The sequence below is a fragment of the Lissotriton vulgaris genome, chromosome 8 (assembly GCF_964263255.1).
Source record: "Lissotriton vulgaris chromosome 8, aLisVul1.2, whole genome shotgun sequence".
Lineage (NCBI taxonomy): Eukaryota > Metazoa > Chordata > Amphibia > Caudata > Salamandridae > Lissotriton > Lissotriton vulgaris.
In genome coordinates, this window is record NC_141696.1 from 854,442,992 (window position 1) to 854,587,170 (window position 144,179).

The 144,179-nt window shown below is 45.4% G+C and overlaps 2 non-coding genes across 2 annotated transcripts; both read right to left on the minus strand.

The window, feature by feature from the left end:
• Nucleotides 1–124,153: 124,153 nt before the first annotated feature.
• Nucleotides 124,154–124,260, minus strand: LOC147698105 (U6 spliceosomal RNA). The gene has a single exon (XR_015299488.1). It is a non-coding gene; the product is annotated as a U6 spliceosomal RNA (small nuclear RNA).
• A 508-nt stretch (nt 124,261–124,768) lies between these two features.
• LOC147698106 (U6 spliceosomal RNA) lies at nt 124,769–124,875 on the minus strand. The gene has a single exon (XR_015299492.1). It is a non-coding gene; the product is annotated as a U6 spliceosomal RNA (small nuclear RNA).
• Nucleotides 124,876–144,179: the final 19,304 nt, after the last annotated feature.

The following is a 144,179-nucleotide window of genomic DNA, read 5'->3' on the forward strand; positions in this document are numbered from 1 at the left end:
GAGCCAAGAGGACAAGGACCAGAGCAAGGAGGATTACAACAATTATCACCAAGAAGAAAAAGAAAAGTCCCAAGAGTGCTAGGTGGACCGTGACCATACTACCAGGGCCCAAAGTACCAAGTGAAGCAGAAGACCAGGATGTGGAGGTAGCAGAACCATGGTGAAGAAGATCAGGAGAACCAGAATAGCCAGAACCAGGAAGGTTAGGGGAACTGGCCCTGGATGTCCAGGAGGACAAGGATAGAAATAACAAAGTTCAGAAAGACCGAAACAAAGAGTACCAGAAGCAACAGGGCCCGAGAACCAGGGTTACCAAGCCTGGAAGACTAAAAACACCAGCCTTAGGAGAACCTGGACAACAGGGCTTGGTGGATAAGTACTTAGCTGAACAGCAGGATCAGGGTGTGGAGCAGTAGCACCAAGATCAAGAGGCCCAGGAAGCCAGGAGCAGAGCCAGGAAGACCAGTATTAGAATTGGAACATGTCACTGCCATATTACTCATATTATACTCAGTACAATAGTAGCATTTATGTAGCTATTTCATAATGGTTCTTGTTGTATGTGTACACAATTGATAAGTAAAGACGTTATGTATGTTGTTGCGTGTTTATCTAGGTTCCTGATCGATACTGTGACCTTATGCCCCTATTCGGCTATAAATCCATTTATTCCCTATATTGGCATAACCGTTCAAGTGCGATATTCAGAAAGTCATCTCTGACCTCACACGAACAGAGCCACGTTCAAGGATATCTCTCTCTGCCACTTCCTTTGCAACCAATGAGTGCAATGACAGAGCAGAAGTCACTATCTGATATTCCTAGATTAACACTCCGAGTTCTTCAACAAGATAAAAACTCAGCAAACTGGGAAATCCCCCTTGCTTTGTTTTGATTAGTAATAGAACTCTAATGAGCAACTGATAGCTATCACTTCCTAGTGACATCTTTAATTGATGTCTTATGTCCAGCAAACTTGCGTCAAACCCGGCACCTGTCAGGTATAAATACTACCAACGTTGCCTTAAGCAATTGCTGTCGTGCACCCTGTTGTGCATCCCGTTGCTGTTGCTGAGCACTGTAGCACTCTGTCGCTGCAGCCTGCTGTCCCTGTGGTGGTGAAGCTACTGATACCATTATCGCTGCTAAAGCGCGAACGATGGTGTGGTATGCTTAGGAGCTGAAACAGCCGTCCCTCTCCGAAGAGCCCAGCAGATTCCAGCTGCCCGCGGACGCTGTCCCCCGCCTCCTCCTCTCGACGCGCTGAAGAAGAGCCGCTGCCTTTCTCGTGCAGAGAAATCCAGCTCCGGCATTTCCGGTCTACCCTTGCGGGTGACAGGGATATCGAGCTTCCCCTGAAGGAGATACCAAACCTCCATCATTCTATTCAGAGGTAAGGTGTTGACTAAACCCTTAGATGAGAATTCTTGAAGCAAACCTTGGCAAAACCAACTTAACTTAAAGCTACTTACTTACTCCCCTTCCACGTGTTAGGCTTAGGTCAGGCACACTGGGGTAGGCTTAGTTAGAAGCACCAGTTGAGTATGTTAGCCTAATATATATATGACTGTATATATGTTTTATTACTTTTAAACCATTGTATGGCTAAGAAACCATATCAATGCTTTTACAGTTCTATTTCGCAATACTTATCTTACTGTACGTACTTTTTATCATAACAAGTCTTGCAATTGTGGCAATACATTTCTCTTGTACGAGAAGAAAGACTGTTCAATAAATGTTAACCCTTTATTGACAAACGCCCGTCTCTCTATTCTCTACATCTTGTGAAATTAAACTGCACTAAACTGACTGAGTGAAATACCTGTCTATTGTTTCACACGACCCTAGAGATTGACTCTTGATCTGAGGAGCAAAGTTGTCATGTTGCACAGTTGTTGGAAAACTGAATCCCTTCTTGTCTGTGCCAGGGAAGCTGATCACTTCCCATGCAGAGAAGAAAGTTTCCAGTGACCTCTGAGCTAGTTGGTAACACACCCAATTAAGTTTAGCATAGTCAGTGGAGGCCTGGAATATCCGCAGTTTCACGTCGATACTACTGTTTATGTATTCCAATGCGCAGGGCCTAGTGGGAAACTAGGAACTACACTACAATGTTAGGTTGTCATCTGTGCCACCATTTTACCATTAGTAGAGACCATCTTGAATTATAATTGAAACTGCTACTTAATCATTTGCGAGAAATGGCCCTTGGTAAGTTTCATTTCTCAAATTCTGAATCTTGGCTCCTTTCATTTGCAAGTGTTCTCATTAACGCATGCCTTTCCCGTTAGACAGTGGCTTCCTCCCACCTGTCTGGTGGGGAGGATAAGCCAGATTACTTTGGGCAGTAGATAGCTGGTGCCAGGCTGTGGAATCAAAATTTGTATTCTGTACCCCCTTTGTATTTCGACACCTACCAGTGCTTTTCCATAGTAGGTGGGTCTTAGTGGGCTTCGCAACATACATAATGTAACTTTATGCTTATTAGAGTCAGTCACTCGACAGCGATACAATAGGGCTGGTCAAACTGGACACTGTTGCAGTGTACTTTGTGAATGAACCAGCTTGATTGCATTCTCTACTGCGTCATTGACTCTTCATTTCTTGGTAGGCAAGAGGAGGTAGAGAGTTACCTGGGTGGCCATAGTTGGGCCACTTCCTTCAGTTGGTGCCTGAACATGGACTCCACCAGGTGACCCATCCCGCTTGTATTCATGTTGAGGAGGCCTGTCTGATCAAGCGGCTCCTCGTCTAGTGGTCATTTAAGCTGGGGTCCTGAAAAGGCAAAATCCTTGGGTCTGACAGTTTGGCCCGAAGAGTCGGCAGTGGAGAATACTCTTGTTTGACCTGTATGCACCAGGTGAGTCTGTCTGGATATTTTTGGGGAAAAACAAATGGTGCCATCTTGGTTAACTTGGTGGGTCTGCGGGCCCTGGCGATCGGAGCGTTTTGAACGTTTCTGCCAGGCCACTTGTTGATTTGGATTATTTTGAAAAGGACTGGGGCTGACGCCTATCTTGTCTTGGTACAGTCAGTAGACTGCTTTTGAAAGTTATTTGTCTGTGTGTGTTTTGTTGCGTGTGTGTGTGTGTCGATTGTGTAAATTGTGAATGTGTCTGATGCAAAGATGCCTTGTTGGAGTAAAGTGTGGTGTTTGGGGTGCCGCTGTTGTTCCGTTGAACATCGGCTGGAGGAGAAGCAGCCCACGCCTCCAGAAGGCACTCCAAATTTTGACATGTATGTTAAGCACAGTATTGCCCATATTATGTTTTGTACATTATGGCACAATTATACGAGGGACAATACTAAGCTTCAGTGGCCACTGGATGGTACCTTTGATGAACAAAAGTTGAATTATTTGCAGGACTAATTGTTTGCTAGAAAGAGTAGGCAGTCGATGTTCGACATTTTACAGGTATGGAAGAAGGAAGCTAAGCGGAGATGTTTAAGGGCCGAGAAGTAGTCTAGGAAAAAGGGAATGTAGACAGTGCTTCAGAAAGCTATAGCTTATGATAGAGAGCAAACAGAAAAGGGTATTGATTGTGCTGATAGGAAATTTCGATTACAATGTAATAAGATCTATATTGTTCGAGAGGGTGATGATCCCTTTGTGGAGGATCTATTGGAAATTCGCCCCCACCTCCCTATTCCCCGCAGAGAATATATCCTGTTGTTCTGTCATCTCAGTCCCCTGCTGCTCTTTCGCCTCCCTTTGGACTTTCCTTGGACTTGACGGCTTCAGCTCCAGCCTGCTTGTATCCCCTTCACAAGCTGCGAGTGTGGTGACTGTAGGCACCCCCTCAGTGTCTGTTGTTTCTGCTCCTGTTTCTTCTTCTTCTCTTACATCTACTACCCAGTCGATGCTAATTTCGTCACCTGCGTCTTCATCTCTTGTGTCTTCTCCAGCCATTTCATCTGCAGTGTCACATAGTGTTGGGACACCGGTGCTCAGGTCGGATGAGGGGAATTGGGTGGCAGCACGGGAGCGAATGGCACAAATATTGTTTTGATCAGATGTGGGTGATGAGGAGAAGTGGTTGGTAGCAAATCAGGCAGCACAATGAGCTCGAAGTACGATTTATAGTGTGGAGGATGTATAGAGTGTGATGAAAGATTTTGAGCCATCATGCAGCATCACACTCTTCAGCATATGTCAGCTACACTGATTAGTTTGTGGGAACAGTGTTTTGGTGGTACAGCCCCCCAAATAACGTATAACATTCGAGACCATGTATATTCTGCCGATATAGCCCCTAGGGATGTTTCAGTAATGTTGGGACACTTATTGGTTATCAAGATAGATTGCATCATCAAACTCCGTCCCAATTCCCTAAGAGGGAGGTGCATCCTTTTTCCAGCCCGAGATCTCAGAGCAGCGTAATCAGTTGGGAGATGTTATTCAACCGTGGGTAGAGGCTCACTTTCAGGAAGAGAAGTGAGGTGCTAGCTCTTAAAAGTCAGCTACTGGATACTAGGAAGTATTCTAGGGCATATTATAAAGAATTAACAGAGACCGCCTCCTCGTCAGTTATGACGTTAGCAGATATTGAGATGTTTTTCGGGTTGTTGGTGCCAATGGATATATGGAGGCAAGTGCATCTGCAGGATCACAGGGTGGCATTGGGTGGCACTTTGCATGCGATTAAGGCATGAGATAAGGAGCGAAACCCAGTGAGAAACTGAGGACTGAGCTTTTCACCTTGCCAAGTTGCATCATCACTTATATGCATTCTCTTATACCACCCAGACGAGTAAATTTGGATATGCTGACGGCATTTCGTCAAAAGAAAGAGGAGGGGTTGTCTGATTTTTTTACTCGGTTTGAAGAGGTGTTTCTGGATTTTAGTGGGTAAAATTTGTCAGTAGAAGGTGGTGTTTGTTTTTCTGTTAACAGGTTTGTTACAAATTTGCTTTCGTAGATTGTGGTTCAGTTGCAGGCTTCTGAGAGCACTTGGACTACCTCCTCCCCTCAGTGATATTGAGTATGGCTCAGTACTATGAGCATAGGGAGATTGAGGAGAAGGAGAGAGTGGAGAAGAAGAATAAGGAGTTGAAGACTAAGGTACTAATGCAACAGGCAGCAAAGGGGTCCGGAAGGGGACGAGGCACTGGTCCGACTCAGAGGGAGCCGGTAGAAGCAGCACACCTTTGGGGCCGAATCAGTGTGCGTACTGTAAAAAGGAGGAACATTGGCGGAGTGAGTATCCAGAGTTGTTGCAGAAAGTTGTGGTACCTAGAGATCGGGGTTCAAGTGGACGGGGCCCTGGTGAGGTCGGTCGGGATTGAGTTCAGACTGGAACCGTTCTGAATAGAACTATTTTGATGACCCCTGGGGAGGCAGTAGTATCATGATGATTATTTATTTTTGGGGATTCTGTTTGAACATTTGTTAAGAAGGTGTCTGATTGGGTCACTGCTACTATTCTATCAACTGGTGGGAATTTTTGAGTCAATAGGTTCTGATCCTTTTTTTTTATTTAATCGGGATAAGGTGTCTGATAATACTTGTTTATGTAAATAAACAGTTAGAATCCACTCCTTGAGATTAAGGGTGGCTCCTCCACAGTGGGGAACACCTTTATGTTTTTAGGTCCCCTCACACACCAACAGGCCCCTTGGTGTCATGCTTCATCATCGGGGTCATCGTACCCCTCTACGGGGTACGGCATGCTGCGACCTACGGAGACATGGGAGCACTTGTTAGACTATGTGTGGTGTTGGTGAAGGTGTATTTTGAATAAATGTGAGTGTATTGTGGGGTTTGGGAAATAGTGATAGTTAAAAAGAACCTGGCTCGTGGGGTGACTAAGAATTATTTAATAAGCCCCCGGGCTGGTGCTGTTAAAAATGAGGGTGGGAGGTCACTACGCTGACAATGTGCGTTACCTCCTTTTTGTGTGCATCGCCATGTTTCGGTGCCAGAAGCACCTTCTTCAGGACGGGGTGCACAAATCCCCACCTTACTCACTTTTCTCTAACTAATACCAGAATTTTCTAATAAAAGTGAGGAAAAATTACAGTGGAGGTAAAAGTAATGTACCTAGCAAAAAAAGATGTTGTCTATTGATCAACCTGTAAAGGAAAGAAGACAAAAAAATTTTTTCTGGTGGTCTTTCTCCATATCCATAGGTAAAATGTCCAGTGGTTACCGGTGACATACTATAGCTGTATTCCAGTGCTTATAGTGGGATAAAAATATTTTACAAAAAACACACTAGACTCACTGACACACAACATAGAGCACACACACTTAATGAGGAAATTTTTGATCAGATGTTTTCAAATCATTCCTGGTCATAACACTATTGTTGGTAAAGAGGGAAAGGACAAAGTTTGTGTTATATCCCTGTAAAGTGAGGAGGAAAAATGCCAATTTCATGCCATTACATATTTACAACATACTGTTTTGGAGTTGTAGATAAACCTCATGAGCCAAAACGTCAGGATCTGGTGTGCTAACTAGCACCTGTTTGAGAAAGAAAGGCATATTCAGGCTGTGGTAATCCAGACAACAACAGCCTACAGAAAGGAATGCCTTAGGCTACTGTCGGATCAACGGAATTATACCATCCTAAACGAAGACCCGACAGAATCCATTAGAATTACCATTGGAGCCATGGTGGAGGAAGCCCTGGCTCATAATTGGTTGTCAAAGAAAGAAGCTGAATTTCTAGCCCAGAAGACACCAAAAACACCGTATTTCTACTGCATCCCGAAAATTCACAAGAGACTGGAAAATCCACCAGGCAGACCCATCGGGATAGGCTTCATCCTTGAGCCCCTGTCAAAATTTTCTGATGCCTTCTTGTGCCTTCTTGCGCCCCTTAGTCCAGGGGACGAACACATACCTTAAGGACACAAAAGCAGTCCTCCAGCTTTTACAAGAACTGACTTTTGATCCAGAAAATCAACTACTTCTTAGCCTGGAGAGAGACCACCAGAAAAAAATGTTTTGTCTTCTTTCCTTTCCAGGTTGATCAATAATAATTTTTAGTCACCCCACGAGCCAGGTTCTTTTTAACTATCACTATTTCCCAAACCCCACAATACACTCACATTTATTCAAAATACCCCCTCACCAACACCACACATAGTCTAACAAGTGCTCCCACGTCTCCGTAGGTCGCAGCACGCCGTGTTTGGCGAAGGATGCAACACTTCTGCGGTCCTCGTTGTGGGCAACAGGGTATATGGATATAGAGTTGTTGCAGATACTACCAGTCTCTATTAAAGTTAAGGATAATGCTGTGTTCCCTCGTTTTCCCCAGTATAAAATATCACAGACTGGGGAAGGGACTTTGATACAGATTATACAGGACCTGATCAAGTCGAAAGTGGTTGAGGAGACAGTAGCGAATGTATTCAATAGCCCTATTCTCCCTATTCTTAAGAAGGCACCTTTGGACTCCCCTGATGCACATCCTGATGTTTATTGCTTTGTGATTGATTTACTGGAGGCCAAAAAGATAGTGGTCCCTCAGTTTCTGGTGGTTCTTTACATTAATATACTGAGAGTACTAGTATCTATAGTCAGTCCCTGAAAGGTCAGTTGGATTCCCTCTCTCTTCCCACAGGTAATGTATTATTGCAATATGTGGACTACTTCTGATAGCCTCCGATAGTGAAGAGGGTTGTAGGGAGACCACGGGCAAACTATTACTGCATTTGGCACATCATGGACATACAGTGTCCCTTTCCAAGTATCAAAATTATCGACAGAAGGTCACCTACTGTCAAAGGAAGAAAGGAGGATAACACCTGAATGAGTCGATGCTATTGATATGATGCCTGTCCCTGTGACTCAGAGGGATGTGTGTGCTTTCATAGGCATCACCGTGTTTTTATAGTCACTGAATACCTGGCTACTCTTTCTTAACAAAACTTCTGCTTTGTTTAATAACTAAAGATGTGCATGAACCCTTGCCCTGGAGGCATGAATGTCAGCATGCTTTTGAACAATTAAAAGTTGTGCTTTGCTCTGCACCTGTGCTTGGTACGCCTGATTATCAGAAGCCTTTCGTTTTGTATGTACACGAAACGGCTGGGTGTGCACTTTCTGTGTTAACCCCTATGAGGTTGTCTTTGGCCGTCCTGCAAATGTGTGGGGCATCCCTAGGCCCAAGAGATTCTCTGAAGTTGATTACACTCTGCTTATAGATTATTTGTATGAATTGACTAAACGTTTGTGTCCTATCCACCAACAGATACATGAAGCTTTGCCTCCGGCGCCTGAGGGGCCCGGGCACACTACACAGCCTTGAGATTTTGTGTTGATAAAGAGCTACCAGAGACAAGAGTGTTTGGAGCTGACCTGGAAAGGACCCCTGCCAGCCCTCCTTGCAACGAGGACCACCGTGACGGTAGATGGCCAGAAGAATTGTTTACATTCATCATATTGTCTGTGAGTCCCACTACCTCTTCCCTATGATAAATTGGTGCTCGAAGGAATAGGGGACCACGAGACGGGGAAGGTTCCACATTTTGTCCCTTTTTCTGACTCCCAGCTGACTTGGTCACAGATGGAGGAGGAGAATGATGCTGCTCTGAATGCAGCAGCCCCCCCAGAAATAAGGGCTGCCTAGGCCTCCTCTACATGTGGTACACAGGAGCTCGAGTCTCCGTCCCGACCCCTCCTAAATTTCAGATTCTTGTTTGTGATGAGACAGTGCCTGGAGTATCAAGGTACAATTTGTGCCCCCAACGGGAGGACAGAGCACCAAAAGAAAAGTGAGCGTAGTAGGGATGGACTTCATGGATAAGATTTGTGAAAATGCACCCTGTTCATGTTTTTCATATTAGAATAGGGACTAGAAGATTAGTGTACTGCCCATGAGACAGGACAGGATCAGTTGAGGGTGTCTTCCAAAGGAGGGAGAGTGCCTTATCCTGAGAACAGTGAATGTTTGAAGATGGGCTGCAACAGTGTAGCTCCACCGTGTAGTGCTCAATAGCACCACCGAGGAATGGAGAATAGAAGCCTGTCAGGGAGGCTTGTGATGGACCCTGTTTTTTTTTTAAGTTTTCTTTTTTCTTCTTTTTTTTCTTGTTTCCATAGTTGGCTCCATTACATGATCTCTCTCTCTCTGGTGAGTCTATTCGTAATTTGATAGTGAATATGTATCTGTTTGGTCGTCCCATTGCAGAAGACTAGCTGTTTTTTGCTGCCCTGCAACCAGGGCAGATAGGTTTTGGTTCATTGCTCAGAAAGAAGATGTTCTATGTTGTTTTTATATTGTTATTTATATTGGTGGGGGGGGGGGGTGTTTTGGGTATTGGAGTGTTATGATAATAACTCATTGTGTGTCCTTTATCGGATTGTCCCTTCAGATCGTGACAAGAAGGCAATGCAAAGTAATGTCTTTTTAGACACGCACAGGACATATTTCGGAGACAGCACAGCTTGTTATCCACTGATTCTGTTACAAGCTTATGGACTGCTTATCCATTGTCATTAATGAATTATATATGTGTTCGTCCACCCCATCTTGTAGAAGTAAGAGGCAAATTTGGTATGGGATATCCTGGCCCCTGCTTATAGTATAGAAAACTGAGAGCGACAGGGTACCCAGGTTGTACCTCTAATATGTATTGTGACAATTTGTATATGGAAAGGCAAAATACCACTCTAACAGGTTGGCACTATCAAGTTTTTGACAGTTAATCGAGAGGCAGGATATTATCCTGCTTGCTGCCCAATAAGTAATAGTACTGACACTTACTTGTATATAAACTGTTCTAGACTAATATTGTTCAAAAATACAATGTCATTAGTAAGGAAAGATGATCCAAGCACACAGGGTGTAGTGTAGTTCCTATATTCCCAATAGGCTCTGCGCATTGGATTAATATATCCTATAGATTTGACGTAGGACTTAGGTCGACTGGGTCTCTATTGAATATATCAGACTTAATTGTGAGTGCCAGCTAGCTCAGAGCTCACTAGAAACTTTCTTGAATAAACAAGAAGGGATTCGTTTCTGACAACCGCATAAACATGACAACTTTGTTTCCCCAAGAATAAAACTGATCTTCAGAGCCGTGGAAACAAAGATAGATAATTTACTCAGTCATTCGTGCATGCTTCGTTTCATCAGAGGTGCCGAGACATAGAGCGACTGGCGTTTTCAATAATAGTGTTTATTGAACAGTCTTCTTTCTCATGCAAAAGAAATGAACTGCTACAATCGTAATACTGGTTGCAAAGTATAATGCAAACAGTAAGAAGAGTATTATAAAATAATACTGTAAAAGCATTGTATGGTTTCTAAGCCATAGATAAATACATCCATAAATAACAAAGGCTGAAAAGTACTCAACTTGTGCTTCTAAAATACGCCTACCCTGATGTACCTAACCTAAGTCTAGTGCGAGGGAAGAAGTAAGTGAGGTGTAACACAAGTTTAGTTTGTCTTTGCCAAGAATCTAACCAAGATTTCTCTTAGGGTCTAAGCAGCTCCGTACCCTGGTTTTAGAATGAAGGAGGTCTGGCATCTCTTTCTCTGACTCGATTTCCCAACACCCAGCGAGGGGAGCTTGGAAACACTGGAGCTGGATTCTTAGCGAGAGAAAGGATAGCTTCTTTGTCAATGCGTCAGCTGGAGGGTTGGCTTCCTTCGACACTTGCTGTAGCGAGCTGCGTCGGGTAAGTAGATAGTCGAGCTGCTCCGAATCACTATGTGTTTGCTAGGGCAAGTGTAGGCATATTTATACCTTGAAGGTGCCTGGTTTGACGTAAAGGTCAGACATAATAACTTTACCAAAGAACCCCAAGGGAATGGTAGTTCTTTATTTATTTATTTATTTATTTATGCGACTTTTAAAGCGTGCAACTACCCGTGGGTGTCTCGGCGCTATAGATCAAAAGTAGTCAGACAGAAAGTGGTTGAACAGAAAGGGCAGTTTACTGAGTGAAAAGCCACGTTTTCTTTGAAAATGCCATCATTTCTAGGACAAATCAATATTCAAGTAAGGGGATGTCCCTGACTGCTGAAGCCGAGTTTTCCCAGAAATCGTTGTGGCTTTTTGGAACTAGTGGAAGAAGCCATGCCTGTATTTGGACTGAATGGGTTATGTCTAAATATGGGTATGATTTCTATGCCTATATAAGGGCAATGTGAATTATACCTATATAAGGGCATGAATCGGTAAATTACGCTTGATTCTAAAATGCTTCACAACAAGGGAATGAACACCAGATATGCCCGGTAGATTATCAATGGCCATTATATGCACACCCAGGTTTATATTTTTTATCTAATGGTACATAGTCCAATACATACAATGGCACTGATGATGTGTCTTTGGGAATGGTGTTACCTCTTGGGGTACCTTGAAAGTGCAGTAAAGCAAATATGAGATGGGTCAAAAGAACATTGACAAAATAATTTTGTGAGGATGTTACAGTTTTGGAGGTCCATAATTACAGTAATGGAATCACTTTTGGAAATAGACTTTCCTCCTTTATTATATTTGGTAATACTGCCATGTCCAGATATGAACGAGCTAGAGAGTACTTAGGGTGTAAATTGCAAATCCTGTCTAACTCTACAGTGGCAGCTTTACGTGACATCACCACACAGTTAGAAAGTATGCACATATACTCTGAGCAAACGAGATATGCGGTAGAATTTATTTTAGCCAGTAAAGGTGGTGGATGTGCAATAGTAGGAGAGCTGTGTGTAGTTGGTATCACCAATTTGGAAAGAAATATCAACCAACATATTTTAGACATCCTGGAAAATGTTCGAGGTATGAAAAGTGGTAACTTGAGCTGGTCTTTATTTGGTGGGTAGGGCTGGATTCTAGAAAAGGTGATATATTTCATGATTATACTTTGATTTGTTGCTGTGTTCTGATTCAGTGCCTTCCTTTATGTTGCTCGTACTGTGCTACTTACCTCTCTCCTAAAAGGATCTCAGTTCATCACACTGATGCGACAATAATGCTTCAAAAAGAGCTCAATGCCATTCTGCAGATTGATGAGGGATGATGAGGGATGAGGGATGAGGGTGTTTTTGATTTGACTGCTTCTTTTGCAAGTTCCGTTCCTGAAATTACGTGTACTGATGATGTTTAGTGCTATTTCGGCTATGCTTTCTGCTGAATGTTATTCCAAATGATACTTTGGTTATCAATGATCTAATACTCGTTATACTTTCTTATGCTATATATATTAAAGCTCCAAAGTCCCACAGACGAGGATGCACGCAGGCTTCAGCAAGATGTCCAAGCGCCACACTCAAGCCGGGATGTAGCCTGACGCGTTTCGGATGAAACTCCTTCTTCATAGGCCGGTTCCCAAAGAGTACACAGCGTCTTAAACCACACCTTTATTTAAATAGTGAGCTGCCTTGTGATAGGCCAGCTCAGCTCGAATGAACAGTCCCCAAGGTGTTCTGGGATATGTAGTGTGGTTGATTCTGCCTGGATAGGTGCTGCGATCTCAGGGTCCCCAATCATAGCCCTCTGATGGGCCCCGAATGGTGCGTGGTTCCTGGTGCTGTAGCCCCGTGAAGCGAGCCTGACAAGATTTCAAGCTCCACAGCCCGCTCGTTACTGCGATGGTGCATCCTCCACGGCCGGGCAGCCGTGAACAATTAAAGCTCCAAAGTCCCACAGACGAGGATGCACGCAGGCTTCAGCAAGATGTCCAAGCGCCACACTCAAGCCGGGATGTAGCCTGACGCGTTTCGGATGAAACTCCTTCTTCATAGGCCGGTTCCCACAGATAACACAGCGTCTTAAACCACACCTTTATTTAAATAGTGAGCTGCCTTGTGATAGGCCAGCTCAGCTCGAATGAACAGTCCCCAAGGTGTTCTGGGATATGTAGTGTGGTTGATTCTGCCTGGATAGGTGCTGCGATCTCAGGGTCCCCAATCATAGCCCTCTGATGGGCCCCGAATGGTGCGTGGTTCCTGGTGCTGTAGCCCCGTGAAGCGAGCCTGACAAGATTTCAAGCTCCACAGCCCGCTCGTTACTGCGATGGTGCATCCTCCACGGCCGGGCAGCCGTGAACAATTAAAGCTCCAAAGTCCCACAGACGAGGATGCACGCAGGCTTCAGCAAGATATCCAAGCGCCACACTCAAGCCGGGATGTAGCCTGACGCGTTTCGGATGAAACTCCTTCTTCATAGGCCGGTTCCCAAAGAGTACACAGCGTCTTAAACCACACCTTTATTTAAATAGTGAGCTGCCTTGTGATAGGCCAGCTCAGCTCGAATGAACAGTCCCCAAGGTGTTCTGGGATATGTAGTGTGGTTGATTCTGCCTGGATATGTGCTGCGATCTCAGGGTCCCCAATCATAGCCCTCTGATGGGCCCCGAATGGTGCGTGGTTCCTGGTGCTGTAGCCTCGTGAAGCGAGCCTGACAAGATTTCAAGCTCCACAGCCCGCTCGTTACTGCGATGGTGCATCCTCCACGGCCGGGCAGCCGTGAACAATGAAAGCTCCAAAGTCCCACAGACGAGGATGCACGAAGGCTTCAGCAAGATGTCCAAGCGCCACACTCAAGCCGGGATGTAGCCTGACGCGTTTCGGATGAAACTCCTTCTTCATAGGCCGGTTCCCAAAGAGTACACAGCGTCTTAAACCACACCTTCATTTAAATAGTGAGCTGCCTTGTGATAGGCCAGCTCAGCTCGAATGAACAGTCCCCAAGGTGTTCTGGGATATGTAGTGTGGTTGATTCTGCCTGGATAGGTGCTGCGATCTCAGGGTCCCCAATCATAGCCCTCTGATGGGCCCCGAATGGTGCGTGGTTCCTGGTGCTGTAGCCCCGTGAAGCGAGCCTGACAAGATTTCAAGCTCCACAGCCCGCTCGTTACTGCGATGGTGCATCCTCCACGGCCGGGCAGCCGTGAACAATTAAAGCTCCAAAGTCCCACAGACGAGGATGCACGCAGGCTTCAGCAAGATGTCCAAGTGCCACACTCAAGCCGGGATGTAGCCTGACGCGTTTCGGATGAAACTCCTTCTTCATAGGCCGGTTCCCAAAGAGTACACAGCGTCTTAAACCACACCTTTATTTAAATAGTGAGCTGCCTTGTGATAGGCCAGCTCAGCTCGAATGAATAGTCCCCAAGGTGTTCTGGGATATGTAGTGTGGTTGATTCTGCCTTGATAGGTGCTGCGATCTCAGGGTCCCCAATCATAGCCCTCTGATGGGCCCCGAATGGTGCGCAGTTCCTGGTGCTGTAGCCCCGTGAAGCGAGCCTGACAAGATTTCAAGCTCCACAGCCCGCTCGTTACTGCGATGGTGCATCCTCCACGGCCGGGCAGCCGTGAACAATTAAAGCTCCAAAGTCCCACAGACGAGGATGCACGCAGGCTTCAGCAAGATGTCCAAGCGCCACACTCAAGCCGGGATGTAGCCTGACGCGTTTCGGATAAAACTCCTTCTTCATAGGCCGGTTCCCAAAGAGTACACAGCGTCTTAAACCACAACTTTATTTAAATAGTGAGCTGCCTTGTGATAGGCCAGCTCAGCTCGAATGAACAGTCCCCAAGGTGTTCTGGGATATGTAGTGTGGTTGATTCTGCCTGGATAGGTGCTGCGATCTCAGGGTCCCCAATCATAGCCCTCTGATGGGCCCCGAATGGTGCGTGGTTCCTGGTGCTGTAGCCCCGTGAAGCGAGCCGGACAAGATTTCAAGCTCCACAGCCCGCTCGTTACTGCGATGGTGCATCCTCCACGGCCGGGCAGCCGTGAACAATTAAAGCTCCAAAGTCCCACAGACGAGGATGCACGCAGGCTTCAGCAAGATGTCCAAGCGCCACACTCAAGCCGGGATGTAGCCTGACGCGTTTCGGATGAAACTCCTTCTTCATAGGCCGGTTCCCAAAGAGTACACAGCGTCTTAAACCACACCTTTATTTAAATAGTGAGCTGCCTTGTGATTGGCCAGCTCAGCTCGAATGAACAGTCCCCAAGGTGTTCTGGGATATGTAGTGTGGTTGATTCTGCCTGGATAGGTGCTGCGATCTCAGGGTCCCACATCATAGCCCTCTGATGGGCCCCGAATGGTGCGTGGTTCCTGGTGCTGTAGCCCCGTGAAGCGAGCCTGACAAGAATTCAAGCTCCACAGCCCGCTCGTTACTGCGATGGTGCATCCTCCACGGCCGGGCAGCCGTGAACAATTAAAGCTCCAAAGTCCCACAGACGAGGATGCACGCAGGCTTCAGCTAGATGTCCAAGCGCCACACTCAAGCCGGGATGTAGCCTGACGCGTTTCGGATGAAACTCCTTCTTCATAGGCCGGTTCCCAAAGAGTACACAGCGTCTTAAACCACACCTTTATTTAAATAGTGAGCTGCCTTGTGATTAATCACGGGTCACTCATGAGCGGGTGCTTCAGACGCGATGGTACACGCGTTTAAAATTTTTGGCTCATACTCCATTTCTCTCACTGTGAAACAAAGCTCAGCACTCCCGGGGTACAGGCAAGTATTTCTTTATTTCGCCATTAGCCGTAGACAGACGTGTTTCGGACGTGAGTCCTTCATCAGTGTTTACTCCGAACGCCGTCATGCGGCTACTTAAATACATCATTGCGACACGCCTCTCAGCATTACCAAGCCGGTATCGAAATCGCATGTGCGCCTATGCGAATGTGGCGGCCATCTTAGAAAGCATGAAATCATGCAATTCCACTGCAGTATATTACTGCTGTAACCACTCTTGCCGTGTATCGGCATGGAAGCCGCTTAGGCTGGTGTAATCTCACTATAAAGCCGTGGATCGCATATGACCAGCTCCATTCACTTGCGCCTTGCGATTTCGGCCCGAAATTTCAATTACCATATTATATCTTTTTCTTAGGCATATCCAAATAACATCAACAATATCCATAATCTTGCTTTGGCAACATCAATTCTACCAGAGTACAGAGGCCTCTGTCTCCATTAAATATCTCCTGACATTAAACAACGTGGCATACAGAAGAGAATCCAAAGTGTGAATAAGAAAGCAAAAAACAGTAAAAAACAGTTGGAAATGATAAGAATTTTGAGTAATCATGATTCATTCATTTTCCTAAATGTACCATTAATTCTTCTCCGCTATTCATCCCATATGGCTGTTTAGTTTGCAGATCGATAATATAGCGAGATTCCAGTCTACGTAGCCTCAAAAGTCTGTCCCCTCCCCTAGGGTTGATCGGAACATGATCTATGCCAAAATATTGTAATAGATCCCTATTACTCTGATGTTCCTTGGCAAGTGCCGTGCCACCGGATAACTCACGCCCTTATTACTGATGGCACGCTGGTGTTCCAGAATTCGCATCTTGACATTATTGATAGTGCTGCCAATGTATTTAAGTCCGCAGCTTTCTGCTGAGTGTTATTCCAAATGATACTTTGGTTATCAATGATCTAATACTCGTTATTCTTTCCTATGCTTGCTATGTATCCAAGGAGTGCAACAGGCAGGTGCGAGTGGAGCTTCAATTTTAAATCCAGTTGCACTGTAATACCGACTACATTGGATATATGAACGGAACCCCTAACGGTGACGGACGCCGTATCCGGAAGGAATGATAGAGCGTGGCGATCCTTGGCAACACCGGGTAAGGGATTTTCCGTTACTTACCGATCTATGAGAAGTTGGATATTTGCTGGCGTCAGAGGTTCACATATCGTGGTCACGGCTGTAACCACGAACAGTAATTATGTTTTGTGAGATGGAGCGGCGCAAAGCCGAGCAAGGCATGTTCAAAAATAAAAACAAGACTGCTGGGACACAGGGTGATGTACCAGAATCTACTGATAAAAATGCAACGGACTTGAACGCTAAGTTAACTGCATTGGAACGCCTATATGAAAGAGAATGTAGAAAATGGTGGGAGGCGACTTCTCTCCAAAATTATATAGACGTTGATCGTGTGCCAAGAGGGCTCAGGATTTACACGATCCCGGCATACGAAAATCCGGTCCCCCTGTTACTTGATGCATGGGCTGAACACACTGCCCAATCCTGCAAGGGAAGCCTAATAATATTAGTGCGCTTTGCCTGGAGCGATAGGGATAAAGCCCTGGCACAAATCAAAGATATTGAGCATGACCTTGCTAAAGAACAAGACCAACCCAAATTGGAGGAAAAACGTGAAGCAATGAAAAAACGATTGAAAAAATATGAAGAAAAATTAAATTAAGGAAGGAAGAGAAATTTGAAAGAGACGAGAAAGACTATAGTATGGGAAGAGTTCTTACCTTCTCGAAAAAATATGACAAACCCAGAAAGGAATTGAAAATGAAAAAGAAGCATACAGCAGCAAATATCACAGTCCCTGAAACCTCAGAATCTTCAGTGACAGGGGACGAAGTGTCGAGCGAGGATGGTCAGGATGATGCACCTGAATCTTCGGGTTTTCACCAGGAGTATCAAGTGATGCGCACAAAACAATTTCAGGGGGGAAGGGGCAAACCCCCGGAAAAAAGAGCACCAAGAGGAAGACGAGGAGGGGGGGCTGGAGCCGGAAACACCGTAGGCTCGCCTCCCTTAACCAGGAGCATGAAGAATGTCTACAAGAAGAAAACATAGAAAATGTAGACAACTTAACTATTGTCAATCTGACACCTAAGACTTTGACTACTGAAGAACAAAACATCCTTAAACTTGGACTCACGTTCTGCCCACAAAAAAACTTTGAGTTCACGCAGACACGTATTGATTTGTTTAAGTTCACCCGGAAACTGAAACTGTACAAATATTTTAAATTGAAACCTCCTTTGTCAAAACCAACGTCTGTTGGCAACACTGAAGACGATACATTGTTATGCAGAAATCTGGCTGGCATTAGATCTCTAGAAGAATTAAGGAGGGAGGTGGAGGAGGACGAAGTTTCCAACTTGAGGAACGCACAATTGGTGACATACATGGAAGTACAGCAGAAAGGGGGAGCTACGAACTTTAAACCTACTTCTACTTTCATGCCTATAATGGGGACGGATGCTATAGACACTTTCTCAGAAGCTGTGATTCAGGATTTGAGAAATCTTAGAAGTACCAAAAAATTCAACAATGACAAGCTAAACTTTACAAATAAACAACAATTGGCATTGAAAAAGTTATGTGAGGATTCGTCCTTGGTATGCAAACCCTCAGATAAGGGGGGTAATATCGTGTTGATGACCAAGATACAATATGAACAAGAAGCGCTACGACAGCTCAATGATCCCAAAGCACATACATGAGGGTCAACGAATCTGTGTACAACACTAGCATTAAGGATTATCATGAAATGATCCTGAAGTGGTACAACAACAACATGCTGAGCTGTGATGAACATTTATTTCTAAGATGTTTGAATCCCGTAACTCCTACCTTTTACTATCTACCTAAGATACACAAAGACTCTTTGAATCCCCCTGGGAGGCCCATTGTAGCTTCCCAAGGCAGCTTAACAGAACATCTGTCAATATATATTGACTCTTTTCTATCTCCGCATGTGGTTAATCTAAAATCATACTTGAAGGACACTAAACACTTTTTGAATTGCATTGAGAAAATAAACTGGATTGAGGGGTATACTATGTTGGTTATTGATATCGCCAGTTTGTATACATGCATTCAGCACGACGAAGGACTATCAGCTATTTCCTGGCTTCTGGAGAGTAGACCAGTGAAATACTTTGAGCACAACAAAATGTTGATTGAATTTTTAAGATTCTGCCTTAACAACAACATCTTTCTCTTTGGCAAGAACCTCTTCAGACAGCTAACAGGAGTAGCGATGGGCACTTGTTCTGCCCCAAGCTTCGCGAATTTATTCGTGGGGTATTGGGAGGAGCGGGTGGCCTGGTCTCCTGTCAACCAGAAATGGAACGATCTTGTTAAATGTTGGTACCGGTATATCGACGACCTTTTTATTATCATAGAAGGGTCAGTCGAATTGTCTGAGGAATATATAGAGGTACTCAACAATAACAACAATAATTTGAGGTTCTCAGGAGAAATCAGTCAAAAGGAAGTGAATTATCTTGATCTAACTGTTTTTGTTGAAGATGGCAGTCTCCATACTAAGCTCTTTCGGAAGGTTACCGCTGGGAATTCCACCTTATTTGCTACCAGTGGACATCCAAAGAGCTTAGTTAATAGTATACCTTATGGGGAACTATTAAGGATAAAGAGAAATAATACTAAAGATCAGGAGTTCCGGAAAGCGGCTAGCAATAGCATACAGAGATTCAAAGCTAGGGGGTACAAAGAAGGGGTACTCAGGCAAGCCTTAAGCAAAGTTGAGAATCTGGATAGGAAAAAACTGCTAGAAGACAAAACACAGAATAAGAAAACTGATGATGGGTTGTTTCGTCTTATAACTACCTATTCAAGAAATGCCTCAGATATAAAACGCATTATGCGCAAGCACTGGAACATCCTGATGACAGATAATGTCATCAAACAGGACTTACCCTCTTATCCTTTGGTGACTTTCAGGAAAGCGAGAGCACTGAGAGACTATTTAGTCCACAGTCACCACGAAGAACTAAAACCCAAACCCAAGTCAGAACCCATGAAAGGCTTTTTTCCTTGTGGACGCTGCAAGGCGTGTAAAGGGAGCAAACGCACCACACAATACAGCATACCAGGAGTGAAAGAGCCTAAGAGAATACAAACAAAAATTTCTCACATGCACCACGCCTTACGTTGTGTATTGTCTGACATGTCCTTGTGGCAGAAGGTATGTTGGAAGCACGACAAATCCGGTGAAACTAAGAATTTTAGAACACCAGAGAGCTATTCAGAATGCAAATGTGAGCTACCCTGTGGCTAGACGTTTTGACAAAGAGCATGCACGCAACAGGGATCTGTTAGCCTATTTCTGTTTAGATTCTGTCCCTGTCAATGTAAGAGGTGGGGATAGACTACAAAAGCTCAGGCGACTGGAATCGCGTTACATTATAGACCTACAAAGTAAAATGCCTATGGGATTTAACATGCATGAGGACTTAGCTGTCCATCTAATATGAATGATGACTGATATGTACTGACATTTATTGATTAACTATGTCATTGCTTCTGTTTCCTTCTATTTTGAACTTCATGTTACATTTGAGTATAATGTGTTTATATATTTGATATCATTGGGTGTTGTATATACCTTCACGACAGCTACACTGAAAGGATTAATGCCCATTCAGGGCAGGATAGAGTAACGGTGTGCCTGGGTCTGATATTGGCATTATGTGATGATATGGCCCATACAGGGCTTTATAGAATACAAATCAATCGAATGATTATTTATAATTTCTGATTGTGGCTATTACATGAATTGTGCAATATAGATAAATTGCGTTTCTACACATCTTGCCATATCTAATAAGATATAGACCCGTTCCAAGATGGCGGACATTGATTTACTTTGTGTCCTACCACTATGTTTAGCACTTATGAAACGCGAAGGTTTAAATGGATGGTGTTTGTTGTGGCTCTCCGTCTCATTACTGAGGAAGGCCGAGTGCCGAAAGCGCGTTCTTTTTGAGAATTAAATACATTTGTGAACCCACCTTGGAGTGCTGCTTCCTGTTTTCCCGTGTGACTGCGGGGAGGGATTATTGAGCAGATATATATATATATATATATATATATATATATATATATATATATATATATATATATATATATATATATATATATATATATCGCTTGTTGTTTATATTACCATATTGTCTCCTCTTGTAGAACTGTAAAGACCCTAACCTGATAGCACAAATAAATTAGCTTATAAATGTTAGAATCAAAACGTGTCACTGCCATATTACTCATATTATACTCGGTATTATGTTAGCATTTATGTAGCTATTTCATAATAGTTCTTGTTGTATGTGTACGCAATCAATAAGTATAGACATTATGTATGTTAGGTGACATCTGTGTCACCATTTTACTGTTAGTAGATGCCATCTTGAATTATAATCGAAACTGCTACTTAATCATTTATGAGAAATGGCCCTTGGTAAGTTTTGTTTCTCAAATGCTGAATCTTGGCTTCTTTCACCTGTGAGTGTTCTCATTATCGTATGACTTTCCCATTTGACAAAGGCTTCCTCCCACCTGTCTGGTGGGGAGGATAAGCCAGACGACCTTGGGAAGTAGATAGCAGGTGCCAGGCTTTGGAATAGAAATGTATGTTCTGTACCCCCATTGTATTTCAACACCTACCAGTGCTTTTCCATAGTAGACGGGTCTTAGTGGGTTTGCAACATACATAATGTAACTTTATGCTTGTTAGTCCCTCGACAACAATCCAATAGGGCTGGTCAGACTAGACAGTGCTGCAGTGTACTTTGTGAATAAACCAGCTTGATTGCATTCTATACTGCGTCATCAACTCTTCATTTCTTGGAAGGCAAGATGAGGTCAAGAGTGACCGGGTTGACCCTAGTTGGACAACTTCCTTCACCAGGGCCAGGGAATATCAGATTCAGGAAACAAGCACTAGGGTGACAGAACTCGTTAGACAAGGACCAGGATGAGGATTAGGAAGACCAAAACAGTACAAAAAAGGAGCACTTGGAACAGGAATAGGAGAAGGACCAATGCCTAAAGGCACAGAAGGACATGGAAGAGCTAGAAGAAGACTGGGGGCCCGATTCACAGAATGAACTTAAGACTCAATCCTAAACTTACTACTATTTTGGTATTCACAGAATGAACTTACTACTTTTGGTATTCACAGAAGTTAGGATTTTGTCTTAAGTTTGTCTGAAGACAAACTTAAGACAGACTTAATACAGACTTAAGACAGACTTAAGACAGACTTAAGACAGACTTAAGACAAACATAAGACAAACTTAAGACAGACTTAAGACAGACTTAAGACAAAATCCTAACTTAAGTCTGCCTTAAGTTTGTCTAAAGACAAACTTAAGACAAAATCCTAACTTCTGTGAATACCAAAAGTAGTAAGTTCATTCTGTGAATGCCAAAAGTAGTAAGTGCATTCTGTGAATGCCAAAATAGTAGTAAATTTAGGATTGAGTCTTAAGTTAATTATGTGAATCGGGCCCTGGGAGCAGGAGGATACTTATGTGAGTGTAGGCCACATGTATTAGGATCTCCCACTTGGAAATAATTCTTAATTATTGTTCTTATTTTGCCAACCGTGAAAGAAAACCACCTCTTCAGCCCACTCTAGAACTTGTAAGTATTTGTTGAAGAATCAGAGAATGCAAAGTGAATACGCTGTGACTGTTACACACTGACCTCTAAGACACTGTCTAATGCTGGTACACTACTCTGAGGTCAGAGTTGAGGGCAGAGGGACTGAAACTTGACAGAAGAGGTTAAAGGTGGATGGGCAAATATGAGTGTGGCTTGTGAAGGATGGCTGAAAGAGTTTGAGAAACACAGATGGCTTAAGTCAGGAAAAATGATTAATGGCTAACAAAGGAGTCGAAGGCCTAAGTCAATCAGCATAAGGTATCATAAGAAGGCTCTGATGAGGGGAAGAGGGTGTAATTGAGGTTCCAAATGGATCATCTCATATAGCACTAATAGGTTATTCTTTGTAACCCCCCAGATCTTTGCCCTGACATTCTATGTGCATGTATGTGCAGTGGGTACACGCACCTAGTAGTAGTAAGTAATAACTTTATTTCGATACAGTACGTATCATAAAAGCAGTACAACATCAAATAAAAACAATACAGAATATACAGTATAATGCTTTAAGATTCAAGGGATAAAAGCGTTAAAAACAAGTGTGCAGATAATAATAACCTTTTCCATATATACACCAGCATGAAATTTAGTTTTATCAAGGGACACTTACTGGAGCAGCAACAACCTTGAAGTTCTTAAGCGCCAAGCCCAACCTAAGAATTTCGCCATGCAACATGCAAAAAACGGGCGTGCATCTGAGCGCAATATGCGTAGGGCTTCAACATGTGACCTTGTTCCCAAAGTCTTACACAGGGGCTTCAGCCATTTCGATCTTGGCGCTGCATAAATTCCACAGTCAAACAAAAAATGGGCGACAGATTCGACCTTTGTATCACAAAACGGGCAATAAGGGAGCGTTTGATGCGGAGGGTTCCAAGAGGAAGTGAATAGTCCTAAAGGGAGCACACCCACCCTAAACTTAAAATACAGCGATCTGTCTCCAGAGTTATGAATTTGGTCCAGATAGGGTTCCCTATAAGGTAACTCCTTAACTAGCAAGAACTGGACGACAGATTTACAATGGTTGGGGTTAGTCATTCGCTTATTATCTACCCAGAGCCAATACACCTTCTTAAGTAACTGTTTGGGGGGTGCGGTTCTGTTGACCCAGGCATCTCCCAAACCCAGCTCGTAGAGCAGAAGTTTGACTTCCCTCAACCAGGGTACATTATTACAGCCTGGGAGCGACAAAAGATCTCTTAGGGCATCCGCATAGCTACAGAGTTCAGGGACATTCCATATCCGAGACCAGAGTAGCAAGGGACGCAATTTTGCTTGCTCACAAATTGGGCGTGTGCCTGTATCTAACAAGAGAGGGATTGTGGGGGTACTGTGAGGTAGCCTCATCAGATCTTTATGAAAGTTGTTTTCGAGATGGGCCAGGGTATCAACTCTCTGTAAACCCCACAGTTCAGCCCCATACAGGGCTGCGCTCACAACCCTTGCTCTATAGATATCAATCAGTGCCCCTATTGGTTTTAAAGATGAGGCTCGCTGCTCTTTAAGCAAGGCTCCAGTAGCCCTTTTGTGAGTCAGAAATACCTTCTGGTGGTGAGCTTTCCAGGTCATGGTATCGCTGAGGCGTATTCCTAAATAATCGAATTCTTTGACTCTTTCCAGAGGGATAGAGTCTAAGACAGGAGGAATAACGGATTTCTTGGGGGGGTTGAGGACAAGGAATTTTGTCTTACCTATGTTTATTGCAAGTCCCTTGGAGTCGCAGAAGGATTTGAAGGAAGTGAGCAATTTCTGGATGCCCGCTGGAGATTTAGATATCAGAAGGGTGTCGTCCGCAAACAGGAGCGTGGGCACTTTTATGCCCGCCAGGGTAGGTGCATCTGCAGGATGTTGTAGCAGGTGCTCCACCACTCCATTGACATAAAGAGAGAACAGAGTGGGGGCGAGCACACATCCCTGGCGGACGCCCCTGTCTACTGGGATTCGAGATGTTTTTTCTCCCTGGACACCCCATCTGATCTGGGCGAAATTGTCCTCATGGAATTTCCTGAGCAGGGACAGCAAGTAGGGGGGTAGGCCTAGACCATCGAGGACGTTCCAAAGTAGTGCCCGTGGGACCAGGTCGAAGGCAGTACGCAAGTCAATGAAGACTAAATACAAACTGCCCCCTCCCAGCACCACTACTTTCCAGTAAAGCATTAGGAGACGGAATGTCTGCTCGATGGTGCCTGTCCCTGATCTGAATCCTGCCTGAAAGTCAGACAGGATCTTTTCCTCGTCGATCCACTGCAAAATCCTGCCCAGTACCACTTTTCCTGCCACCTTTTGGGTTGAATCCAGCAAACTGATGGGACGATAGTTGGCTGGATCATCCCTGCTGCCTTTCTTAAAGATTGGCACCACTTCAGCGCCTTTCCAAGAGACCGGAAAGGAGCCTCCCAGTAGAACCTCATTTAAGAGTGTGGCAATTAATCTACCCCATACTGCTGGGTGGGACTTCAGCAGATCACCAGGAATCCCGTCCGGGCCTGGAGCCTTGTTAGAAACAATACCACTAATTGTCCTTTCGACCTCCTGGGTAGTGAAGGGGTCGACGATGACAAGAGGAATAGTTGTTGGGCAGATCGTGGAGTCTTGAGGGGGAGTTTCCCCCGGTGTAGCAGAGTATAATTTGGAAAAATGGGCAAACCATACATCGCCGGGAATGTTGCAGGTTAACTGCTGATCAATGGGCTTGTTTCTTGCTCTCAAGAGATCCCAGAACCCCTTAGAGTCCTTCCTATTGCTTGCCTCAGTTAACTCCCGCCAAAAGTGATTTTCATGAATCTCCTTCGCCTCAGCCACCGCTTTTTTGTAAGATTTCCTTGCGGAACTGATGGTCACTGGGTCCCTATTTTTTACTGCATAGATAAGGTCCTTCTTTGCAGCTCTACATTTGGCAGAGTACCATTTATCTTCAGCCTTAGGGACACTATTAGCAGCAGACCTGACCTTAGGTTGAGGGATAACAAACAGATCACTCAGCACTTCTATGGTCTCTATAAATAAGGGTAACACATTTAGGCTAGATGAGCATAAAACATCGAGCTGAGACTCCACCCCAGACAAAATGGCCCCAGCTTGCAACAGTCTGCCCTCGTCTGCTTTGACTTTAGCCCACTTCAAGCGCCTGCTGCAGTTTGTCGGAGCAACATTATGAGATGATTTCCAGATATGGGGGGCTTATCCTGCTTCTTTGTCTGCCACGGGGAAATAAGAGTTAAAGAGAGGGGGTTATGGTCGCTGTCGGTAGAAACAATAACCTCCATGTCATTATGGAGAGGCCAAAGATTGTAGTTCAACATGATAAAATCAATTCTGGAGGTGTGGCCAGTCCTGTTGTAAGTATGGGCGCCTTCAGGATCCGAATTGGAACGACCATTCGTCGAACGCAAATTGTGCTCCATGCAAAGTGCATTTATGTCTATCGCACTTTGCGTCCATTTTGGAATTGGATCAAGAGTCAATATCGGAATTCCTCTTTTTGTGTCCTCGTCGAAGGATTCCAAAATGTCCTCCTTTGCCAATGGCTCGAAACAGCAGTTGAAATCGCCTGCAAGGAGAACATAGGAGTCAATTTTGCAAGCAGCCAGGTCATTACTTAGGCCTGTCGATGGTAGGTTTGATGACCCATTCCTAGCGCCTCTCAGGTAGAGGTTAAAAACCTCTAAAATCCTCCCACCTTCGCAGTGGATTGAAATTCTCTGTAGGTCAGGAGATTTAGTGGGCCTAGAACTTACTTTCAGGCCCAAAGCAATGCTGACCCATATTAAAAGGCCTCCCGATGGTCGGCCCTTAGATCCACTTTGCTGAAGAGCTGGAACAAAGTAGGTTGCGAAGCCTACCCTATGTTTTGGTTCCTGTGACCATGTTTCTTGCAGGATACAGATGTTGTAAGGCTCAAGAAACGCATTCCATTCTGGGTTATCGAGGTTGCGGACAAGCCCTGCCACATTCCAGCTTAAAATCTTTAGCACTGGCACCTCTATAGAAGAATAAACAGCGGAGTGGGCAGGTTCGAATGTGGAGACCACAGCCTCTGCAGGAAAACTATCTAAGGGCTCGTTTTGAAGGATGTTAGAGGTCGTAGTATCCTCCAACGCATGGTTTGGCGCTAGCATGGCTTGTGTAGGAGGCAGAGGAGAAGTATGAAGGGGAACCAACTGGACCTTCCTACTACCTGGGCAAGAATCACCTGGGGTCAGATCGACTGGAACGACCTTGCTCATAGTCCTCGGTCCACCCTCCCGAGATGGGCTGCTTGATGTTCTAGCCAGGTCAGGAGGGAGGTCGATGACTAGGGCATCCCTACCACCACAAGGAGAAACGGGGGGGCCTTCAGCTTCCAGGTCCCTGGGGAGTCAATCTACTTCCTCCAGGCCTCCAAATCTATTTGAAGTGGGGAACCCGTTCCAGTTTGGGTAGGGATCCACACGATTGTTAGGGCGGCTTCTCCTAGCTTGGTGGTTAACAAGTGACCAGTTGTTTAATTGGTTATATGTAGGGCGTGGAGGATAGAAAAAGGACAATGGCCTGGGGATGACAGATGATCCTTCACTACAGGGCCACGAGCATATATGCTGTGCTGCGTGAGGGTCGTCAAATGTTACAACTATACAATCCCCAGGGTTGCTCTTTCTCGTTTGACCTACCCATGGGGTTCTACGTACCATCAAGACTCTACTTCTATGGCCATTGGGAATTGGTCTATTGACATTAAGCCAATGCATTATTTTATTTTTCAAGGACCAATGATTCTCATATTGGTCGTTACCAATCTGAGGAACACCCGTTAGGACAACCACAAAGTCATTGGCCTCAGGTGGGAGGTCAATGTAGCCCCCTCTAAAGTTGCTCTTGACTGGGGGATCCTGAGTAGGCTGGTAGCCCTTGTCGCCAGAATGATTTTTGGGGATGGCTCCAGGTTTGGGATTTGCAGGGTGGTGTGAAGGGGCGCGTTTAGAGGCCTTGGGGTTTGTACCAGTTAAAATTTGATCCACAGGCACTGTCCTTGGTTTGGGGACCGGGCGAGTGGTAGGGATTATAGGGAGAGGTTGAGGGGCTTGTGGTATTGAAACTAGAGGTGATATAATAGTGTCTGGATCAACCTTATTCTCAAGACTTCTCAGGCCGAGAGTGGCAAGAGCAATAATACTCTTTTCCATTTCAAGTAAATTATTTTCGATCCTTGAGAGTCTGAGGTCTAGAGGGGAGAGGAGTTTTTTTAGAGTTTCCCACACTAGATCAATGAATTCTCTATCGTTGTTGGCCAAACCATCTACCCGCGGGCCCTCATCTTCAGAAATCAAGGTGACCTGCTCAGGGGCTGACTTGGTGGTTAACCCCCCCTCCCCCTCCATTACGGGCTGTACCACAGGAACCTGTACACCCTGAGTGGTGCTGACTACGCCATCTATTCCTGCTAAATCATGAGACACCGCAATCTTTGCCTTCTTCCGCGAATAAGCGGAGCGAGAACGGTGTTTCCGTTTAGGTAGGATTGCGCCAGGGGCATTAAATGTCATCGGAGATGGAAATTTAGCGCTTGCATTCTGGGTGCAAGAAGTGGCGGGTACACCCACTTCGATTAGTTTAGGTAGTTGGGCGGGAGGTGGAATAAGAGTCAGAGGGGGCGGGGTCGGATGGACCTCAACCTGTGTGACAACACACCTGGGAATGGTAGTTCGCTCTGGGGTGATAGCTGCAGCTATGGGGCCTAGGGAAGATTTTTTGGAAGTGGCAATAATTTCCGACAGCCTTCTAGCGGCACCCAGCTCTAGGGATACCCTGGCTTGGAGTTTCGATATTTCCTGATCTATAGCGATGTTAGTGCGGGTAATGAAGTCGTCCATAGGGCCACTAATCGGGTGGCCACTTTTGGAGGCTTTGCTCCTAGTCATCCTAGAGCTCATGCCTTAAGGAAATGGAGAAAAGTAGTAACACTGGGAGAGGGAGGGAGAAGGGGTCGCAGTAGTTTGTAGTCCTGGATTGGGGTTGGAGATGGTATGCGGGGCGAAAGAGGAGTTGCCAGTCCAGTCCGCTCAGTCCTCGAACGGCCCGCTCTTTGCCCGGTCTTCGCCCGCTTCTTCGTCCGCGCGCGTCCCGCGTTCGCGTTCTGGGCGGAGCTGAAATAGCGGAGGAGAGGAGGGGGCGGGAAGAGGAACCAGGTGCGCGCGGTGGACGGCGCAAGCACTTCTGGTCCTCGCAGTCCCGCTCCCTGTGCTGGTGGCCTTTGTCTCTCTCCCTCGGGGTTGGTAACCGAGCCGATTGCTCCCAGGTCACAGTGAAGGGTTACTGGAGGGCTCCGTGAATGTAGAAGTCCCAGGTATGGCCGCAGGCAAAGTCCGCAGTCTCACTCCTTACACGAGCGGCAGCTTTCAAAGCTTTCCCCAAGCAGCCGAGCATCCGAGTTCACCGCTGCACCGAAATTCAGCGTGTGGTTTTCAAAGCTTTCAAAACTTTCCCCAAGCAGCCAAGCATCCGAGTTCACCGCTGCACCGAAATTCAGCGTGTGATTTTCAAAGCTTTCAAAGCTTTCAAAGCTTTCCCCAAGCAGCCGAGCATCCGAGTTCACCGCTGCACCGAAATTCAGCGTGTGGTTTTTCAAATCTTTCGTCAAGTGCCAATAATAGAGACATGATACATGTAACTTTGAAGATGCAAAACACCCAGGCGCTACTCGTAGTAAGACTTCTTGTGTGATGAAAGTTTAAATGCATGGACCAATGGGATGCATTTGACATGACATGACGGTGAGTAGATGCAGCTTCCCTACACATTGAGAGTGTATTTACTGCATCCCTTTGGATGGAGGGTGGAGACTCAGAACTCAAATGAGGAAGAATGGAGAAAAGGATGCCAAAATAAATTCTGTAAGGTTGTTATCAAATGGTTTGTGAATAGTTCTTTCTGAATGATGACAGAATAGATGGTAGGAGTAAGGGGTTGGGTCATATGTTTCTCTGGTTAAAGATGCCAAAGTTTCCATGAAGCAGTACTGCCCTTGTGTCTGTGACTGACGACTGCTCAGGAAGGCTGATGACAATCAGGTGCTGAAATATCCTGCTTCATTATGTCCTTGGTATTGATGTTTCTACTTGGAGCCAGCACTATTGCTATTGCTGTGAGAGCCATCACCTGGTACAAAGGCTATCTCTAAACTACAGCCACAAAATTATATCAAAGAGAATCACCCCAAATCAGTAATAAAACCTAAATAGGGGATCAACATTTCCTGCCTGGAAAATAAGCGTAAAGGTGAATCTGTGAAAGGAATGATTCATAGGTCACAAGGATGGAGGTAGCAAAATGTGTGTTTATTCAGTGTTCTATTTCATGCAACATTAGTAATAACGTCAATGAATAAAAAATCTCTGTGAGTTTCTTTTCATCTGTATCTTTGATGCCTGTAGGTCTCTCTCTTATTTAATGGAAACATTCATTCACATTCCAATGATATCCAGTTCAATTAATTATAGTCCCATTCCTTTGCTTGTAGCTCATCAAAAGAATACTTCCTCTGATGGCTCCACAGTAGGGGCCTTAGATGGAAGGACATCTTTATACAGCCTACCATATTTAAAATATAACCTGGCTGTACGGGACAGAAAAAAAGAATGACCCGGCTCTCTGGGGGAAAATTACAGGCACCTTTAGCTGTTTTGTCTTTGAAAAGCAAGCTAACGCTTTGGGGGTTTGCTCTTGAAAAACAAAGTTATTTTGAAAAGTTTGCTGGCCAGCCATCATGGCTGATGGGACTGTCCTTCAAATATTTCATGCATAAACAGGAACCGCCATGAGATTTCCTGATAATATAGAGAGTGGTACACTCAGGGCCAGTGGACACCTTTAACTTTTGCAGGCGGAGGTTCATGAGGATGGCAGAAGCATTGTCCTCTGCCATCCTGAAAGAGTTAACTTCATCCTTGAAACCCTAATCAAGCCCATAGTTTTTCTTACTCCCAACATGAGATTGAAATGAAACCTCTCAAAAATATAGTGTGATAGCCACTTCAAAAGGTGCCCTATGGAATCTTTTCTATTTTGATAAAATCACACTAAATATTAGATGGCTTTATGTCACTGGGATATAGCATTTATAGTTCAGATTTTTGCAAATCATTGTTTCAGGTGTTATAGTCTGATTTGTTTCTTTGATATGATCTTGAATTAATAATTCTTGAATGCATTAATTCTTTGCAGAAGAAGAGGTGTTCTGATCCATTTGGCAATCTTATATTTGGCCCTGGTACATTTTCATGGCTTTGTGAGTAAGAGCGAGTGCAAGACCTCAGAAGAGTAAATCGTATTAACCAATTTTGAAAAGGGTCTAATTATCATTAGCATTAGTCAACTCTGCAGGTAAACACAAAGAAGTAGGAGCCTCTGTGGAGCATGAGACAGCTCCATAAAGGGCCTCCTAAGTTGCTATGTCTTGACTCATGGTGTAATTAAGTGGCTTTACGTGCCATGCCTGTCAAAATAACTTGAAAACATTCAAACATTTGGGACGTTTAAGCCTACATGTTGGTACCTGCATCTAATTCCAGCTAAAAAAGAAAGAAACGGGAGATGCTTCTGATAAAATAGGAAAATAAAGAAGTCACTCAAAGCATATGAAAGGATCTTTTTTGATGAGTTGTTGCTGTAACTTACAAGGTCAGTCCTACACTACACTTCCAATGCATCTTTTCACGGTGGGATGTAGGCTTAGTTAGACTAAGTATTAGTCCAACTTTTTTTTCAGAAATTTGCACGTATCGTATTTAATAGTGAAGGTTGCCAGCCCACCACAACTCCCACATAACGGAAAAATAATCAATGGATGATGAGTTATTTTGGTAAGGTGATATAAAATATATAGGAGTTTAATTCTAGTACATTTCCATAGGCTTTAAGAAAAGATACAACATATCTATTTTGTATAAATTTCTGTAGGAATGTTGCCCCACATATAAGCTGATACATGCTGATACCAGCTGACTAAACGTAGTCAGTATCGAAGTCACGACCTGCTCTAATATTGGCTACCAGGGTAAGAACATATAGCACCGCGCATTAAGATTAAGTTAATGTCGGACCACCTATCATAGGAACAAGGGTAATAAAAACTGTTCTCTGTTTCCTCTACTTATACTACTGAATGACATGTCAGACCTAATTACTTTTTGAAATCTTTTTCTCTTTACATCTCCCTTTGGAACTTAGTTTTTTCTACACTACATCTGCAACTTTACTAGAAAATCCCAAACAATATTCAACAGCTAAACTTAGAAACTAGTGCTGTTTTGCTTTTTGGATTGAGCATTGACAAAAGATATAAAGTAATTACAAGATGAAATGAATCCGTTCTTTGTGTTCTCTTCACTAGGTGACTGATAATTATAAAAAATTGTAATAACTGTGGATTACATGACAGGATATGATAAGATATGAGCTTCAGACATTGTCACAGATACATGATTTGGTATTTATTATTACAGATATCCATACAGAGTTAATTTTCTTGGGAGAGATCGTCTGTTCTGCAAAAGGTCCTGAGGAAGGTGGTCTCATCCATCCGAAACGCGTCGACCTTGCGTAGTAGATCACATAACAATTTGTGACCCCTCAGACACAGAATAAAGAATGTATGTAGTATGTATGAGAGAGTATGCATGAGATAATGGCGAGAGTGCATTAGGTTTTTGTTCTCTGTATGGTATTTGTATTTTTATTGTTTATATGATGAATTATATGTCTTTTTTGTAAAGTGATCATTATGAACTTAAAGAAAATTTGCAAAAAAATGAGAATTTAAAAAAAAAAGAAAAATCATAAATGTGAAAAAGTACATGTTGTCACCTTGTTTAGCAGGCTTTTGTTGAAAGTATATAGTCTGTAAATTGTGGAATTAATTAGGTCATGAGGGAATATCTTTCTGGTAGGTACCTGCATCTAAGCCAGTTTTAGCACTAAGGGTCTCATGTTGCAGAATCACAAACTTTGTGACTAAAAAAGTTGCGATCAGTATGTACAAAACATTTTTATGAGTTTCAAAATTCATTTGACTATAAAAGGACTTTTGCGATTGTTTCTAATTTGCACATGGGAGTGTTCATGAAAGGGGTTTCCTCCCTCCCTTTTCCCTTTTCCAGTTCTTAAAGGACTTTTGTTGGTATTGGGAATTCCACTACATGGCTGCATGCAATGACATAGCCCTGTTTCATTGATTGCTGTCTTGTTAGACCAGGATGGACACTCAAAATACTACCCTCATAGTGGTATAAGGCTACTGCCTTCACCAGGCGTTGAGCAGCATGAGTGTTGTGGTGGCAGCACACCATGTAGTGATCAGTAGTCGTAAACAGAACCTTTTTACCCTGTGTCACTGGAGTGAGACCTACAGACTGACTCAGCTTTTATAAGTTCCTCTGATATGTTCTTAACGGTATACACCTGTTACAACGCATTTGTTACAACGCAATACTGTTACAACGCGACTTTTACAACGCATACCATTACAACGCATTGCGCTGGGGGGCGCTCTAGGATAGGGAATAAGTATAATTTACTATCCAACACCTTCCCTAGGGTCCACGGGGACTGGAGTTAGAATAGTAAATTATACTTACCACTATCCAGCACCTCAAAGCGCTATGCGTTGTAATGGTATGCGTTGTAATGGTCGCGTTGTAACAGTAGGTAGTTGTAATGGTATGCGTTGTAACATGGTACATCCGTTCTTAACTTACCACTGGCCTACATCAGGTAGATGTAGAGTGCTGCGCAGGAGCAGTGACTCTACGCTGGTTGCATGTGTGCCCGAGAAGGGTATCGTTCAGGGATACAGCAGTTCTGTGCAGTATGTGTGTATGATCAGTGCATATACTTGGTGTATGTATGCATGTAAGGAACACATAACACAAGAGATATAGTGATGTACAGTGCTTGCACTAAGAGATCAAGTACTGGATGTATGTGTGATTGTGTGAAGTACAATACATGAAGGATGAAGTGTTGTGTAGGGTGCACATGGCAAGTGTGTTTGCTGGCATTGTGTGTGTTTGTAAATAGCAATATAGAAATCTTCAGTGCTGAACAGTGTGAGCAGACAGAGTTTGTGTGCTGAATGTGTGAGTACATGTAAGGTTACAATGCATGGATGTACTAATGCTGAACAGTAAGTGTCCTGTGAATGTAAACTAAGGAAGTGTGCCTGCAATGGTACATTACATGGAGGACCCTGGGTGGCATTCTGGGAATTCCAGACCTGTCTGGTTAAGACATGAGGAGAAGAGAAATCCCCTGAGATACATTTGTGTGTTGCTGAATTCCTGTGAGCTTGGTGGGATACACATTGGAAGGAAAAAGGAAGGGGCCTCGACACATCTCAGGAAGAGAGCTAAGGCTGATGAGGGAATCATAAAGAGTTGGGTTTGGGGCTGGGATTAACCTTTTACTGCACATCACTTTGGCTGACATCCAGGTGCAAACTCTGGTGACTCCTATGCATTGTGGTGTGGGACAATCAGTTTCAGAGCCTTGCCTACTGTGACAGACAGTCATTTATGAGAAAAACAAAGACGAAGAATCCACTTCAAAAGAAGAATAAACCTTCAAAAATTCAAAGACTCAGACCCTAAATTATATTTTATTTTGGTATCTTGAAATGAGGCTATAGGAAGGGGAGGATGATACCGCAAATGTTGTCATCTGCCCAGCAGCCCGATAGGCTATGTGAGAAGGGAAGCTATGCAAGACTTCTGCCTGTGCCCAGGGCTGGGGGCCAATGTCGGCTACTCTCCTCCCTGCTCATTGAGGGGTCATCACCCAGGATACTTACATCACCTGCCCTGGAGCCAGAAGCACCTTTTTCTGCTTGCTTGCCAAGACCAGTGTGCCCTGTGAAGAGGCGAAGAGCTTTAGAGGGAGTGAGGTCCACAGAGGAGCCCTTTAGGAGGAGTTTATGAATGACGCGGGAGACTGTGCACAAATCAGGTAATTGACTGCGTGTTGTGCCGACTCTGTGGCCCCTGTATGCCAGGAAAGGGCCACAGGAGACTGAGTTGAGAATGTAGCACCGTTGGACCTGGGCAAACCCATACTGCCCCGCTGGGGTGACCGCATACCATAGAGGGCCATTGATAAAGTTGCCACCACTAACTGGCTGGGCCCCATGTCTGTACAGCGTGGGTGTTTGCACCAAGACAGTTGGCCCGTGTTCGACCAGTACCTCAGTAACTCTGTTTGCCAGGAGGAGCTGCCAGTACTAATGTGCCAACTGATTTGGGCCATAACCAGAAGGAGAGACTGAGGCTAGGTTCCGCAGATTGGACCCACATTGTGAGGGAACTACACCTGACTGTCCTGAGTACTGCCGAAGATGCCATGGATGACATTGATCACTCACGCGACTCTAGTCTGGAGCAAATAAAGGATTCCTCAGTCAACTTACCACGTCTTCGCAATTGGCCGGTGCTCTAATAACTAAGGACGCCAGCAGCGCCACACAGGTGAGAGACCCTGAGACTCCAGGTGTGGCCTCATGGGCCGCGTGTAGTCTGACTTCTAGAAACTGAGCAGGACTCACCGGTGCCCCTCCAAGGGCACCGGGTGCTCCGCTGAACTCCTCTGTACTGCGAGAGAAGGTAAGACATTAACTTGTCCAGTTGGTTCCCAGGGGCTCTCTGGTAATGGTGCTACAGCATCATAGACACTTTTGACTGAGATCCTGAAGAATCAAAGAGGAACTGTTAAGTACAGCGTCATAGTGTGCATTTCCTGGATGCACCCACTATTGAATGGATAATAACCCTCAATATGTAACACGAGGGAAGGTGGGACAGGGATTTGCCTCACAACTATTAGATCTTCGACCTCAAGGGAGACTGTGTGGTTGCTTCTGAATATCGTATAAATTTGTATGTGTAGATCTAGAAATGAAATACTTATTTTGGTTATATAAAGCAAGTATTTGACTGAATATTGATTTATTGCTCATACTGTGTGATTTTTGAGTTATGATTTGTGCTCACTGACCTGTATCTACACTCTTGCTGATTAAGCCCTGATTGCTAGCCTCCGACACCAATGAGAGTCCAGTGCAGAAGGGGTACTTGGTCCTGTTGCTCAGGATCCATAGTAAGTTGGGCCCCCGGTACATGAGGAGAAAAACCCACCCATAGAGTGCTGAAACTCTAATATTTAGTCAGTGGCCAGATAGATGGTGAAGTTTCTCTGCTATTTTCAAGGGCGCCTACTGAACAGTGCAGGATCTCTACTTTTTCGAAAGCGGCTGGATACATTTGGACAGTTTTCTGCTAATTGCATGGCCACTAGCCAAACAGTGCAGAATCTCTACATTTTAGCCAGCGGCTGAGTAAACAGTGAAGTTTGTCTGCTATTTCCAAGCCAGCAGGACATGTAGTAAAAGAATTCCTACCATTTTGTCAGTGGTCTGGTAAATAGCGAGAGAATTCACTTTTTGCCCGGCAGATGGATTAATAGCTGCTACCTTTTAAAAAAGTCCCCACTGAAAAATGTACTTCATGTAAAACAGCAATTTAAAATGTCTCAACACAGTTCTGTATGAATTAGAACCTACACTAACATCACATATATTAAAAAGAATATGAGTTATGGAACCATACTCAAGATTTTGAGGAAGAGCCCAGCGCAAAAAATACCCCAGTTTCAGACATTTGAAAGTGTGTCAACGCAGGTCTACATATGAAAAAAATACATTTGAGAGAAGAAATTAGACCAAAAGAATTAACAGAAAAAGATAAAGGGGCCGATCATGATCCTGTTAGGAAACTGTCCTGAATGAATCTGTCAGAACTCCTTTCCAATCGGACTCGCATTGACTTCAATGGGAGCCTGTCTTCCGAATGCAAACACAGGCTCCCAATGAAAAATGGGGTGGTTGGGGAAAACCATGCACCCTGTGGCGGGCACCCATGGTGCCTGTCATCTTCTGCATGGTTGAGAAGCGGGCCCCTTGGGTACCCCCACAGGCTTCATTTGTACACCTCCGGGTGAAGGGGGCCCACAACAGGCCCCCCAAAGACCGATTCTAACAGCTGTTTCATCACGGGCAAGCTGAATTGGAATGGCTGTCCGAATCGGTCATCGTATTCGCTCGTCCGGAAACCATGTTCATTGAGCTGTACTATTTGGCTCTGAAAGACTTGGACTGTCCCAATGCCTTTCAGAACCTTTTCAGACTACCTGTACTTTTTTCAGGCATTGTAATCAGTTGTTGGGAAATCTGTACGATTCGGTCGGAAACAAGGGTTCTGAATCGGATTCTGTAGTACCAAATCTCATTCAGAACCTTTCCTAACGACATCGTAATCGAGCCCCAAAGTGTATTAGACTCTAGAGGGGCAGGGATTCATCACACAGGCGCCAGCAAACCAAATCAGAACTAAACGGTCCCCATGGAAATTTGAGGTAACTACAATTGTAGCACCGAAGAACACAGTTGTAGATTGACCTTCACAGCTTTATTGTCTGGAGTACAGTGTAATAGACAAGACAGTCATAGACATCCACTCAGCTTCTACACCAAAAGCTTTCTTCCAATAAAATGCCCATGAGGTCACAAGACCTAGAACACTGATGGGCATATGTACAATGGGATTGAGCACTTTGGCTTAACGACACTTTGTAAATATGGTACCCTTTCACACAGGTAACTGTGTGAAAGGAGCATGCAATGGGTGTTGCTGTGGGCATTCCACCGCAACACCCATTGTGTTTTGATGCTTCCCCAGATTTACAAAGATGTGTAAATCTGAGGCAGCGCCAAAAGTAACGTTGTGCAAAAGTAGGCATTAGATTGGGGCAACGAGGAGGAATACTTTTATTTCTCCTCGTTTTTGCTTTTTCTATGTTTGCTTCATTCAGAGCAACATGACATTAATGAATGTTTTTGAGCAGGAAGGTGTCCCTTCCTGAACAAAAACTTTCATTAACAAATGGTGATTTGCTACTTCTATGTGTGCTGCAGAATGTAGCAAATCGCTATTATTGATTGTTTACCTTCCTGCACATAAACGATCATGCCTGCAATGTCGACATCCTTGCACAATGGCGCAAGAGTGTCTGTGTTGGCACTAGGCAGCTATTTAATCACCAGCACAAGGGACAACACAGGGGTGTGCCATGTTCTTGTGCATCCCTGTCTTTTTAAAATGGTGCAGCATTGCTAAATTTACCTTATCGCCATGCTGTGCCATTTCCTTGTGCATATGCCCATAAGTACCATCATAGCAACAAGCCCACAACACACCCCCTTCTTTAATACAACAAAGAACAAAGTTAACTTAATGATGCAGAGCATACCTCTCAAGGCACTAAACAAAACAACACATAAGCATAAAGAAATTTTAACTTTACCAGCCAGAGTGTAGTCTCCAACCCCTTAAGCGGCTTCCTCTTTCTTTTACCACTGATCACCTCCTCATTATCATGCCCCATCCCATCATTAACAAGACTACTATCAAGTGTTTCTTCTTCACCAAACCATTCACCAAATTCATGTACTGTCTCCTGAGTACCATGTGATTCCACACTTCTTTTTTTTGTATTTGTGTTTTATAGAGCATGAAGTTGACCCGTTAGGGTATCAGAGGACTTTACAGGAATAACAGGTTGAAAACAAGAGACTTAGAAGGGGGGTGGAAAATATATGGGACACAAACATGTAAATACATTTTACGAGAAAATCGAGGTCCCAGATCCTTGGGAGGGATTTCCGGAGATGCCGGTCGTTAGCATCCAGATAGTCCAAGGTGTGGCAGTAAACGGAAGAAGATGAACACTGAGGTGATTAGGGGAGGAATTTGCCCATTAGGAAGGTTTTGGCCTTCTTTTTAAAGCATGCCAGAGATGGAATTCTTTCAATGGTGGGCGTGAGTGAGTTTCATATTCTTGGTGGAGCCCCAGAGAAGGCCCGGTTTTCTGGTTGGAGCAAGGGGTCTCTGGCGGACCAGGAGCTTCTGGTTCCTCCCGATACAATGAGTTTCTGGGTAAGAAATGCAGGGGATTTTGAGTATAGCGCCTTGTGAGTGATACAGGAAATTTTAAGTTGGATTCTGGCCTCAAAAGGAAGCTAGTTCAAAGCTTTCAGGTGTGGTGAGATGTGGTCGAATTTCCTTGAACCTGTTAGTAGTCTGGCGACCGTGTTGAGGCAGGCTTTTAATGGGACCAGGGAAATCTTGGGTAAACCCGAGAGGGTAGAAATTACCAAGTAGGTAAAGAATGAATGTATTGCACAGTGTTTACATATTAATTCAGAATGCCTAATAGGCTGAAAGGCACTAGGCTACAGTCAGAGTGGTAATAGGAATCACCATAATAGATACTGGAGAGAAGCTTATGGGTAGGCTTTGAAACATGTCGACCAACGAGGGAACTGCTCATTAAAGCACTTTTCCTCCTTACTCAACATTTTTTTTTAATACCAGCTAGAGGGAGAATTAAAGTTTAGTTTCTCCACATATCCAGGAATTTTTAAATTAACTCACTTCTGACTCTTCCATTCTTGCACCAAACACATAACGTCACTTCACTTGAAAGTGCTCACAAGTACCTGTCGTTTTTAGCACGCCCCGCCCCGCAGCAGGGCAGGAAGAACCCGATGATGAAGCATGCCACCAAGGGACCTTTTGGTGGGTGAGGGTTATTTTAGAAAACGTATTGTTTCTCCCATGCTAGAAACCTAATGGTTTGTTTGGGTTGAGTCACTTTTGGAAGGTTAGCACTACATTTTGTAACTTAGAGTTGACTCTTTCTGTTTTTTCATTTATAATCATAAACAGTATGCCCTCTGAAAGAAAACCATGATCTAGAAAAATAAAACAGCATTAGTGTTGGCTTTTTCCACAACTTTCACCATTGGCCATCTAGAAAACAGGTCAATAGGAACAATAACATATCGCAGTGGTATACCAATTGGCCCCATCTTATCAACAACTACTGTTTCCCAAGGATTATTGGGGCTATGCTTCACCTCCATAGTTGGTCTCAGTGTCTTGAGATTTTAATCTGCTCTGACACTAATTACACATCCTAAAACTTGTTGTTCTACCTGTCCTCCAAAACAATTTCTTGACTGCAGATTTCGTCCTAACAATGCTAAAATGGCTTTCATGACATAACTGAATTATTGCACCTCGTAGAGTGCAAGGTGGAATTATTCTGTCACCCTCGGAAGATCACACCATGTCCTAATGAATGTTTTGATCTCAACCCCAGAACAGTCTCACATTTTGAACCAACATTTCTTTTTCCCTTATAAACTCGCACACACTTTGCAAAATTCCATCATTACAATGCTCTAATTCCCATGCTTCTTTTATCATAGCCAGTACACCATGATCATGTACCAAAGCTACATGATATTCATTCCACGTTTCATACTCACATTCTTCCAGTTGTGAAAGCATATAGGGCAAATATCTGCTATCAAATTGTCTTTACCAGGTACATACGCATCCCTTTACAAATAGTTTAGCAATCCTTACCAAAGCATTAATAGTGCCCTCACTAGTCAACAGTCTCACCAGTGGTTTATGGTCACAAAGAATGGTGACATTCTTCGCCCATACAAGTGCTCTAAAGTGAATAAGCACCCATGCTAGAAAAACCTGCTTCTATTGCTCTTAGAGCAGGGGGTCAGGGTTGATAGGCACATAAATACATTGTTGGGTCCTTATTTTACTTTATTTCACATTTTAATTTTAATTTAGTTGCACACATCTTTTCACAAATTGTTTATGGTGTGGAGGCTGCCAATGATGATAAGCGGAGCACACTGATAAGAACCTATCAGCAGCTCCCTGGATGGTTGAGGTGCCTCCAGACCTTTCACATATTTTCTGTTGTTGGATGTGGGAAATTGTGGGGAGTGATAAACACTCACAATTTAATTCCTGGGGAAGATAGACATGTGTAAAACATTTTAAACAGGGATAGGGGCACCCAGTGTGTACAGCATTTTTGAGCTAGTATCTAAGTAGTATAACCATGAACAGGTTTGGGGAATGCTCATGATGTTTATCCCAAGACATAAGCAGGTTATTTTGATGAAAGAGTTGTGAATGGAGGGCAACCTGCATTATTTCCCTCTGTAGCTCCTTTTGTGAAGGTCATTAAATGAGGTGCCAAGGAAATCTGATGATAAGCAGATGACAAGTCGATGGTTTAAAACCACTTGGCAGCTGTCAAACATGCAACCATTTCATTGCTTTCATTGCTTTTCGGAAATGGTAACGTCAACAATGATGCTATTATTTAAATGGCAGAGATCAACACATAGGGCCTGATTTCAATGTCGGGTGGAAATCCTTCTGCCTCACACCGACTCGGACCGGCGCGGTTGGGACCGCCGACTGGGTGTCGGTCAGTCCCAACCACATCATTAGGATGCAACCGAACACTGTTCGCTCACATTCTTTACTTTCACCATGGGAGCATGCATTATGGCCATAATGCATGCTCCCATAGTGAAATAGGAGGTGCAGTTCATCCCTGCACCCCATGCCTGCCACAATGTGCAGGGATCAACAGGTGGCACCAAAGATGCCCCTTCAGCCTCCAACCGGAAGCCCTGCGCCAAAGGGAATTGCTAAGGGCCACCAAACAAGTTTTCGGACATGTGTTCCATATCAGACAGGCCGGCATGGAAACCATGTCCGGAACCCTGCATCGTAATCTCAGTGGCGGAAAGATTACTGGCCAGGGTCCGACTCGCCGACGGGGTCTCCGAGCACTTCGGAAGCCAGCTGGAATGAGACTGATGGAAAGGAAACCACATGGCCCATTACGATGCAGCCCTCTGAGCCTTTATTTATTTATTTATTATTGACATTTGTTGAGCGCACGGCTACCCCATACGGGGGGGTCCCGGCGCGAAGGATTGCAAGTGAACAGGAGGAGGAGTTAGCAACCAGAGAATAAAAAGGTTTTTAGTTTGCCCCTGAATTGAGATTCAGTGTTAGCGAAACGGAGACTGATCGGTAGGGCGTTCCATATTTTTGATACAACTACTGCAAATGCTCTGCCACCCTTCCTTACAAGGCGGAATCTGGGGGGGAGTAGGAGCCGGAGATTGTTCGATCTGAGGTTGAGGGACGAATGGACCAGTTTCGGTCGCTGTCTCAGATATAGGGGGCCTTTGCCATTCAGTGCTCTAAAGACTAATGTGAGGGCCTTGAATCTAACGCGAGCAGAGATTGGGAGCCAATGCAACTTCCTAAGGTGAGGTGAAATGGAATGGTGGTAGGGGACTCTACAGATCAACCTGGCTGCAGCGTTCTGCACTATCTGCAGTCTGTGTAGTAGGTAGGCAGGGAGTCCTAGATAAAGACTGTTCGCGTAGTCCAGGTGTGAAGTGATCAAGGCGTGGGTCACTGTCTTCATAGCCTCAGCAGAGAGAAAGGGGGAGATCTTTTTTAGCATGTGTCATTTACCAAAGCAGGAAGAGGTGACTTTCTGGATTTGAGTTTTGAAGGATAGTTCATTGTCGAATTGAACTCCAAGGTTGCTAGCTGTCTTTACCGGGGAGGGAGGTGGATTAAGTTCTGCTGGCCACCAGGTGGTGGGTAGCAAGGGGTTTGCTTGATTGAAAAACAGTACCTATGTTTCATCCGTGTTAAGTTTTAGAGTGTTCAAAGTCATCCACGCTACAATGTTCGAGAGACAGGTTTTAAGATTTATAAAACCAAGGGGTGAGTGATCTCTGATGGAAAAGATGAGCTGAGTATCATCAGCATAGGAGATCACTCTAACCCCAGTTGTCTCAATCACCTTTGCTAGGGGTGCGATATACACGTTAAAAAAGAGGGGACTGAGAGCATAACCTTGTGGCACCCCGCAGCCTAGTAGTTTTTTGTCTTTGGACCAGAAAGGCCGACACCATACTTGTTGTGTACGGCCCGATAAAAAGGACGTGATCCAGGCTAGAGGGGTGTCACAAATCCCCAGCTCGCAGAGTCTATTTAGAAGGATGGCATGGGAGACCGTGTCGAAAGCTGCGGACAGGTCGAGGAGCACCAACATGGCTACCTCGCCCCTGTCCACACTCTCCCGCACGGTTTCTGAGACCTCTAAAAGTGCTGCCTCTGTACTATACCCTTTCCAGAATCCGGATTGTGAATCATGGAGGAGATCATTGCTTTCTAGATAGTCAGAAAGTTGCTCTTGGACCATTTTTTCTAAGATTTTTGTTGGTTTAGGAAGCAATGAAATCGGGCGGTAGTTACCGAGTACTGTGGGGTCCGCTTCTGGTTTTTTCAAGAGGGGAATAAGAACGGCCTGTTTCCAAGTCTCCGGGAACTGACCAGATAGCAGAGAGGAGTTCCATATTGTTGCAAGGGGTTGTACCACCGCCGGGGCCACTGCAGAAAAGACTTGGGCTGGCATAGAGTCTAAAGGTGAACCCGATTTGTAAAGCTGAAGTTTCTTCAGTGCTGCATCTAAGGTGATAGTTTTAAATGCACTTAACCTTTGTTGGAGGTATGGCCAGGTGTGACCTCCATGTTAAGTCTTTCAGCTGCATTAAATGATTAAATTTCTCATGGAAAAAGTCTGACAGTCCGTCGCAGAGCTCTTGACAGGCCTCCGTCTTGTGGGAGAGGGCCGCAGGTTTAGTAAAATCTTTCACAATTTGAAAGAGCACCCTAGCTGAATTGTCTGCTAATTTGATTTTACTAGCAAAATATTCTTTCATGACATTTTGTTTGATTCTATTGAATTTTTTTAGCGCCATTCTGTAATTTGTTTTGGCCGCTAAATCGTAGGTGCGGCGCCACAGGCGTTCTAGCCTTTTACATTTGTTTTTTTCTTCCCTTAGCAGTTGAGAGAACCAAGGTGCAGAAGGTTTGGTTCTGGCTGAGGAAAGAACAGTGAGGGGAGCAATACTGTCAATAGCCGTGGTAAAGCAGTGATCCATGTTTACTACATCCTCAATGGGCTACATCTTAATCGGTCCCTTTGTTATGAATCGCAGTGTACCCCAATAAAGGCCTGGGTAGTCACCTAACATTTACCTTACCATTGTACTAAATAATGGTTTTGGTGTTGACCTTTTACCTAGTTAGGTGTTGCATAAATATTGTGTGGTTTTCTCCAAAAAACTAGCCTCATTAATTATGCATGACGATTCTCAGAATTACAGCAGGATTTCCATCTTCTGCGTAATAACTGTGTTTAAGGTTCCTCACTATCGTCATCCTCGGCCGACATGATATAGCAAGGTAGAACCCCTGAGTGTACATTTTGGGTATATAAACACCATATCTTTGCTGTGCAGGCAGAGGAGAAAGACGTCCATGCTGACACGCTAATACGGGACGCTGACACTCCAGCACACAGTGGTCTGACATCCCCCGCGGGGTGTCCATCTGAAGACCAAGATAGGGTTCTTCGTTTTCTCACATTAGTTAATGGGGTTGGCTGTATCCTAGGGGGATTCTTAGATATGCACCTACATACATTCTAGTTAGGGTTAGCATCGTAGGAGTACACATTATTACTGTCAAGTATTCATATGCCAGTATATATCCATTGTTTTAGCACTATGGTAGAATTCTACAATCTTTTTACACTGTTGGTGCTTATAACCGTATACATCTGTTTCTGTATTATGGTTGTTGCAGCACATGCTTTTTACACTAGAGTGACCCTGGTTCAATAAAGGCTTATTGAAAACGTCCCCATCGTTTATTCTGTATATCTCTCTGCAACAAAGTGAGCATGATTGACTGAGTGGAAAGTACTGTACTGTTTCCATGACCCGTGAGGGGGCAGGGTTGTCATGTTCGATAGTTGCCAGAAACTATTCACTCCTTGGTAAGAAAGGGCATATAGTGGCACTGTGATCCAGCTGGTCTACAGGCATGCATATCCTGAGGTGGTGTATGGAATCAGTCTGGACACCAAATCTACAGTTTATGTTGTATAAATGCAGAGAACCTATATAGATTTATAGGAACTACACAATACCTTAGTCTCAATTTACCATTGCTTCATTGTGCTACATCTAATGGAGAAATCCATTCAGATGTGTTATGTTGCAAAACCTAGGCCTAAGTAGCAAAGTGACCTTGTATCCACATTTGCCCTACCTTGCTCTGCATAACAGTTCTTGCAATTAACTTTTACCCAGTTATGTGCTGAATACATGTTGATTGGTTTCTTTGAAACTAGCCTAATTTGTTATCTATGAGGATTCTTAGCATCATATGTTAATCCCCTGAACATGAAGTACATAACAGGATTAACATACTCTGTACAAAACTCATTGCTATAGTCATCCACGGGTGACAGGGCTACTTTGCATGATTACAATTATTGATTTAGGCTTGTCTACATAATCGTCCTCACAACATATCGGTTGTGGTATGTGAGAAGCTGGCCTGGTATATGATGTACATTTATGTAAGTGGACACCCTGTTCTAGTCCAGACAACACTTATAGTGATTTAGGAGGTCTTAGACAACCTTAGAAAGCCCTCTAAGTGGTAGCTGTGGAGAGCAGCCTCCAGGCTTACTTCAGAAGTAGTGTAAAGCAGCTTGTTTTACCAGAATGCAATCTTATAGTATAGATTAATTGTATAATATTCTCTAACACATAGATCAATGTCTTACATTCACCCCAGTACAAGGATCTGGGCCTAAATCCATAATTTTTTGCACTCCACACCACCCTGGGTCAGATAATGGCTTTATGCAAATCAGCTCTGACCCTGTGCCCCATGGGAACAGTCCAGTCCGAACTACAACAGCCATATCTTTCCCAGACCGGAATCAAGCATCCGAGGACCGGACCGGTTTCGAGGTAACACCTCTCATCAGCCCGGCTAGCTTGACTCCAGTGGTGTGGAGGCTCTGGGACCCACGTCTGAGCTACCCCAGTACACTCAGGGAGAAAATTACAAAAAACTATTTGATGGACAGAATGCAGATCAATGTCTTACATTCACCCCAGTACAAAGATCTGGGCCTAAATCCATCGTTTTCTGCACTCCACACCACCCTGGGTCAGATAATGGCTTTATGCAAATCAGCTCTGACCCTGTGCCCCATGGGAACAGTCCAGTCCGAACTACAACAGCCATATCTTTCCCAGACCGGAATCAAGCATCCGAGGACCTTTGGACTGGGGTGAATGTGTGACATTGATCCACATTCGGTCCATCACCTGTTTTGTTTGCAAATTCCGCCATAAGTGCGCTGGGGATGCCCTGACGTGGGTCCCAGGCACTCCACACCACTGGAGTCAAGCTAGCCGGGCTGATGAGAGGTGTTACCTCGAAACCGGTCCGGTCCTCGGATGCTTGATTCTGTTCTGGGAAGGACATGGCTTTTGTAGTTTGGACTGGACTGTTCCCATGGGGCACAGGGTCAGAGCTGATTTGCATATTGCCATTGTCTAACCCAGGGTGGTGTGGAGTGCAAAAAAACGATGGATTTAGGCCCAGATCTTTGGACTGGGGTGAATGTGTGACATTGATCCACATTCGGTCCATCACCTGTTTTGTTTGCAAATTCCGCCATAAGTGCGCTGGGGATGCCCAGACGTGGGTCCCAGGCACTCCACACCACTGGGGTCAAGCTAGCCGGGCTGATGAGAGGTGTTACCTCGAAACCGGTCCGGTCCTCGGATGCTTGATTCCGTTCTGGGAAGGACATGGCTTTTGTAGTTCGGACTGGACTGTTCCCATGGGGCACAGGGTCAGAGCTGATTTGCATATTGCCATTGTCTAACCCAGGGTGGTGTGGAGTGCAAAAAAATGTTGAATTTAGGCCCAGATCTTTGGACTGGGGTGAATGTGTGACATTGATCCACATTCGGTCCATCACCTGTTTTGTGTGCTATTTTCAAAGCAGCAGCTCTTCTTACAGGAATCTTGAAAGAAACTTCACGAAGACTGGATAATCACGGGAGGCACCAAGTATTGATAAGCCCCCCTCCCGATCCGATGTCCTTTGCAAACAGCATCTGCACCAGACTTTGAATCATTTCAGAAAGATCCCAACCTTCTGGGTGTGCTCCTTTTTTCAGTGCGGGCATGTTTGGGTCTTGCATCCCCGTGCCCCTGACCAATTTATCTTGCCACTAGAGGCATCCCCCCAAGTATCATTTAAAGGTTGGCTGACCTTTACTGTTTCCTTGTCCTGAAGAAGACCCACCATGAGTCTTTCCTAAAGACGCACAAGTCAGGGTCGAAAGTTGACGTCTTTACTGGTCCAAGTCCATTAGGTCTTCTGGTCTGAATATTAATAAAAGCATCCTGCTTGTACCAGAGATACTAGATTGAAAACGCAATTGGTCGGACCCCATTAGTACTATATGTATATCTGTTTGTATTGTCGTCTCACCAATATGTAAATAACAGGGATTCACATATGTCACTTGGTCACTTTATTCCATTTATTACATGTCACTTTTGTCTTTCAATCTTTGACAGCCATATTTGAACATATGATCTGTAGAGAAAAAGTAAAACTTAACTTTTCTGCATAAATCGTTTGTCACGTGTGGTCCGTTTTAATTTGTAAAGAAAGTGATTGCACGTATGTAAATGGCTTCCTCATGACTATGGGGCATATTACCAAGTAATAGCGATTGGTTAGAGACAAAAATTTACCGCTGAGCTGCGGCGATTTTTATCGCAGATAAACCTTGGTATTACCAAGGTTTATCGCAAATGCGATAAAAATCGGCCGCAATGCATGAATATCGCTGAAAAGTCAGCGATATTCATGCATAACCGAGCTAATGCTCTTAGCCATGTTTTCCACCTCCCATTGGATAACATGGCTAAGAACTGCTCAGGGCAGGTGTTCTCTTTTGGAGATATTCGCGCTTAGCAGTACGTATGGTAAATGTGTGTTATCTGTATAGCAGGAGATGGGAGATGTTTCTTAATGGCCAGAGCTACTGACTTTAGAACTGGTAAACTAGGTATGAGTCCAGGCATCGGCTCAACATCCTGTGATTCTGGACAAATCAATTAATATCCTCAGGGCCCAGAAAATATAAATCTGACCTTGTGTAATGTAATCTGGTGCTCATGTAAAAGTGCTCTAATGCCCTTGGGCCAAGTTCACACTGTATAAAAGTGCATACAATATACCAGAAACTTAGTTGAAAGGCAGTGGAGCACTGTAAAGGGTCAAAGGCAAAGATACAACCAGAGAGTGATTGTAGACAGAGTGTGCTGGGTTCTAGGAGGAATGTAGGGACTAGTTACTTCATCATGATGTGAGTAGCCCATCTGAGTGATATAAATCAGCTACAGATAAACTGAACCTGGCACTAGTGGCTGCAAAGAAGTGCTGGTGATGTTCCATTTCACAATAAAAATGTGAGGGCCCTGCGGAAAGGCGCTAGTACTGTCCCATTAAAAGTACAGGAGTTGTGCTGGCAAGTGACAGTGATATCCACTACTAGTATAACAGTATTGCTGAGAAGTACCAGAGCAGGTTGCTGCTGTTACTGTCCAATTGTGAGCCCACTGGCACTTCTGAAAATATAAACCAGATCTGGGGACTCAGAAGACTAACACATCCTCTACAAAAATCTGTTTGACCCTCATGAATATAGTTTTGAATCCCAGGAAACCTCTCAGCCTTTCGTGCTACCGAAGTGAATAACATAAATACTGGTGAATCTGGCAAAGTGAGAAAACCGACCACTTCATGCTGAACATCAAACTGCAATACACTCTCCAACTCTGGAAGCAACGGAGGCTGCAGCTTGCTGGTCGAGGTCAGATGCTGTGGATGAGCACTGGAGATTGCACTTCCAACTTAGTGCTGGGATTGTGCCTGCAGATATTGCATTGGCTACTGGAAGCGTAATGGTCTGGTTGATACCTCATTAGAAAATTGGAATGTTCAGCACTCCATTGAAAACAATGGCATGCTCAAAGCTTCTAATGGCAGGTAGAAGCCTGGAGCATCAACATTCCGATGTTTAACACAGGCCTCAGAGAGCCCCAGTGGGATTGTATCCCCCTCGGGCTGAATGAGGCCTTTGTTTTACAAATTAGAACATTCTACCCTCTAGGGGTGGAATATTGTAATAACCTTAGAGAGCTCCATAACGGGATCTACTGGCCATTAAAGGCCGGCTCCCTTGTTAAAGGCCCTCAACGAATGCTGGAGCAGGACTTTAATACCCAATAGAGCCCACTAGGGTGAGCTCTGAGGCTATATTAGCTTTCATCATTCCATCAGAAAAATAAGCTCTGTGCTTTCTCTGGCACTGCATAAGATCCAAAAAACATAAAATGTGCATTGTTTATTAAATTACACATTATTAAAAGAAATGGGTTTATATGTTTTAATATCACATTCAGATTAGAACATGGATTGAAATATTCATATGATAAATGTGTTCCGAAATCACTGATTCACTTTAAAATTGTAGCAGTTGAGCAGTGTTGCTGGATGCATAGGTATTCACTGGTTGATCTCATGTATTTAGGTTGCGACTGCATATAACTGTTTTTCACATTTAATGGTTGCGCATGGATATGTGTTGGGTATCCCTCAATGCTAGAATACAAGACTCACTAGTTAAAATAGTCAGCCATGTATCTGCTTTAATTACCTTCCAAAATAAAAGGGCAGGAATGTGCCATATCTACAAGATATAGATCATTACTGTTCTTCTCTCCTGCATCGGCGCAAAAACAGCAGTCATGAGCCAGCGCAGACACCCTTGCGTCATTTTGCAAGGGTGTCTGCGCTGAGGGGATGATCATTTTTGTTCAGGAAGGGACACCTTACTGCACAAAAACAATCATGAAGGCATTTTCCTCTTTCTATGCATGCTGCAGAATGCAGCACACAGAGAAAGAGGGAAAAACGAGGACAAATAAAAGTATTTCTCCTCATTGCGCCTCCCTACGGATGTCGTAATTTGACGATGGCCGGGTTAGCGCTTAGCTTTGCTACACGTTATTTCCCTTAACTTGGCCATATTTGAAAACGCCATTTTGTATGTTACGGCGGCCATTTTAGAGAATGAGCGGCCTCGTGGTCAGCACGCCCTGTTAGTCCTTTGTCCGTGCTGCTGACCACTCGAGTTTGCCCAACAACAGGCTATTTTTAGTAACGGTCAAGCCTGTACATGCGCAGTCCCAACTGACCAGTCACCCCTCAGGAATGTTCCGCCAAACTGACCAGTGGAGTTGTAACCCCTCCCATGAGTTGGCTGTGCTCCAAAAATGACCATATATGACATAAAGCTCTGTAACCTTGTACCGCCTATCTTTTATTACCTGTAAAAATGTATAAAAGAAGGATGCGCACCAACGTTCGGTGTAATACTTCTTGCATTACCGAAGGGTGCTGTAGGAGTGTACCACCACCCCATGGGGTCTTAATAAACTTGTCTTTTGTACTTTTCAGTTTCCGTGCCAACAGTTCTTTGGTGTAAGTGGGTATTTCTGTGGAGCATGTAGGCCTTGGGAACCCAATACCACAAATTGGCGACCACGAAGGGACTCATCTGTGACTCGGATGCCCGAAGGAGAGGTCGTGACGAAGGATTGGAAACTCACCATGGACGCGTACGCTGCCACCGTGTGACCCGAGTCTTGGCACCCAAGGTGTTTTCTTCCTTTCCTTCTGATCTGACCTTCCAGGTGGCGCCGGACCCCGACTGAGATCTTGATCGTCTGCGTTGCTGGATAGTGCCGTTTGGCTGATTCGATTAAAGACCTTGGCAGTTGGAATCTGGACTTTTGAGATTTGGGTAAGATTTGTGATCGGTAAGGTAGTCTACGGACGCTTACTGAAGTTCTATGACTGTGACTTTGATTTGAGTTAGCTAACATTTTGACTTTGTGAACTTTGAACCTATATGTGTAGTGCACTTCACATAGGCAGGCATGTAGAGATGTTTCTCTAATTTTGTTTGTATTCTGAGCGGCACATTTGTGTGAAGTACTGTAAGTGCCATTTTTATGGTATCACGCTTTCGTGGTACTTTTTGAAACATGCCTGTTTTAAGCACGCTCCGAGGGATGTGCTGTTTTAGAAATGGTACCATGATTAGGTTAGCGGAATCACAGCCGGCTCCCCCAGAAGGAACTCCAAACCGTGAGATGTATGTCAAATTCGGCCTACCCCCTATACTGTACAGTAAATTATGGCATAAATACACTAGAACTGATCCCGAGTTGCAATGGCCACTACATGGGTCGTTTGATTTACGAAAGGTTCAGTTTGTGGAGCAATGTTTGTTTCAGCGTAGGTCTAGACAGAATATGTTTGACTGTGTGCGAATGTGGGAGAAAGCGGTGCGTGAACGTATGAAGCGTGAAGTTGCCTTGGCGGACAAAGAACAGCGCAAGGCTGCTCGAGATAAAGCTTTACAGCTTGAGGAAAAGGAGGCACAGGAAAAGAAAGAGAGGGAGGAACGGGAACATAATTTGCAAATGACCGGTCAATTTCCTATTCGACGACTACTTTATCCTGTCCTTAATAATGAAATTGATGATTTTTCGTTATTAGATCGATCGCCGCCTCCGTACGTTCCTCCTACGGCTCCGACTGAAGATTCTGGCGATGAAGACCAAGATAAAACGGATAAGTCGAGTGTTAGGCTATCTGCTCAGAGAGGAGCGGAGTTGCGTAGTTTTGCTAGGAAGTTAAATTTGAATCAAGTAACTGTGGCAGAAGTTGTAACTGAAAGGGGTAAATGGACAGACCGAGAATTGCTGTGTTTTTTGAATACTCTTGCAACTGAAGTTGTTACTTGATTTCGTAAATATTCAGATACCTTAGAGCCTAAAGCTGTGTCGGTCTATTGTGAGAATTTGGATAAAGGTTTATTTGTCCTTTCAGATGTTGATGATCTTTTCAAACAACTGCTCCAATTACGGGATGAGGCGTCCAGATTGCGGGAAGAAGGGAAAAAGGCTACGCAGTCCGTGCCGGAGTCGACGGAGCAGTCCAAACAGTGCTCTATCCTGGGTTGAGATAAGAATTCTAAAATGCATGTTATGCCTATGCGTGAAGCTGCACCTTTGTATGTTCCCCCTAAGGGAGAAGGTACAGACGAAGATAAAACATCGAAGGATGCTAAAGAGTACTTTATATATAATTGGGTGTATATGCCCTGGAATAGGGCAGATGTTATGGCGTTAAAGAATTCTTTACCCGATCTTCGTAAAAATCCAGCCGCATTCTATGAAGGGGTGGAGGGGGCCATTTCCTCCTGTGTTATGACTCTTGTTGATATAGATCTCTTTTTCGGGTTAATTCTTCCGCCTGATATGTGGAGGTCGATTCGTAAAACTAATGATGAAACAATGCTTGGGGGAACTTGGAAAGAAATAAACAAGGCTGACTTAGACAGGGAACCTGCATGTAAACCATGTGATTTGATTTTAGACCTCCCAGCGGCTATTTTAACTAAACTAAAAACGCTTGTTCCTTCCAAAAAGATCGATTGGACTATGCTAGCTTCGTGCAAACAAAAGTTAGATGAATCGGTATCAGATTTCTTTACACGTTTCGAAGAGGCGTTTCACGATTACAGTGGTCAATCGTTAACAGATGATACGGGTAGGCATCTGTTTGTAGATAAGTATGTGGCTAATCTCCTACCGGAGATTGCAAAACGATTAAAGACGAGTGAAAGTTCCTGGGCCACGGCGACCTCTGCGTCTTTGTTAACTATGGCTCAGTATTATGAGCGGCAGGAATTAGAGGCTAAAGAAAGTGTTGATAAGAAAGCGAAGGAATTGAAAACGAAGGTGATGTTGGCACAGGTTCGTGGAACGCAATCTAGAGGGAATGATAGAGGTAGGCGAGGAGGGAGTAATGCGTCGTATGGTCGTACGGATATAGCGGAGGACCAATGTGCATATTGTAAGGAGTTTGGGCATTGGGCTGAAGATTGTCCGGTACTTCGTGAGCAACGTAGTCAGCGCGGTCAAGGAGGTGGAAGGTCGAGGAATAGTTATGCGGGGGAGAGAGGTGGCGGAAGTGATCGTGGGAGGTTTGAAGAGAGGGGCCGTGGCCAGGATGAACGTAATACCTTTGATAAACAAAATCAATATCAGATATCGGAGAGTGAGAATGTGGAGTATCAGGATTAAGTGCATGCATAGGACTGCGTAGGATGGGGTACGGAATCAGTTGAAGTGCCAGTAGATCAAAGAGGTCCATATGTATCAGCGGGCATTTTGGGTTCTACTGATCAGTTTTTAGTCGACACAGTAGCTACTCGTAGCGCTTTGTCCAAAAACTTGGTTCCAAGGGCTCCCCTGTCTGGCGAAACGATAACATGTATAGGGTTTGATGGCACACCCTCTCCTAGCCCATTATCACAACCTCTTGCACTTTGTATTGACACATTTTTCAGTTTTGGTCCATTTTTGTTGTCACCTCACACCCCAGATAACATTCTGGGCATTGATTTGCTCAAATACTTTCGAGCAACGATACGCTGCGCTCCCGAGGGAGTGAGGGTCATTTTGAGAGACAACTACCCGGATTCAGACAGATTTTGTACTATACAGGAAATTGAAGCACTAGCCTCTCTCCCGCACACGTTATGGGCGACCTCGGACACGGATGTGGGACAGATGCTTATTCCACCTATTCGAATTACTGTAAAGGAGGGAGTACTTTTGCCACGTGTACCACAGTATAAGATTTCCAGGGAAGGTGAAATTGCCCTGACGCACATTGTTCAGGATTTGATCATTGCAGGAGTAGTGGAGGAGGTTCCTTACAATGTTTGTAACAGCCCTATTCTTCCGATTCTTAAGAAAGACACTGACGACAAGGTCTATCGATTTATTATTGATTTGAGAGAAATTAACAAAATTGTCATTCCCCAATACCCGGTGGTGTCTGGCATCACGACATTGCTTACATTGGTCCCCCCAACAGCGACGACCTTCACTGTAATTGATTTAAAAAATGCATTCTTTTCCATCCCCATCCACCCCGATAGTAGATATTTATTTGGCTTTACGTTAAATAATAAATCGTATAGATTTTGTCGTGTTCCTCAAGGTTACACTGAGAGTCCTAGCATCTACAGCCAGGCTTTAAAAAGACAGCTTGATTCTTTTGAATTACAATCTGGAGTAGCCCTTATACAGTATGTTGACGACTTCCTGTTGGCTGCAGACACTTATACACAATGTGAGGAGAGTACGTTTGCCTTGCTTTCCTTTTTGGCTCAGAACAATCATAAAGTTTCTAAGAAAAAGCTTCAATACTGTAGACCCAATGTGACCTACCTTGGTCATCTTTTGTCTAAGGAGGGGCGTGCATTAACATCAGATCGAATTCAGGCGATTTTAGACACACCCGTCCCCCGCACTCAGAGAGATGTACGCGCCTTCATAGGACTAACGTCCTTTTGTAGACAGTGGATAATGGGGTTTTCGCACATTATAAAACCTTTGTTAGCGTTACTGTCCAAAACTACACCAATGCCCCTTGAATGGACAGATGAATGTCAGAATGCTTTAGAACAATTGAGACAGGCCCTTTGTTCTGCTCCCGTGTTAGGTACACCAGATTACACGAAGATTTTCACATTGTACGTACACGAGAAAGATGGGTGCGCGTTATCAGTGTTAGTGCAAGCACACGGGGACAAACAGAGGCCATGCGCGTTTTTCTCAGCCATCCTTGATCCTGTAGCACGAGGGTTACCTGGGTGTTTTCGAGCAGTTGCAGCGACAGCAGTAGCTATACGGCAGAGTGAGGGAATAGTATTATCGCACAAATTGTTGGTGTTAGTCCCCCATGCAGTAGATGCCTTGTTAAATCAAACAAAGACCCAATATCTCACGAGTGCACGGTTAACAGGATATGAGCTTACGCTTTTGGCGCCACATATCACACTGAAAAGATGCGCTACCCTGAACCCTGCCACTTTATTGCCTTATCCGGTTGAGGAAGGTCAGGAAGAAAAACACCATGATTGCGTTTTCCTGACCGAGGAAGAAACAAAGGGTCGTGTCGACTTACAGGATATGCCACTTCCAGATGGGGACGGGGAACTGTGGGTTGATGGATCGTGTTTGAGGCTGCCAGATGGCACGACTTCTGCAGCATATGCGATCACGACACTTAAGACAGTGGTAGAAACAGTACGAATACCACAGAAATCGGCTCAAGCAGCAGAGCTGATAGCCTTAACAAGAGCCTGCGAGTTGAGTGCTGGCCTATGTGTGAACTTCTACACAGACAGCCGGTACGCTTTCGGAGTAGCGCATGACTTTGGCTTACTCTGGAAAGAGCGTGGGTTTTTGACCTCTCATGGAGTACACATTATGCACGGAGAACTAGTGCGTGATCTCCTAAACGCGTTGCTTTGTCCAAAGAAAGTAGCGATAATTAAATGCAGTGCACATAAAAAGATCACTGATAAAGTGGGACAAGGCAATGCCTTTGCAGATAGCATAGCAAGACAAACAGCTATGTCTCGAAATGACTCCCCCATGTATGTAGCAAAGTCACAGGCCGAGCAATGGCATGATGCTAGAGCTGAGATACTAGACATCCAAAAATCAGCGACTGAAGCAGAACTTGCAGCATGGGCAGCAGAAGGGGTACTGGATGACGAGGGTTGTTGGAGGAGCAAGGACATGGAGAGATGGAAATTGCCTGCAGCTTACTTGCAGGCGATGGTCCAGATGACACACGGATTAGCGCATGTGGGAGCTCTTGCAATCACTCGATTGTTAATGCGAGTTTGGGAGCATCCCGAGATTGCCAATACTGCTAAGAGAGTAGTGCAAACCTGCTTGATATGTTTACAGCACAATCCTGCAAAAGGGACTCATACTCCGAAAGGAGGGTTCGTTCCACCCTCTGCACCATTCGAGGTACTTCAAATGGATTACATCCAGCTTGAGCGCTGCAATAACCTTAAGTATATCTTAGTGGTGGTGGTGTGCGCTTTTAGCAAATGGGTTGAGGCCTTCCCCACGAAAGATAATACAGCTTTGACAACAGCTAAGGTTTTGCTCAAGGAGTACTTCCCTCGATTTGGAGTTTGCAAATTTTTGTGGAGCGATAATGGTCCTCATTTTGTTGGGAAAATTGTGGAATATGTGCTAAAGGGATTGGGGATCCAGCAGAAGTTCCATGCTGTGTTCCACCCTCAGTCAGCAGGTCTTGTCGAGCGGTACAATGCCACGTTGAAATTAAAACTGGCTAAGATTGTAGCGTCCACGTCATTGAAGTGGCCGGATGCTTTACCGCTAGCATTGCTCTCTCTTAGATCAGTGCCCCACTCTCGAACTGGCCTCACACCGTATGAAGTGGTGATTGGAAGGCCTATGAATATATGGGGAGTTCCTAAGCCGCGATTGTTACATGATGTGCCTTGTATAATAATGAACGATTATTTGGCACGATTAACAAATGATTTGCTTTCTATTCATCAACAGGTTCGAGAAGCGCTCCCTGATAACTCCATTGGAGAGGCCCATAGTCTCCGTCCTGGAGACTACGTGATGGTGAAGTCGTTCGAGAGGGCGAATAGCTTGGAACCGAGGTGGCGTGGCCCCGAGCAAGTCCTCCTGGCAACTCGAACGGCTATACGAGTGACCAACAGAAAGCGGTGGGTGCATTCAACTCACTGCCGCCGCGTCTCTCCGGACCTGGTAAATCCTACTGTGCTGTCCGACTACAAAGAGATCTTGGATAACGAAAAGAGCCCAGCTGTGACGTCGGCCGAATCTGAGGGAGCCTTCCCGGACCACACTGTTTCTGGACGACAGCGCTTCGATTTGCGGCCAAGATAGGAAGAAGATTTTCTTTTTGTGCGAGACTGGTTGATTACCACTCTGGGGTTTGTGAAACGGAAGCCGGGAATCTCAAGGGGGGGGGATCAGTTCTGCCAAGAGTAGCGACACCCGTCTTGACCCCGGAGAAGAAAACAACGGCTACCTCGGAGCTCAGCACCATTGTTTTTAAAAAAAATTTTTTGTAGTTGTACATTTGAGACATTGCGGACTTTTGAACTATGGCATCTTCAGCATCACGAGTTAAGAGAATACTTGGTGCCATTTTGTTTGTGTTGACAATTGTGGTGATAGCAGTAATAGCCTGGGTAGTAGAACTTGTAGTGCCTGTACGAGAACATTTGCTACCGACTACCCCGGCTCCATCTGAACATTTTCACTTCACCTTACCTTACCATGAAGAACGGCACCGACAAACTTACTTGAACAATAGCTTCATTCAGATCCTGCATCATACTCATAATATGACGAACACTTCCAATTGCTGGGTGTGTGGGATGTTGCCGGGGCATCAGAAGAAAGGGGGCACCCCGCTCATCCCACTCCCGTTTTCCCATAATGGATCCTGTAACGCCTGGTATACTCTCCTATTCACCTTGCGATGGCCAACAAAAGGGGGGGTGCTTTTCCGTTTGAATAAAATATGTTACCATGACCGGGATGGTTATCCGCGAGCTGAGGGTACTCGATTTGAATGGGAAGAATACCGGCCCGACAATATGTCTGCACCCCGAATTTACAGCAATCAAAGGAACATTAATATGTCTAGTTCACATGTTATAAATGTTATAAATACCAAGGCTGATCGCTGCATACGTAATAAAAGTACAATCCCGGTTGGAAAAAGTGAATGTAACACCACACTTACATTTGACAGTCCGAATGGCATATCATTTGTGGCGTCCCGAAATACATACTTTATTTGCGGTACTAAAGGTTATCATCAGCTTCCTTTAGGATGGTTAGGCACATGTTATGTATCGTTTGTATTGCCCCCTGTATTCATTGCCCCACCAATGTATCATAATGACTACGTGCTTTATCACGATTTTGTGCTAAATAGAGTTAAACGAACTGTGGTCTTGGATGACATTGACCAGACCGATACTGCTTTACAGCAATATGTAGACTTTAATTTGGGATTGTTTTCCTTTGTGGGGGCTTCCTTGAACAGTCGGAAAATACGACGACTGACTCGTGTTGTCGAGGCCGTAGCCAATGACACTGCTTTTGCATTGGGGAACATACCGGAAGAACTCCAAATTTCTAGAATTGTTAAGCTCCAGAATCGCATGGTTCTAGATGTGGTTCTAGCTGACCGAGGGGCTGCGTGTAGGTGCCAGATAATTCACCATCTGTTTATGATGCGATTTCTAAGCTGCACAAAATCGCTGCTGAGATACACCCGGACAATGGCACGTGGACTCTTTCAGGGTGGTTCTGGTCAATGCTTAGTACTTGGGGCTGGAAACTATTGACGATTTTATGTATCATGGTTGGGATACTATTCTTTGTATGTTTATGTATACAATGTGGCCCTACCTTATGTTCTATGTGTTTTTCAGCTTGTATTCCATCCAGACGAGCTCTTGCCCAAAATGAAATGATGCTTCATAAGGAAGTTGCACAAATAATGTTAATTGATATCGAAGATGAGTATCCTGACTATGTCCACTATGAGGTAGCTTCAGCTAAACGCTAAAAGGGTCGTCTGTCGTAATTTGACGATGTCCGGGTTAGCGCTTAGCTTTGCTACACGTTATTTCCCTTAACTTGGCCATATTTGAAAACGCCATTTTGTATGTTACGGCGGCCATTTTAGAGAATGAGCGGCCTCGTGGTCAGCACGCCCTGTTAGTCCTTTGTCCGTGCTGCTGACCACTCGAGTTTGCCCAGCAACAGGCTATTTTTAGTAACGGTCAAGCCTGTACATGCGCAGTCCCAACTGACCATTCACCCCTCAGGAATGTTCCGCCAAACTGACCAGTGGAGTTGTAACCCCTTCCATGAGTTGGCTGTGCTCCAAAAATGACCATATATGTACGTAAAGCTCTGTAACCTTGTACCGCCTATCTTTTATTACCTGTAAAAATGTATAAAAGAAGGATTCGCACCAACGTTCGGTGTGATACTTCTTGCATTACCGAAGGGTGCTGTAGGAGTGTACCACCACCCCATAGGGTCTTAATAAACTTGTCTTTTGTACTTTTCAGTTTCCGTGCCAACAGTTCTTTGGTGTAAGTGGGTATTTCTGTGGAGCATGTAGGCCTTGGGAACCCAATACCACACGGAGGCGTATGATTCTGACTCATTTCCAGCTTTACAAAATGTTGTAAATATGGAAATGCTTCAAGTTCCATGGAATTTGCATGGGAACACCCAGAACAACACCCATGGAACACCCCTTCACGTAGAATTATGACTGAAAGTGTAACATATTGACAAGGCCATGAAAAGTCATGCAGGGTGACTTTACATGGCATTTTAAATATGGGGAATCGTTTTGCGCTGCTGGTGCTTCAATAAAAGTGACACACCGGTGGCGCAATGGGCTTGTAAATTAGCCCCTCAGTTTTGTAATTCAGGTTATAATATTAGGGTCTAAGGGCATGTGACATCACATCCTGGGAAGACATCGTGGTCCTATGAAGTCATTTTGTGTGATGTCACTGCGGTCAAAAGTTGGGTGATGTCACTTCTGCAAACACTGGCATTGTGGTGAGTCGACGTTCATGCTACCCACTCGATGTGCTCTAATATATAAAATGTAAACACAGCTTATTAATTAGAAATGACAAAAAAATATATGTTCAAGAAAAAGTATCATTGTCGTAAAACATGTAATGACAGTGCAAATGGTAAAATTGGGAAGTAAATATTAAGGGCCAGATGAACGGCCATTTGATTTTGCGCCTCGCAATTTGTCACAATTTGTGAGGTGCAAAATCAATGTACAACAGTGTGTTTAACACTGTTTGTGATTCCCAATGGGGTCGCAAATTGCGAGGCTCATTAATAATAATGAGCCTCTTGCAATTTACAGCCCTCCCAGGGATGGTGGCCTGCTGGGTTCAGTAGACCACCATGTTTGGGATGCTATTAAATAAAGCAGTTTTTTTTTTAAATGCAGCATGTTTTCCTTAAAGGAAAACCTGATGCATTTAACAAAAAAAAATATTAAACGTTTTTGTTTCATTTTTTAAGGGCAGGCAGTGGTCCCTGGGGCGACCACTGCCTGCCCTTAAAAAATAATTTTGCTTTGCATTTGCAAAGGGGAAGGAAGGGGTCCCCTGGTGACCCCTTTCCATTTGCGAATGCATTACCACCTACAATAAGTAGGCAGTAATTGCGAGTGTTTTGCGACCGCAATTGCGGTCGCAAAACATTAGTACATGGGTTTGAGACTCCCTATTTGGAAGGGAATGCCCCTTCCAAATAGCGAGTCTATAAACACTGTTTTTCAAGTTGCTATTCATTTGCAACTCGCAAATTGTGTTGGTACATGGCCATGACAATTTTAGCATGCGCAAACGGAAACGGGCCTCTAGCCCGTTTGCGCATGCTAAAATTGTACGTACATCTGGCCCTAAGCCTGGTGATCTCAAATTTGCTATGGGACATCCAAAAAGGGATACGGTCATTGCTAAAGTCTAGGGGCAGATTTACAAGCCCCTTGCGACACTTTTACGCCGCCGTTGCATCACTTTTGTGAAGCAGCGGCGGCGTAAACAATGCGCCACATTGCGACTTATTTACAACGTGACGCATCTAGGCAGATGCGTCACGTTATAAAGCCCTGCTCTACACGAAGCCCGCGTCAGGTTTCATGTGGGCGTTCTGTCGCAGGGTGGGCGTTCCCTCGCAGGAAAGCCCCGTAAAACTGACACATTGAAATCTACAAGATTTCACGGAGTCAGTTTTACGACACTGCTGCGTCGAATCCTTACGCCTACTTGAAGAAGGCGTAAGGAGTGACGCACCACCTTGAGTATGGGTGGCCCTGTGCATTGCAGGAGTTACATCGCGCTTGCGACGCGACTCCAGCAATGCGCCGCCCATACGCCACAAGATGCGTCACGCATCTTCCCTTCCTTGCACCATGGTGCGCCGCATTGTAAATACGGTGCATCTGTGGTGGCAGAAGGAGGGGATTGCATGAAGCATCTGTTCTGGCGCATCCCTGCTGATTTGAAGAGATGCGCCAGAACATGTAAATATGCCCCTACTTGTTTGCAACAAATGTACCCTCACATGCTTACTACAGTTTTCAACCTACTAGCTCAGTGCAAGCTAACTCAACGCAATTAGCTCATTGTAATTAACTCCATATAATTACTCAACATGATTAGTTCAATTCAAAGAATGAAAGGCCTGATTTCAAAGGATTTTGCCTATTTTGTGTCTATGATGGAATATGTTGGCAATAAAGGGACTATATATTATTATTATTTTTTTTAATAATTAGCACTTTTGTCTAAAGCAGGGTGAGTTAGAATGTGTGCCTAAAAGATTTCTGATCCACACCTTTCACAAGATAAAACAAATCAGGGCTTTCATAAAGCACAGGGTGACGGGATAACCCACGCTTTCACGGCTGGGCTCTTTATTGGAGGAGAACTGCTGGGCTCTTTATTGGAGGAGAATAAAAAATCCATTACGCAATTCTTGTACGAGAGCGCCATCTGGCGGTTTAATGGAAAGGGGCGACCATTCGGTCCCCCCGAACGTATGGTGGAGTACCACAATCCCCCCGAGTCTCGGCTGGTATGCCCGAAGTGGCGTAGCCGGGGCGCGCCTTTTTCCCGCCCTGGAGTGGGCTGGCCTAGACACTGACGCGGCCGGCCACGCCCTCGGGGCAGGCCAGGGCGGGTTTACGCCCGCCCTGAAGACGGATAAAAGGAGCAACAAGCCAAGGAAGCATCCTCTTGTTCCTGTGCTCTGAAGCTGCACCACCTCGCTGCACATGAGCTCGAGACGGAACGAAGAGCCATTTTTGAGCGTTGTAATCTCTCTTGTTTGTTTTCCAGATACTCTGGCGGAGAATGCCTAAGAAGGCGGGAAAGCGAATGACTACCGACCAGATGCTGCGTGTTCTCATGAAAGAGGTGACCGACCTAAAGAAGCGAATGGCGGAGAAAGACGAGGAAGGGGGGCCGAAACGTCCTCTGGCAGGAGCAGCTCCAGGAGGAAAAGGCAAGAGGCCCAGAAGGGGAGCAGCTGGGGGAGACGTCCCAGTTCCCTGTACGCCACTCGAGGCACCCACCCCTGTGCCGGAGGAAGGGAATCCGATTCCCGTGGTGGACACCCCCGTGTCCGGGGACGATATGCCGCCCGAGCTGGCGGCACAATTAGCAGCGTGGTTGGGTAAAGGTAGCAAGGGCGCCACGGCTGACGACGCGCAGGTGTTGATGAAGCAGCTGCGGGAAACAAGGGAAGCGACGAAGGCACCATCGCCGGCTGCGGCAGTAGAAAAACCACCTGGGTCAGGTCCAGTCGCAGATACAGCTTCCGGTTCAGGTAAGCGGCCATTGCCGATTGCGAGGGATGAGTCGGCACCCTCTTGAAGGGAAAAGTTGGGTCAACATGTCCCTCTGGCTATCAAAGAGAAGATATGGGCAGGGGAGTATATAAACATCTTCTCGTTGCTTACCGATCATTATGAGATGGAGCATGTTAAGGGCCAAAAGGAGCTCATGCATCCGAGTGTTTGGCGCGCAAAGATGGCCGCCTTTAAGGTAAATGAAAATATTGGTAATTGGGGCAAAGCATGGGGGGTTTTTACATCTATCTTGGGTGAACGTAGGCCCGAACTGCTGCCCGAATTGCCGATTTATCAGTCACGGATCATGGGGTATTCAGTATCTCACGAGGGCAACCATTGGTTTTGTTACGATAATGTTTTCAGAAAAGCGAAAGAGCATGATAAAAACTTAACTTGGGATTGTTATGATTCTGTGTCCTGGTCCAAAATGGAGGATTCTGGTATGTTGAGGGTGCCATTGGTAGGGAGTAACGTTGGCGAATCCTCCCGCCAATATGCGGGGACGCCCTTTCGATCAGGTACGAGTAACGACAATCACTCGAGGCCAATCGGCAACACAGGTAAAAGGGGGGTTTGTTGGAACTTTAACAGGGGGAAATGTACTAGGCCCCAGGGGTCATGCAAATTTAGGCACGAATGTGGGGGGTGTGGGCAATCATCCCATCCTGAGTCCATGTGCAGAGCCAAAACGGGTGATAACGGGGGTAGAGGAGGCGCCAAACAGGTCTGACATAGTCCGAGGGGCGCCTTTACCTACTCCGATTGATACCATGGCAATGATTCCCTGGCTCAGCGAATACCCGGATCACGCTTCCGCTGGGGTGTTGCGGAACGGATTTTTATATGGTTTCGGCATCCCAGTAGGGGAGTTTCAGGGTATAGAAAAATGTAAAAACCAGATATCGGTCTTACAGCATACGATCGTGGTACAGGAAAAAATTGGGAAGGAGGTGGCTCGAGGTCGAGTCGCCGGTCCATTTAATGTGCCACCGGTTGCTAACTTTGTTTGTTCCCCTTTAGGGGTGGTCCCCAAGAAGGACCCGGGTGAGTTTCGGCTGATACATAATTTATCAGCCCCACGTGGTCTTTCCGTGAACGATGCGTTAGACCCGGAAGTGTGTTCGGTGCGGTACGCATCCTTCGATGAGGCCGTAGCCATATTGAATCGCCTGGGGCCCGGTGCGCTGATGGCAAAATCTGATATCGAGTCAGCGTTCCGGTTGCTCCCGGTACATCCAGACGATCAGCGTCTCCTTGGTTTCATGTTTCAGGGTCACTATTACATGGATAGGTGTATGCCGATGGGGTGCTCTATATCGTGTGCCTATTTCGAAAAGTTCAGTTGCTTCCTGCAATGGGTCTTCACAAAGAAGACGGGGTTCCAACATGTTATGCATTATCTCGATGACTTTTTGTTTCTTGGGGCAGCCGGGGATCCGGAATGTGGACAGGCTTTGAATGCATTTTGTGTCTTGATGAATCAGTTTGGCGTGCCATTGGCACCAGGTAAGACTGTGGGTCCCTCGACTTGCCTCGAGTTTCTGGGGATCGAGCTCGATTCCGAGGAAGGTTGTTTTCGTTTACCAGGTGACAAAGTGTTAAGGTTCAGGGCATCCCTGCAAATGTGTATAAGTGAGTCTAAGGTTAAGCTGCATCAATTACAGCAGTTGGTGGGGCAGTTGAATTTTGCCCTAAGAGTTATACCGATGGCCCGCCCCTTTTCTCGCTCGATCGCTCAAGCCATGGTCGGCCTGAAAGAGGGTCATCATCGCACAAGGCTCTCGGCAGAGGTTCGCCAGGACATGCGCATTTGGTTGGCATTTCTGGCGGATTTCAATGGTCGAATTGTCTGGAACAAACCGGCCGTGTCCTCTGAGGAGCTGGGGCTGTGGACAGATTCGGCAGGGAGCATTGGTTTTGGTGCCATATTCGGCACTCAGTGGTCGGCACAAAGATGGCCGTCATGGTGGCATGATAGTGGTCTGACAAGTAACATTGCTTTCCTAGAACTTTTTCCCATTCTGGTGGCCCTGAGAACTTGGCCCGAGGGGTTCAGAGATCACTCTGTGGTATTCTGGTCTGATAACATGACCGTTGTTGAGTGTATCAATAGCCAGGCAGCACGATGCAAATGGATTCTGAGATTGCTCAAGGAAATTGTGTTATTGTGTATGCAATTGAATGTACTATTTAAGGCAAGACATGTCCCGGGGGTGATGAACCAGGCGGCTGATGCGCTTTCTCGTTTTCGTATGCAGGCCTTCTGGGGTTTTCTGCCCACAGCGGACCCGGTGGCAGCACCCTTTCCCGAAGCTCTCTGGTCTCTCGGTGCCCCGAATTACAGGACCTCGTGGGAGAGAGTTTAGCACCCAGGACGAGGAAGGCATATGAAGGGGCGTTCCGTTCGTATTGGGCCTTTTTGGGGGTGGCTAGAGGGGAGCTTTGGGGCCAGGAGGAGTTGGTAGTGAAATTCCTGCTGTCGTTACGGCAGGCAGGCAAATCAGTGGCTACGGCCCAGAGGCATCGGGCCGCCATTTCCTTTGTGGCTAAGGCTCATGGGATCCAGGACCCGACAGCGTCTTTCGTTGTGCAAAAAGCGCTACGTGGGTGGCAACGCCTTGAGGGTCGCAGAGTAGATGAAAGGCGCCCGATAGGTCTGGATAGGTTGGCCCTGTTATTATCTAGACTCCCTGCAACATGTTCATCCCAGTATGAAACAGTGTTATTCCGAGCCGCTTTTACGCTGGCATTCCATGGGGCTATGCGGGTAAGCGAATTAGTGGCGAGGAACAAGCAGGACGTGATGGGGGGACTGTGCCAAGAGCACGTTCAGATCAGAGGGGAGACAATGACTGTCTCGTTCGTCAGGTCCAAGACCGATCAGGGTGCGATGGGTGATTGCATAATAATACAAAGGATCCCCGGGTCCTCCATGTGCCCGGTGAGTTGTGTAGAGGAATATTTAGCACAAAGGGTGGCATCATGGGGGGGGACCTTGTTGAGACACGCTGACGCCACCCCACTGACGAGGTTTCAGTTTCAGCGGGTGCTTGCGATGTCGATTACTGCTGCGGGCTTGAACCCGGGCAAGTTTGGGACCCATTCCTTTCGGATAGGGGCTGCTACAGAGGCTACAGCCAGGGGTCTGAATGTCGAACAAGTTAAACGTGTGGGGCGTTGGTCCTCCAATTGTTATAAGAGGTATGTGCGGTTGCACATGTTGTGAAGCTGTAATGATGTACTCACGCTTCTTGTTTTGTTTGGTTTCAGTTGCGCAAGCCTAGGGGGCGGGGCGGACTATGCAGTCGACCCAACACCGGGCCAGCGGTCAGACTTCACCGGCTGTGAAAAAGGAGGTGTGGGTTGTGGGCCACTCATACGTGAGGCGTGCCGCGGACGTATTCAAAGCAGGTGACATGATTCACGTGGCTGGGGAATACGGGTACAGTGTGTCCTTCTACGGAAAGGGCGGACTCTGTATTGACCAGTTTCAATCATTCTTTGAGGGTTTGCTAGGGCGGACAAGGTCACCGCCGGCTATAGTCATAGTGCATCTTGGGGGCAATGATTTGGTCACCACTGGTAGACGACTTCTTCTTGAGGCGATGCTTTCCACTGTAAGTTGGTTGGCGAGGAGAGTTCCAGGGTGCACGATTGCATGGTCACATATGATCCCACGGAAAGTATGGCGGGGGGCTATTTCTGTTTCTGCTCTGAATCATTCAGTAAGAAAAATTAATAACAAAGTGAGTCGATTGTTCCGTTCCAATACACTGCATTCTATTTCGCATGGTTGTATTACGGGTGACAGTATGTATTTGGGGGATGGTGTTCATTTGTCCCGGGTGGGGAACGAGTTACTCATAGGAGACTGTGTAGCTTGGCTAAAGACTTTAAGACATGACCTTTAGGTAGGAGTGTTGTGGGGGGTCCGGATAGCCGGTCAACTATCCGGCCTGTGGCGGTAAGGTCATGATCGGTGAGCACTAATTGGAAGATCCCTATGAGTGGGCGTCACCCATTACGGATGGGAGCGCTCGAGGGAGGTGGCCATTGGCCCCTCAACGGGGTAGGCGGTCCCTTCTAAGGATGGGCCGCCGAAAGGAAAGGAAAGGCGGTCAAGGCCCCTTCCTGGGTAGGAGGGGCTACAGCCCCCTCCTGGAGAATTTCCCGGGGCCAGGTCATCTGCGACGGCAGATGTGGTAAGTTGTGTGGGGTTTGGGGGGGGTCTACGCTACCTTCTAGATACCTCACACGAGTCCTCGGACGACCTTTAAGTGGCGTCGAGTTTATTGGGGCCCCCGTCAAGTCAAGGGAAATTGGTAGTTGCACTCGAGGTACACCTCTGTGCGGTCGCCCCTCACAAGTGAGGGGGATATTTCTGGTTTAGGGATCTTGACACCGGTTACGACCTTGCCGTTGGCCCTTAAACGTTAGGATGTACAATTTCAAAATGTCAAGTTAAATGTTTTGTAGGATGTTAGTTCGGCTAGGAGAACCTTTGTATTAGAGAATATCTTAAGGTTAGCCAAAACATCGCAATGTGGTAATGAAATTGTACATAATATGAAACTGTTATTTTAATGTTTTAATTTTGTTTCATATTTTAATAAATACGGCCGGGAGGGTCACTCCCTCCCGTCTTCCAAAAGTTCAGAACTGTTTCCGGTTTCCCATCCTTGGGGATTGTGTTGAGAGGGGGTGGCGGGTATCTCAGCCATATGGAAAGGGGCGACCATTCGGTCCCCCCGAACGTATGGTGGAGTACCACGATCCCCCCGGGAAGCCATCTTGGGCGGGAGGCGAGTCTCGGCTGGTATGCCCGAAGTGGCGTAGCCGGGGCGCGCCTTTTTCCCGCCCTGGAGTGGGCTGGCCTAGACACTGACGCGGCCGGCCACGCCCTCGGGGCAGGCCAGGGCGGGTTTACGCCCGCCCTGAAGACGGATAAAAGGAGCAACAAGCCAAGGAAGCATCCTCTTGTTCCTGTGCTCTGAGCCATTTTTGACACACCCACCAGCCCCTGAGGACAGCAAGTGGTTTTTGAATAAAGTTTGATGTGATAACTCTAATTTTGTTTACAGGTTCGGATTATTATCGTGATGACTTTGAATATGCAATAAAGAATGGTCAATTTGTGGTATGTTTTGCAAATAAAGTTATCCTTCTCTAGTGTTGATCAGTAGCATGTTATTAATGAAGTTGTTGTTTTTACTGTCTTTTAGTAAATTAGTCATTTAGTTTAGAACTGTCGTATTTATTTTGGTCGGGCGGTAAGGTCATGATCGGTGAGCACTAATTGGAAGATCCCTATGAGTGGGCGTCACCCATTACGGATGGGAGCGCTCGAGGCAGGTGGCCATTGGCCCCTCAACGGGGTAGGCGGTCCCTTCTAAGGATGGGCCGCCGAAAGGAAAGGAAAGGCGGTCAAGGCCCCTTCCTGGGTAGGAGGGGCTACAGCCCCCTCCTGGAGAATTTCCCGGGGCCAGGTCATCTGTGACGGCAGATGTGGTAAGTTGTGTGGGGTTTGGGGGGGGGTCTACGCTACCTTCTAGATACCTCACACGAGTCCTCGGACGACCTTTAAGTGGCGTCGAGTTTATTGGGGCCCCCGTCAAGTCAAGGGAAATTGGTAGTTGCACTCGAGGTACACCTCTGTGCGGTCGCCCCTCACAAGTGAGGGGGATATTTCTGGTTTAGGGATCTTGACACCGGTTACGACCTTGCCGTTGGCCCTTAAACGTTAGGATGTACAATTTCAAAATGTCAAGTTAAATGTTTTGTAGGATGTTAGTTCGGCTAGGAGAACCTTTGTATTAGAGAATATCTTAAGGTTAGCCAAAACATCGCAATGTGGTAATGAAATTGTACATAATATGAAACTGTTATTTTAATGTTTTAATTTTGTTTCATATTTTAATAAATACGGCCGGGAGGGTCACTCCCTCCCGTCTTCCAAAAGTTCAGAACTGTTTCCGGTTTCCCATCCTTGGGGATTGTGTTGAGAGGGGGTGGCGGGTATCTCAGCCATATGGAAAAATATCATTTAAAATGATGTTTGAAAATTTAAATACGAGAGGCTTTTTGTGCACTACTACAGTTTCCTGAAATCGTTTTACAGAAGGGCAAGCCATGTTTGTGCTTCAGCGTGATTGTTACTTACTAGTAATAGCAGTTCTCTTCCACTGAGTTTATGTAACTCAGTCTCAGCAGATTATATATAGGCAGGGCATAAGTCCCAAAAATGAAGTGAGATGATTTAACACGTTTGGCAGTGTGCAGGTGACATCGCGGCACGTGACATAATGGCCATAAAAACATCACGGCGCGTGACATAGCACGGGGCATCGCATAGGGCATCACAGGAAGTGACATCAGAGGGAATGGCATCACAGCCATGTTTTTTCAAAAAGTGACATCACAAGAAGTCACATCAGATCTTAAGATTGCACACATATGTATAGAAGGTATATCATGAGTAAATTTGAGCGCATTACGAGTGTACACACAAAACCTCCTGATTTAGGCAGAAGACTCAAGCTTTTGTAAGCTACACATAAAACAAATTTGCATTTTGTCAGTCGAAAGCTTCCTTTACCCAAGGATTGACAAACTAACTCTGCCACCAGCCTGCACCACCAGGCGTAAAATACCATATGCACCACAATTCCATGTAGATGTTATGGCTATAGCTGCCTGCACTCTCCGGATGTGAGACCGCTCTTTCATGCCAAATATGATTACTCAGCACTTCCCACCACTTAATATGCCTGTGGTCAGGTATACCTGCAATCATTTTAGGAAATTGAGGCTCATTTTGCAAAAACAGACCATAACTCAAAGCAAGATAGAAAGGCAGAAAGGGAAGAACGGAAAAAGAGAGATAGGAAAACAATGCTGAAGGTAGAAAATAGGATGGAAAAAAACCAGCAAGAATAATCAAGTGTATAGTAGCAAAAGAAAAAGATTATGACAACATTAGCCTTCAGCAGTAGGACCCTAAGAAAAAGTTTGGGGCTCTGAATTTATGTTTTAGAAATAACACACTGCCGTTTCCCCCCAGGTGTCACTTCCAGTTTTATCTAGATATCTCTCATGTTCTTCTTGTTGGCATATATATTTTTTTTGTATATGAAGCAAGGACCCCCTGATAAAATGGATACTCTAAGTCCTAGGTCAGGGATTAATAACATGTGAAATAATAACCAAGGCACTTGAGCTGAACATTTATAACGATAAACTGAATACAAATTAGGGAAGAGGGAAAATGGTAGGTCTGTACTCAAAATTTATTATTGACCTAATTTAAAAAGACAAGAATCACAAAATATAAAAGATCAGAGAAACTGATCAACAAATTAAATTTTATCAAAATATTCACAAATTCAATACATATTTCATATACATTCAAAAATAACAACTCTTAATTAGAAAGGTGGCTTAAAAATAGTTCTCTACGCGCGTTTCGGCGACCAGCGCCTTCTTCTGGAGTTGCCACGTATGTCCTAAACATAGCAGAGAGCAGTAAAGAAAAACAATATTCAAAACAATATAACATAATATTTTTAAAAATACCTATATCAATAGGTCATAGCTCTATTAAAATCTAGTACAGTAAACCCACAACAATATAATTCCATCTTCCTTTTTATTAAAAAACGCGAACAAAGATTGACTTCAATTTACTCTGTGCTGCCCTAAATCGGAGCTTTCATTACTTTGTCCATAGCAATTTCAAACTAAGGGTCAACATTAATAATTCTCCTGGGGAGGTGAACCCCTTTTTAATAATGGACAGTGGCCTATTTATTCACTTACAGAGGAGATGCATACAGAGATTTCATAAGGCCTCGGCATAAATTCATTAAGCTCATCTAGGAGCCAGGGAGATAAAGGTGAATATCTACTTTTCTAGGAAGCTGTTTAAATGGCACACCATTGATAGCTATGATACTTGCGTATTCGAGTGCCAACTTAGTTGCAGGATAACCTCAAAAAAGTAACTGATCACTCAAATTGGTGAAAGGACAGAGCACGGATAAGCTGAAACGAGAGGTACATTTTATTTATATGAGAGGTACATTTTATTTATATCGCCCCTTCTACTTGAAATTGATAACATGAATAGTTCTAATAACAGTCACTACAAATTGCCTGATCTTCAGTTCAAAACTGTCTTCTTGCGCTAATCGTTGGCTTCAACGGTAGAATTCTTGTTTCGAAGATATATGCCCTATATTATTAAAAGATGATCCGAGTCTATTTAAAAATGACACACACTTATTGTCATTTAAGAAATCAGGGAGAATGTGAATAGAAAGATATCTATATACCTCCTGTAGATATCGGATGCGGGGACCCAACTTCGATCACACCAGGTTTCAAATTGCAAAGATAAGAGATTTTTGTTGGAAACTTGTGGTGAAGGATTGGTGACCGTCTATTAAAGGAAAGTTATGCAGACCGACGTTAGAAAACATGTTTCAGATCCTTATTTTTAGATAAAACACGAGTGAACCTATATTACCTGGATCAATGTCCTCAATCAACTTCCTGTTACTTTGTTGAAAACGATATTCTGATCCTGATAGGTACACAAATTCTGTAAATCAGATACAACTAGTATCATTATTCTAGAATTCAATCAAATTGATGATTTACTAAAGGCAGTGCTTTTGATCACAAGGTCCTATATCAATACCTGGTCTCAAAAATGTTTAAGATCTTGTCTCGCTTCCCAGTTTTATTGCGTAAATTGCATGATAAAGTGCTGCAAATAGCAAAACAAAAAATATATATTTTTAAACCATTACACAATTAAATCTGAAGTGATGTAACAATGATATTGTCGAGTTACAACATACCTAAATTTATATGTGTACTACACGAATTGCAGTGAAGGGATCTTTCTGATATGAAGAACCTTCCTTCCTTCCTTTAGGCACGCATAAGAACATCCCCAGCGAGGTAGCATAAAAACGAAGAAAAAAAGTATTTAACAAAGGACCAAGATACTAAAATACTACTAGCACTATTACAGGGCAGGTATGAGGCTGCCTCAAGATCGTGGCGGCATTCTGCAAAACTAACCCGAGCAAACGTCGATCAAAGATTGATAAAGACTGGGAGCGAGACACGAAGTTCTAAGGCTTCCTGGAACAGCAGCAACCGTTTGTGAGATGTGCTCGTTATTTAAGCTCTGTAATCCGGAAGTAGGAAGGACCGATTGGTTTCAGGTGTGATATTCCCAGATTTCACTAAAATGCACACGCCCCTTCATGTTGCAAACAAAAAGTGCCAAAGGACTCACAAAGGGCACAAAGGGTATATGTGAGCCTTCTATAGAGGTAGACAAAAGACTCGTTATATTACTTTTTCTATAGAACCCCATCAAAAAAGATTTAAGCGGGCAATTATTACAATCTCGAAACCGCAGACAACGATGGTCTGTATTACAGATTAAGCCTAAAATTCAAAATGGAAAAACGGACACGTTTGATCATTTAAAAAATACTAAATGTACTTCGTAAACATATATATAAATTCAGGGACTAAAACATATCAACCATGAAGATGTTTTACTTTTTGTTGCTAAAAAGCAATTATTCAAAGGTAACATTTACGCTTCCTATTAACATAGGGCGTTTTCCCAAGGGATTTCGCTATTCAGACCCCGCCGAAAGGTATCAAAAACAAAAATCCAATAGACCTCTCTCTTTCGTCTTATTGCAGCTCAACCTTTAGAATCGGGTGTATGGATTTTTTCTAATACCCGCCATTGGAAATCCTCCGGACCATGGTTCAATTCTAGAAAATGTTTCACCATGGATGCAATCATTTTCTTGGTTCTAATAGCAGAACGATGTTCGGTGAGATGGGTTTGCACCATTCGTGACGTTTCCCCTATATAGGCCAAGTGACAGGGGCATTGTATCAAATATACAACGTTTGTGGATTTACAATTCCACATTTCTCTCGCTTTGGTAGTGTGCCCATTGAGATTGAATTCTTCACCTGCAATGATACTCCTGCAGGATATGCAAGACGAACAAGGTAAAGTTCCTCTGATGGGATTGTTTGTTAAAATAGACCTTTTTACAAATTTCTGACTATCCACTTGATTCGAAAAACGTGAAAGCACAATGAAATCTTTAATCTTTTTGTTTCGTCTATGGGCAAATAACGGCTTATCCAATTTTGTCTCTCTGGTACAATTGCTATTAAGGATGTGCCAGTTCGAGTTTATTATCTGTTTTATTTTCGCATTGACCGTTGAGTGTTTGATAATGCACACCACTTGTTTATTCTCTTTGGGAGGTTTGTTTCTCAGCAAAATGTCCCGATCATAATATCTGCCTCTTTTATATGAGTTCCTTACCAAACGATGAGGGGAACCCCTATCTATGATCTTTGATCTCATAATCAGAGCCTGCTTATCAAAGTCGGCGAGATCAGTACAATTGCGTCTAACTCGCAGAAACTGCGAGAAAGGGATGCTGTCTTTTTGTGATCTCGGGTGAAAACTCTTATAGTGCAAGAGAGTATTCCTCGCAGTTGGTTTTACATGTAGGTAAACTTTAAGTTCACCCTGATCTGATAGTATGACAATATCCAAGAATTCAACTCTTTCTGAACTTACATGGAAGGTGAAACATAAGTTGAGATCTGCTTCATTAATCCAGGCAAAAAATTCCATTAAATTTTCCCTCCCATCGGTCCAGACAAAGAAAATATCATCAATGTATCTGGACCAATGGGAGATAGATTCAAAGAAAGGGGCAGCTTCATTTTGGATATATTTTCTCTCAAATGCCGCCATATATATGTTTGCAATAGATGGGGCCACAGAAGCCCCCATACTTACTCCTTTCATTTGGCGGTAAATATGGGGCCCAAATCCAAAAATATTTTCTGTCAATACAACCCCCAAGCATGCAAGTAGAAAATTCGATGGACATTGAATTCCATGTTCCTCTATAAACCATGCGGTGGTTTCCATGGCTTCAGCAATAGGTATATTGCTATACAAGGATTCTATATCCATTGTCACTAATAAGTCATGTGTTGGGTTGAACTGTAGGCCTTCCACTCTCGCAATCATGTGTCCAGTATCTTGTACATATGACTCAATCTTAGAAATATGTGGGCGCAAATAATTGTCCACATATTTAGACAAGGGTTCCGTTATTGTGCCTATAGTAGAGACTATAGGACGATATGGAGGATTGCTCTGATTTTTGTGTATTTTGGGTAATCCATATACACATGCCATTTTACCTTGGTTGTAATTTAAATAGTCATATTCTTTATTCGAGATATCTCCATTTTCTAGGGCTTGGTTTGTCAGAAGTCGTATTTCCTTAGAAATGTTCAGGGTAGAGTAAGAATTCATTGGACTGTAAAACAGAGGATCTTTTAGCATTTCTAGCATGCTCTTTTCATACTGTTTAGAATCAATGATCACAATACCTCCTCCTTTATCACATCCTTTAATAGTCAAATTACTATTAGAGGACAAAGAGTGTAGGGCCTGATATTCTTCCTTACTTAGATTATAAGAGGGTTTCGGGATATAGCGTAGCGCTTCATCTAATTTTTTAAGGACCACCAACTCAAAAGTAGCCACTTCTGGGCCAAGCTGCTCCAAAGAAGTGCTAAAAGTCGAAGGAAGACAGAGATGGCTGGTACTTTCATTTCCATCTTCACTAATGGGACAAGAGGCAAAATATTTCTTCAAACGAATCTTTCTGAAGAATGAAATTATGTCACGGTGAAGTTCAAATATGTTGACTGATGCATGTGGGACATATGAGAGGCCTTTAGATAACAAACTAGTACAGGAATCATCCAATTCAATAGTGGTTAGATTGAAAATGGGAATTACATTCCCTGTTTCCAGTACTGCCTGTTCCTTGTCTCGCGGACAAATTGAGGTTCCTCCTCTTGATGATTATGCTGGGGCTTGTAATTTGCTCTGGCTTGTCCCTGAAACCAAACCCTCGGGCATCCCCGACCCATTCCACGGTTCCCTAAAAAAGGTTGCCTTTGGTTGCGCCTACCTTGGTTAGAATTGTAATTGGCATCTGGGTCGTAATACGCCTCATGACTCTCATTCTCAGAGTCTGTAGTCTCAGAGAAAGTTTTTACTCTCTGCTGTTCACCTCTATTTTCCTCAGTATAGTGGTTCTGTTGGTAAAAGTCAACTTTAAGGTAAGGATAAGTGTTCCCTATAGTTGCAAATCTCTTATCTTTCAATAATTTGTCATTCTTTCGTTTCTCAAGATAACTGGAAAAAGACTCTAGTTCTATGTTACATTCCTCAATTCGCTTCATTGCTTCATCTATATTTCCCATCTTTTTAATTCTGTCTTCTAATTCATCTATTTCTGCTCTCACCTCCATAGCAAGTCCCTTTGCAGTTTCAATGATCAACATCATAAGGTCTCGTGATCACCTACTGGCGATCATACTCCATTTTTCTAGAAAAACTTTATAATGCACAAATAGGCCAGGAATATTTCGAACATGGAGACCCAAAGGAATAATCCCTAAACGAAGATATGCTAACATAAATTCTCCATGGGCTCCAATACGTTTTAATTTCTTTTTAAGCTCAAGGAGTTTTTTACTATCGTCATTATGACGACTTGATTCGTTAGAGGAATTACCGAAAGGGGTAGACGTGCCTGCAAGTGTGGCAAAGTCTTCATCAGAGAAACCGAAGGTTTTTTGTAAGGCCATATTGGGAAGGGAAGTAAATTACCAGATGGGCAAAATTAGTCTGAAAGAGAGAGCACAAAGAAATGAATTACAACCTGTTTGATTCAGATAATCATTAACATGCGTTGATATATAAGTAGAAGAAACAGCCCTGCACAGACAAGCTGTGGGAAATTTTTTTGTTTATGAGGCAAGGACCCCCTGATAAAATGGATACTCCAAGTCCTAGGTCAGGGATTAATAACATGTGAAATAACAACCAAGGCACTTGAGCTGAACATTTATAACTATAAACTGAATAAAAATTAAGGAAGAGGGAAAATGGTAGGTCTGTACTCAAAATTTATTATTGACCTAATTTAAAAAGACAAGAATCACAAAATATAAAAGATCAGAGAAACTGATCAACAAATTAAATATTATCAAAATATTCACAAATTCAACAATACATATTTCATATACATTCAAAAATAACAACTCATAATTAAAAAGGTGGCTTAAAAATAGTTCTCTACGCGCGTTTCGGCGACCAGCGCCTTCTTCTGGAGTTGCCACGTATGTCCTAAACATAGGAGAGAGCAGTAAAGAAAAACAATATTCAAAACAATATAACATAATATTTTTAAAAATACCTATATCAATAGGTCACAGCTCTATTAAAACCTAGTACATTAAACCCACAACAATATAATTCCATCTTCCTTTTTATTAAAAAACGAGAACAAAGATTGACTTCAATTTACTCTGTGCTGCCCTAAATCGGAGCTTTCATTTCTTTGTGCATAGCAATTTCAAACTAAGGGTCAACATTAATAATTCTCCTGGGGAGGTGGACCCCTTTTTAATAATGGACAGTGGCCTATTTATTCACTTACAGAGGAGATGCATACAGAGATTTCATAAGGCCTCGGCATAAATTCATTAAGCTCATCTAGGAGCCAGGGAGATAAAGGTGAATATCTACTTTTCTAGGAAGCTGTTTAAATGGCACACCATTGATAGCTATGATACTTGCGTATTCGAGTGCCAACTTAGTCGCAGGATAACCTCAAAAAAGTAAACTGATCACTCAAATTAGTGAAAGGACAGAGCACGGATAAACTGAAACGAGAGGTACATTTTATTTATATGAGAGGTACATTTTATTTATATCGCCCCTTCTACTTGAAATTGATAACAAGAATAGTTCTAATAACAGTCACTACAAATTGCCTGATCTTCAGTTCAAAACTGTCTTCTTGCGCTAATCGTTGGCATAACTATATCTAATTGAACACGAAAGTGCAGTGGCACACCTATTTGTCAGTTTTTCTCCAGTTCTAAGAAAAAGAATCCTTTTATGCGTGCAGACCGGTGACATGCCTCGCCTCAGCGCATGTAAATAAAGTTGAATCCATACATAGCAGCAGACCTGTGCTGCAAGACCAATCGCACAGCTTCTACAGAGCACGTCAGAATCTAATTTTGTTAAACGTTTGTTTTTATTTTATCGTATTTTACACATGTAATCAAACTTTTCTTGCTTTAACACGATGGAACTGTCCAAATAACCTTTAACTTCAAATAAAATAGTTGTGCCCATCCAAGCCTCGCACTACTTCACATCAAGGATATGTAATTCACAAAAGACAGCTTTAATTAAAATCCCAATGCATTTCGGGCACTTCTTTTTGGCCCTTCGTCAGGGGAGCTGTTGAGATTGAAAGAGTAGGAAAAATTACCAACCCACATTAATCCTCAATGCCACAACGTTATCTTAAATACCCAAATGTATTAATGACATTCTGATTTGTAAATCACCCCGTGAACAGTTAAATAACATGCTATGTGATTCTCTAAATCTGCTGCATTTACTGAACGCGATAACCTCCCTCACTCCTTCCTCGATGTAAAACCTGCCCATATGCTCGCGTTACAACGTAAACACTAGCCACCCCATTAACCTTTTCGCTGCGGCCGCGATTTTACCGCTGTGCAGTAAACAAAAGAACAGGGCGGGCTGTGACGAACCCCAGCCGTCATCAGCACACGCCCACCGCTGGGCGTGACGGCTGGGGTTCGTTACCAGCATGGGATAGGTTAATCAAAACAAACCTAACATGCATAAAATATACGCCCTTTATCTGCACAGAACTACTATGCCTGAATTCTTTCCCTCAAACTAAACCTGTCTCTTTGTCCCATAGTTATATTTTCCAGATTTTATACAAACTCTCACCTGCCTCCTTCCAAACACTACCGGCACATAGTCACTGCTGCGACCTCCATCTCCCTCTCAAGCAGCCCTAATGCTGTTCACTGCCCAATTTAAACGTTCCGTTACGTGCCCCTCGCTCAATGCATTGTGATAAAATGAAACAGCTTAATGTGAGCGAATTCATCAGTCTCTTATTTTTATCCATGGAACTTGACGGTTGCCATCGTGAAGATGTAACTTTTTCTCAATGGTTAACTTGTTTCCTCTTGGGTGCACACTGCTTGTGAGGCAAGCACATTTTTTAAATTGAACAACGAAAGTGCAGTGAGTGGCACACCAGTTTTTCTCCAGTTCTAAGAAAAATAATCCTTTTATGCGTGCAGACCGGTGACATGCCTCGCCTCGGAGCATGTAAATAAAGTAAATATGTGAAGTTAAAGGATATTTGGACTGTTCCATTGTGTTAAAGCAAGAAAAGTTTGATTACATGTGGAAAATACGATAAACCAAAAACAAACGTTAAACAAAATTAGATTGTGACGTGCTCTGTAGAAGCTGTGCGATTGGTCTTGCAGCACAGGTCTGCTGCTATGTATGGATATAACTATATCTAAACCACCCTCACACTCACCAGCACAACCTGACAGCTCACCCTGGAATCAGTCACACCAGAATGCCTGCACCAAGAATGGACCGTAAATTTCACAGTAAGAGGTATCAGCTCCACATCAAAATAGGTGTAAGCCATCCAATATCCAAAGATGAGAGGAAAATGGTGACAAAAATAACTGACAATAAACAGGCACATGCAATTCCAGTCCCAACTAGCACTTTCAAGAAAATATTGGCCTTCACAAGGATATATTGCTAGTTTGTATAGAAAAACAACCCTATTGGGGAGATGCAGCAACATTGAGAGACACCACAAGGAGGGCCTGCAATCCGAATCTACACTAGACTATAATTGCTAATAAGAACTTGGTATATCTTAGACATGTTACACTGCAAAAATAGTGCACAAGAGATGGCCAACTTGACCTACTTGTTTACAATAACACTAATATGTGGTCTAGAAACTTCACTGTAAACTCATCCTGTGGGAGCCAGCCCTAAGTATGTTTCATATACAGTATCACTCTGAATTACAACCGTTTCTAAAATCTGAGAGCATCATAACTCCCTTTATAAGGCTCTACATTGCAAAACTTTACAGCATTGCTGCAGTGGGTAGTGTGAGAAAGGCAAAAAACAAGACCATCCGTACCCTGGCAGGATAACAACTTAGGAAAACTTAACACAGCCATATCCAGCGCTATAGAATTTCCAGAGATACAAAAAAACAACTTGTCTTCCTTTCGAAGAACACAGCTCTTCAATATTTAGTGATTGGAAATGTTAGCTAAAGCACATCATTTTGAAATCTTGGAAATTATTTATGTTGTGGTGGTATGAGGGATTTAGATATTTCTGGATGAGTAAGAAGGATTATTCAAGGAAGTCCTTCTTTGAAGTGAAAAATGCAGTTGAGCATCTGCATGCCACTCATGCTCCAACCTCATGTGCCAAGAATTAACCCCTTCGATGCTCATGACGAGCTCAGCTTGTCATGAGGCACAGTGCTCCTGACGAGCTGAGCTCATCATGACCACACCCATTTTCATTGTGGCCCAGCACAGGAGAGGGATACCCTCAGCAGGGATGTGGTTAAAGACAAATGCAAAAAGAACAATTGATGGACAGAATGCAGAACAATGTCATACATTCACCCCAGTACAGAGATCAGGGCCTAAATCCACAGTTTGTTTGCCCCCATGCCATTCCAGTTTGAAACCAGCCATATGCAAATCAGTCTTGACCCTGTGCCCAATGGGAACAGTCCAGCCCGAACTGCCAAGCTAGGTCCTCCCTGGACTGGAAACAAGCATCGTCGGACCGGTTTCGGGATTTCACCCTTCATCAGCTAGGATAGCTTGATTTCAGTGGCATGGAGAGCACAGGATCAACGTCTGGGCATACCTGCCCCACTCGGGGTGACAAATGTAAAAAGAACAATTGATGGACAGAATGCAGAAACATTTCATACATTCACCCCAGTACAGAGATCAGGGCCTAATTCCACAGTTTGTTTGCCCCCATGCCATTCCAGTTTGAAACCAGCCATATGCAAATCAGTCTTGACCCTGTGCCCAATGGGAGCAGTCCAGCCCGAACTGCCAAGCTAGGTCCTCCCTGGACTGGAAACAAGCATCGTCGGACCGGTTTCGGGATTTCACCCTTCATCAGCTAGGATAGCTTGATTTCAGTGGCATGGAGGGCACAGGATCCATGTCTGGGCATACCTGCCCCACTCGGGGTGACAAATGTAAAAAGAACAATTGATGGACAGAATGCAGAACAATGTCATACATTCACCCCAGTACAGAGATCTGGTCCTAAATCCTTCATTTTTTTGCTCCCCATGCCATTCCAGTTTGAACCCAGCCATATGGAAATTAGTCTTACCCTGTGCTCAATGGAAACAGTCCAGCCCAAAGTGGCAGGCCAGGTCCTTACTGGACTGGAAACAAACATCCTGGTACCACTTTCGGGTCTCACCCCTCATCAGCCAGGATAGCTTAACTCCAGTGGCATGGAGGGCACGGGATCCACGTCTGGGCATACAGGTCCAATTCGGGGTGACAAATGCAAAAAGAACAATTGATGGGCAGAATTCAGAATAATGTCATACATTCACCCCAGTACAGAGATCTGGGCCTCAATCCATCGTTTTTTAAGTGGGAAGGGTATGCCCCAACATGGGTCCCGTGCTCACTACACCACTGGATTCAAGCTAGCCTGGCTGATGAAGGGTGATGCCCTGAAACTGGTACCAGGATGCTTGTTTCCGGTCCAGGAAGGACCAGGCTTGGCAGTTCGGGCTGAACTGTTCACACGAGGAACAAGGTCAAGACTGATTTGCATATGGCTGGGTCCAAACTGGGGTGGTGAGCAAAAGAATGATGGATTTAACCCAGATCCTTGTGACTGGGGTCAATGTTTGCATTGTCCAGCATTCCGTCCATCAATTGTTTCTTTTGCAAGAATTAAAGACAAATCATTAACCTACAAAGTAAAAAAAGAGAAATAACGAGATGTCCTTCTAATGGCCGAAATCAACAATGTGAAAGTAGAACAACAGTGATTGATCCTGGATTCCCAGCTTGACCAAATTGTGTGATCCGAGGCAAATTTATCTCTCTTGTGTTTGATTTAATATGCTGTAATGTTGCACCATGTGTAATAAAACTCTAGGCCACATAAAGGATGCACTTGGCACTCTGCTTTAATTTGGCTTCAGCCGGCCAGCCACACACACTAACCTCATGCATTAAGAATTTAAGACAATACATTAACCTTTTGATGTGAAATAGGAGAAATAAAGTGATGTACATTTAGTGGCTGAATTGCACAATGTAAATGCAGAAAACCTGGGTGCTGCCCATGACCTCCGTATGTCACGTGGAGGCCACTGTGATGATTGAGGGCTGTCACCCTGGAGCATTGCTCTATTGAAAAGAGGGTTGTCACCTTGTGCAATTCTGTGACCTTAAGGTGTTTTTCCCTGTGTGTGCTTTTACGAATCCCATATGCCAGGAGGGGGAATAGGTGAATTCAGAGGCTGTTGCCCTGGAGCAGCATGCAGCTGTGAATGAGAAGCAAGCCACTACTCGCAGAGGAAGGGCTATTATTTAAATACCCAAGAGTACACGAGGACCCAAGACATGCCGCTGGATTCAGGGAGGCTTATGGTGTAGGTGCAGGCGTGCCTCCGCTGTAGCATCGAGACTCTTGCTCAACACTGGGCCGAAGATGTATCCCAGGGCACTCCAAACCTCCTCTCCAGCAAGAGCGGGTAACACTGAATACTGGGCTGTGCGTCATTCGGGGCAACTTGCGCTGACCGATTTGCTACAGGTTCTCTAAGACTTCTTTCGAAGACTTGAACTCACTAGTGGGGTCCAGCTTGAAAGTCACTACACATAAGTGGGGAATACCCATGATCCTCTAAAAGGGAAGTGGAACTTAAGAGCTGACCCAAGTTTCACTTTCTTAAGAAGACTGTGTATATTATTTATACACAAAATACATGGGTGGATGTATGGGAATGCCCATGTACCACCCATGTAATCCTTATTCGACGCACGGTAACACAAGGCAGGTTTTTTTTTCTACATAGCCAGGCAAAAACTATCCTAATAGGCTATTTCCTCTTTGTATGTATGCTTCAGCATACATGAAGAGAGGGAATAATGAGGGGAAATAAAGATGTTTCTCCTTGTTACGCCAGTCTCAGGTAGACTCACCAGTTGAGTGCAAACCTATATTTACAAGTCTTTGAAAATGTGGGTTTGCATCAAAATACATGGGTGAATGCACAGGAACGCCCACTCACCACCCTTGTAATGCCTACATTACACAAGGTAACTAATGCAAATAGATTTTGTGTCAGGGTTGTGCCATAAAAGTGACGGAACACCAGGGAAAAATCCTGGCCCTTAACTTATAATTTTTTTTTAACTGAGCCACAAAGAATTTGGCAACAAGGAGACATGTGGCAGTACATCTGTTCTATTTAATAGTTGCAGAGATCTTTGTGTTTCCAGTAAACTAAGGCAATAGTAATAATGATGAGAAAACTCGGGTGGTGAACACACTTGCGGGAAAGATCTGTATTGTGTCTAGTCCCAGTTTTGGCTCAAAGTAGCATGCAGAGTTAATGCATCTCCTGCAAGCATATCATGTAACTTGATATGGTGCATTTTATTTCATGTAGATAGGTAAGTGAGATCTTTTTGTTACTTGCAGTTGCATTGTAATCCTTCTAATATAGCACAGTGAGCTAAGAAGGATGATATGTGACTCCTACACCTAGTAACCCTTGTTGTTTTATGTAGCACATCCTTTACAATGATTTACAAAGTTGCTCGATTTTTTGGTAACATAATGTGTGCATGTTATGTAAAGCGTTCTGACACCCTATATTGGGATGAATAGCGCTATAAAATAAATAAAAAATACTGGTATTTAAATTATTATTTTGCACTGGGACAGAGCAACACATCAGACATTCTTACAGTGGATGAATATCTATTATACATGGGGGTCTGAACAAATCATGCCTCTCTTAATTACCTGTGAAGCGCTAACAAGCTGTGTGCTTTTGTTTCCCTTCCATTGCATTTACATCTAGGTGTGAGGCTAAAGGCAGCTCCCAGTCAGGAAACTCAAACAAAAGGAGGCCAAAAGGCCACTTAAGCTCCTCCTTTGTTATGGCCTAGCTGGAGTCTCAAATGACAAAGCCCCTTCCTCACCTGTACAATGCTGCTCGGGAGGAAAGCAGACACTGAGCAAGTGCTACTGAATGTGTCCCGATGTTTAAAAATTACACCGGGATGAGCTTTGCATATTTTACAGTTGGGCCCAACTTCCTAGCAGTATGGACGGCACCCACCCTGTGAAAATAGTGGGTGGACGCTGTACACCCGCATGTACCCCCATAACTTGTGCAATGAGCACAAGCAGCCCTGGATCAATGTATTTATTTATTTATAGATTTATAATGCGCGCAGCTACCCAACAGGGTCTCCCAGCGCTGGACGAGTGGAGGCAGGGCCATGCAGGTGCTAGGTAGCCGGCAGAAATAGGAGTCAGGCCAGGTCGCTGAAAATCTGAGTCTTTAGGCGCTTACGGAAAACTAACAGTGTGTGACAATTCCTAAGATCAATTGGGAGAGCATTCCAGAGCTTGGGGCCCAGATAAGAAAAGGGGCGACCCCTCATAAAGGCAAACTATGGGGACTGAGAACAGTGAGAGGCTAGAGGATCTCAACTGCCGAGCCGGCACAAAGGATGCTGCCAGTCTTTGAATATAGGAAGGAGCGAGGCCTCTTTTGACCTGAAACATGCAACATAGGGCCTTAAATTCTATGCGCTTATTGACATTAAGCCAATGGAGTTGGTGGAGCAGAGGAGACGCAGAGGCGCATCTAGGCAGATGGAAAAAAGACATGCAGCTGCATTCTGAATGACCTGCAACCGGTGGACAGAGGCTGCAAAACCTTTCTCAGAGCTGCCAACGGAATTAGTCAAAGGATTTTTTAAATCCATCTAAGATCAGCAAAGCAGGATGCGGTAACCCTGGACACCTGAGGTTTACGGGAAAGATTTTTATCAATAATGAAACCCAGGTGTTTAACCTTGGAGACAGAGGCAGGCAAGGGGCCCAGAGTGTCAGGCCAATGTTTAACTCCCCAAAGTTCAGGGTTATTACCCAGAACAAGCACCTCAGTTTTAGTGCCATTTAGCTTCAGGGCATTACTTGTCATCCACGAGGAGACATTACCCAAACCAAGCTGAAGCAGGGAGGGGACTTGGCGCTGGGCAGAGGAAAGTGAAAAGATAATCTGAGTATCCTCGGCATAAGAAAAGATAGTAAATCCCGACTTCTCAGCAATGTCAGCCAAAGGGCGAACATATAGGTTAAAAAGCAAAGGGCTTAAACTAGAGCCCTGAGGCACTCAAGAGGTTAAAGCCAGAGAATTAGATCTTACTTCATTCAAAAAGACCTAGATGGGAAGGTCTTTTAAAAAGGAGATCAACCACTTCAGAGCCAGACCCACAATGCTGGCGGCTTCAAGATGGTCTATCAGAATGGAATGAAGCAGTGTGTCAAAAGCTGCACTTAGATCCAGCAGAATGAGGGCGGAAGTACCACCGGAGTCACGCTGTTGCCTGAGATGCTCTGTGACCCTGAGAAGAGCAGACTCCGTACTATGAGCCAGGTCAAAAACGAGACTATGAAGGGTGCAACACATTTTGAATTGTGACAAAAGAGGAACTTTGAATATTAATGTGCTGATCCAAACTCTTAGAAAACACAGGCAAAAGGGAAATAGGGTGAAAATTTGACCAACAGAGAGAATCAAGACCATCCTTTTTGAATAGAGGAAGGACAAGTGCATGCTTCCAGCTTAGAGGTTACCGAACTTGTACTTAAAGAAGTATTGAGCAAGTTAAGGATCAAAGACAGGGCAGGCTCATCCAAGAGATTACATTTAGAGGGGGGGATCAAGAGGTAAACCAGAAAGAATGGAAGTCAGCAACAGCTTCAGAGAAGGCAAGTCCAAAGAAAGCCATGAACTAACCTGTGAGGAATCCCCAGGCACAAGAACGTGGGGGAAAAATTCAGGAATCCCCATCGTTAGGTTGACAGGAAACATTAGATTCCCTTGTTGAGAGGCACGCAAGTTGGCCGTGGATGGACTTGACTCTATTATAAAAGAACAGTGCTAGCTCATTGCATTGAGGTTGGGAAAGCAAGGGGCGGGACAAGAAAGCACTCGCTGCTGAGAGATAAGTCACAACTTTGAACGTAGGGGCATATTACCAACAACTAGCGATAATTTTTGTCTCTAACTTGTTTAGAGACAAAAATTATCGCCGCACATCGGCGATTTTTATCGCAGATAAACCTTGCTATTAACAAGGTTTATCGCAAATGCGATAAAAAACGGCCGAAATGCATGAATATCGCTGAAAAGTCAGCGATATTCATGTATTATCGAGCAAATGCTCTTAGCCATGTTATCCACCTCCCATTGGATAACATGGCTAAGAACTGCTCAGGGCAGGTGTTAGCTTTTGGAGATATTCCCGCTTAGCGCGAATATCTCCAAAAGTTGGTAATAGGAGATAGCGATGTTAGCGACTGTTTTCAGTCTCTAACATCTTGGCACGCCCACTTTGCATGTCATTAGTGTTAAATATCACTGACATGCAAAGTGGGGCCCAATATGGTCGCTATCTCCTACTAGCTGTCGCTAACTGGTGTTAGCGACAGCTTGGTAATAGGGAGATAATTTTATCTCCGCTTTCTTGGCTTTTAAAGCCAAAAAAGCGGAGATAAACCCCCTTGATAATATGCCCCAAAGTTTTCTGGCAGTTTTGGGAGCTAGAAATCTTATCAATATAGAAAGTAGTAAGAGCCGATCTACAAAGGGCATGATATTGGTTTAATGCTCCCAAATATTCCAACTTAGCATTAGCCAACTAATGTTTCCTCCATTGTCTTTCTAAAGTTTTCCTGCGTGTTTTCTCTTGTTTGAGAGAGTCAGTAAACCAGGGGGCAGGAGGATGGGTTCTGAGCTGTGGCTTTACTGAGAGAGGTAGAGCAGAATCAATGGCCGCTCTAAGCCATTGGTGCACACAGAGCTTGTCTTGCTCAGGGAGGGAAACAAGAGGAATGATTTTGTCAAGAAGCAATTTGTTCAGTGCTGACAAACTAATTTTGGACCGGTTACTGGTTTTAGTCAATGAGGTCGGCCTAGTAAACAAGCATTTACAATGCAATGGTTTTGCCTTTGTTAAAGTTAGAGCTATTGGCATTGCTCTTGACATTATTTTTATTTATGTTTTTTTTAACATAAATAAATGGCATTGTCATTTACAATGCCAATAGCTTAATCTCTCGCAAATGCCACACACAAACACCCACAGAGAGCCCCCCACACACACACACAGCGCCCCCCCACACAACCACACAGCGCCCTCCACACATACACCCACACAGAGCCCCCCCCCCACACAGAGCAGAAGTATGCTACATTTAATGCGAGTCACAGGGCTTTAGATCTCATCCACATAATGTGGAGCACTACAAAAGATGGAGATGGAATCACAAAGGAAAATTGCAATTAAAAACGGAGAACCTTCTTCCTGGGGCCTGTGGGACAGAAGGCTTGGTGACAGGGTTTTTTTTTTAATAAAGAGTTCTGATCCCATGATTCAAAGTCTCAAACTCTCCCAAAATGTCATACAAATTTAAAAAGCCAACGAAGGACTTACAACTAATAATACCCATGCACGATGGGTATGTTCTTACTGGCAAAGTAGGGCAACTTAAATACAGTTACTTGAATAACTTCAATCTCCAGACAGAGCATCAACTTCAGCCGTTTCCTCTGAATCACAGATTTGCCAGATACATTTTATGAAGGTGATCAATGGATTAATAAAAAGTCTCCGGTTAAGGAGAGGATTAAGTTTAAGACCCTTTGCTATGCCCATTGCATCGCTCAGGACAAAGGTCCTGAATACTTAAAAAATCTCCTTACTATACACCGTCCAACCCGGAACCTAAGATCATCTGGCATGATGCTATTCAAACTTCCCCGAATCATCAGGGCCAAAATGGGAGGAAGATCCTTTAGGTATTTAGCTTCTAAATACTGGAATGCGCTCCCGCTCCACTTGCAGATGGAGCCATCTGAACTGATATTTTGTGCAAAACTGTAAACTTACTTGTTCCCCAACATGTAAACCTCCCCCGAGACTCTTTTTCTACAGCTCCTCCGGATCTCTGTATTGTATTAGCAGTTAGCGCGGGGACACACAGTTCTGTGCAGCCAGGCGCTTTATAAATGTATTATTATTATTATTATTATTATGTGAGGGACTAATTGTTGGAGAATTTCCACACAGTTATTGTAGAGCATAAGTCTCTTCTCCAGTGTCCAAATTTCGACTTGGGTAGTTGCTTCAGAACAGCACTAAAGCAAGTGCTTCTTCTTCCTACACATCACTATTAGCCAACTTAAAAGCGCCCCCTTACAAGTGGGTAGGCAATCTGCATGGATCCTCCTCACTCCTGAGTAGACATGTAATTGTCAGGAAGCCGAAGGGTTAGTTAAGGGAGTAAAACAGTATTACCTCAAATCACACGACAATGGGGAACAAGAAGCAGAAATCTGAGTTTGCATTGATTTCAGCATATTATTCCAGATTTTCAATTAGAATTTTACAAAGACTGTGTACCTGCTATCAAACACACCCCATCCATGGTGTTTCTGTGGGACTTGTAATCCAAACGGGCCAGGTAACTGCAGTTACTGGACTCATCAAATGGGATTGTAAGGCCCTTGTAATGACTGCCCTAATGGAATTGTTACCTCTGTCCCTTCATATGAAGGTGGCTAAGTTATTTATTGTTCTCGGTGTCCACCACTTTACCTTAAACAGATATTTGGAGGTGGGTTGTTTGCCTCGGTTTTTTGTGCATGCAACACATCCAGCTCGTTTTACCATTAGATCAAGTTTCTGAAATACTTCAGGATCAATGCACAGACCACACAGGCTCGCGGTTGATAGGTTGATCTTACTGCCCTATGGGTGGCCAGGCAATGGAAGCAATCATTTTTCGCGATGTTGTTTTGAGTACCTAACAAAGATCAAGGACTATGGGGTGCCCTACTTATGGTGACTAGCATATTTTTCTATCCCAATGAACCACTCTTGAAATCCCCATCAACTGATCCCCACATTCTTCATAAAACATATGAAATATTGTATACACCACTGTAAATACTACCACGCTGACAATAATATTTGTTATCACATGGTTGGTGGCAGACTGCAGTGTGTTTTTTGTTTTGCATTTCCGTTTTGTCACTGACTGCATACTGACTAACTAGTAACAGACAGCTTTTTCTCCAAGCACACGGTCACTATCTATGATAGACAAACATCTAATAGAGAGTACGTTTTGGCTATAAGTAGGCACAAAATTTAGCATATTGTTCAATGACTGTGTGCTTTTATTGATAATTAAATCAGACCGTGCTTTGGCACATAATGTGACGGCACCCTGATTTAGATATGTTTGCTTACCAGATTTCTGACCTAGTCCCCAAGGGTAGGCCCTACCTTGATCATTACATTGCAGGTGCTGCGAGAGAGCGTCAAATTGATTGAGAAAACTACTCCATATTCTTTTGATTAACTCAAACCACAAATCACAATATATTAAATACAATCACAGGAAAATGTAGAAGATGGTTAAATCTGATGACTAGACGAGGAGCCCCACTGCAGAGCTATACAACAAGGTAATAATAGTCAAAACATATAGCAATAGAGAGTGTAGAACAGTTCACCTTAATATATAGTGAGGGCAGGCAAAAAAGAATGATTTCCAATGCATCTTTGCTAAATTTCATGTTTTAATGTTTGCAAGGCATGGCAACTTCATGAACTTTTAACCCACAAATAGTGGAGAAGACTTCTGCAAACAAGACCTGGCCCCACAAAATAGTCTAACTTATGAATAAGTGTCTCTTCATTCACAGGTGAAGTTAAGCACCCAATAAGTCATCACAAGTGCACTGTCAACCATCTATGTATTCAGCCATCCACGTATTCATTCTTGCATTCACCCACTTACCCAGCCACAAAAAATATATAAGTCAACAAGCATACACAACAACATTAACTAAAAGAGTAAAAGAGCAAAAAAAAGGAAAGATGCCACTGCCTGAGAGCGGCATACATAGGCTTGCAATACAAAAACAAGCATTGGTATAGCCAATAGGTCTCACCTTTGGGACATTATAAGTATTTAGCCATGCAACAGTTGGTGTTGCACCAAGGATATTATGCAGCATAATTAAATACTTATAAGGTCCCAAAGGCGAGACCTATTGGCTATGCCAATGCTGGTTATATAGCGCCACTTGTCAATGAAATGATTCAGTTCAGCCCTGCTCCAGCTTACCATTTCTATGCTTAGCTCCTCATCAAATAAACTAAAATGACAACAGAAGGTGAGAACAGGAAGGGCCTAAGCGGCACAAAGAAAACAGCGCCTCGAGCGGGCAGGCGCAGGTCAGGCGCGGACCAGGAGCTTTGCGGATTAGTATTTCACCCACACCTATCACTTTATCCATCTACTATACATTTACAGTCACAACCCCGGGCAAGGGTATGGCGATGGGTGTTGATGAATGATGATCCACACTATACAGGAAGTTGACAACGAGGCAGCTGCAAAGCAAAGGAGGCCAGGCAGGTGCCTCATCTCAGAGAGGTAAAGACAATTAGGCATTTGGGGGAAACTGGAGCATACGAGGCGTGAATGTTTGGGATACTTGTTAGGGGGGGGGGTGGGAGGGCTCCCCTCCCAAAAAAATCAATGGTATTAAAATTCCTCAAGGGTACCTACCCCACGGGAATTGGGGATGCGAATACAGAGACAAGAGTTCGCATCTCACAGACCACTAGGAGAAAAGACGCGGGTGGGGAGTTAAAGCCCCTAAATACAGACTCCGTAGAACCAGCACATATTGCACATGACTTCCCTTTCACTAGCTGAATGCTCCAACATATAACCTGGGTTCACCACGGGGGGCATACAGCATCCCTTATTACAGCCTCACAACAGCTGGACTCCACCATGTGAGCGTTGCCGCAGCATTAGCCTCAAGTGTTTGTAAAGAAAATACAGCGCCTTGCCTTGGAGTGCTCGTGCACCACTCTGTATCCACAGCAATCTCCCATGCTTTGGTATTCCCAACTCAGAGCACTCTAGGGGCCTGGGTGTTTTGGCGCTTTAGAAAAACCCAAAAGAAAATCTGCAACATCCATACATGTAAGAGAGTGAGGCTACAGTCAGGGAGCGCTTGATCCAGACCAAGGGTAAGGAAATAACTCAAAAACGCTCTATGGACCGCCACAGGCCACCTTACCATCTGCAATATACATATGACCACTTTTGTGCAAAGAGAGCTATATATCCAGGCCGCCTCACATAAGAACATAAACATAAAGTCCAGGACAAAGTCCCTGCACTAGTACACCAACAGCAGTGCCTAAATAAAACCACTTGTCAGTGCACCAAAGCAAAGAGCGCTATATCCGGGCAACACTTACAAAGCCATAACCCTGGGACTTGCCAATCTGACAGTCGGTAATGACTACGGCCTCCTTGATGTCCCCGAACACCTCGAAGTACTTCCTGAGTGAGGCTTCGGTAGTGTGGTAGGGGAGGCCGCCAACAAAGAACTTGGCCAGGTGGTATCCTTCTGCAGCGTGTGCATGGCGGAGGGGAGACTGTGCATTGGCAGGCTCTGGAGCAGCATGAGACAGGGACTGTGGGCACCCGTGGGCGGCAGCGCTGTGTGGGGGAAGATGAAATCCGAACGAGCAGAGCAGAAAGTGGGAGCAGGGAGCATGCATGCCCTAAACCGCCGAGACTCACCTGCACCTTGCGACGGCACTTCTCCGGTCTCCCTCTTCGGCTCGGGAGACCGGCAACGTCGACGGCGGCGGTTCCCTCCAGGCCACGGGAGCCCCGCGGGCGCCGCCATACTGCTTGCCGTCTTCCTTCTTCCCCCGGGCTGCGGGGGGCGGGCACTTCCGGCCGCGCTAGGATTGGCCGGCCGGCCAGTCACGGGGCGGGAAACGGGGGAGAAGAGACGCAGTAGTGCCGGCAATGCCGGACCAGACACGGGGGCGTTCCCGGCGTCCCGTGACGTCGGCAAAAGCCAAAGAATCTCGGGAACGCCCCCGTGTCTGGTCCGGCATTGACGGACAGGCCCCTCGTCCAATGGCAAGGCTCCGTTTACGGAGCCAGCCAATCAAGGACGAGGGCCGAACAAAAGCCACACTACAGTTCTCAACAGGATTTCGCCTGCGCGGAAAAGCTGCGCAGAGCGCAGCTTCCGCTAGGCAAAACCTAAAAAGGTAGAGGAAAGCTTGATAGTAAAAAGAACTGCAAAATGATACACCAGCAAAGCTGGGGAGGAGGTGCAACAGATACAGTAGCAAGATTAGAAAAAATAGGGTCCAAAAGATGACCAGCAATGTGAGTGGGTAGTGAATTTAGCAAGGAAAGATTGAGAGTATTTATGTCCTCTATCAATGTGGATGCTGATTTATCTTCAGGGTTCTCAAGGTGGAGGTTGAGATCACCAGGAACCGAGAAGTTGGCAGCCTGAAAAATGTGGAGGGGTCAGCAGGTCGGAAAGAGCTAAATACCAGTTGTGAGAAGGCCCAGGAGGGCGATAGAGAAGTGCACCTGAAAAGGTAAACTTATGGGTAAACGGGATTGAGAAAGCCAAGGCTTCACAGTTAGGAATCTGGAGGTCCACAATTTTACAGTTATAGTTTTTTTTAAATAATGGCGATTAGCTCAGGAGTGCCTGGATGCTTCCTGTTTGGCCAATGTGGAGGAGAGACGATGTGGGAGAGATGCGGCGAGGAGGTAAGTCTTTTTCTATTTTATACTCCCTCGTCCCCTGTCTCCCACCCCAGATCCGTTCCGGCCACTATTGAAACCACAGAATCATTCTTAGAGGTTACAGCAATCCGACTTGTGTGCCTTTTGGCCACTCAGTAATTCAAGATCCTCCACATCTATCTTCACGCTCTAATATCCTATTGTTAAAAGCATCCTAAAACCGTGTCTTCCTTGTGCAGATGACAAAGCACTGATCACCCAGACACAGACTGTATTACACAGATAACTCTTCTCTTTTAAGCAATAAAGTCTTGTGATAAATATATAGGCAAATATCACCAAATGTAAAATGATAATCACTGGCAAACCACATTTACCAAGAAGAACCTTCATTTTGAATAAAGATAAATTGGAAAATGTAGATAAATTTAGCTACTGTAAAAAATGGCTTTTCCGCAGCATAACCCAAGAAAAAAGACAATCCATTTGCAATAGCTCAAGTTAGGTTTCTTTCAGTGTATACATGTAAATTAGGTCCTGGACCGCTGTCTGACCCACTTGTGGTATTTCAGGCACAATCGCTATCGATCATTTGAACCTTAAACAATCATTGAAGGCACAGGATATGTTTTTTTAAGGAATTGAAGCACTCAATTTCAGCAAATCACATTGAATTTGATTAACAATGGAATCAGGAGTGAAACAAATTATAGCTATAAAGCCAATTAACTTGTGAATAATAATCTGGATGAGAGATGCTACAAAAATATGCAAATTGAACCTCATGACTTCTGAAAATTGGAGCAGGCTAAACATCTCCCCTAGTTTTGCCAAATCGCAATAATTCTCATAAAAAGTGGGAATTGATTCACTTTGGTTGGATCCCAGATCGTGTTTTAGAGTCTCAGAGGGATGTATCATACAAAGGTATTAGGAAAAAATAAACATGACCTCTATGATGCCTTTCTAAGCAGGTCCTCGAGGTCAATCTATCGGACTCATAACACCATTCTGAGGAAGGATTATTTTCAGCTAATAGTAACATTATACTTGACATTGTCTATATTTGTTAACATTTTGAGTACTTTGCCATCAAAAATGGGTAAAGGTTAGTTCTAATTTGAACCTCGACCAGATGGTATTGGAGCACATTACATGAGAACCAGTTACGTTACACAAGGTCACATTCATTTTTGGTGGGCATGGGAAGACTAGGTGATATGCCAAGAATCATATGATGTTCAGCAGACACCGAGACTCGAACCTGGTTTCCCAGCTCCAAGGTCCGCAGCTCTGACTATTAGGCCACACACTCTTATATCAGATTGAGAATATATTTGTTGAAAGCTCTTTACATAAACTTCCACATCCATGGATAGTAGGAGGCTTTAGGTCTATGTAATTCCTCAGAGAAGGTGAAAATGCACTACTGCACAGCCCTTTTTATTCCGAAGGCCTCGAAAACCGGTCGCTGGTGTGTTAACAATTAGCTGTACTATGTAGCTCGTTTAAGATTGTGAAGACACATTGCAGCATATTTACAAGAACTTAACGCTGCCGTAGAGTAAATATTTTGATGTTATGGCAGCTTTTTTTATCTGCATATTTAGAAGTTAGCGGCACTTTTCCAGCGTAAACGTGAATTTTCAAAATCCCCACTTGTGTTAGTTGGATTTAACGAAAATGAGATGCAAGGTAGGAATTCTGCGAAAATACTGCCTCTAACCACACTTCACGATGTTTACAATGAAATTGCCTACAGCGATAACCCCCCAAAACTGCAGCTAAGTCCAGTTAGTGGCAGATTTTTTAGACCAAAAAATAGCTGGTCTAAACAATGGTGCAAACATACCTGAATATAAGGGAGACAATCCCAGACCCTCATTGGCATTCTCAACTACACCATGGAGGTAGTACTCTTGCAACTTGGAGCTCCAAGAAGACCACCACCACCATCACCACCATAGAGGCAGTGCTGCAGAAGAGAGCGCTGGTCTACCACTAATTAATCACCCTCCTATACCGCAGTTAGAGGAGGTGATAGACCATTACAGGCTAAAAAGGTCCTCCATCCTCCGCACTCAACCAGATAGTGCCAAGGCTGCAGGCCACATCCCACACAGCACCAACATCCCTCCACAGAACAAGCTACTTGAAGTGCTGCACATGTTGGCCTCAGGCACCTTTCAGCCCTCCACTGCCACAATAACTAGAGACTCACAGGTATCCTTCTCGAAGATCCTCCCCACTGTCTTGGATGCCATCATCACCTTGACGCCGCAGCACCTATGCTTCCCCAACACTGCACAAGAACAACTTGCCAACAAGCAAAGCTTCTGTGCCATTGCTGGTTTTCCGCATGAGTTGGGGGCAATAGACTGCACCCATGTGCAACCTGTGCCTCTTGCGTACACTGCACACATCTACAGGACCAGGAAGCACACATGCTCAATGAATATCCCGGCATTGTTGACCAGCTTCATCAATGTTCATCCATGTCATTGCCAAGTTTCCAGGGAGTGTGCATGACTCCTACATATTCTGCTAATCGGTCATCAACCAGTGGTTTGAGAATGGCACCTATGAAAATGGACTGCTCATTGGTAAGTACAAAATGAACACACCACACACCTCAAGTCATCAATAATGTAGCTCAAACATGTGAGAATGCACATGTTGAAAATTAAATCCGACATACATTGTAACTGGGCCAACTACTTTACAAAAACACCTACTGCCAAAGAACCACATATATGTAAGTAGGCCCAACAAGGGAGTAGGCCAGAAACACTCTCACAAACCACTAAGTCACTCTCGTAATATAGAGGGCCTCATTTATGAAAAGTGACGCATCGCTGCGTGAAAACAGCGATGCGTCACTTTTCATTGCGCCCTCCTTGCGACACCAATGATGCGTCATATTTACATTATGACGCATCATTGGGCAAGGAGTTACAGATACGTAAGTATTTCTGACGTATCTGTAAGCGCAAAAGTGACGCATTGCTGGAGTGTGTCACAAAAGTGATGCAACTCCAGCAATGTGTCCTAAGGGCCTGCATCAGTCTTACGCCTGCTGTGAGGCAGGCATAAGAAATTGACGCATTTGTGTCCTAGAAGTGGCGCAGTGAAATCTTATAGATTTCACTGCGTCACTTATATGACCATGTCTTGCGTCAGAACGCCCCCCCCCTGCATACAATATACCTGGGGTAGGTATAATTTAGCACAGGGGTTTACAAAGTGACGCATCTACCTAGATGTGCCACTTTGTAAATATGGTGCAACAAGGCAAATTTTTTACACTGCTGGTGCGTCACAAAAAGTGGCGCACCGGCGGCGTAACAGTGATGCACGGCCTCATAAATGAGGCCCAGAGCTTGCAGAATTCATCTGACAATAATTGTAAGGAATCAATGCAGCACATGCCACAAGACATATGCATGTGCTGGGCTGCCTTTAATCTGAAACAAAGACGTGCCATATGTACAACAAGTTGAGAGATCACCCTGCTACCCCCAGCACTGGTGCACAATTATCTGACATGCACAAACACAGGCACCCATACACTATGCTGCAAGGGTGCCTGTTTTATGGGGAGGAAAGTATTCCTGCATAAAAGGGACACCTAACTTCACACAAAAAATCACAAAAAATTGTTTAGCATTAGTCTGCTTCATGTCAGAATGTTGCATACATAGAAAGAAAATACAAACAAGAGAAATATCTCACCACATGTTGCGCATCACTACGCCTCCCCTTGTGAGGTGTAGCAATCTAATGCATTCTTTGCTGGAAAATAAACAGCAGATGCACAAATGTAGCCGAATAAATTTGTCCTGAGTCTGAACACACACGGCAATATCCATGGGCATGACCCCAACACATAGACAAGCAGATTCAAAGTTAACACTTGCCCAAGGACATCAATAGACATGTCTGTTGTCTTCACATGTCCCAGTAAGTCAAGTGCACCAGGTAGCAGTGCTACTGTGGCTCAACCAGTGACCCACCTGAGGGGTAAGGGGGAAGTAAATAAAACACAATGAGTACAACATTTAGCATCCAAGTATTTCCGGTTCCAGCTATCTTCAGCACAATAACTCACAATGATGTATCTTGCTGATGCACAAACATATTAATGTGCCAAAAATCAAGGGGGTTGCTTCACAAGGCCCATGCCCCATTGGTGCGTCATTTGCAATCTGTGCATAAGTGACGTACCAGTGGTGCAAAAGGCCTGCAAATAACTCCAAAGGTGTTTTGAGGTACCCAGACATCCTGACAGTTACAACATGGAGGTAATACACAGGACCTGGCCAATAGCATCCTGGTGATATGTAGGCTGTAAAGTACAAGCAATTAAGCTTTGCTGATGCAGGGAAATTGTATGTACCATTACATGAAGAAATAGAAAGTACAAAGCTGCACAATGAACACAATATTTTTTTTAAAAAACACTCTGTAAACACATCAGGCCTGAATACTAATGGACACTTCTCTCCATTTCCTATTTCAGGTGATCAAGGGTATGCACTGTCACTATGGCTGGTGCCCCCCATCAAAGTGACCCACACACAGTCCCAGAGAGACTACAATGTGGCACTGAGACGCACAAGGGCCATTGTCGAACGGACCTCCAGAGTCCTGAAATCCAGGTTTCGGTGTCTTGATATTTCTGGGGGAAGACTCCTATACAGGCCTGAACTGGTCTCCAAAATTATACTGGTGCTGTGCATTTTGCACATTTGTGTACAGACCAACACATCTCTGCCAGAAGACAAGGAGGAGCAGGACATTCCGGAGGATGAGCAGTACGTTGAAGCTGATGCAAGGCACACCACAGCTACTGCAGCTGGAATAGCAAGGAGGGATGCCATCATCACCAACTTTTTTTCTTGATACGTTAAAAAAAACATCTAGTCTCAAACATTTCCTTCACCCAAAGTTTACACTTTGTGTGTTTCCCAAAATAAATATCATTACAAAAATATCTTGTATGCTTGGTTTGTGAACAATCAGGTAAAGTCACGTTAACAAAACAGCAGTGTCACACAGATCTCTTACCTGGCAGGGGAGATGACAACAATTAAAGAAAGAGTTGTAATGGGAAAATGTATTGGGCATCTGAACTTATTACTGTGTATGGTTCCTCAGGGAGAATCAATATCTGTGTGTTGTGTATACACAGGAGCACAATCAGATCTATTTTCACACAAGACCCTAGTACAGCATACAATGGTTGTCTGATGCATCATTGTAGCTGGGGCCACATGTCTCTAAAGTTAGAGCATCATAAAAGTTAAAACACATCATATCTGTGATTTCTGTGCAACAGGAAAAAATGTAACTGACAATAGTCACAAAGATACATGACAAATGTGGACTGGATCCACTTGTGGGTGTGGAGGATGAAGATCCAGAGGATAGTACAGCTAGGATAACAGATGTATCAATGCAGTAAAGGGAATGCTTTAAACACCAAGCATACCAATTCATTTAACATTAGCAAGTGACACTACCTCTATACATGACACATGTGTCACTGTAATGAAAAATAAGCACATCTTGCATCACTAACACTGTGCATAAATCATCCATCAACAATGCACTGATCTAACAATGCTATAGTTCCAAAAGCACAAACAATGACACCTAGGTCAGCTCTTAGACAACTAGCAAGGCATAAACAATCAACAACGTGTAGGTAGGCATATGGGCCTGGCAATGCACTGGCAAGAAAGTGTTGAAGTAACATGCACAACAACAAGATGCGTTTGACATGGCAATGAAGGTGGAGAAAAGCTACCTCCTCATCAAGTAACTCTCACTTTGTGTTGACACCCCTAAGAAAGAGAGCAGACATACACTTGAAGGGCAACAGTTAAACCAATAAGTGCAGCCAGAACATGCAAGTAACATTTAACCTCTTACATCAGGAATGGATATTGTATTGGGTCAGACGGACATGAAAAAAATAGTAGTGCCATGAAGTTGCACCACCCTTATCTGGATGGTCACTACAAGTTTATTCATGTCAAGTGCACGATGTGTGTAATTTAGCGATTTATCACAACTACACCAATCAACATCTGCAGGCAAAGTTGAACACATAGACAAACATGCATCTAAAAATAATTGTCATTGTCACAAATTGTTGTGCCTCTCAAGGAATGTACAACATATGCATGATAAAACATTATTGTGCAAGATGGCCAGCCACCATGAAGTGCAGTCCAGTATGGCCAACCAGCCCCTCAACTGCAGTCATGTGTATGCTAGACAGAAATCTCTGTCCCAATAGAACCAAGGGAAATCCACTGTATACTCAAGAGCTCAATCACATGGGGCGAAGAAAGGCTTCACCACCCGGTTACCTCATGAATGCCAACTTTGGCAACCAGATTCCTTGTTCCACACTCCCGTTAAATATCTGGGTGGTACAAGAAGTGTACTCTTGGCTTTTAGGCAGATACCACCCCTGGACCTCCTCCACTTCACACCCAACCATCTGCCTGACTGGAAACGACACCAGGACTCAAAAGCACACCGCCCTCTCCAAATGATTAACTCAGCCAGCTTAATCCTCTGTCAGTCTGGATTACACAAGTCTGGGTACAGCAGTGTACTCCGAGTATGCAGGTGAACCTACAGATGCAGGAGATGCAAGTGGACCCTTTCAGTTGCCTAGTCACAGGTCCCCTACATCACAAGCATTGTCCAGCTAAGGGGCCTTCACCCTCCACATTGACAGACAGCACAACCTACTCCGGCATGATGACATTGAGAGGCACAGCCAAAAAAAGGATGTCTCTCCTGTCACCCCTGTGTACTGTTGGTTCATGTGATGCAATGCTGAGCACCCTTTGTTCATGATCAGGAGTACCTCGAATGATCACCACTACAAGTTGAACAAATGCGAACTTCTCATGTCAGCAATGTGTAGACATTTAACATACCAGGCTTTGCCGCCAGATAATGGTCATTGCTGATGCATCTATGTCAACAGCCAGGGACCACCATCTCATGCATGATGCAGGCACTGACGTCAATGTCAGTCTGCAGTAACTCTGCAGTATATGTGTCTAGCCCTCTGGGTCTCATACAAAAGCATAGTGTGGTCTCTAGTCCATGGGAACGGTCTGTACTTACAGGCATCGAATGGCTTGCTGTTGCAAGGACTGTGCAGTGCAAAGGGCTGCATTGCTGTTCCAATCCAACAATGCAATGTTCACCTGTGAATCTGGGTCTACAACATGCTTGTACATGGCTTAGTGGGGCTTGTTGACCTGTGCATAATTTAGATATGGTGCTCCATTCTGCAATCTGGCACACACATTTATCTATGCATTAACATAGATGTCTCTGTAAGCTCTTATAGCCCTTAGAAAGAGACTACAAATTCAGGGAGTGTTCACTAACATCAATAAATTGTCTTATATCTGTCCAGGTGTCACATCATTGTCTCTACTAGCTCAAAGATGAGTATTGCTGACACGCTAGACTGATTTTTTTTTATTGTGGCTGGCACAAGAAGATCTAAACGCCATTTAAAGACCTATTGTACATACGTTTAAAAGGTAACAATGGATCTGGTCAATAGACACCGGTCAAAATAATGTCACACTTTGCAGCCTCTAAAATGCGTAGCACAATCTCTTGAAATTATGTCATGAGTGCCTTTGCGCAACTCATTTTAAATGTGCACATCTCTGCCTCCACCTATTCAAATACTAAAATGTGAATCTGCAGTCATACCTTTGTATTGTATGCTGCATCACAAATCTCAGGTACAAGTAGCGACTGCCTGTTATTCAAGTACATTTGTGTTGCAAGCCTATTTAACTGGTACAGCCACCCCAGCAATGTGTGATGTAACAGTCTCACATGTAGTGACACATAACCCCAATGCTAACCATTATGACTACCACTGATGCATGCATTTTCTTACACGCATGACTATTTATAGGTAGGCATCAATGTGAGGAACAAGTGTCTCTTGACAGCTCTAGGTCACTGTTATCAATACAGATTGCCTGAAGTCAACTACACAACACAGATCACATCCCACAGCCATATGTTGTTGTTAGGCATGCTGAATCCTGCAATGTGGAACATTTGCAAATTGCAGCAAAAATGTTACAGCTTTTCTACGTTAGCAATAATATTTTTCATAACCGTCATGGAAAACACTCGCAAAATACATGTATCTTCAAGGAACTATTCCTGTGTACTCCATAGCAGCTAAAGTTTTGTCACAAAGTCCGAAAACAGGCTGAAATGGCCAGGAAGTGATGTCAGTCTGCATCCTGTTCCATGGAGGAGTACTATACACTTAACTTTCTCTTTCAGCCACATTGTTAGTGTCTGTTGAGAGTTGTTGTGGTGTTGAGAGGTGTCGGCTGGTTGTGGTGAGTTAGAGAGTGTTTCTGTGCCTACTCTACTGTCCCTACTGTCCCTGTTGAGTCCTGTGTCTTTGTCCTTATGTGTTTGACCTGACCGAGTATCTCAAAATACACAAGTAAACACACTAATATATTCATATTAGTGTGTTTACTTGTGTATTTTGAGATACTCGGTCAGGGTAGGGAGGGCAGGATGTCCGAGGGGGCATTGGGAGGCTTCCTGTGGCTCGTCAAGTTCTTTTTGCCATGGATGGTGGAGGCTGATGGACATGTCCTCCAGGGATATGATGTTAAGGTAAGGAAGGTCAGATGGGAGCACATCCGCAACCACATGATGAGAATCTTCGATGTAGACAGGACTGCCCACAAGTGGAAGCACCGATGGCAGGATTGTGTTGAGCGTGAGGGAGAGCTACTGGATCACTTGGGAGTCATCGTTGGGAGGCAAGGTGGTAAGTGCATGTGATGGAGCAAGGATTCGCACGTAAAGCGACTTGCTCTTACTCAAGAACCTCGCCTAACTTGTAATAATATTAATTCAACCTGTCCGTCATTTATTTCGCCTTTTTCCCCAACACGCGGGTGTCCCTAGGATGCTTGCCTATGTGTTTTCCATAATAACAAGCTTGCGCTACTGAATGGCCGCTTCGCAGAAATCCAGTCTGCGCATGCGTCGGTCATACCCACGTGATGTGACGCACTCGCATTTTGGAGGGATATTGTTGCTCATGCGCATTGTCGCAAAAAATGTCCGCTTGTATTTAACCATGCTCTCTGCCAGCTCCTGCTGCTTTTGCATATCTGTCTTTTTCGCACTAACTTTAATGCTATAGATATTATAAAGTAAGGGGTGCAGTGAAGCATTACCTGGTATACAGTGTATTCATTTTGTCTGTGTTTCTAATTTGTTTTCGCTTACTTTTCATGTATTACACATCCATGGGCCTGGGTCGGGAGATTGAATCCATTTTGAAGCCTGTAAACTCCCCGCACACGTGATGAGGGAAAAACCCGACTGCGCAGAAGCAGAACTCAGCCAGCTGGCTCCTGAAGCAAGATGCGGCTGGGAACCTACCTAGGTCGTGGGAGAAGATGCTGCTATCTACCTAATGTTTTGCTACAATGTTTCTATATTCTGTATACTCTCATTGTTTTCCATATTCCTATGCCTGGGAACGTGAACGCAAGGGGCGGGTATGAAAAATTAAATATTCATTGTGGGAACGCAGAATTATAGGTGGTAACCATGACATAACCACCTCTCCTGACCAATCATAATTTGGGACCTTGTCACTTGCAACATTTGTGGGTGGTCTAGGGGTCCCAAAATAGTATAACTAGTCTAGTTTAGCTTAGAGAAATTGTCCGACTTGTCCGAGTAGCAGACCTGTCACTGACCCTACGAACTCTATAGGTGATTGATACAGAGCGCTGCGGAGCACTCTGTCCACACTTTCCACAAACTCCAAGGGGTGGAAATAGTCCTAAGTGCTGGCGAAGCACTTTGCTGGGAGATTCGAAAACCCAATCGGGGTTACTGGCGGATTCCGTGCAGAGAGGGGGTAACGCAGGCGTTGCATCCGAGGCTGCAGGTGTTGGTCGTGCCCTTTGGTGAGCCCAGTCCTGACCCAAATCCTGAGGGGTATCCTGTCCTGACTGTCCGTGAGCTGTACTTGCTCACCTTCTGGTATTCCTGAATCCTTGAGGGTCCTTTTCCCCGATCTTGTCCCAACTGACCCGTGGCCAGGGTTAGTCTTCATTCCCGTCCTAGGTAAACATTTTATGTGGGTGTCCGTCTGACTATACTCTTACCTTTCCTCTTCTTAACAAAGCACTCTTGCCTGTGATATTGCCCTATCACCTTTAAAGTGATTTATATGCAGTTGTTTATTAGTGATGTTCCACTTCTCTCCCTACCTGTAGGATATTATTAAATTTGTCATATTATTTTAGTGTGTTCCATTTTCCCTTCCCTTTAGTATGTTTGCAGTGAACTTAGTAAGAATAGCATAAAGTTTAGAATAAGAATATTAGGGCACATGTTAGGTCCTTCTCACATCCCTTGCCTTAGTTTAAGCTTGTGCTGAATAGCATGTTCCCTAATACTCATACTCTGTAGTGTTCCCTAATACTCTAATGGTACTTACCCTAATCCATAGTTACATTGTGGCTTTAATCCTAATTATTGATGTACTGATTTGTATCTGCCTCATTATCCTGGCATATTCATTCTAAAATTTCTTCATATAAACTTTGAAAACCCATCAGGTGTCTGTGGTCATTATACAGTATAATGTGTGGATAAATGTACTAAGTGTATAAAGTTCTACTCCTTTAGGAATCTTGTTTGCCTGTCCACTGCTAGCTCCTGATCCATCAGGAGTAATGTGCCTGTGGTAAGTCAGGTACATGAATAGTAAGTGGTGAGAGTCACCCCCCGAATTACTCATAGTAGCGTGGAAAGGTTTCACCCGGTTCATGCAAAAACACTGTCATCACATGCACACCAGGGCCCAGTGCGTGGAAATTTGGTAAACTAGTGACCCGGGTGACCTGCGCGCTCTATCACATGTTAAAAGTTGTTTGAGATCAGAGTATGATTCGACTGTCCCCATTTTAGGTGCAGGACCACATATATGCCCCCCTTTTGAATGTGCTCCATTGCAAGATGAAATGGGTGTTATGGTGTACTGTCCATCGCAACGCACATTACCAATGGAAGACTGCACATTAATTCCTGGCTGAGAAGCTGTGTGATAAACAATGCAGGATAGTAACATGTCAAGTGTCCTGAAACACCTGTGTTAAGACTTATAGGCCCGTTTGACTACACAACATCAAGTATTTTGACGTTGGAGAGGATAAAAGTGGCTAATGAAGCCGTACATCAAGGTGTATTCAGATTTAGCTCACATATACTGGCAGGGTTGTCTTGTAGGCCACAAGGCTGAAATTGTCCTGTGTGGTGTGTCAGACAGACAAAGCAGATCCCTACATGTATGCAACATGGACACACACATAACTGTTACGATTAATGAAATTGAGTTAAGATGACTTCAATGATGTAGAAAGGATGTGTGAAATGTGATGTGTAGTACATATATTTTGTTTTTATCCTTTTGGCACAGATAGAAGACCATTGATCGCTCAGGGAGAGATGGATGCCTTCATGGACCCACATGGCACTGGTGAGTGCCTTGCTCATACATTTTGATTGTATGTGATGACAGGAATATATAATGTCAATGGTCCTATATGTTGGTGAACACAGTCTGGCTGTGCATCACATTGTTCCTCACCTCTTGTGCAAGGGAGCCAGCTTTGGTGCTAGTCACTGCAAGTGTATACTGTTGTATACTGTTGTATACTGTTGTATAGGATGACATGTGTCTACCCGTGGTCATGATACATTTGTTGATGAATAGCATGTGGAACATGTTGTAGCATATTGAAAACAAATTATGGTAACATTAATACACAGCATTCTTTAATAAGGGTGCCCATGTACAACCATTCTCATATTATTTTGCACCCATGGTATCCACTGTGTCACTACAACTCATATTTTTCGTGAAGCTGTCGCTGTGGATATTCATGCCAAGATGCATGCGAAATAGAACTGTCACACAATGGCCCATCACTTTTTGATGTATTGCATGTGCATTCTCATCCAATTCACAAAGTGATTATGCCTTCTTGTCACAGTATAATTGTTATATTTAGCCTGTCTCTTTTCTGCCCATGGGATTTCACTGTGACTCACATGATGTCACCACTAGAATATTTGGTGACATCATGGAGTGTTGGGGGCTTTGCCTGGCCTCAACTGGCAGTTGGCACCCGGCAGGCTGAGGGACAAGGAGGTCACTCCTGGTGGGGTTTTCATCTTTCCATCTTGATGACTTGACCTGCAACTTGACTTGAATAAAGTAACCTGATAATATACCTGACTAGAGGACTTCTATTTACAACAATAATATGTACATGTCAGTTATGGTTCATGCTGCATGACCACAGTGACATGAAGTTTGATAGGTATAATATGTATTGAATAATTTGGACCGTGAATCCTGTGAAGTTATGGTAACACTGTTTCTGAGCCCATTGATGCACAATGTGTATGTCATTCTAGCCAATGCAGTTAAGTTTCACGGTGTACACACTCAAGAGGAAACATTTGAGTGATGTTGTTGATGGGTATGACCAGTCATGTGTTAGACACCCTTTTAGACTAAATGTATGGTGAAAGTGGTGGACATGGTTACACCACTAATCACATTCATTTTACACTGAACTATTTCCACAAGGGCAGCGTAGATATGGGGAGTGCTTAATAGGTAAGATTGTGAAAAACATGTTTTCAAACATGCTCTGGACTGTGAGGTGATTTGTATCTCATCAATGTATATGTTCAGATGTGTATCAGGTTTTGCATTGTGTTTTAAATTAAATTGAACTAGTCAGGTCATGTGGAAAGTACCTAACATTTGATGAGAGTGTTTAATTAATGTTTTGTTACACTTTTGTTTGGGAAATACAAGCAGAATGCTGTCAATTTTAGCAAATCCCAAAACTTGATTTATTTTTTCTTTACAGACAGCGTCATACCATGAAGGGAGGCAATTACTTCTGTGCAAGGAATGGTATATGCACACACGTCATGTGGCAAAGGGGTATAATGATATGGCATGGAGGTACAGGGCAAAGAGGGCATCAGGACAGTGGAAGTCAATTACAGGCAGCAGCAAGAAAAGGGGACTGAAACGCGCTGGGCTGCTTGCCTCATCTACTCAACACATGCACACAGATCCAATACCTGGCCCCTTAGGTGTCCAACGGAGTGGCAGACATCCACACCCATCTGCTGATCCAACTACATCTACCCTGGTTCAACCTGCTGCAACCACCTCATCTCAACACCCAGGTTTACCATCGCAAACTGCTCAACCAGGCACATCTTTCATGAGGACGGTGCAACAGAGACAGATTTCCTGCTTAACCCACAGGGAGTGTAGGTTGCTTTTCAACCTAAATGTAAATGTGGCCCAAATAGAATGGGACATTGATGAAGTAAAGACCCACCTCCAGGACATTAAGGGGGCCCTGAGGCTCCCCTATTGGGGCCCTACTTATGTCAGCTGCCCCCATGTACAGCCCCCCTATTCCTTTAATCCCGTTTTTATACTTTTTTGTACTGTAGTTTAGTAGGCAGTCATAAGTCTAGTTTTAGATTCAGTATATAATAGTGTCTGGTGTGGCCAGGTTTTAGTATTTATGAAATTTTTACGTAGTGTTTTGCGTTAAGTTTCCTTTTTTTTTGGCTGGGTGTTGATGTGTTTTTTGACTTGTTCAATAAAAAAAAAATATATATATATATATATATATATATATATATATATATATATATATATATATATATATATATATATATATATATATATATATATATATAATCCAAATAAGTTGCCCCCAGGCGAAGTGCACTCTTCAACAGATAACTTCATTCAAAAGAAGCTGCTTCAGTGAGTTACACACAGCAGTCCAAGGTCTTTATTTTTTGGGGGGCTTCGCTGGCTTTTTGTGGTTTCTTTATCCCGTGATGTGTGAAAAGTGACGTGACTCTGACTGGCCAGCCGTCACTATATTCACATTAGCGGCAAGATTTTTATTGCCGCGACATTAGGGTTAGTGACAACACTTGCTGCCCGAGAAGATCCTACTGCCATGTAGTGACGTATTGTAAATACGTCAGAACCATGGCGATACTTTTCTGCAGTATGCGGAGGTAAGTAAATTGCTGCTAACTAAGGCTAACTCTAATTAGTGGCAATTCTTGGAAATATACTACATTATAGTTATCTGTTCCATTGAGGCCGGGAAAATCCTGGAAGGTGACTTAGAGAGCAGCTTTAGTCAACTGGAACATGTGTGGATGGTTAAAAAATATGACCTGGTGGTTGATTCGTTAAGCAGTTATTGCAAAGCTATGGTTTAGAGGTGTTGGGAGAGCTGCTTATTAATCTATCAAAGGGAGATCTGTTGCTTTTCAATGGCAGGTCTTGAATAGTGTACGGTTTACAATTATTTTTTTCCATGTTGTACTTTATCTTGCATTACTGACGAAACATTCTGAATGTTTTGACTGCAAGAGTGAGGAAATATTTATAGTTTTGAGGTAAACGTTGATAGGTTGATTGATTTATTGTTTGATTTATGCATTTGACGCAACAGTTCCCTGAAATAGTTCAACCACCTCACCTCTGCACTGCTTCTCTGCTTCTATCTTGTGATCCAATTAATCTAAAAAAAATATCTAATATTTCCTGTAGGTGCATTATTAAACAAGTATTCATAGGAAATCTATCCTTTTGCTGTATGAAATCTAACCATGGGCTGTTCAGATAATTCACAGAACGTTCACCTATAATGACTTTTGTTTGTACATTTGTTTGTAGCTTTATCACAGAAAAACATTTTAAATTGATACATTATTCCAAAAGGTGATAGATCTAAAAACGTGCATAATATGTTCCTGGACAACGACATGTATATTCTTAATACTCTCAGACATCCTTAAAAATTATAGAATTTTGAAATATGAGCAATTTGTTAGGTGTGCCTCTCAGACTGATATAATTGAATGTAGTCACAGAAATGTTCAGAAAAAAACATACAGAATTGGGCAAAGTCTATAGCTCCTTCAACAACCCACCTTGAAAACAAACTCCCACCACTTCCAGTATGCAGACATAATATCGATGTTTAAATATCAATATACCATCATATCAATTTTTAAATATCGATATGACAGAATATCAAACATCAAGAATATCGCCGTCCAGAATATCGAAATACAGGTAAGAAATATTGTTTTAATTAATATTGATGTTAGTAATATCGTTAGTCAAAATATCGTTGTTAATAATAGCAAATTTGTTTTTAGTGTTTTGTATGTTTGAATATGTGTTAAAAGTATAGCTTATTTTTGTAAAGTATGTTTGAATTTTTTACAAATAATTAATTATTTTTTTTTTTTGTATTTTAGTTCCGTCGTGGGTTGTGGGTTTCTAGATGGATAGGGTGAGAAGTAATTACATTTTAATATATTTAATAGTACATTTTTTTAGAAGTTATTAATTTTATAAAAAACATAAACATTGCATTTTAGTTCCGTAGTGGGTTGTGGGTTTATAGGGCAATAGGGTGGGAAGTAAATTAATGTAAATTAATTAATTAATACATGTATTAATCCATATTTATATAATTCATATTTTATATTGTTAATTGTGTTGGACAATATTAATTAGGTATTAATTGGATATTAATTAGTAATAATTAATTGGTTAATATGTTAATTGTGTAAATTTTTCATGAGTTGGCTGTGGGTTGATATGCGAGGAGGGTGGGAAGTAATTTAATTTCAATAAAATGTTATTTATTTTCTTATATACATATTTTTTTAAGTTATTTTATGTAGGGGTGGGCGTAGTTTGCGAAGTGCACTTCGCACTACGTGAACTTTATGTAGCACTACGCGAGCTGCGCAGTAGCATGTTCGCACTGTGCAAGATGCGTCTTCAATGATTGCACAGTGCGGACAAGCATCCGGCACTGTGCAATCATTGAAAACGGCATCTTGCAAGTGCGAGCTGTAGTTTTCTGCTGCTCGAGTAGATTATTACTCGAGCTGCAGCTTTCTCAACGCGAACTGGTAGTTTCTCATTGAGAGCGGTCACGAGCATGCGCAACCACTCACAATGAGAAACCTGACCTCCCCACGTTGAGAATCTCGCTGGGATGTCATTTTGCTTTCTCATGGTCGCGAACATGACGTTGAGGACCGCGAACAAGCAAAAAATGACTGCTGCACTAGGCTACGCTTCACTACGTGTGTTCGCACTGTGCTACGTGCAGCTTGCGTAGTGCGAAGTTGCGCAAACTTCGCAAACTCCGCGAGTCATTTTATGGTGTTAATTGTGTCAACGAATTTATTTTTAATTGTTTTTAATTTGCTTGTTAATTGTTGTTAGTTAATTAATTAATTGATAAATAATTATGTTAACTGTATAATTTTTTACAATGTTGGTGGTGAAGTTTATAGGGGAGTTTAATGGGAGGTAAATTATTTTTGTAAAATTAATCATTGGATAATTAATGTTAATTATTTTGCAGCAGTGGGAATACCAAATTATTTCCCTCTGCTATCCAACACGTTCCCTACTGTTACACTTGGTGGAGTGGAAACAATCCAATTCCAATTCCAAAAATTCTTTATTTCGGCCACATAGGCCATAAAAGATACAATAAAATACAGTACATATATTACACAGTATTTACATATAAAAGGATCTACTGGATCTGCATGGGGTAAGGAATACATGGTACCAGTTCAGGGGGACATTTTCTTCCTTATTATCCTTGCTGCCATTAGGAATTTTGAAACAGCAAAGACAATATGGCCCAGGGTGTTAGTTTTCATAACCCTGTATGCCTGTAAGTACTCCCTAAAACCCAGGTTTCGGCACAGCGGTGCTATCCAACGCTTCCTAGGGCTCTGGTAGGCGTGGCAAACAAACATTATGTGTAAATCATCTTCATCCTGAGTTTTGCAACAAGGGCAAAGTTTGTCACCCCCTGTGGACCATTTATGGGTGAATACTTTGGTGGGGAGTGTACCAAACCTCCATTGCAGGAACATTTTCCTCGCCAAAAGAGGAAAGATAAAATCCATAAAAGGTTCGAAAAGATAAGAATTTTTGGATTCCATAAAACGTCCCGTCAAGGTGCCGCTGTTATGAGCATTATCCATGTCAGCCAAATTTTTGTTTTTGTAGAGCTGGGTGAGAGTTTTGCGCGTGATCCTTTGGCAGCCCTGAGCTGCATCATCCCATAGGTCTGGCAAGTTCAAACTGTGCAATTCCGTCTTGATAAAAGCCAGCCAGGGAATTTTGTTGCTACCATTCAGCCTCAATACATGAACAAGGTCCTGTCTGTAATGGTACAGTTCCTCGGTAGTCCATATCCGGTGCCAAAACTTCACGGGTTTCGACAGGAGATCTTCAGCAATGGAGTGTAGACCCAAGTCTAGTCTTAGGGGGAGGAGTGGCGTACCTTGCGGGAGAGCAAGTAGGCGTCTCAAAAAACTATTTTCCACCGCTGCCAGTGCCTTCCCTGCTTTGTGACCCCACAACTCGCTGCCATACATGGCTGCTGCCTTCGCTTGGGATCTATATGTTTCCAGGGCCGGGCTTACAGGCTTAAAGGTGGACTTGTTTGCCACCTTCAAGAGTGCGCCCGATAGCTGGGATAGTTTCAGCCTTGATCTCGCTATCTGGCAGTCCCAAGCTAAGTTTTCTTGTAGTGTTACCCCCAGATATATAAAGGTCGAGACCCTCTCAAGACTAACTTCCCCAAGTTTTGGATTGGGTCTGGTTTTGGTAGGGGGATTGAAGATCATGAACTTAGTTTTTTCTGTGTTCACCTCCAGCCCATGTTGACGACAGAAGAGGCCAAAACCATTCACTATCCTCTGGATTCCCATGGGGGATTTGGAAAGCAGGAGGGTATCGTCAGCAAACATAATTGCCGGGACCCTCCTGCCTGCCAAAAGCGGGGCATCATTGTCCTTAACAGTGTCAAGATGTTGAATGACACTGTTAATGAAAAGACAGAACAGGGTCGGCGCCAAGACACAGCCCTGTCTGACTCCTCGGCGGACCGGAAATTTGCCCGAGAGCTTGCCATCCCTCCCACACCTCACTTGTGCATAGTTGTTCTCATGCAACCTGATGATAATACTAAGGAGGTGGGGGGGTACTCCTAGCTTCTGCAGAACCTCCCATAGTTTCCCTCTAGGGACTAGGTCAAAGGCTGACCTCAGATCCACAAAGACCATGTACAGTCTTCCTCCCTCTAGTGTTACAGTCTTCCAATATAGAAGGAGAAGGCGGAAGACCTGGTCCATGGTTGACGTGTTCTTTCTGAAGCCAGCCTGAAGGGGGCTCATGATGTCATTGTCCTCCACCCAGTCCAGGAGGTGATTAAGGATAAGGCGTGCAAAAAGCTTTTGGGGTACATCTATTAGGCTAATGGGCCTATAGTTCGCGGGGAGCAGAGTAGATCCCTTCTTGTGGATCGGAACAATCTCTGCCCCCAGCCACGACCCGGGGATTGACATACCTCCTAGAATGGCATTGAAAAGAATGAGAAGGTATGGACCCCAGATGTCCGAGTGATGCCTGAACAGATCCCCAGGTAGCCTATCCAGACCTGGCGCCTTCCCCGATGATAAATGCTTCAGGGCTGCCTCCACTTCCCCCAGGGATAGTTCCATGTCATGGTCCTGTGCGCCACAGGGCGCTAGCAGGGCTATATCAGGGCAGGAGTTAGTGTCTTGGTAAAGCGCCCCAAAATGGGCCTCCCAAACCTCGGGGGCAATGTTGGGTTCCACTGCTTTTTTAAGTTCCCCTATCCCATTATTAACAAGGGCCCAGAATTTACGGGAGTCCCTAACTTTTAGGGCATCATGAAGATCTTGCCAGTGATTCCAGTCCCACTCGGTCCTAGCAGTCGCCATCACTGCTTTATAGTGTTTCCTAAGGTCACGTACCTTGGCCTTATTAGACCCCTCTTTTATTGCAGCAATAAGCTCAGGCTTTGCTGCCCTACAGGAGGAGGTATACCAGGTGGGAACATGGGTCTTTTTCTTTCGATTTGGCACCACCGGGTGAAGTACCTCAGCCAAATCCCTCACAAGATCCTGGTGGATGCCACCCAGTTTTTCATTATATTCTGGGGTTCTTGGTGCATTTAGAAGTGCGTCCACCTCCATAAACCTTGGGAGTGCCAACTCGTATAGCTTACTGATGGCCTCTTCTGAACTCACAAGCTTTCCCCACTTAACCCGGCGCCTGTTAGTTGTAAGGACAAATTCCCCCGTGTCTCCCCCTGGATTTTCTACCAATATGCCCGCTAAATGCAGGGGCCACTGGATGTTTAAACAAAGGGCATTGTGGTCACTATCTGACCTGTTTATTACCCTAAAGTCGAGGACTTTGGGCCAGAGTGTAATATCTAACATGATATAATCTAGCCTCGACTCATGGCCCCTCCTGTTGAAAGTACACACTGAGGGGGTATCGGAAGGGGTACGCCCATTACAAGCCCTCAGTGCGTAGTTCAGGGTAAGGGACATAAGTTGTATTGCAAGGGGGGACCAGGCTTTAGGATGAGGGGAAGACGAGGGTGGGACCCCCCAGTAGTCATCCTCGGCCGTGAGGGCACCCTCCAATATGCCCTCGAGAGGTTCAAAGTGGCAGTTGAAGTCTCCTCCAAGCACCACCTTGAGATCTCCCAGGAGTTGCCCCAGGAAGGAGGGCAAGTCGTTTAGGGTTGGTGATTCATTTGGCGCGGCAACTGGTCGCGGGTAGACATTAACAATAGCCCATGATGGTTTACCAGGCCATGTGAGCCGAACGCACTGGATGTCCTGCGAGAACGTGTGCACCTGTTCCGCCTGGCACCCAGTGTGATTCGCGATCCAGATTGCCAAGCCACCTGACGGCCTCCCCCTCCCACTCCATTTGGCAGGGATTTCAAATACTTCAAACCCTCTCCTAGTTTGGGTGTCCCTCGCCCATGTTTCCTGAAGAAGGAGGATGTCACTACTACCCACTAAATGGTCCCACTCCGGTGTGCCTTCCTTATTTGCAATGCCTGCCACATTCCATGAGACAATTCTCAAGCCCTGATCTGTTGGTAGAGGGCCTTGACCTACAATAGGAGGTTGCGCAAAGACTGTGGGTGGATGAATTCCTGGCAAAGCAGTACTGCGATCCGCGATGGCGGATGGACCAGCCAACTCCGCCACCCCGGATTGCAGGATATGGTCAGTCCCGGTGTTGGGTGGAGGCCCCTGTTGACCCAGACTGTCATCCGTGCTAAGTGATCGATCTTTAACGTTATCCTGCGGGCCATGTTCAATTACAGGGGCTGCACTCACTCCCACCCGACTTTGCACCTCATCTTTAGCATTATCCTGCGGACCATGCTCAGTCACAGGGGCTGTACTCTCTCCCACCCGACTTTGCACCTCATCCGCCATCTTCCCTGGGCTGAAAGAAGTCACCCCGGTTTGTGGTCAGTCGACCTGATCTAGGCAGGAAAACCTATTATGATGTATGAAATTTGCCTGGGCAGGTGGTAAGTAATGCCTTGGTCTGTAACGTGAGCCATCTACCGCAAAGCCTACTCTAGTCCACCCCTTGTCCCCCCCTGCCTCTGTATTGCTAACATTTGGGTAGAAATGTGAGAGGGGGACTAATTCGATATTGGACTTGTCAGGCCTTACAAGCCAGTTGCAGATGTAGTTAGCAACGTGGGGACTTTTAAAACTTATAATAATACAATCCCCTGCCCTATTCTTTGGAGTAAGACCAATCCAAGGGATCCTCCTAACCATCAGGACCTCGCCTTTCAGGTTAGGAGGCAGCGGTCTATTAATACTAAGCCAGCTTATCACCTTATTGCGTAAAGAGTCTTGAGGCTCCCTCATATCACCAGTTAACTCAGGTACTCCCACCATGATTGCCGTGTATGGGACTGCTTCTGGGGGCAGGTTAACCACCCTGCGCCTGTCAAAAGGGGGATTGGTACCATCAATAGGACCATTGGTAGAGTTCACTACTCCCCCTGTTTGTGGTGCAGGAAGTTGCTTAGATCTCCTTGGGGCCGGGACAGGGGGCCTAGGTGCTGAAGGTGGCAAAGGGTGCGTCTGGGGAACAGGCGCACCGTCCGTGCTCAACAGTACCGTATTGGAGCCCTGGGACGGTGCAGAGAACAACGGTCTATTCCCCGATGGTGCCCGGGGGGCTGGAGGGGCATTTATCGCATTTATAGCTGACCCAGGACTTTTCCTTAGGTGACTATTTTCCAAGGCCTTCAGTCTAGTCTCTATGGCATCCAATTTAGCTGAGATGGGGATTAGTAAATTCTTCATGATATCTGTAAGTGAATTAATTATTGTGTCAGTGCTATTAGAAGTTGCCCCACCAAAAATAAAAGGGCCCGAGTGCAAGGGTAGGGCGGCGGGAGTTGGAGAGCCCATGTGATTCGACCTGGACCCTGACAAATTAAGATCAGGGGAGGCGGAAACGTCTGTACTGTCAACCTGATTTAGCTCTGTTGTGTCGACTTTAGCCCTCTTTGCCTTCTTTGCTTTCCTGGACCTTTTCCTTTTTGGAGGCTGTTCCATGCCACTGCCTGCCGGGTCTGGAAGCAGATCGACCTGGCTTGCATCTTGCAAGTCTATTCCCCTAATTTCCGGAATGGCAGGATGGTCAGAGATCCCAGATAACCGGGAGGAGTTCCTATCCCTGTGCGTCAAGGGAGTTCTTAACTGCTGAAGGACCGACTCAATCGTCTTATCAATACTGTCCATTAGTGACATATGGGTGGCATCCAGTGGGATCGGTGTGCTAGCATCTGTAGAAAAAGTATCCCCCTGTTCCAAGAACACACTTTCCGGACCCATCTCAAGGTGCGCCTCTGTGATTGACGAGCATTTGCTAGCTTGATTACTCGCCTTTGGGAAGAATTTTTCCAGAGTACTTAGACCTTGTTGGGCGGACTTACTTCACGAAGTTCTGGTCGCCATTATGGAGTGTGTAGGGAGGCGCAACGGGGCAGGGAGCGTCAGAGGGGTGGCCCGGTCCGGTCTCTGCCGGCCTCTAACGGCCTAGAACGGCCCGCTCTTTGCCCGGTCTTCGCCCCTGGCTTCGGCCCGCGCGCGTCCCGCGTGCGCGTGAATGGGCGGGGCTAAATAGGGAGGAAGGGCGGGAAAAGTCGCAGGTGCGCTGGTGACCTGAGCGCTACTCCTGCTGGGACTCGCAGTCCCGCCCTTGCAGTCCACGGAGCCCCTTTCAGTCCAGGGGGTCCAGAAACACCACACAATGCTTTCTCCCAGCTTCCAGGAAACTCCTCGCAGCACAAAGCAGTCACCAGCTACGAGCGGCACCCGCAGAGCGGGGGCCGCGAGCAGACTTTAAACAGCAGGAGGAGGGAGGAGGGGGGAGGGCGGGAAGAGTCGCAGGTGCGCTGGTGACCTGAGCGCTACTCCTGCTGGGACTCGCAGTCCCGCCCTCGCAGTCCACGGAGCCCCTTTCAGTCCAGGGGGTCCAAAAACGCCACACAACGCTTTCTCCCAGCTTCCAGGAAACTCCTCGCAGCACAAAGCAGTCACCAGCTACGAGCGGCACACCCCGAGTGGAAACAATCATTTTTACCCACCCACTATCCAACACTTCCCCTACTGTTGCACACACTGGAGTGGGAATAGTAAATTTTACATATCGCTATCCAACATCTCCCCTACTGTTGCACTCGCTGGAGTGGGAATAATAATTTTTACTCACCTGCTATCCAACACTTTCCATACTGTTGAACTTGATGGAGTGGGAATAGTAATTTGTATCCACCCGCTATCAACACTTTCACCACTGTTGCACTCACTGGAGTGGGAATAGTAATTTTTACCCACCCGCTATCCAACACTTTCCCTACTGTTGCACTCACTGAGTGGGAATAGTCAAATATTCCCCTCCGCTATCCAACACTTTCCCTACTATTAAACTTGGTTGAGTGGAAATATGAAATTAATCTCACCCGCTATCCAACACTTTCCCTACTGTTTTACTCACTGGAGTGGGAATAGTAAATTATTCCCCTCCACTATCCAACACTTTCCTTACTGTTACACTTGGTGGAGTGGGAATACTAAATTATTCTCACCCGCTATCCAACAATTTCCCTACTGTTGCACTTGGTGGAGTGGGAATAGTAAATTATTCTCACCCGTTATCCAACACTTTCCCTGGTGTTGCACTCACTGGAGTGGGAATAGTAAATTATTCCCCTCCGCTATCCAACACTTTCCCTACTGTTGCACTCGCTGGAGTGGGAATAGTAATTAGTACCCACTTGCTATCCAACATTTTACCTACTGTTGCAATCGCTGGAGTGGGAATAGTAATGTTTACCCACCCACTATCCAACACTTTCACTACTGTTGCACTTACTGGAGTGGGAATAGTAATTTTTACCCACCTGCTATCCAACACTTTCCCTACTGTTGCACTCACTGGAGTGGGAATAATAAACTATTCCCACCCGCTATCCAACACTTTCCCTACTGTTGCACTCGCTGGAGTGGGAATAGTAATTTTTTATCCACATGCTATCCAACAATTTCCCTACTTTTGCATTTTGATGGTGTGGGAATAGTAAATTTTTCCCATCCACTATCCAACATTTTCCCTACTGTTGCACTCACTGGAGTGGGAATAGTAATTTTATCCCCTACACTATCCAACATTTGCCTACTTTCATAGGTAATGTACATGTTTTTTTTTAAATATTAATTTTAATTTATCATATATATATAGAGAGGTTTGGGGTTACTTAGTCAATCAGAGTATGCCTGTCCTTAAAGTAGACAAACCAGTATTACCTATTTTGTACTTAATACCTAAAATTCATAAAAACAGCGAGACACCCCCAGAACGGCTAATTATTTCCACCCTAGGAAATCTATTTGATTTAACATTTAGATAGTTGGATTCATTTTTGCAGCCATTTGTTAAAGAACTACCAGTCTATATACATGGTTCAAGAGATTTTTTGAATAAAATCTCTAATATAAAATGGGAGGAGTCCTATTTGCTGATCACCTTAGACGTTGTCAGTCTATATACGAGTATTGACCATACAGACGGAATGAGAGCAATGAGAAATTTTCTCAATAGAAGGCCCATCAATTTTTACCAACATACTAACATGCTAATGGAGATGTGCAGGCTATGCCTGACTAACAATCTTTTTATCTTTGGAGGAGACACATATAAACAGCTGAAAGAGACGACGATGGGCACCTGCTTCGCCCCCAGCTATGCTAATTTGCATATGGGCTGGTGGGAGGAGCAGGTGCTCAAAGTCGAACAATGCAGAGATTGGACAAACCATGTGATAACATGGATTAGGTTTATAGATGACCTATTTAATATATGGAAAGGGTCGAGAGAGTCAGCACAAGAGTTCATAAACAAACTAAATAACATATCTCGATCTGGAAGTCTATATATCGGATGGGGAGTTCCATACAAGAGCCAACAGAAAACCAACCGCTGGAAATACGGTGCTCCATGCGGCAAGTTTTCCCCCTCCTAGATTAAAGATGAGTATCCCCTATGCAGAGAATATGAGAATGAAAAGAAACTGCAGTGAGGCAGCTACTTTAAACAAAGCGATGGATGACATGACAGACAGATTTCTGCAAAGGCGCTACAAAACTGAAATTCTCAATCAAGCAAAGGAGAAAGTCAAGGGAATTTCAAGAGATGACCTATTGAAACCTGGGGATGACAAAGTGGCGTCAAAACTGAAAGACTCTAAATGCCAAATAAGAATGATTACAGGCTACAATGCTTATCACAAGCAAGTAAGAGATAGTTTGTGTAGACACTGGTATCTCGTAAAACAAGACTCAGTCCTACAAGAACAATTACCAAAACGCCCTATGATAACATACAACAGGGCAAAATCTATGAGGGACAATCTATTTGAAACAGACCCAGAAATAAAAAAGAAAAGTGGATGGTTTAAAGTGAGCCCGGGATTTTATAAGTGTTACAAGTGCAAAGCTTGTCAGCATGGGAAGAATGAAAAATCAGTAATTTCCCCCTTATTGAATAGCCTGTGGAACATAAGACTGCCATTAAACTGTAAAAGCGATTTTGTAGTTTATGTCCTAAAATGTTCGTGCCCTAAAATGTACATAGGGAGTACAATTCATATGATACATGTTCGTATCCTTCAGCATTTGCGAGCAGTAAAAAACAATGACAAAAACTATGTAGTGGTGAGACATATTAATGAGATACATAAAGGCAATTGTAATGAGTTGGAATATTTTGCAATAGACCAGGTCCCAAAAAACAAGAGAGGGGGTGACCGAGAAAAAAAGTTGAGAAAGTTAGAATCTAAATACATACTCCTCTTTAACACAAACAGCCCTCATGGTTTGAATATAGAAGAGGATCTGCATGTACATTTACTGTAGAAACAATACCATTTTAACATGAAATTTTAACTGTTTTTATTAACTATACCAGAGAAAGTCCAGCTAAAAAGATATATTGGAACCCATTTTATACATGTATATATTAAGAAAATAAGTAAAGAAAGGTGTGAAATGTATAATTTGCTGAGCACTAGCACTTTATGGAAATAATAGTACTGTATGAAATAAGCACTTTATATGCCTAAAGCACTTTCTCTAAAATTTGCCTATTTGCACAGATAAACTGATTACGTTTTAAGTGGGTATATATATGTTAGTCAAAATAACGTTATTTCGAATCCACAAAGGAGTCATAAAAGTGTACACTGATATAAAATACATACTTTGTCATAAAAATCCACAAGACATATTTACAATACATTAAAATTAACCCCAATCATATATGAGCAGGACATAAAATGCTAAATTAATTTCATCAACAGGCCAACAGGAAAAACATTTGTGGGAATTTCCACTCATAGCTTATTTCAATATCTCTCTCTAATAGCAAAGGGCGATCTAATAAAACTAAGAACAGCATTACAAATATTCAAGGTTGACAATGACAATAAATGTTCATAGCCCTCTTTGTAATAGCATGATCCAAAGGATAATAAGACAGGTCTAATTAATGTATTTCTTGGGACCTTGTGCAAAGCACAGAAAAGGATAAGGTGCAATGTACTTTGCGAAACCTTATCATTACAGGGGCAAGGAGGTAGTCTCCCACACCACCCCCCTTGCTTTGGAAAGGCAAAAAGTAAGTGTAGAGTACTGAGGCGAAACCTTGTCAAATAAAAACGCCATTGCGTATTGATAATATATGATAAATAAAAAGGCCTCTGCAATTTGCCCCTAACATACAGTGCGTGCTCACTATTCCTTAAGGTACCCACATTAGAACGGTAGGTATTTTTAATAATTAGCTTAGCATCCTTGTTAATCATATCAGGCTTTTCAAACATGTTACCTAATCCAATCTTGTAAAAGGTATCCCTAACATATAGGAGCCATGGGATCTCCCTATAGTAGTCAAGTTTAAGGCAGTCTTGTAAAATATCCTTTGTCAGTTTCAGTTCTTCGGATTGACATACGTTTTTCCTGTTGGCCTGTTGATGAAATTAATTTAGCATTTTATGTCCTGCTCATATATGATTGGGGTTATTTTTAATGTATTGTAAATATGTCTTGTGGATTTTTATGACAATGTATGTATTTTATATCAGTGTACACTTTTATGACTCCTTTGTGGATTCGAAATAAAGTTATTTTGACTGACTGATATATATGTTAATATAGGCTTGTTTAATTATTCTATTATGTAACACAGCTAATATACATTATGAATTTCTGTATACCTAATAATGGGCTCATTATAAATATCTTTTTGACAGATTGGCAAGTGAAGCATGAATAGAATATTTCATGAAACAGTGACAGGGCACTTTCCCAGTATCTTCTTGCTGGTGAATAATCCTAGACTCATACCACTTATATGGCAAAACAACATCTGAGTAATGCAATTAGAATCTTTTTTAAAAAAAATGGATTTTAAAGATGGACTTTTAATCTGGAAAATGTATTTATTGTTGTAAATATGCCCAGAATTTCTATGAGTTTAAATAGAAAATGTATCAGTAATTTTAATTGGATGTTTTGAAATTGCAACAAAGTGAGGAAAACAAATGAGTCTGTTGTCCATGACCATGAAATTAATGACCATCGATATTCTGTCCGTCGATATTCTGTCAGTGATCCACCGCTACCCATACCTGAAGAAATAAAAGGAGCTGGATCAGAGAGCTGCCACTCCCATTCCTGAGTATACTGATAATGGTTGTATGTCTTAATACCTGTAACAACAATATCTTCTGACATAAATATTGTGTTCTGCATACGGTTTAACTGTATTGTCCAAATAATTAAGGAATTTCTATTAATTATCCTGTTGTGTGATATTTTTTAAATTCAGGAAATGATACTTATACCAGGCAATATTTAGTCCACAATATTCTGGTGTCAAACCTTCGCAGCTTGACTTTACACTTTTTGTTTTGAATATTAACACCCACAAGGATGGCCAAGAAAACAGTTATTCTACTGTGCATTTCCGCATGACTAAAGTAGTAACCCACTGAGCTATTGTATTGTATTGTATTGTATTGTATTGTATTTCAGATTTTTTTGTTTTTTGTAATATCTTTTATTGGTATATTTTTCCACTTTACAACACATGACATTTAACATATAAGCTTCGTTGCGTAGGTTCTTGCAAGGACACCAGCCTATGTGATGTGGATTTGTCTGCTTAGTATTTGGGTAGTTTATGTGTCTGAGCTTCCTTGCCTCACAGGTTTGTCACATTTAAGCATAAAACATATAACATATAGCATAACATATAGGTTTGGCGTTTGTTCTAAAGCTAAAGGGGGGCGTATATGTTAGCTACCAGTATGCATTTGTCACCCCTCCTCAGGTGTGTTATTAGCAGCCTGCCTTCCTCGTCATGCTGTTGGTTTTCAATGGTTATTTTTGATTTTCTGTTTATTAGTGTGATGACCCCTCGCTTCTTCCCTACTGCTAGTAAGCAGGCTACCTCTCCTATCCATCTTGCCGTTAGTTTGGCCGAGTCTTCCCTGGAGAGTTTGGTTTCGTGTAGAAGTATAATATCCCCTTTAGTCTTTGCTAGGTAGTCTAGAACCTTTTTCCTCTTGACGGGGTGGTTTAAGCCCTTTATGTTGAGAGAGACTATCTTCAGGTCTGTTAGCAGCGCAGGGTTGTTAATATGGGATGTAGGTGCATTGTTATTGTGTGTCATGGCTTACCGTGTTCGGGTCTCGCTCATGACAATACTGGCAGGAGACTTCAATTTGGTGCTGGACTACACCCTGTACAGACAGTCACGCTCTGCCCCTGGCCTCTCACAACACTCTAAGGAACATATGCAATAGATTCGACCTGAAACACCCATGGCGACTACAACACCCGACACCAGAGACTACACTTTCTACTCGACCCCGCATAACTCCTACAGTACAATAGACTACATTCTCATCTCTGGCTCACACACACACTTAATAGAACACACGGACATAGCAGCAAGAACAATTTCTGACCACTCATGCATTAACTAACAACTAGCAGGGCGCCACAAAGAAAACCCGACCCGCAGATGGCGATTAAATAATGTAGTCATGCTAAGAAAAGACGACAAAAACAAAATAGAGCAGGCCATCAAAGACTACATCAGGGACAACGATACACCAGACATAGACCCCAAATCCCTGTGGGATGCACTCAAGGCGACAGTTAGAGGGACACTGATAGATATCAAGGTCAGACGAGACAAGGAATCAAAAGCACACCTAGACCAGCTAGAAGGAGACATCAAGCGCATAGAAACAAAACACATCAGCGACACTAGGAACCACAACCACCTAAATGAGCTCACAGGAAAAAAGTATGAATACAACAAAATCCTGAGTGAGCGAGCCGGACTATGGATTAAAAAATACAAACAAATCAATCTATGCGAGGCAAACAAGGCAGGGAAGATCCTAGCGTCATACCTTAAGCACAAACAGAGACAACACACCATCTCAGCCATCACAGACTCAAACAATAGCACACACACCCACCACAGGAACATACTACACACATTCAGAGACTTCTACCAAGACCTTTACAAAAGAGACGATACTCTGGACCAAGAGGGGTGCAATGCATATTTAGACAGACTAAACCTATCCAAAATATCCATTGATGAGGCCCTGACACTAGGACAAGAAATAACATCTAAGGAAATAGAAATGGCGATCAAGTCCCTTAAGGACAACAAAGCTCCAGGACCAGATGGATACACAGCGCCCTTTTATAAGACCTTCCAAACACACCTACTCCCAACCATGAAAAAAGTCTTTAACCACTGTGTGAGGGAGGAGGTGGTAACGCAATCGAAGATGGAAGCAAACATAATAGTCATACCCAGGGAAGGCAAGGACGTGAAGCGGCCCCAAAACTATAGACCCATCTCACTTATCAACACAGATTGCACGATATATGCTAAAATCCTAGCCATAAGACTGAACAACGTGCTCACTCAACTGATTAACAACACACAAGTAGGCTTTCTGAAAACACGCATGACCCATGATAACACAAGACTCCTCTGCCATGGTCTTGAACTATGATCCAAATCAACTAAACCGGCGGTAGCAATCACTCTTGACGCAGAGAAAGCCTTTGACAGAGTGTCTTGGCAATTCCTAGAACAAACCATGCGAGCACACAATCTGGGAGAAAGCTACATGAGGAAAGTAATGGCACTATATTAAGCCCCAAAGGCACAGATAGCTATAAATGGATCAATCTCAAACCAATTCAATCTTCAATGGAGGACAAGACAAGGCTGCCCCCTATCCCCAGTATTTCAGATTTATAAAGCACGCTGTAATGCTACGGGCATCCTGGCGCTGCGGTACAAACACTCCTTCACCACACTTCCGGGCTCACTGGTTGCTAGTCTCGGCCTGTACTCTAGGGAAAAGCTAAGTTTTAACTTTGACCTTGAACTTCATCAGATCCTGCATCTGTCTTAGCTCAAGTGTCAAACTATTCCAGAGGCGTCCTGCCGTATAGCTAAAGGCTAAAGGCTCTTCTGCCAGATTTAACTTTCTTAATCTTGGGTATATTCACCAGGTTAGTCGAGGAAGATCGCAGGCTCCGTGTGGGATTATACCAGTTGAGCTTAGACTGCAATGGTATTGGTTCCATCCCATGCTGTGCCTTGAAGACGATGCACAGTGACTTAAATTGAATCCTGTGGAGTATCGCAAGCCAGTGCAGCTCCGACAATGCCAAGGATGTGGAAGACCGTCGTGGTCTAGATAGGGCCAGTTTAGCCACCAATGTCTGTACTCTCTGGAGTTTCCCAATCAGGTACTTAGGGGTTTCCAGCAGTAGTGCATTTCCATAGTCAAGTCGACTCAGAATAATGCTCCTTACTACGTGTGCTCGCACCTGATATGGGAGTAGCGGCAGAATCTCACGGAGAACCCTGATAAGAGAAAAACAGCTTCCCACAATTTTATTGACTTGGGTTTCAAGGTTCAGTTTATCATTAAAACTGACCCCAAGATTGCGTACCGTCATGACGGGTAGCAAAGGTGTCTCCGTGGGAATGGGCCAAAAACCCAAAGGGAGAGAACAGGGGACTTTACCTGCTGCACAGCAGAGTTTCTCAGTTTTATCACAATTAAATTGTAAGGAGTGCACCGTTTCTAGCATACAGGCATGACATTTTTCCAGCTATCTACATAAAATACAAATCCAAGCTCTGCATGTTATGCGATTTGCTTTGCAGCGGGCATATTAACTCTATCTACTACTTTATGAGTAAGAAGAAATCATTATACAAAACATGGATCATGCAAGCAAGTGCATTGCTAACCAGAGGTATCTCATTATCAGTATTGTATTGCATTGTAATCGAATTTATATAGCACTTACTACGCCTGACGAGGCATCTGAGTGCTTTTTCAGCGAGTAGCATGCTACTCCGGAACCCATGAAGGATTAGTGTAGTATTATCCCTGAATATAGCTGGGCACAGAAACATCTCTTCAGCAATAACCCGTATGGGGCCGTATTACACATGACAGTGCCGGCGTTAGTTGTCGCTGTGCGCTGGAGTATGCGCCCGGTGGCATTATGGAGGGTCGGTTTGTAATGCGCCGCAATATTTGCGCAGATTTTGCGCTCTGTGGGGCAGATTTATGTTAACTGGCGCATCCCCAGGGATGCGCCAGTTAACATGCGCCACAGTGCGCCACAGCTCCGCCAGCCATGGTGCGCCGCATTTATAATGCGGCGCACCATGGTGCAAAAACGGCACAGATGCGTGACGCATCTGTGCCGGAAATGTGGCGCATTGCTGGAGTGGCGTCGCAAGCGCGACGCAGCTCCAGCAAGGCTCGGGGTTGCCCCATTTTAACAATGCTGCGTCAAGACCTACGCCTGCTTCAAGCAGGCGCAGGCTTTTGACGCAGCATTGGCTTAAAAGTGACTGAGTGAAATCTCATAGATTTCACTCAGCCACTTTTGCGAGGCGCACCTGCCCCGGAACGCCCACCCTGCGCCGGAACGCCCACAAGCGGCGCAGGGCTTTACAACGTGACGCATCTGCCTAGATGCGTCAAGTTGTAAATCGTTTGTAGGGATGCGCCACGTTTACGCCGCCTTGCGTGATGCAACAGCGGCGTAAACGTGGCGCAGGGGGCTTATAAATCTGCCCCTGTGTTTGCGTTTGCGTCTGTGCACTGGTGTAAATGAGTTTTTTGGCTGCAACATTCCAGTGCGTGTGGGAGCAGAAACTGTTTCCTATCATAGATATTCAAAAGGCCACAGCGCAGATGACACAGCGCACATTTGTATGCGCCGGGCGCCAACCATTCCATAGTACAGCCCAAGATATATTTTAAAAGGCAGCCTCTTTGTGACGAATTAACCCGGTACAGATTTAAGCCTTGTTTGTCCTTGTTGTCGATTACTTTGCGGCAGAGTTTTTTTAAACATGATCGTAGAAGTTGACTGTCAGGCTCACTTTCCATGAATTGGCCTTTCGTGGCCCCATGCCTTGACCCCCAAAGTATAGTCTTTCGGATTTGTATTCCCCCATTTCATTGTACCTGTTAGTAATGCTTACCATGGATAACGAGTTTGACAACGTTTTAGCCAGGAATGATTCCTGGACTAAATTAGCGCACTTTGGGGCATATTAACAAGTCAGTGATATAAAAATATCGCTGCTTTTGCGGCCGTTTTCGGACGAAAAGCAGCGATAATTTGATCACCTTATCAGCAATCGCGTGTTTTGCTGATTTTGGTCCCGTTTCCAGCACGCCTAACTTTGCATCGCTATTAGGATGCAAAGTAGGCGTGTCTGTGGAATATTCATCGCCATGGCGCTAAACGCTAGGCTTGCGAAATATTCCAGCGATAGTAAATAATGCCCCGGTTACTTACCGGTAATCTTCATTACTCCGAGTATAGTCTTCCTCGCCACATGATTTACATAGTGAGCTTTAGCTCCACAACAGAACCCTCCAAAGCAAAAGAAAAACACCTCCCACCCCCTCCCAACATGGCCGACCAGTCCCACCTGACCTCTATAAGAGGCGGACCGGCCCAACCAACAGCCTGATCTACCAAGCAAACAATGAAGCCGATAGCCAGACAGGGAGGGGGGGAGGGAACTCATGTGGCGAGGAAGACTATACTCGGAGTAATGAAGATTACCGGTAAGTAACCGGGGCATTACCTCCTCGTTAGTCTTTCTCGCCACATGATTAACATAGTGAGCAAATACCCAAGCCAACAAGGCTTCATTGACCACCATAAAAACAACATCACACGGTGATGCAGAGAAACCAACCCAAGGTTGAAGTAGAATCAATGACAAGAAAACAGGGATCACAGGAAACCTGAAATCAAGATATAAAGTAAAAGTAGGCCAGCCAGGAGCCGCAGCCCCTGCCTTCCGAACGGCCCCAGCGAAGACCCCCGGGACCGCAAGAGTCCCATGAACAAGGCGGGGGACGACACCGCCGACGTCCGACAAATCTCCAAGAGGAGACACCCTGAAGGGGGCCCAGGACACCGGGCCACACCCCGTGGACCGACCCTGGACCCCCGCCGGATCCACCGAACCCAGCAAAGCGTAGGAAGGGATGATAGCCTGTGGAAGCCCGCGAACCAAGGTGGAAAGAGGGCTAGTGGCCCGAACGAACCGGGCCAACAGACACACACAGGCCATCCCACCGGGAAAGGAAAGACGTGCGGCCAAGAGAAGCCAAAACAGCACGCCGTCAACCAGCACGGACAAGAGAGGAACCTCGTCGGCAGGGAAAAGGCGGTGAAGACACCACCCGAGCCCGGGACCCCAGGGAAGGAACCCCGGGAAGGACAAGGGGGACATGCCGGAGGAACACCCATGTCCGGCAAAAACCCGCAAGAATGGAGGGGAGCGGAGGTACGACCCCCGCACGCCCATCCGCCCAGCAGACACCACTGCCACCAGGGAAAGACCACCTAAAAGGTGAGGAACCGTAAAGCCACCGAGGGCAGGGGCCCAAAAAGGGCGGACCCCGAAGAGCTCGTAGAACGAGAGAGAGAACACATATGGAACGCTTCACGAAATAGCGTGACCCCCTAGCGCAGGGGCCATGCCAATCATCCCTGTAACGTTCCAATTTTAGTATATGTGCAGCCGAAGCGAGCACCCAAGGGGGAGACCGGCCGAGCGACCGTGGGCGACGGAGAAACAACACCGGAGCCAAGCGAGCCACCAGGGAAACCAGCCCGTCGAACACCGGACTGTGGAAGGCCCGCAAGGCCGCCCAACGGGCCCCCCGGGAAGAAGGAGCCACGCCCAAGGAAAACCCCACAGCCGGGAAATCCCAGACCCGCAAGGGGTCCACGGAGGCGCTGGCATCACAACGCGCCAGAATCAGGCCTGCAGACGGAGACAGGCCAGCCGAAGGAGCCGGCCAACACCGACACCGGACCAACCACGGAACGGGAAGAACCGGGAACCGCCCGTAGGCCTGAACCGCCAGCACGCAACAGGAGAGGGTACCAGGGGCGGCGGACCCCGCCGGGAACCCAAACAGGAACGCTACCCGAACGCGCGTGCCAACCATGCGCCGGGGCCATGTCAAACTGCACCGTAACGTCCCAACAGTAGGCCACACGCAGCCGCAGCGAGCACCCAGGAGCACCCCGGCCCGGCTATTTATGGAACGCTGTACGATAATTCGTGTCATCCTTGCGCAGGGGCCACGCAAATCATCTCAGTACCGTTCCAATATTAGTGTATGTGCTGCCAAAGCGAGCACCCAAGCGAATCCAGCAGAGGACCCGCGATAACAGAGGGCACGGGGGAAACGCGTACAGTAGACCGAAAAGGTCAAGCGAAAGACAGGGGAGCCACAAGGACCCAGGCGGAGAGACCAGAACCCGGGCAGGAGGGCCGAGACCCCCTCCGTGAACAGAGCCACCGGAGGCAGACCGAGTCGATGCCCCAGGCGCCGAACCACCACCGGGGTCAGGTCGAGACCAGGCAACGGAGGCCAGGGCCGACACAGCCGAACCGCCTCCACCAAGTCGGACCTCGGGGGAAAGACAGCCCGAAGGGACAGGACATGCGCCAGGTCGACCGACCCTCGAAGCACTGGTGCAAAAGACGGCAGGCCCAAACGCCCCGGCCAAACCCCCCCGAAAGAACCAGAGGGAAGAACCGGGACCAGGCACACGACCCCCGAAGGAGGACGAGTCCGAGATGGGGGCCGAAGGGCCCACCGCACATAGTGCAGGGAGATTGACGAGACGCCTCACCCCCGAAAACGACAAGGCCGAGAAGAACCATACGGCCATACAGGGAACACCCAGACCCCCACCCGGCGAAGAAGCTCCACCAGGCGGGCCAGGAGCACAGTCCCCACCCACGGGCCCAGAAAAAAGACCACAGGCGAGACAAGGGAAGGAGAAGGCACCCCAACCTTCCGAGAAGGCGGAACCCGCGGAAAACCGCAAGACTGGACACCGGCCAGTAAGCCCAAAGAGCCCAAGAACCCTGACAGCAACGTCCCAAGAAGGGACGCAACGGAGGCGACAGCCCCCCCCCCCCCCGGGATTCCCAGGGAGGGAGATGGCCGAAAGCCAGGATCAAGGGGTGGAAAAACAAAACGGGAGCGGCCGCACCAGCCCGAGACCGGGAAAAGCCAACCTTAGTAAATGTGCTGCCGAAGCGAGCACCCAAGCGAATCCAGCAGAGGACCCGCGATAACAGAGGGCACGGGGGAAACGCGTACAGTAGACCGAAAAGGTCAAGCGAAAGACAGGGGAGCCACAAGGACCCGGGCGGAGAGACTAGAACCCGGGCAGGAGGGCCGAGAACCCCTCCATGAACAGAGCCACCGGAGGCAGACCGAGTCGATGCCCCAGGCGCCGAACCACCACCGGGGTCAGGTCGAGACCAGGCAACGGAGGCCAGGGCCGACACAGCCGAACCGCCTCCACCAAGTCGGACCTCGGGGGAAAGACAGCCCGAAGGGACAGGACATGCGCCAGGTCGACCGACCCTCGAAGCACTGGTGCAAAAGACGGCAGGCCCAAACGCCCCGGCCAAACCCCCCGAAAGAACCAGAGGGAAGAACCGGGACCAGGCACACGACCCCCGAAGGAGGACAAGTCCGAGATGGGGGCCGAAGGGCCCACCGCACATAGTGCAGGGAGATTGACGAGACGCCTCACCCCCGAAAACGACGAGGCCGAGAAGAACCATACGGACATACAGGGAACACCCAGACCCCCACCCGGCAAAGAAGCTCCACCAGGCGGGCCAGGAGCACAGTCCCCACCCACGGGCCCAGAAAAAAGACCACAGGCGAGACAAGGGAAGGAGAAGGCACCCCAACCTTCCGAGAAGGCGGAACCCGCGGAAAACCGCAAGACTGGACACCGGCCAGTAAGCCCAAAGAGCCCAAGAACCCTGACAGCAACGTCCCAAGAAGGGACGCAACGGAGGCGACAGCCCCCCCCCCCCCCCGGGATTCCCAGGGAGGGAGATGGCCGAAAGCCAGGATCAAGGGGCGGAAAAACAAAACGGGAGCGGCCGCACCAGCCCGAGACCGGGAAAAGCCAACCTTAGTAAATGTGCTGCCGAAGCGAGCACCCGAAAACCCGGGCCCGGAAGCCCAGAACGCCCCACGTGAGGGCTGACACCCCGAAATCCGGGGGGAAGTCGAAGGGCCCCACCCAAGAGAAGGCGAGACGCCCACACCCCTCGGGACGTAACATACCGCTGTGGGACCCATCCAGGCTTTCCCTGTGAGGCGTCCACTCCGGGGCACCCACAAGGAGGAGGCCAGGCCTCCTCAGCGTTGTGGGGGCCGTCATGAAGAATAAGCAAGCTACCGCCCTGAGTGGCAGAGTGGGACTCCATGGTAGGAATAGGCACCGAGGCGTGGAATTTTGGAGCCCAAGACCCGGCGAGGCGGGGAATAGAACCCTGGTCCCGTGCTAGACCTCTGCATCAGGGTCAGCTGCACTAACCATTGAGCCACACTTCTCCACAACCTGGCGCGTGACCACCCAGCACAGGGGCCACGCTAAAACTTCCGTCGCGTAAGCGACCCAAGAAAAGCGCACAACACCCCCTAAGGGTCTCAAGGCGCCGGTACGAATGCCTAAAGCCCACCGCACCCGGCATTCCCAGGCCGACTCCCATCCAGGGACCAACCAGGCCCGACCCAGCACATTTCCTGAGAGCGAACAAGACCAGGCGCCTCCAGGGCGTAACGGTCCAATGCCGCAGGGGTACCCTCTGGCACACCCAGTGAGACGACCCCCCCCGGACACCCCTCAGGTGGAGGCAAGGCAACCTAAGCCTCGTGGGGGCTATGCAAGCGACAAAAACACGCCATTGCCCAGAGAAGCAGAATGGGAGGCCACGAGTGGGAAAGGCACCGAGGCGAGGAAAAAAAAACCGGGCCATGGCACTCCATGAACTGTAGACCCGCCGCGGCAGGGGACCGACCCCGGCACCCGGGCCAAACCACCATGGGAGAGCTCTACAGCCCAGGCCGGATTCGAACCCTGGCCTGTGAGGGCTGTCCGCACCAAAGGTACAAGAACAACCTTTGAGCATCGCACCTCAGAACACTATTCCCATGGAGTAAAAAATTGCAGCCGAAGCGCGCACCTCTGGAAAGGGAAGGCTCCGCCGATGGCCAGGACTTTATGAGGTCGAACATGTATGAGGTGAAATGCCCAGAATGCGAGCGTCATTGCCGAGACTCGAACCCGGCGTCTCCTGAACCGAGGTCGAGCGCCCTAGGCGTTAGGCCACCTCCACTCCTCTGTAGTGGACGCATCAGTCCACTGAGCCAGCAATCTGGCTCCACGCTCCAGCCACAGTCCTCGGGGGAAACACGGGCCCCCCGGATGACAACCGGAACCGCTGTGTCTTCCTGAACGCGCCCCAGTCGCCGGGGACAACACCGTGCCCGAGGACGGCAGACACTAGCGGAGGGGGCCGGAGGAGTAGCAATACACAGCACATGCAGGAACGGATCCTTCGTGGGGGCAGACCCACCAACGGCATAAGCCTTACCTGCGAGCTCCATGCACCCTAAGGGCGTCCGCACCGCTCCGCGAGTCGCCGTGCCTGCCGCCCGTGAGCCCACAGCCCCGGCCGCTACACCGGCTGCACCAGGCCGAGCGAAGCCCCGCCCCCAAGAGGCGGGACACCCCCCAGCCAACCCCAGCGCAGCAAACAGCCGCGGGACCCAGGGAATCCTGAAATTCCCGTCCGGAGGCGGAAGCGACCAGCGCCGAGCCCCGAGTCTGCAGACACATACCCGGACCCGGCCCACAGGTCCCCCGAGGGCCCGCCGCCGAGGTAGGAACGAGCCCGCAATGGAATCCCTCAGAGTATGAATACCGACCAGGTATTCGTCAGGCGAGGCGCGATACACGCCGGCAGACCCCAGGTCACAGGGGCATGGCCGGGAAGCGGAAAAGACTCCGGGGCCACCCACGGTGATGCGCGAATGGCGAAAGGCTGGAGATGCCGGGGATAGAACCCGGCGCCTCCCACCTGTAAAGTATGCGCACTACCACTGAGTAAACTTCAGTAGACAGGAGTACCAGGGAAACGCGCTGCAGGTAGAAAGTGGTGAAAGTGGAGCCAATGCGATGAGGAGCCCTAAAGAGCGACACCATCACCAGAATTGGCATCGGGACGAGAAACATCAGGTCCATAGCAATAGTCCACCGCTAGAACAGCGCGAGCCCCAAGGACCCACGCCAGGCGTTTCAACGGTAACCGGGGCCCCAGCATACACACAGGAGACCCCCCCAGCGCCGGACCCAAAGTCCACTTAGTGGCCAGGGCCCATTAGTAACGACCTGGGGAGAGCACGGGAATGTACCAACACCCCCTCTCCCCGGCCGCCCCCCCCCCCCTGTAGACCCTTGGCACGCTATAGCAGCACCTAACCGGCCCCACAGGACCGGGGGAAGGAAGAGGGGGGGGATTAGTAGGCCTAAGGCACCAGGGACCGCTAGAGCAGGTCCTCCACCCTAAACCCCAAGGGCCAGCTCACGCCGGCCCATCTTACCTGAACAGCGCCTCTGGAGAGTATCGCGCAGAACAAAAAAAACAGGCTGTTGGTTGGGCCGGTCCGCCTCTTATAGAGGTCAGGTGGGACTGGTCGGCCATGTTGGGAGGGGGTGGGAGGTGTTTTTCTTTTGCTTTGGAGGGTTCTGTTGTGGAGCTAAAGCTCACTATGTAAATCATGTGGCGAGGAAGACTAACGAGGAGGTAATGCGGTATACAAGGTCAGCAATAATTATCACTGCCTGTTGCAAATATGCAACTTCATTCCCAGATTGTCCTCCGAGATTGCAATGCAACCACATTTTTTGTTAAAATGTGTGTTTAATCCGTGACTACCAGAAGTCCATATTTCAGTTCGCATATCCCATTCCTAAAAACACTTCACAAAAATTTTTTTCGAGAGTGAATAAAATTTCAAATAGCCACAAGAGGGCAATAAAGGCTAAGCAATATCATGGGTCGAATAACTGAAAAAATTAACAGGTGAAGGATGGTTCTGTATTGATAGCTTAATAAAGCAACTGTGAAAAAAATATGTAAAAGACAAAATGGGAGGGAGCGGCGGGGCATCATTTGTGTGCACTAATATCAAAGTTGTTTTTTGTTGACCACTGTTCATTTACATATTTGTTGTTATCGTATTTTGCCTAGTTTTCACACAGTCAGGTGTTCTGAAAAATCTTGTCCGCCTGGGAACTAAAACTTGTTTGCCGTCCACTGCATGTAATAAATACTTCCGGGTCGAACCTAATTTTGCGGCTTGTATCATGAGTTGAGGGGAATCATGAGTTTTAGTCTGCACAACTGGAGAAACAGCAGCGGCCCTATAATTCGAGGGGTGAATTAACTGCACGTTGGCTAGAATGTGGGGGTCTTGCACTCGCATTTACCTGCACGCAGTGCTGGAATTGGAAAAATATTTCTGTGGGAATTCATAAATTGCGGGTCAAGGTGTGGCAACAAATAGAGAGGGTGGAGTCACGAGGGACGGAGTCCTGAAAAACAATCTGACAGTCTTGTTTTTAAAAACTCTGCAACAACAAATAGGCAACAAGGAGAAATGTGACAATAAATCTGCTCTTGCTTAATTTGTAGCAAAGGCTGCATTTGGAAATGTCTTGCAGAGAGCTTTGTCTGCCCGGTAAATCTCAAGGAACAATAATAATTGTAAGATAACTCTGGTTAGTGCTTAAGTTGTAAAAGAATGAGTGCAGGTGTCCAAAGCTCTGCTCGGAAGTCCGTCGCCGGAGCACTGAAATATTGCTCTTCGAAACAGTAAGGCTGTCTGAGAACTGGGGTCACCAATTCTACGGGGGTAGCTTGGCGCGAGCAGGAAGGCACCGGAAACCTTAGGTGTAAAGTAGCAAAGGCTAAATTAAGGTCCTTGCCCAGTTCAGGGTACCTCATGAATACAACGGGGGGCCAACGGGGCCCAAATGCAGTTTCTCCCGCGGGGAGGGGCGGCCACGGGCTCCCTTTCTGCTACTTGGGGGCCCGCTCTTCTCCCTGGCCTTTCACGCTCCTCCCCAGGGGGGTTACTTGGGTCTTCGGCTCCTCAGAGAGCCCTTGCGTGGTTTCCGGCCGGGGGCCCTCCCGCCGGCGAAGTGTCCACCCGGGACGTGTAGTGGCTGGTGGGGACGGCTCCGACCCTCCTGCAGGCCCCGCGCTGCTGGGAGACCGGTCCCGGGCCTCTTGACGGCACCTCCGGCCTCGGGACCAGTCGGGGCGCTTCCAGGAAGGGGGCGGCAGCCTCCGCCAGTAGCTGGGCATCAGGGACAGGCCCGGCCGCCAGAGCCAATCAGGAGCAGCTTTCAGGGGGCACGGCCGGGAAAGCCAATGGCTGTGATGCAACGGTGGGGGCGCGGCATCGCCATCGTCCACAAGAACACCATCCGCATCTCGACCGATTCCAACGACACCTTCGCCACCGCGGAGCACCTCCACTTCCAGATACACACCGACCCAAAGACAACCCTCAGAGGCACCCTCGTCTACAGACCCCCGGGACCACGCACCCAATTCAGCGAAGACATCACGGATTTCATCAGCCTGCACGCCCTCCCCTCCACCGACTACATCCTCCTAGGGGACCTCAACTTCCACCTGGAGAACAACAAGGACCGCAAGACCGCCGCCCTGCTAGAAAACCTCGCCAACCTCGGACTCAAGCAACTGGTCAACACCCCCACCCACTATGCCGGCCACACGCTTGATCCCGTCTTCTCTTCCCGCAAGCACATCACCTTCAGCCACTCCACCGGACTCCACTGGACCGACCACAGCTGCGTCCACTTCAGCTTCAGAAGAACCACGACCCACCACCACCCGCAACAGGTTCCTCACAGGAGCTGGAGCAAGATCACCGCCGACCAGCTCACCACCTCCCTTAGCCAGAGCCCACCCGCCAGCACAACGGAACCCAACGAAGCAGCCCGCAACTTCACGCAGTGGCTGACCGCCTGCGCCGACGACCACGCACCACTGAAGAACCCTCCAAGGAGACCCAGAAGCAAGAAGGCCTCCTGGTTCACCAGCGAACTCAAGGACTCCAAAAAGAACTGCCGCACCCTCGAGAAAGCCTGGCTCCTCGACCAGACCACAGGCAACATGACCGCCCTCAAACAAACCAACCGCAAGAACCACCAGCTCATCTGCACCACCAAGAAGAAATCACTGAAGGAAAGACTGGACAACAACGCCCACGACAGCAAGGAACTCTTCCGCATCGTCAAGGAGTTCTCCAACCCCTGCACCGGCAACAACGACATCACTCCTTCACAAGATCTCTGCGACTCTCTCGCCTCGTTCTTCCACCGCAAGATCGCCGACATCCACAACAGCTTCGGCGCACCATCCACGCACCCAACCGTCGAACCAACGCCCGCCACCGCCACCCTCCGCACCTGGACCACGGTGACCACCGAAGACACAGCCCGCACGATGAACACCATCCACTCCGGATCTCCGACCGACCCCTGCCCCCACAGAGTCTTCAACAAGACAGACTCCACCATCGCACCCCAACTCCGGAACATCATCAACACCTCCTTCAACACCGCCACCTTCCCGGGGACTTGGAAGCATGCCGAGCTCAGCGCCCTACTGAAGAAACCAACAGCGGACCCCACCGACCTCAAGAACTTCCGCCCCATCTTGCTCCTCCCTTTTCCTGCGAAAGTCATCGAGAAGATCGTCAACAGACAGCTGACCGCCTTCCTCGAGATGAACGGATCCCTCGAACCCTCGCAATCCGGTTTCAGAGCCAACCACAGCACCGAGACCGCACTGATCGCAGCCACCGACGACATCCGAGCCCTGCTCGACAACGGGAAAACAGCGGCACTCATCCTCCTGGACCTCTCCGCAGCGTTCAACACCGTCTGCCACCGCACCCTAGTTCAACGCCTCAGCAACATCGGCATCCAAGAGAAGGCACTGGAGTGGATCATCTCGGTCCTCGCCGGAAGAACACAGAGAGTTCGACTCCCCCCGTTTCGATCCGAGGCCACCGAAGTCATCTGTGGCGTACCACAAGGATCATCACTCAGCCCCACCCTCTTCAACGTCTACATGAAACCACTTGCAGCCATCGCACGCCAACACAACATCAACATCATCTCCTATGCTGATGGCACCCAGCTGATCCTCTCCCTCACCAGGGACCCCGACACTGCCAGAACCAGCCTACACGAAGGGATGAAAGATGTCGCTGAGTGGATGAAGAACAGCCACCTGAAACTGAACTCGGACAAGACGGAAGTCCTCATCCTGGGACCATCGCCCTCCGCCTGGGACGACTCCTGGTGGCCTCCCGCCCTGGGCACTGCTCCCAAACCAACATACCACGCACGCAACCTGGGCTTCATCCTGGACTCTTCCCTCTCGATGACCAGACAAGTCAACGCCGTCTCCTCATCGTGCTTCAACACCCTACGCATGCTCCACAAGATCTTCCGATGGATCCCGACCGAAACCATGAAGACAGTCACCCACGCACTCATCACCAACCAACTGGACTACGGAAACTCCCTCTACGCCGGAACCACAGCCAAGCTACAAGGGAGACTCCAACGCATCCAGAACACCTCCGCCCGACTCATCCTGAACATCCACCGACGCAGCCACATCTCCGGCCACCTGAGGGACCTGCACTGGCTCCCCATCAACAAGAGGATCACATTCAGGCTCCTCACCCATGCACACATGTCTCTCCACGACCTGGGCCCCAAGTACCTCAACGACCGACTGACCTTCTACATGCCCACCCGCCAGCTACGATCTACCAGCCTCGCCCTCGCCGCCGTACCACGCATCCGAAGAGCCACCGCCGGAGGCAGATCCTTCTCCTACCTGGCAGCCAAGACATGGAACTCCCTCCCCATCCACCTTCGACTGACCCAGGACCATCTCGCCTTCAGGAGACAACTCAAGACCTGGATGTTCGAGCAGTAGCGGACCCTCTCCCCCAAGCGCCTTGAGACCCTCCCGGGTGAGTAGCGCGCTATACAAGTGTTATGATTGATTGATTGATGACGCGGTCGGGTGCCCCCATCACATGAGGGAAGTGTTCACGGCCTCCCAGGCCTGGCGCAGCCTATTGCGGCCCTACGGCGGCCCTCTCCTGGCACCGGGGGCCGCCGCGACAATGAGGGCAGCCGCGGAGGCCTCTCCAGCCAAGCGCCGAGGCCGCAGCGATATCGGCAGGGCCCAGTGCACCCCAGAGGCCCTGGGGACAGCAGCGGCACTTCTAACACGCGGCGCTGGGCCGCGGCAGTAAGTTCACACGGCGCGTCAAAGGGGCACAGCAGGGGATTTCTTGGGAGATATAGCGCTCGGGCTTTACAGCGCTTTGGGGGCACCACAGCTTCCAGAGTCACAGCGCTTCTCTGGGGCACAGCAGGAGAGCGCTTTGAAGGCAGTCTCTGGCAGTTTAGCACACAACTGTGCAGGACAGCACAGGGGGGCACAGGTTGAGCAGGGGAGCGCGTGGATGATACAGCGCTAATACCTGGTTGATCCCCCAGCAGTCCTTCTGGTTAGTAGATGTTCTTTTGGTTCTTGATGCCTTCTGCGTCCTTCTCAGGTAGTCACATGAGGGATAGGTAGAAGGGGGGGGGTTGAGTTGTTGGCTTAGAGTCAGGATGGTTCCCTTAGATCACTGCAGGTGGTTCCCTGGGTTCCCCCCCACCCCCCGCTGGGCCAGATCAGTGGGTTTGGCAGAGTCCCTTACTCAACTTAGAAGGCAGTGCCTAGGCCCAGTCACTTCCAGTGGTATAGGTTCCTCCCCTAGGCCCTACCGCCTAAGACTCCTGCAGAGGTTCCCCCAGGTCCAGTGATGCCCCAACTGACAAAAAGGTTTCCCTTCTTTCCTTAAATATCCCTAGGTCAGGTGACCACTCTCTAAGGCGCAAAGTGAGACTACTCCCCTATTCTCGAAGGTTCCAGGAGCTTCCACGGTCTAGCTATGGGCAGAAAAGGCAGGCTGGTATTGCTACAGTATCTTAATGTCCCAGCCAGCTCCTGGCTACTAGGGTGCTACTAAAAAGACCTCTCCGCAGTAGCAGGGGCCTGTGGCAGCCATGTTGGTAGGAAAGAGCACCTGCTCCTTAGCACTGATTAGCAGTGGTAAGGTGCCCAGGACCTAGGTCCAACAAAAAAGGTGGTGGAAAAAACAAGGCAAGGGCGAAACAAAACGGGGAAAGACCACCCTAGGACTGACAAGTCTAACAGGCTGCATAGTCTGGATTCCACCTCTTGCCTCTTTAATCAACTACCAGACACTCGCTGCCCCTTTATCTCACTCTTGCAGGATCCTGCTTTCTCTCTTTGTTAATGTTTAGCCATCTTTCTCTTTCTTCCTTCTTTCCCTTTATGTGTTTTTCTTTCTCTTGCTTTCAGGAAATGTCCGATGAGGAGAAATAAGTGCAGGTCACCAAATATGAGTGCTGGTGGGCCCTACCGGCAACCACCGGCTCAAATTAAGCACTGACTCTGGTGGTCAATGACCCCATTACTTACCGGTAATCTTCCTTACCCTGAATATGCTCCCCCTCGTCCAAGTTGGTGCAACGTGAGGCGGCACCACTCCCCACAGGTTCCATACCATTCTTTTAAGTCAACTTCTATGACCATGACCTACGTGGACTTAAGGCTCCTCCCCCCACATCCCATTCTGTAACAAGACGCAAAGAAAGGAAGTGTAGAACTTCTCACCAAGGAAGGAGGGAGGGGCCCTGACTGTGACGAGGGGGATCATATTCGGGGTAATGAAGGTTACCAGTCAGTAATGGAGTCATTACTCCCTCAATGGTCCCCCTCGTCCCTGTCATTACAACATGAGGATGTCACAAGCTGTGAACACAACACACTTCACCAACATTCGATGAGACACAAAAGCTTAATACAGGAACAACAATTAACCATTGCTGTTTTTTCAAGATTCAATCCAAAATTATCATAAGTGTCAGCCAACACATCTAACCTGTAATGGTAGACAAACATGTAAGGGGATGGAAGATGGCAGCCTGTCAAATCTCCTGAATAGTCACCCCTCCACCCTCAGTCTAGGAAGAGGCAACAGACCAGGTGGAATGACCCTGAATCTGAGAAGGAAGGGATTCACCAACCGATTTATAGGCTTGCAAAATAGCTTGTCGAATACAGCGACTTAACATAGAAAAACACTTTTACCTTTGTTAACACTCTCAAAAGCAACAAAGAGGGAATTGTACAATCTGAACTCCCTAGATCAGAATAGCGCAGCGGAGCATGCTTAACATCAAGGGAGGAAAGATCCGGCTGCAGACCATTACAGAGTAACACAGGCAAAACCAAATCCTGGTCAGAATAAACTTGAGTCTGAACCTTAGGATAGAGAATAACTCTATCAGACAATATGCAGAGATATAGGGAAGTAATGACCAGAGAACCAAACTCCCCAATCCGCCTAGGCATAGTAATGGCTAAAAGAAACACGAATTTAGTGGACAATCAAACCAACTGGGCCAAAATAAAAGACTCAAAAGGCTCACATTGCAAACACTGCAGCACAAAAGGTAAATCCTAAGAGAGCATCTTAATCGAGAGAACAGGGGTTTGCAACCAGAAACTCTTCAACAAACGGTAGACCAAAGGCGTTACAGCAGAAAAATCAGGGTTGAAGGCAACAGCTTCTTCAGAAAACCGTCCCTCAAGCAATCCAAAACCTGGAAAGGATCTACAGAGACAGGGTCAAAGGATTTAGAGGAGCACCAACGAGAAAAGGAAACCAATGCTTAAGAAGCCCTGATGGAGTCCTTCCTAGAGTGCTAAATCTGCTCTGCACCAGGGACTAACAGCCCAAGTGTTCATTTTCCATGGCTACATTGTATTAGATACTAGCAGCCGTCCCGACCTTGTCCGGGAGCTTTCAGGCTTCCCCCTACTCCTGCCTGCCCGACATTGCCCAGCAGCCCGTGCCCCCGCCCGCCCCATCCCGTCCCCCACCTGCCGCCTGGTCTGACCCTCGCATGGCATGAGTCAATCCCCGTCCCCATCCCCCACCTTCCCCGACCCCCGCCTGCCCCGACATTGCCTTTTGTCCATTCCCCGCCTGCAGCCCGTGACCCTGCCCGCCCCGTCCCCCACCTGCCGCCTGGCCTGACCCTCGCGTGGCCTGAGTCAATGCCCGTCCCCGTCCCCCACCTTCCCCGACCCTCGCCTGCCCCGACATTGCCTTTTGGCCATTCCCCGCCTGGCCTGACACCCGCCTGCTTACTTTTTCCGCCGCTCTGCTCCTCACCACTTGTCCGCCGCCGCTCCTCCCCCGCGCCATGTCCACCTCTCTGTGCTGCTCTTCACGTGACCGCTCCTCCCCCGTGCCATGACCGGAGCTCCTCTGACCTCGCTCCGACGCCGCTCCTCGACGTGAGCACGCACGTCGCGGCCGGCGCTACTTTGGGGGGGACTACTTTTTTTAAATATTAATTTTTTAAATAAGGTTTATTTTTAAACTTTATATAGCCTATAACCATCTACACACCCTGACAATTTCTACGGTGTATCGGGTGTGTAGATTGGTGCAGTGGTTCCGGAGTTTACCCGCCTCAAAGCCTGAAACCTTCTCCTTTATTATAGTAGTATAGATAAACAGGCAAACACATCATCTGAGTAAATTGGATGTTGCTGAACTACACAATTTTAGAACTAGAAATGCTTCAGTTTTAAATAGACTGTCACAACAGCTGTGTTTTAACTGCTGAGCAGCAGCTGTTGTTTTGATTGTAGGCCACGGAGAGACAGGAATGTTGACTCAGCCAGGATTTTGTCACTACAGAACATTGTGTAAAAGCCTGCATTTCAGACTGCTGTTTTAAACAGTTACAAAAATCAGGTTCATTATTTTGGGTAACAGGAAAACATCTAAAGTAAGGATTTCCTTTTCTAAATCCTTTTTACATAAGCATATCCGTGGTTCTGATTTTAAATAATGACTGTCCTTTTAAAAAAAAGTGGTGAAAAATGTTTTATGTTTCAAGTTAGGCTTCTGTGCTTAGGCTTATGAATGAATGTGTTTAAATATGATAGGCAAGAGATGCAGCTTTCTTTTTCTATGTGGAATTATCAAAATGATTGGTTTTATAAAAAAAATAAAAAGAATATTAATTATGAAAAAAAATATTTTGAAAAAATAAGTGCTTTTAAATTCGTATTTTAATATTTATAAAGCTTAATACCCATACTGTGACCTCCTAGTATTAAAATTAAATTAAATTTGTGTTGTACCGCATAATGAGGATATTTGCATATGAAACTTCACTCTGCGCAGGCGTAAAAAACTCATTTTTATAAGGGTATAAATTATATTTCTGATGCCCAAATCTCTGGGATTTGTAGAGATCATTCTGAGGATGACTATTATCAAAGAAATTATAGGATATTCATTTTTAAGTGCCCCAAATATCAAAGTCGAAATGGGTAAAATTCACTATTTAAACAGCATTTTTTCCATTCTGAGCAGCTTTTAAAGTGCCTTAGGCTTCAGTAAATGCATACATTTAGGTATAATACAAATAGCTGACTATTATTTTGATAGACAAGTGTATTGCACACTGCTTAAAATAGAAAATATGTATTAAAAAAACAGCAGAAGTTATTAACGTCTTCGATGCTCATGACGAGCTCAGCTCGTCATGTAAAAGGGGATTTTGTAAATTTCAGCACAGGAGGGGGATCTGCTTAGCAGCCAAGGTGTTAAACTGACAAACAGGGTAAAGGGTCAGCTTTCTGTTTTCAGGGTGACTTTGAATAGGGAAAGCTGCATGGAAAATTTGCGCACAGAATAGGACAACTGGGAAGAGTTAAAAGTCAGTTCTATATTTAGACCTTTTGTTCTGTCCACCAATAGATATTTGCTTCTTTACAATCATTGCCAGAGGGGCCCGGACATCAGATTCAGCCTGGGGAGTCAGCGTCAGCACCAGTCCAGCTTGAAGCCAAAGTGAAGGTAACCAGCACAGGAATTGCTGGCAACTAGGACCTCAGTGAAGGCAGAAGCCCTGAAATGAATTGTGTACCAATCAGAAAGGAGAAATTGTGGATCATGCCCAGCTGAGAGTCACAGACTGACCAGAATGGCAAGGAAGCTTTGCTTGAGGTGACCCCTTTGGAAACAAGGGTTGCTTCAGAGATCCTAGCATCAGGCCTCTGAATCCTGGTCCTAAAGTGAATGCAAGTTGTGCACACTGGATGCAATGTGTGGCCCCAACTAATGAGCAGTGCGCCAGCAGAGCATACAGAAGTTGGGGAAGGACTTGAGTTTAGGTTACAGGTGCCCCGTCTCTGGTGCCTGTTAGATTGAAGCGAAGAACACTGGTGCACTGCCTGAGACACTGGACAGGATCGCTAAGAGCATTTGCCTGGTGGGTGACTGCCCTATCCTGAAAGAAGAGACTTTTTCCTTGAAACTGGGCTGTGATTCTTGAGTTGCGAGCTGTGCAGCTCCACCGTGGAAACAAGAGCCTGCCTGTGAGGCTCAAACGGACACAGGGAGAAGACTCCCCTCTGGCTTGGTTGTACAGCGGCTTCAATTTCCTCAAGGACTTCTTTTTTTTGTCAATAATGTACCCCTTTAGTCGTCCCATTTTTGAGGAGAAGCAGCCCTTTGCAGCTCTGCGTTCTATTTCCTATGGCCCTGTGTGGTCCTACTGGTCCCAGATATGATTGATGTTCTAGCCCTCATAAAAGGAAAATGGACAAGTAGCCCTGAAAATGTTTACTATATGGTTTTAGGATTTGCTTTTGCTTAGGACTAAAAAAAATATAATTCTTGTTTGTAATAGTGGTCATTACTCTCTCCTACTGTCTGTATGTTAATTATGACCTAATGCTTTGTTCCCTTTGTATTCGTGCTAATACTTTATATATACCCGCTTAATGAAATGTTTAGAATGGAAAATGCCCACCTAGCAAGGAATTAGGATATTGATAAATTCATGAAAATTAATGTGCAAATATTTTCTATGTTCCTACTGGATCATAGGAATGTCTTTAGCTCACGCTAAAAGGACCATCTGTTAAATATTGCAGGGATTTGTTAGCATGAGCTGAAAGCCATTTTGTATTTCTGGCAGCCATCTTGTTTGCCATGTGCTGCCACATGCTCGCCATGTGCTCTGACCTCCCTCAGTGTTGGCTGCTCTTGTAATCTGCCTAAAAACAAACTATATTTAGCATCTTCCACCTTCGCACATGCTCAGAAGTGCCTCGTTAGTAGAATGCACCTGCCTTCTAGTATAACTGTCAGGCTATTTTTGCTGCTATATGGAGAAGTAACTCTCCTCCCACTTTGTTGAGCAAGCAGATCTTACATGCCCATCTTAGGCATTTTGCATGCTTACATGAGCCAGGACTGCCCGTTGTCTTATGCTGACTATGTAACCCTAAGCATATATAAGGCCCCTGTTTTCTGTACTCCTTAGACTGCCTCATTCAGTTGCTAAGGCTTCTGTGTGACGTAGTCTCCCTCATCTGAGGTGAATAAATGCATTCTTTTTATATTTCAGCTTCTGTGCCAATTTCTTCTTAGTTGGTTTAAAAGGACCAAGTATCAGTGGGACCCCTGAGAAGGTTTCTATTTTCAACACAAGGACATCAAACTCAACTTCTCAAGCTCCTAGCAGTTAGAATGAGGTGGTGCAAATGATTCTGACAAAGCACCAGACACTGCAAGAGGGACGGGATTGACAGAAACTTGAAAAACTGTCCCTTGGAGAGAGACATCAGAAGAGCAAACTAAGGCCTCCTGGGCCAAAAAGGTACCTCCGGGATCACTGATACACCCTCCCCCCGAATCTTTGGAAAAATCCTTGGAAGCAATGGAATCAGGGGGAAGGCATAGAAAAGACCCCATGGCCATGGAACTCACAGGGCATCCATCTCCCAAGCCTGTGGGCAAAATACCAGGGGCCTCATTTATGAGAAATGACGCAACACTGCATGAAAGCAGCGATGCGTCACTTCTCAGTGCGCACTCCTTGCGACATTCCTGATGCGTCATATTTAATGTATGATGCATCATGTCGCAAGGAGTTACAGATACGTCAGTATTTCTGACGTATCTGTAAGCGCAAAAGTGACGCATTGCTGGAGTGTGTCACAAAAGTGACGCAACTCCACCAATGCATCCTTTCACATGGGGCAAGCCCCATGTGAAAGGGCCTGCGTCAGTCTTACGCCTGCTGTGAGGCAGGCGCAGGATTTTGACGCAACGGTGTCCTGAAAGTGACGCAGTGAAATCTCATAGATTTCACTGCGTCACTTCTACGACCTTTCCTTGCGTCAATACTCCCCCTTGCATACATTATACCTGGCGCAGGTATAAAGTGGCGCAGGGGTTTACAAAGTGACGCATCTACCTAGATCCGTCACTTTGTAAATAAGACGCAACACGGCGCATTTTTTACGCCACTGGTGCGTCACAAAAAGTGACGCACCAGCAGTGTAAAAGTGACGCAAGGGCTCATAAATGAGGCCCCAGGAGCATGGAGTTCTAGGGAGATGCAAACAGGTCTGTCCAGGGACAGCCAAAGAGGTTGGTTATCTGGAGTAGCAGAGTAACCGCCAGATGAAACTGGACAGAAGGAAAATCGCCACTTGGGCAGTCCATCTGACAAATGAGAGCCTCTTCAATATACACTGCCTTCAAGGACAACAAATGAGCCTCCACCCAGAAACAAATTTTGATTGCCAGTTGATTCAGAAGCAGACACTGTGTGCCCCCTTGACGATTCAAGTAAGAATGAGCCACCTGATTGTCCGTTATGAATATGAGGCACGTCCTCTCCAACTGAGGCTGAAAAAAGCTGGACTGCCTTCAAAACTAAAGCCAGTTCTCTCCAGTTGGAGGAACGACCACTGTCCACCTCTGACCATTGTCCCTTGCACTCCCAATCCAGAAGGGTAGCCCCCCCTAACCCCACAGACTTGTATCCATTGTCAACAGACACGAACGAGGGAACTGAAAAGGGACACCCCTCTCCAGATTTACAGTGGGCAAACACCAAGCAATGGACTGAACCACCACGGAGTCACCGGAACCAGAGTGGCGTAATTCAGAGAAGCATGATCCAAATGACACAGGAGGTGACTCACCAAGGGTATCTACACAAAGAGAGGGGGGGACCAGGAGCCAATTAAGGTCCAGTGCCAGTGCTCCTAACATGAATCGTATAAATCAAAACAGGGGGCACTGTTCCGAATGAGGGGTACAAGTAGTCACCCACTCAATCTAGATTGAGTGGGTGACTACTTGTACCCCTCATTCTGAACAGTGCCCCCGGTTTCGATTAATATGAGTCACCAAGGTTTTCAGGTCGGGCCATGGCACCACTGCTGTTGTTGAGACTATCTGTAACCTCAATCATGATCTGGCAGATGCAGTTGTAGGGACACAATACAATCTGAAGGAAGAAACACAGACCCCTTTTGGGTATTGAAGACTGCCCCTATGAACTGGATGACTTGGACTGGGGTAAAATGCTAATTCTGGAAGTTTATCTTGAAGTCCATTGTGCGGATAATGTCAGTGGATGTCAGGGCTGCTTCTGATGCCTTGGAGAGAGAGGAAGCACAGATTAGTCAGTCATCCAGGTAGTGGAAGACAGAAAATCTAAGAAGCTGTATAAGAGCAACAACTGGAACCAATACCTTTGTGAAGGTCCTCAGTGCAGTTAACAATTCGAAAGGCACTGTCTGAAACTGGAAATGATGACCCTGCACACAGAACCAGAGAAAAGGCTGGCTGGCAGGGTTAATAAGAACATGAAAGTGCACATATTCCAAATCCAAAGTCACCAGAAAATCCCCCATCTGAACCAATGGCATGATCAATGGCCAGGAGATCACCTGGAAGTGATCCAACACAACCCACTGTTCAACTGTTTTAGATTGAGAATGGGCCAAAAAGAGCCATCGGGCTTTGGCACTAGAAAAAGGGTGGAGTAGAAACCCTCTTCCTGCTGACGAGGATGGATAGGAATTACCACTTTCTTTAGTAGCAACTTTTCAACAGCATAACATCTCTTTTTAAAGCGTCTTTGGACAGAGGCATAGAACAGAACAGAGGAAGAGGAGGGAGGCCCCAAAAAGGAATCTTGTAGCCCTCCTGAAGAACTTAAAGCACCCATTGATCCGTGACCCAAGCCCTCCATTGAGGAAGGAAAAATCTCAACCTGGCACCCACTGCTATATAGTCACTTGTGCCGAGAATCCCTGTTGGACTGTCCTTGAGGTCGGGTCCCATTCGCAAACATGATACCCAGACCACGAGTCTCGTAATAAAAGGGAAAAGAACATTGAACCATGGGGCACTTCTGAGCCTGTTTCTGATGAAAAACCTTCTTACCTGGGTACAGTTTGAAGGGTTTCAAAAACCTCTTCTCATCAAGTGGACATTGCTACCATATTGTTGAGTTCATTTCTGAACAGCTTAGAACCAGGAAACTGGAACTTCTGAACCAAAGACCGATGAGAGGACTCCGACTTCCAGGGCGTCATCCAAAGAGTACATCTCCCAGAAATAGCAGCCCCAGGCACTGAAGCTGAAGCCCACAAAGATTCAAAAGTGACATCTGAAAGAAATTGAGAAAGATCCTCCATCTGTGCCAACAGTGCAGTTGGATCAGCATTCTCTGGAGACAATCAAACAGACTCTGGAAATCCCTGAGAAGGACCTTGGAGGCATACACAGCATACAAGCCAGCACGGACCCCAAAACTGGCAGCAGCATAAAAACGCTTCAAGGAAGATTCAACCTTTTGATCAACAGTGTCCGACAAAGTGGAATCCTCTGAGGAAAATGAAGACGAAGAAGCCATAAAGGACAACATAGAATTAACATTTGGATTTTGAGGGAACTTCTCTTCAAAACCCTCCAACAAGTATCTTTTATACTCAAACCTGGGAATATTCTGTTTGTCCACATACCTCCAATCTCTGAGAACAAATTCCTAAAGAACATCATGGAAAGGCAGATGTCCATCTAGCCATGCGGTGGAGAGAACAAGTTGAGGCCTGAGGGCTCCAAATGCAGAGAGGGATGGATTCTTTATATTATATGTAGATGTTTATGGCTTAATCCAATGGTTTGGGGGAGAGTGGCATGAGTAAATCAAGATGCTCCATCTGTCTGGTTAAATGACTTCGCTTTTCTTTTAGCATTTCTTTAAGCATCCGATCGCTGGCTTATAAATGAGTAGAATAGAACAGACATAATGTACATGTAAGTAGCAGATCAATGTAACCACATAAGTGGAATTAAATAACCACACAGGATGACAAAGCCACTCAGGCGAGACAACCGTCCAGAACGGGTTTTTGTTCATCATGATAAGATACTTCTATTGGACTATCCAAAAATAAACTAACCTATGAACACACTAAACTGTACCCTGACCAACAGATAATCTTATAGCCACTCAGGCGAAACCTTCAAATGGAAACAATTTCCAGGACGCAACTACTTGATTCTTCCATTGGACT